Genomic DNA, 123,040 nt, shown 5'->3' on the forward strand with positions numbered 1-123,040 from the left:
GAATGGGAAATGACAACTTTGCAAGAATTTTACTTCTGGGAAACCAAGATTAAGGAGAAGACAGTATGACAGAAGTATGGTGGCCTGGTAAGGCCACATAGAACCAATGTATTTTATTATTAAACACAATGTTGATCCACAGATGACACAATGGACACTTGTCAATCAAGCAGTACTGTCTGCCAGTATCTCAAGGCATTAGCAATACAGGACTAATAATAATAATAGTCGCAAATCTGTCTTCAGACACACTTATTCACATTTAGGAGTGTAGAGTGAGAAACTTTATTTTACTAGACTTGATGAGACAGAGAACTACTGTCACAGATGAGCTGAAGCATACGGGATGGAATGGGGATAGTTCAATTATGCAATAGAAATACAATGAGTATAAAGTGGATTCCTCTACTCCTCCCCTTCTGCACTAATTTGAAAGCACTGGGTTGGTGAAAACAGTAAGCAAAAGCCCGAAGGAAATGGACTTTTATCTGTCCAGTTCTTTCATATCAGTGCAGAGAAAAAAGGAAATTAAAGATAGGAACCAATGGTAGGAAGCCACTTTTGACTAATTGAGAAGCACCCAAAAGCATCTCCAGTTCCTAACATGAGCACATAACCTCCAGCTGCTTCCTGCCTTTAACTTTAAATGTTCAGCTGCTAAAAACTTCTCCAGGAGAAAGTTGTCTTGCACATACAACAGAAAATAAAGATATTCACAAGAATTTAGGACACATCTCCTGACTGGTCAGACCACAGTTTCTAGTTTGATGTCCCACATTGTCACCCCTCCTCCTCTTCTCCAATTCCCCACCATCCCCACCCTCCAACCCCTCACCGTCCCCACCGTCTCCTCTCCAACCCTCCCACCGTCCCCACCCTCCTCTCCAACCCCCCCACCGTCTCCTCTCCAACCCCCTCCTCTCCAACCCCCCACCGTCCCCACCTCCTCCTCTCCAACGCCCCCACCTCCTCTCCAACCCCCTCCCTACCCTCCAGTCTAACCCCCCGTCTCCACCTCCTCCCCTCCAACCCCCCACCGTCCCCACCTCCTCCTCTCCAACCCCCCACCTCCTCCTCTCCAACCCCCCACCGTCCCCACCTCCTCCCTATAACCCCCCACCGTCCCCACCTCCTCCTCTCCAACCCCCTACCCTCCAGTCTAACCCCCCCGTCTCCACCTCCTCCCCTCCAACCCCCCACCCTCCAGTCTAACCCCCCGTCTCCACCTCCTCCCCTCCAACCCCCCACCGTCCCCACCTCCTCCTCTCCAACCCCCCACCACCTCCTCTCCAACCCCCCACCGTCCCCACCTCCTCCCCTCCAACCCCCCACCGTCCCCACCTCCTCCTCTCCAACCCCCCACCGTCCCCACCTCCTCCTCTCCAACCCCCCACCGCCCTCCCTCCACTTCTCCAACCACCCCCCCCCTCTCCAACCCCCCACCGTCCCCACCCTCCTCTCCAACCCCCCACCGTCTCCTCTCCAACCCCCTCCTCTCCAACCCCCCACCGTCCCCACCTCCTCCTCTCCAACGCCCCCACCTCCTCTCCAACCCCCTACCCTCCAGTCTAACCCCCCGTCTCCACCTCCTCCCCTCCAACCCCCCACCGTCCCCACCTCCTCCCCTCCAACCCCCCACCGTCCCCACCTCCTCCTCTCCAACCCCCCACCGTCCCCACCTCCTCCTCTCCAACCCCCCATCGTCCCCACCTCTTCTCCAACCCCCCACAGTCCCCACCCTCCTCTCCAACCCCCCCACCGTTCCCACCCTCTTCTCCAACCACCCAACCCCCCACTCTCCTCTTCTCCAACCACCCAACCCTCCTCTTCTCCAACCACCCACCGCACCCACCCCGCTTCTCCAACCCCCCACATCCCTCTTCTCCAACCCACCACCCCTCCTCTTCTCCAACCCACCCCTCCTCTTCTTCAACCCCCCCCACCGCCCCACCCTCCTCTCCTTCAACCCCCCACCGCCCCACCCTCCTCTCCTTCAACCCCTCACCGTCCCCACCGTCTCCCCTTCAACCCCCCACCGTCCCCACCGTCTCCCCTCCAACCCCCCACCGTCCCCACCTCCTCCTCTCCAACCCCCCACCGTCCCCACCTCTTCTCCAACCCCCCACAGTCCACCTCTTCTCCAACCCCCCACAGTCCCCACCCAGCTCTCCAACCCCCCCACCGTTCCCACCCTCCTCTTCTCCAACCCCCCACCCTCCTCTTCTCCAACCACCCAACCCCCCACCGTCCCCACCCTCTCCAACCACCCACCGCACCCACCCCGCTTCTCCAACCCCCCACATCCCTCTTCTCCAACCCACCACCCCTCCTCTTCTCCAACCCACCACCCCTCCCTCCTCTTCTCCAAACAATTTTTTCAATTGTGTCCATCTCTTCAGGTTTCCAGGATCATTATGGGTGTGGATGTGTGTGTGTGTGTGTGTGTGTGTGTGTGTGTGTGTGTGTGTGTGTGTGTGAGAGAGAGAGAAGTTGAGATGCTCCGGTAGTAATGTTGGACTAGCTAGACTTCATTGTTTTCTTCACCAAATATATCCTTCATCATCTGCCTCTCCCACCTCTCCTTCCTCCTCCTCTGCATTCTCCTCCGCTTCTTTATCTTCCTCATCCTCCCATCCGACCCCACTGCCAAAATCACCTGAATATGCCACCGCGTCATCTGGAGAAAAGAGAGAGAGAGAGAGGTGAACTAAAGGGCATGTGTTTGACGTTGTCTGTGTTTTAATGGCTGTTTCTGAACCCTGCCACAGGAACCATTCTAATCAGCAGCAGGTTCCGTCCAGCCAGACAACCATTTTATCTTGAAATACTTCTCACAGCGACAAGCGGTTCTTTAGAGTGCAAATAATCCCTGACTTGAATGTGGCACTGCATATACTCACTTCTTAATCCCCACTGATGCATATCAAAGTAGTGTAGTGGAGGTATATGACTTATTCATTTTCATAATTTAGCAGATGCTCTTATCCAGAGCGACTTACAGGAGCAATTGAGGATAAGTGCCTTGCTCAAGGGCACATCAACCAATTTTTCAGCTAGTCGGCTTGGGGATTCAAAACAGTGACCTTTCGGCTACTGGCCCAACGCTCTTAACCACTAGGCTACCTGCCGCCCCAATTAGCCATTATGTAGTAGAATAGAGAAATGATGCACAAAGTAGCGGAATATCATCTGCAGGCAGCAAGAGCGCGCAGCTCACAACTGGTTTTGGCATGGAGCAGCTCACAACTGGTTTTGGCATGGAGCAGCTCACAACTGGTTTTGGCATGGAGCAGCTCACAACTGGTTTTGGCATGGAGCAGCTCACAGAAGAACGTCATCGGTAGCCGGGAAAGACGTTTCAACTTATGATATCTACCAGTAAATGCTAACTATATATATTTTTATTTAACTAGGCAAGTCAGTTAATAACAAATTCTTATTTACAATGACGGCCTACCCCGGCCAAACCTGGACGACGCTGGGCCAATTGTGCACCGCCCTATGGGACTTCCAATCACGGACGGATGTGATACGGCCTGGATTTGAACCAGGGACTGTAGTGATGCCTCTTGCACTGAGATGCTGCGCCACTCGGGAGTCTCAGGCAATAATGTGTATGCAAACCAGGTATTGAAAAAGTTTGGTCCGAAGTCTTGGTTAGTAGGCTATTTGTGATGTGCAATTAAGCCATCAGGGGCGTAAGGATGAGTGGGCCTGGGTGGACACAGGCCCACCCACCGGGGAGCCAGGCCCTTCCAGGCCCACCCAATCAGATTGTGCAAAAACTTAAAAATTATACATTATTATTACAAAAAACACAGTTCCACTCACCAGATGATAATTTGAAACAACCCTTTCCTGCAGTCAATTAACAAAAGTGCCCTCTTTGGCCTCATGGGTGGAATGTTATTAATATTATCTCATAATTAATACATATAATATTTTAAACAGATGAAAATCCAGTGTTTCTATGTCAAACAGTTTTGTTGTATGTCAGTCTTCTGTGATGTATATAAAGTGTAATATTGGGAAGCAAACTAAAAATGGAATACATTTCAACTCTATATCTGACATGGTACAGGTGACCTATTTTTTAAAGTCCATAACCACGTGTGTGAGGTGTATACTTTAGTTTCAAAGTAGATTTGTTTAAGACTACCAAGAACCACACTGTGTGTGAGCCTGATTTAGCCCACTGCAGTAAAAGGTTAACTTCTTGTTGAAAGTTATTCTTAAAAAGGGAGAAGCTAACAAATTAGCAACAACATCCTCTTCAATAACACCTGCTGCAGCCGCTGTAAACTAGTCTACAACAAAAGATAGCTAGATAGACCGCGGGAGAACTACTGCGACTGTTGGCTTTTGAGAAGGCAGAAGTTTCCATATGTTTTTTGTAAAAACAGTCCCACCCATTACAAGTCTAAATTGGTTTATTCCACTGTCACTCAAATGTTGCTCTTCAACAGTTGAATGGCAAATGCCTTCTATCTATCTATCTGATGGCTGACTTTGCTAGCTAGATTTTTCTCCCCAGAGAAGACCAAAGAAAAATCCTGATTAGATCTTTTTTCTTTTCAGTTTTAACCCTTTCCAACAAAAACAAGGGATTAAATCAGAACATCATTGAAAATAATAATGTCATAAAAATTATCATTGTTATTATTATTATTTTATAAATCCTTAGCTTTCTCTGAAGGCATAGATGGCCCTCATAGTTCCCCACTGTGTTTGGGTTAGTAATAGTGGCTCTATTTTCCCTCAGCATGAATTTTTTCACCATTCTGAAATGTCCAAAGAATCCAGATGTTGTTCTGAAATATGAACACAGAAATACTGGACATTTTGAACTCTTATTATGGTGGTGATTTTACAAAATGAAAATCATGGTCTTGAATTGGACTCGCATTTTTCTGGTCTCTGTCTTGATTCAGTTTCAGACCCCTTGTCCCCCTCCCAGTCTTGGTCTTGCCCCAGACTCGATTTGCTCCGGTCTTGGTCTTGAATCGGTCTCGCTTTAGGTGATCTTGAACACAACACTGCGAATTACTGTAAGTTGTTCTGGAAAAGAGCGTCTGCTAAATTACTCAAATGTAAAAATAAAATGTATGTGTTGGAGTACAGACTGTATGGGTATCAATACTGATTGTGTGTGGTGGTCTGTAGCCTACTAAGTATGTGCGTTGGGTTCTATACTGAGTGTGTGCCAGGGGGTTTCAGAAATTGAACCCCGATTGTCTCTTACCACAGTCGGGGTTGCCATGGATTCTGGAGCTGGCTAGTTCCCCTCCCTGTTGGTCGACACACCAGCATTCTCCCCTGGCCTGATCACACTGCAGCTTCCTGTAGTATCCATCCTCATTACAGCTAGGGATAAACAAGCCTGACACACACAAAGAGGATTTTACATATGGAGGCACACATGTTTTTAGATAGAATACATATATCAAATCAAATGTTATTTGTCACATTTGCCGAATACAACAGGTGTAGGTAGACCTTACCGTGAAATGTTTACTTACAAGCCCTTAACCAACAATGCAGTTCAACAAATAGAGTTAAGAAAATGTTTACTAAATAAACTAAAGTAACACAATAAAATAACAATAACGAGGCTATATACAGGGGGTAACGGTACCGAGGCTATATACAGGGGGTACCGGTACTGAGTCAGTGTGCGGGGGTACAGGTTGTTGTTTGTGATGTTAAATTATCATAGCCTACTATGTTACAGTTAAAATGATTAGTGTTTGTATTACAGACTATTAATTATCCTATAGTTTGATTAATTTAAGAAAACATTTAGTTGTTTGTTTTAGAAGATAGGGAAAAAAGCTAATTGTCACATGACTGTAGAAAGGAACTGCAGTTTTGGATCTTGATAGTCAAACAATAGACCTGCAAATCACTGGGATGCTAATAACCCCAAGATGTTGTACAAATAGAGCACCCTTTTCCTCAGCAGTCATTCCTTTCTGAGGAGGTCCCCAAGAAGGAGCTACAATGGAACCTAACTTTGGAACCCAAGTTTGTCCTCTGTGCTTGGAAACAGAATCCTGGTGCATGGGGGCTACGCTTACAGAAAATAACGAGATATGGCTAACAAATCTTTCTGTAAAGGTACAGAGTACAGTTCGTACTCGTGCCGTCCTCACTGACGGGGTTGTTGGGAGACCACAACCACATCCCGGACGGAAAGCAGATAGCAGTCCGACATGTACTGAACAACATGAAGAGGAGGAGTTTGGAGACCATGGAAAGCACACTGCACGTTTTGGAGTCTGCTACACCGGCCATGTCAGATGCTGTCAGGCATTATTTGCCCTCGGAATAGAACTTACAAATCAGTATACAGAGGCACAGGCAAAAGAAGACAAGCAGACGCAGGTTCCGGCTACAGTCCCTGGGAACCATGGCACGGCAGCTGGTGGTGACCAGGTTGGACCTGCAACTCTCCCCAATCCTGTCACTCCTGAAGTGGATCCAGTCATCCCTCAGATGAGGAGCATGACGGGGGGGAGGCCCGGCAACCCTCTCCAACCTGGTCATACCTGAGATCTACCATACTACGCATTGTGGAGAGCTGTTTCTTCAGCATGACAGTGGGCCAAACCCAGACAGCCGAAGAAGAGCACTGGAATATTGCAACAAGGTTGATGACAACAGCAAATGGGTGTCTTAACATGTTTCTATCTTTTGATTACAGAAATGTGGAACTACTACGATACTGTCCTGAAGGACATGGGGAAGACCAATAACGTCACAAAGGGATGGTTGGTGTCAGTCGTTTGTGGGGCGTCTTACCGATACCACAGTGACACAAACCACAATTTGCCAGTTCCTCGACGCCTTGCAACTACAACAACATAGGAAGTCACTACAGAGGGAGCAGGAACTCGCTAGTGTTCTATAGGCACGGACGTTGCCCCGCGTGCACAGCCGCCAGCAAGAGTTGATGCGACTCGTGGAGGACTACCAGAATAAACCACTTTAGGAGTATCTGAGAGGCATCGCCACCTTCAACAACACTGGAAAATGTCTGCTATGCAACACTTATGAGAACAGAGAGTACGTCTAAACTGTCACACCTCACCATAGCACTGCCCAGGTTCTTACGGCATTGTTAATTCATGTCCTTTTTTTGTTGTTATTTGCCTTCTTTGTGCTTATTATTTTATATATTATATATATTTTGTTGGAGAACCAGGCTATTTGTGAATTATGGTTTTGCTTCATTCATTCTTTTGAGTCAAGAGATACATATTTAAAAAGCATTTGAATTGATGTGTTTATGTTATCATATATACTTAATTGGACTTACATAGGCCAGTAAGCTATACGTTCTGGCCAACCATCATACCTAATCACGGTCAGTGTAAGTGTCGTACAGCTTAAATGATACTGTATGTATGCAGCATTTGTTTTCTGCAGACAATTTCAAATGTCATAAGCCATGAATACAAAATATATTTATTGAGAAGGTATAGGATAGAGGGGAATAACTGTGTAGACAGCACCATAGAAATAGAATGGCAATGTAATTCTAATATTCTATGGTCAGCATACTACTGCTGCACCAAGGGGCTACTGCTGCACCAAGGGGCTGCTGCTGCACCAAGGGGCTGCTGCTGCACCAAGGGGCTGCTGCTGCACCAAAGGGCTGCTGCTGCACAAAGGGGCTGCTGCTGCACCAAGGGGCTACTGCTGCACTAAGGGGCTACTGCTGCACCAAGGGGCTGCTGCTGCACCAAGGGGCTACTGCTGCACCAAGGGGCTGCTGCTGCACCAAGGGGCTACTGCTGCACAAAGGGGCTACTGCTGCACCAAGGGGCTACTGCTGCACCAAGGGGCTGCTGCTGCACAAAGGGGCTGCTGCTGCACCAAGGGGCTGCTGCTGCACCAAGGGGCTGCTGCTGCACCAAGGGGCTGCTGCTGCACCAAGGGGCTGCTGCTGCACCAAGGGGCTACTGCTGCACCAAGGGGCTGCTGCTGCACAAAGGGGCTGCTGCTGCACCAAGGGGCTGCTGCTGCACCAAGGGGCTGCTGCTGCACCAAGGGGCTGCTGCTGCACCAAGGGGCTGCTGCTGCACCAAGGGGCTGCTGCTGCACCAAGGGGCTACTGCTGCACCAAGGGGCTGCTGCTGCACAAAGGGGCTGCTGCTGCACCAAGGGGCTGCTGCACCAAGGGGCTGCTGCTGCACCAAGGGGCTGCTGCTGCACCAAGGGGCTGCTGCTGCACTAAGGGGCTACTGCTGCACCAAGGGGCTGCTGCTGCACCAAGGGGCTGCTGCTGCACCAAGGGGCTGCTGCTGCACAAAGGGGCTGCTGCACCAAGGGGCTGCTGCTGCACCAAGGGGCTGCTGCTGCACCAAGGGGCTGCTGCTGCACCAAGGGGCTGCTGCACCAAGGGACTACTGCTGCACCAAGGGGCTGCTGCTGCACCAAGGGGCTGCTGCTGCACCAAGGGGCTGCTGCACCAAGGGGCTACTGCTGCACCAAGGGGCTACTGCTGCACTAAGGGGCTACTGCTGCACCAAGGGGCTGCTGCTGCACTAAGGGGCTGCTGCTGCACCAAGGGGCTACTGCTGCACCAAGGGGCTACTGCTGCACCAAGGGGCTGGCTAATAACTAGAGAACAAGGACACACGTGCTATGAATCTGGACTAGTTCACCTTTACAAGGTTACGGAGACTTAAGCCCTGACACCTTAGAATATATCAGCATCTATCTGTAGGCTATGATAATATAAGATACGCACCACTATTTTATCGGCATCCTACTGAGGATCAGAAAAGGGATGAAATCGGGATAGAATGTCATAGGACTTCTATATCTAAGTACATGCAGAATAAGGTGAAAAATATATGTTAACCCTTTACACTCGTACCTGTATACTGGTTGAAAATGGCAGATTTGGGCACTAATAATCTCCTAAATTGGAACGTAGTGGCTGTACAGTAACATGCTATACATGACGTCAGAGCTCAGGGTTTCCGCTACACAGCTCTGTATGGGTTTTGACTGACAGATATTCTGAACTTGAGCACCATGCAACAAGATGTGCCCTCCATCCCTTCCGGTAATTGGACAACTTTTAACAGAAAAATTAAGTCTGAGTTAGGGAAATGCTGCAAATTAAAATGACTCGATGTATTTTGACAGATGAGATGTTGAGGATTATAATCAATACAGCTATGATGTCATACAAACAAGCCAAACACCCGTGAGTCCAAATGTGTACTTCACATTCTATATCATAAAACTCATGTGATATACAGTGTCAACGTTTATGATCACTATGTTTGATGTACAGTTACAAGATGACATAGTTTCATACCCTGGGTTGTTCAACAGAATGAGCCTGTTTGTCTGTTGTGAAGAACAGTTTACACAGACGACGCATCTGAATGCTCTCATGACTCCATTCTATGTACACCAAAATTACAATCTGCTTCTCTGAATTGCCTTGTGAAAGCAATAGAACAAGCTTTCATGCCCACCTGACCCAGATTGTGATTGATATTGGACTGTTTTTCCGATTGCGTAAACAACAACAGTAATTCTGTGATGGTGGGGATGCAGGGCTGTGTTCCAAATACAACAACTACAAGTGTGTTGCTCTAGTTCCTCAACGGAACAGCTAAGAGAGCTCAAAACAAACACCTTATAGTTGAAGACTGAGTCATAAAAGTGCATTGAAGTGACTTAGGAACTGTGTACACTTTGGAGAGGTGTGTAGCCACTTGGGAACACCAGTTAGCCCTCTCACTCAGACCCTTGTCATTGTTTTGTCTTATCATGTTACTGAATGTATCCCAGAGTATTTTCCGACAAATGCGGCGAAAATCAACAGTGTAATGATTGGATCCAGTGTCAGGTGAACGGTTGTGCTTTGGTCTAAACATTTCCCCATTATCTCCAAACTGTTACCTTTTAAATCACTACCATGGTTATGCATATGCTTTTCATATTTCTTCTGTAAGAAGCATTTAAATGTATTCCTATCCATGTAGGACCATTTCCATGAGTGTAAAGGGTTAATGTAAACAATGCTGCATTGGGGCAAATTCAAAATCACATGATTTCACATTATCACATTAAATTAACATTTTAGCAGACGCACTTATTCAGAGCAATTAGGGTTAAGTGCCTTGCTCAAGGGCACATCAGATTCTTCACCTAGTCAGCTCGGGGATTCAAACCAACGACCTTTCAGTTATTGGCCCAACGCTCTTAACCGCTAGGTTACCTGCTATCACGTGATCATGTGAAATTCCGTAAGGGGTATGCTCACTCAAAGCCCTCATGCACGTCTGGGAAATGTCAATCATGCAGGAACATGTAGCACATAATAAATACCTAGTTTGTTCTTGCCTCCCTCCTGAACTTGGATCCTCTCCAGCTCAGCCAGGCAGGGGGGCTCTGAGGGAGAAACACACCAACGCTTCAGTACATCACTTCGATACACACACACAATTAGCCAAATCGTAGAAAATTCAGATATGCGTAGAAAGTCTGTCAAACATTCACACAAATCTCCCATTGAAATGATACATGATTTATATGCCACTTCAAACTACTGTGTTTCTCAGGTTTCATGGGCTCTGGCCAAAAGTAGTGCACTATTTAGGGCATGTGGTGCCATTTGGGACACATGCAGTGGCTCCAGCCATGGGTCCAGTGGTAAACACAGGTCTTGTCTAGTTTCTGGCCAGCTGCTTGGCTGACAGACACAATCTGTGAGAGCTGTGGGAGGAACCATCCTGGCAACAAGCTACAGTGATGTTGTTACTGCACCACTGTGGCCATTTCCCCACCACTGGGCAACAAAAAACAACTAGGGGAAGACTTACAGTGATGGACTGCGAGAGGGGAGAGAGGGGATAGAGACGAGAGGAGAGAGAGGGGAGATGGGAGAGGGGAGAGGAGAGATAAGAGATAAGACAGAGGGGAGAAGAGAGAGGAGAGAAGAGAGAGGAGAGAAGAGAGAGGGGAGAAGAGAGAGGGGAGAAGAGAGAGAGGGGAGAAGAGAGAGAGGGGAGATAGGAGAGACATCAGCGGACACACAAGCACACCTTTCCCCAAATTATACTCACTCTGTCTCCAGAAGCAGAGGCACCACTCGGCTGTAGAAACCTTCCCGTCCCTGTAGGAGTCACAGGAGTTGAAGAAGGGTCGGATGCAGACCTCATACTTGTCCAGGTTAATGGCTGCCAGCTCGGCCTGGTCCAGATACTGATCACTGTTGGTGTCCAGCTTAGAGAACATCCAGCCTACAGAGTCCTTACAGCTGACCACTACGCTCCTGTCCAGGACTACAGACAGAGAGGGAGATATGATACACATATAGAGACACACGCACAAGCTGGCAAACATACACATGTTCAGACACACACACGCAAGCACACACATGTTGAGATACACACGCACATGCAAGCACACACACACCCACAGTGAAAAGGGGAGAGGAGGAATGAGTTATAACCCACACAGACATATCAAATATTCATAACAGTGGTAGAGGTCAAGATTATAGTAACTCCAAATATCCTTAGGAAAATAAATGAGAATATACACAATGTTGCATCTGATATGATGCTGGTCCTATTTAACTCTTCCCTGATGCAGTGCTGGTCTATTTAACTCTTACTTGATTTTCTATTGTTTATGTTATTTTTATTTAACCTTTATTTAACTAGGCAAGTCAGTGCTGACCTTAATGAACTCTTACCTGATGCAGTGCTGGCCCTATGTAACTCTTACCTGATGCAGTGCTGGCCCTATTAAATTCTTACCTGATGCAGTGCTGGCCCTATTAAATTCTTACCTGATCCAGTGCTGGCCCTATTTAACTCTTACCTGATCCAGTGCTGGCCCTATTTAACTATTACCTGATGCAGTGCTGGCCCTATTTAACTCTTACTTGATGCAGTGCTGGCCCTATGTAACTCTTACTTGATGCAGTGCTGGCCCTATGTAACTCTTACTTGATGCAGTGCTGGCCCTATGTAACTCTTACTTGATGCAGTGCTGGCCCTATGTAACTCTTACTTGATGCAGTGCTGGCCCTATTGAACTCTTACCTGATGCAGTGCTGGCCTTATACTAACTCTACTGTACTGTCTGTTAACTTTATTGAGACAGTTATGAAATGACAGAGAAGGTGGGATAACCTTTTAAAGTGTTGGAGCGTAGTTTGAACCACGACCTGCAGTTGGGAGAGGAGTATACCTGTCTCAGCTGGGAGTGTTGCTGGTAGATCACAGATTCTGAACCATCTACCTCTTTCTTACCTGATCCAGAGGTAGCCTCTGCTGTGTTACTGGCTCCAGTCCTGCTGTTGTTGTTCAGCTTGGCATTGCCCTGCAGCAGCTGGAACCATTCCCTCAGTCTGTCCCCCAGATCAGACAGGTCCTGCCCTGTACAACTCTCTATGGGGGGGGGGGGGGAGAGAGAGGTAGGGATAGAGGGAGAGAGAGAGTGAGAGAGAAAGTTATTGTATAGCACTGCAGTTTGTGTGTGTGTGTGTGTGTGTGTGTGTGTGTGTGGTTGTGTGTACTCACCATGCTTGACCTCTGTCTCTTTGGTTGGGGTCGCGGTTGGACAGGGACAAAGTCCTGAACACTTCGTAGTCAACTCCTTCCCTGTGAGGCACGCCTGCTGCTCCAATTTACACTACAACACACACACACACGCACACCTCTTATCAGGCTATGTATCTCTGTGTTTTGTGTTTATTATCAGTGAATTACAACACGGCTGTAATGTTGTTGTGTCTCTTGGATCTAGAGCTTGTACATAATGCTTCAGATACAGTAAGAAGTTAACAGTGTGGACAGCCTCCAGAGATATACAGATATAGTTAGAGGTTAACAGTGTGGACAGCCTCCAGAGATATACAGATTATAGGTTAACAGTGTGGACGGCCTCCAGAAATATACAGATACAGTAAGCGGTTAACAGTGTGGACGGCCTCCAGAGATATACAGATATAGTTAGAGGGTAACAGTGTGGACGGCCTCCAGAGATATACAGATATAGTTAGAGGGTAACAGTGTGGACAGCCTCCAGAGATATACAGATATAGTTAGAGGGTAACAGTGTGGACGGCCTCCAGAGATATACAGATATAGTTAGAGGGTAACAGTGTGGACGGCCTCCAGAGATATACAGATATAGTTAGAGGGTAACAGTGTGGACAGCCTCCAGAGATATACAGATATAGTTAGAGGGTAACAGTGTGGACGGCCTCCAGAGATATACAGATATAGTTAGAGGGTAACAGTGTGGACGGCCTCCAGAGATATACAGATATAGTTAGAGGGTAACAGTGTGGACGGCCTCCATAGATATAGACAACACAAAGACAAAGGGCTGTGATAAATAGCAACTGAGGACCAGAGGGATGTTGTGGTGATGCATCTTTCCCATGTGTTTCTATTGATTTATGCTTTATCTTCTCTGACCTTGTTGAGAATGATGTTTGGAAAAGTGAAATTAAATGACTAAGTTCGATTCATATAAAGGCTCATTTGAGATAAATATAAGAACATTTTGACTTGTCACTTTGTGTGTGTGTGTGTGTGTGTGTGTGTGTGTGTGTGTGTGTGTGTGTGTGTGTGTGTGTGTGTGTGTGTGTGTGTGTGTGTGTGTTGCTGTACCTGGGAGGCGTAGTTGTGTCCGTCAGAGCCACACACAGGACCAGAGGAGGAGAAAGGACAGGGCTGACATCCTCCTTCAGGAGACCTCAGGGCAGGCTGCTTCAGTCTACAGAGCGTGCGCGCACAAACACACGCACCACACACACGGTATTTGAGCAGGCTGCTTTACTTAAGACACAGAGGACAAAGAGGTTCTGCTTCCAATGGCTTGGTGGCAGCAGTAATGTATACTGAACAAAAATATAAATGCAACATACAACAATTACTGAGTTACAGTTCATATAAGGAAATCAGTCAATTGAAATAAATAAATTAGGCCCTAATCTGTGGATTTCATATGACTGGGCAGTAACACAGCAGAGGGTACCTCTGGATCATGTAAGAGGTAGATGGTACAGGTTCAGAGTCTGTGATCTAGTAGTAACACCCACTGGGGAGATAGGCCCAGCCAATCAGAATTAGTTTTCCCCACAAAAGGGATTTATTACAGACAGAAATACTCCTAAGTTTCACCAGCTGTCCGGGTCGCTGGTCTCAGACGATCTCGTAAGTGAAGAAGCCGGATATCAAAGTCGTGGGCTGGCGTGGTTACACATTGTCTGCGGTTGTGAGGCCGGTTGGACAAACTGCCAAATTCTCTAAAACGATGATTTGGCATGCTGACTGTAGGAATGTCCACCAGAGCTGTTGCCAGAGAATTTAATGTTAATTGCTCTACCATAAACTGAGGCGGGTTATGGTAGAGAAATTAACATTAAATACTCTGGCAACAGCTCTGGTGGACATTCCTGCAGTCAGCATGGCAATTGCACACTCCCTCAAAACTTGAGACATCTCTGGCATTGTGTTGTGTGTCAAAACTGCAGATTTTAGAGTGGCCTTTTATTGTCCCCAGCACAAGGTGCACCTGTGTAATGATCATGTTGTTTAACTTCTTGGTGACAGGGGGCAGTATTTTCACATCCGGATGAAATGCATGCCCAAATTCAACTGCCTGCTAATCATCTCCAGAAGATAATATATGCATATTATTAGTATACTTGGATAGAAAACACTCTGAAGTTTCTAAAACTGTTTGAATCATGTCTGTGAGTATAACAGAACTTATTTAGCAGGAGAAACCCAGAGGACAAACCATTCAGATTTTTTTTTGAGACCACTCTCTTTTCAATGGATTTTCATTGGGAATCCAGATTTCTAAGGGACCTTCTTGCAATTCCTATCGCTTCCACTGGATGTCACCAGTCTTTAGAAATTGGTTGAGGTTTTTCCTTTGTGTAATGAAGAAGTACGGCCATCTTGAACGAGGGTCACTTGAAGTGTACTGATAGATAGAGGCGCATGACCAGAAAAGCTAGCTACATTTTGTTTTCCTCCTGTATTGAACACAGATCATCCCGTCTTCAATTTGATTGATTATTTACGTTAAAAAATACCTAAAGTTGTATTACAAAAGTAGTTTGAAATGTGTTGGCACGTTTACAGGTAACTTTTGAGATATTTTGTAGTCAGGGTGCGCAAGTTGGAACCGGTGTTTTTCTGGATCAAACGCGCCAAATAAATTGACATTTTGGATATATATGGACGGAATTAATCGAACAAAATACAATTTGTGATGTTTATGGGACATATTGGAGTGCCAACAAAAGAAGCTTGTCAAAGTTAAGGCATGGTTTATATTTTTATTTCTGCTTTTTGTGTCGCGCCTGCAGGGTTGAAATATGCTTTATCTCTTTGTTTAAGGAGGTGCTACCCTCAGATAATAGCATCGTTTGCTTTTGCCAAAAAGCCTTTTTGAAATCTGACATGTTGGCTAGCGTCCCACCTGGCTTATCTTGGTAAAGGAGAAATGCTTACTAACAGGAATGTAAACAAATTTCTGCACAAAATTTGAGAACATTTCTGGGATATTTTATTTCAGCTCATGAAACATGGGACCAACACTTTAGATGTTGCATTTATATTTTTGTTCAATGTTCTTCACACTAGCAACATTACAGTGAATTGTGTTGGGGACATCACTTCGGCTTCGATATTCATCTCAGAATAAATCTATATATTTGTATTATTTTTTGTGAAAGCTTGTGTTGTGATAATGTAGTTTGATGGAGGTTTTCTACCTGTTAACACATCCACAGACATGTCCTGAGGATCCATCCACAGGATCCTATCACAACAACCACAGGGTATTTATAGAGCTAGCGACGGACAGTACCAGTACAGTACACCTACAGGTGTTTAATCATCTGTCTGCAGCACAGGAGGTTGGTGGCTCCTTAATTGGGGAGGACGGGCTCGTGGTAATGGCTGGAGTGTCACTCCGTTCCAGCCATTATTATGAGCCGTCCTCCCCTCAGCAGCCTCCTGTGGTCTGCAACACAGCAGTATCATTAAACATCAAGCTGTAATGAGGGGGAGATTAATTAAGAAAACACACTTTACTGTTAGGGAGCTAACCGTAGAAAAATAATTTAATTCACTAACCTTCGCAACCTTAGAATTACCATTGAATGGGGTGTGAGACCAATCTACACACACTCACCTGTGCTCGAGCTTCTTGCGGTTGACACACACAGCCCTCTGGTATCCCTGGGCGATACACACCTTGTTTCGGCTACACTTCACCTTCTGACAGGGGTCTTTGGTGGTGTCAACATCTGTGTAAAGACAAGGAGATGTCATTTCCATCGCTATTCACATGGCCATAACACATCTGGACAAGAGGAACACTTGTGAGAATGCTGTTCATTGACTACAGTTCAGCATTCCACACTAATGTTTCCTCCAAGCTCAGAGCCCTGGGTCTGGACACCACCCTCTGCAACTGGATCCTGGACTTCCTGACGGGCACACTCTTAGAAAAAAGGGTTCCAAAACGGTTCTGTGGCTGTCCCCATAGAAGAAACCTTTTTGGTTCCAGGTAGAACTCTCTGTGGAAATGGTTATACATGGAACCCCAAAGGGTTCTATCTGGAACCAAAAGGGTTCAAAGGGTTCTCTCTTCAGCTGAATAACTCTTTTTGGTTCTAGACTGCGTGGCTTTGCACGACACCAACTCCATCATCAGGTTGCACTCACACCTGCTTGCTGCCATTCCTGAACAAGCTCTGTACTGGTGGTGCCCCGATCCTGCAGCTGAATCAACTTTAGGAGACGGTCCTGGCACTTGCTGGTCTTTCTCAGGCACCCTGAAGCCTTCTTCACAACAATTGAACTGCTCTCCTTGAAGTTCTTGATGATCCGATAAATGGTTGATTTAGGTGCAATCTTACTGGCAGCAATATCCTTGCCTGTGAAGCCCTTTTTGTGCAAAGCAATGATGACGGCAGGTGTTTCCTTGCAGGTAACCATGGTTGACAGAGGAAGCACAATGATTCCAAGCACCACCCTCCTTTTGAAGCCTTGTCCTCGTCAACACTCACACCTGTGTTAACGAGAGAATCACTAACATGATATCAGCTGGTCCTTTTGTGGCAGGGCTGAAATGCAGTGGAAAAGTTTTTGGGGGATTCAGTTCATTTGCATGGCAAAGAGGGACTTTGCAATTAATTGCAATTCATCTGATCACTCTTCATAACATTCTGGAGTAAATGCAAATTGCCATCATTCAAGAACATTTATATTTGTGTCATTCTCAAAACTTTTGGCCACGACTGTATATGTAAATACAAGATTAAATCAAGAATAGTCTGATGGGTGACAATATTAGCCTATCACTTGTGAATTATATTATCACTTGTGATAAGAAACAATGCCTTTTTTTTTGCAACTTTTTCTAATGATAGTCGCACACCTCATGTGGCCTAGCCCATAGGCCTATATGTTTTGGTAAAGTTCGTATCACAACTAAAGTAGCCAAATAACACATTAATCCACTTTACAAGGGGTGTAGAGCCTAACATAAGCAGTATGTGAGTTTCAAGTTTGGGGAAGATCATTTTCACCATAAAAATGCACCTTTATAATAAATGCATTACATGCATAATTGCATTTGTGGTCACTTTTGATAACGGTGTGGAACATTCACACTTATAGCCAATGGAACATTCACACTTATAGCCTACTACCATGTGCGCATGCTACACTTATAATGTGACGAAATAGCCTAATAGTTTATCAACATTTTAAACTAAATGTTCTGATCTGTTGCGTCAGTCACATTGCGAAAAAGTTTTTTTGATGGTACAACATTGACGAATACGCTGATTCGGTGAGCGAGTTCATTAGAACGTGCGTTGAAGATGTCGTTCCCATAGCAACGATTAAAACATTCCCAAACCAGAAACCGTGGATTGATGGCAGCATTCGAATGAAACTGAAAGCGCGAACCACTGCTTTTAATCAGGGCAAGGTGACCGGAAACATGACCGAATACAAACAGTGTAACTATTCCCTCCGCAAGGTAATCAAACAAGCTAAGCGTCAGTATAGAGACAAAGTAGAATCTCAATTCAACGGCTCAGACACAAGAGGTATGTGGCAGGGTCTACAGTCAATCACGGATTACAAAAAGAAAACCAGCCCAGTCACGGACCAGGATGTCTTGCTCCCAGGCAGACTAAATAACTTTTTTGCCCGCTTTGAGGACAATACAGTGCCACTGACACGGCCCGCAACTAAAACATGCGGACTCTCCTTCACTGCAGCCGACGTGAGGAAAACATTTAAACGTGTCAACCCTCGCAAGGCTGCAGGCCCAGACGGCATCCCCAGCCGCGCCCTCAGAGCATGCGCAGACCAGCTGGCTGGTGTGTTTACGGACATATTCAATCAATCCCTATCCCAGTCTGTTGTTCCCACATGCTTCAAGAGGGCCACCATTGTTCCTGTTCCCAAGAAAGCTAAGGTAACAGAGCTAAACGACTACCGCCCGTAGCACTCACTTCCGTCATCTTGAAGTGCTTTGAGAGACTAGTCAAGGACCATATCACCTCCACCCTACCTGACACCCTAGACCCACTCCAATTTGCTTACCGCCCAAATAGGTCCACAGACGATGCAATCTCAACCACACTGCACACTGCCCTAACCCATCTGGACAAGAGGAATACCTATGTGAGAATGCTGTTCATCGACTACAGCTCGGCATTTAACACCATAGTGCCCTCCAAGCTCGTCATCAAGCTCGAGACCCTGGGTCTCGACCCCGCCCTGTGCAACTGGGTACTGGACTTCCTGACGGGCCGCCCCCAGGTGGTGAGGGTAGGCAACAACATTTCCACCCCGCTGATCCTCAACACTGGGGCCCCACAAGGGTGCGTTCTGAGCCCTCTCCTGTACTCCCTGTTCACCAACGACTGCATGGCCAAGCACGCCTCCAACTCAATCATCAAGTTTGCGGACGACACAACAGTGGTAGGCTTGATTACCAACGACGAGACGGCCTACAGGGAGGAGGTGAGGGCCCTCGGAGTGTGGTGTCAGGAAAATAACCTCACACTCAACGTCAACAAAACTAAGGAGATGATTGTGGACTTCAGGAAACAGCAGAGGGAACATCCCCCTATCCACATTGATGGAACAGTAGTGGAGAGGGTAGTAAGTTTTAAGTTCCTCGGCGTACACATCACAGACAAACTGAATTGGTCCACCCACACAGACAGCATCGTGAAGAAGGCGCAGCAGCGCCTCCTCAACCTCAGGAGTCTGAAGAAATTCGGCTTGTCACCAAAAGCACTCACAAACTTCTACATATGCACAATCGAGAGCATCCTGTCGGGCTGTATCACCGCCTGGTACGGCAACTGCTCCGCCCACAACCGTAAGGCTCTCCAGAGGGTAGTGAGGTCTGCACAATGCATCACCGGGGGCAAACTACCTGCCCTCCATGACACCTACACCACCCAATGTCACAGGAAGGCCATAAAGATCATCAAGGACAACAACCACCCGAGCCACTGCCTCTTCACCCCACTATCATCCAGAAGGCGAGGTCAGTACAGGTGCATCAAAGCTGGGACCGAGAGGCTGAAAAACAGCTTCTATCTCAAGGCCATCAGACTGTTAAACAGCCACCACTAACATTGAGTGGCTGCTGCCAACACACTGACTCAACTCCAGCCACTTTAATAATGGGAATTGATGGGAAATGATGTAAAATATATCACTAGCCACTTTAAACAATGCTACCTAATATAATGTTTACATACCCTACATTATTCATCTCATATGGATATGTATATCCTGTGCTCTATATCATCTACTGCATCTTTATGTAATACATGTATCACTAGCCACTTTGTTTACATACTCATCTCATATGTATATACTGCACTCAATACCATCTACTGTATCTTGCCTATGCCGCTCTGTTCCATCACTCACTCATATATCTTTATGTACATATTCTTTATCCCCTTACACTTGTGTGTATAAGGTAGTAGTTTTGGAATTGTTAGCTAGATTACTTGTTGGTTATTACTGCATTGTCGGAACTAGAAGCACAAGCATTTCGCTACACTCGCATTAACATCTGCTAACCATGTGTATGTGACAAATAAAATTTGATTTGATTTGATTTGATTCTATAGCATCCCACAACTGTCCCAGACTATGTTTGGAATATTTTTTTCTCGCACAGAATAGCATGGGTCACTTGCTGTTCAAGTCACCCACAACACCACTCCCATCCAAAACACCACTCCCGTCCACCTACGGGTATCAGGGAACCACAACGAGGCTATCCAGTTCCCGCTCATCAAGTCCCCTCTGATTCCCGTGGTATTGGGATTCTCCTGGCTCCAACGACCCAATCCCCTCATTAACTGGTCTACTGGTGCCATCATGGGCTGGAGCCCGTTCTGCCACGCCCATTGCCTGAAGTCAGCCCAACCTGCCCCGGGACGTTTTCCTGGGGGCTCGGAAGGTGCCCCAGACCTCTTCCCCATTCCTGCGGAGTACCAGGACCTCCGGGAGGTGTTCAGCAAGGCCCGGACTACGTCGCTTTCGCAGCACCGACCCTATGACTGCGGGATTGACCTTCTCCCTAGCACAACGCCACCCTGGGGACGTCTGTACTCTTTCGGGACCGGAGACCAAGGCTATGGATACCTACATTGGGGACTCCCTAGCACACGGATTAATCCATCACTCTTCCTCTCATGCCGGCGTAGGATTCGTCTTTGTAGAGAAAAAGGACAAGACCCTACTTCTGTGCATTGACTACCGGGGACTCAATGACATTACGGTTAAGAACCGTTACCTGCTACTACTCATCTTCTCGGCCTTCGAGCCACTCCAGGGGGCCACTGTTTTCCAAGCTGGATCTACAGAACGCCTACCACCTGGTGCGGATACGAGAGGGAGACGAGTGGAAGACCACCTTCAACACGGCCAGTGGCCACTACGAGTATCTGGTCATGCCCTTTGGCCTCATCAACGCCCCTGCGGTGTTCCAGGCTCTGGTGAATTATGTTTTCTGCGACATGTTGAACCGGTTCGTCTTCGTCTACATTAATGTCATCCTCGTCTTCTCCCACTCCCCTCAAGAACACGTGCTCCACATCCGGCAGGTCCTTCAACGCCTTCTGGAGAATCAGCTGTTTGTGAAGGTAGAGAAGTATGAGTTCCATCACTCCACCATCCCCTTTCTGGGTTACATCATCTCTGCTGGGAGTGTCCAGATGGATCCCGGGAAGGTGAGAGCAATGATGGATTGGCCTCAGCCTACGTACCAGGATGGAGCTGCAACGTTTCCTGGTGTTCACCAATTTCTATTTCCGCTTTATCCTGGGTTGCTGCACCCTCACTTGGGTTCCACCCCCATTCCATTGGCCAGTCGGAGCGAGCCAACCAGGACCTTGAGACCACCCTGTGCTGCCTGGTCTCCGCCAACCCAACCACTTGGAGCCAGCAGCTTGTGTGGGTTGAATATGTCCGCAACACTCTTCCCTGCTCTGCCATGGGCTTATCTTCCTTCGAGGGTCCCCTGGGGTATCAGCCCCCGCTCTTTCCTGAGCAGGAAGAGGTGGTCGACATCCCTTCTGCCCAGATGTTTGTCCGCCGCTGTAATCGTACCTGGAGGAGAGCCCGGTCGGCCCTCCTCAAGACCACCTCCAGGTATCGACGACAAGCAGATCGCTATCAGACCACGGCTCCCTGGTATCATCTCGGGCAGAAGGTATGGAGTCTCGCAAACCTTCCCCCCGGTTTATCAGCCCTTTCCCCATCTCCAAGGTCATTAGTCCCTCTGCTGGTCGTCTTCTGTTGCCCCGTATATTTTGTATACACCCCACCTTTCATGTATTCCGTATCAAGCCTGTGTCTCACAGTTCCTTGTCTTCCATTTCCAGGCCCACCCCTTCTCCCCGCGTCGTCGATGGCCATCCGGCGTACACGATGAGACACCTCCTGAGGGTTCGACCATGGGGCAGGGGTTTCCAGTGCCTGGTTGACTGGGAGGGTTATGGCCCGGAGGAGAGGTGCTGGGTCCCCGCTAGAGACATCCTGGACCCAGCCCTCATCGCCTACTTCCATCGCTGGCACCCCAGTCAACTAGGTATGTGCCCAGGTAGAGAGAGAGGGGGAGGGGGAGTACTGTCACACCCTGATCTGTTTCACCTGTCTTTGTGCTTGTCTCCACCCTCCCCCCCCAGGTGTCGCCCATCTTTCCCATTATCCTGTGTACTTATACTTGTGTTTTCTGTTTGTCTATTGACAGTTTGTCTTGCTTACCAGCGTTGTCCTGTCAGCTCCTGTCTTTTCCTAGCTTCTCTTTTTCTCGCCCTCCTGGTTTTTGAACCTTGCCTGTCCTGACCCTGAACCCGCCTGCCTGACCACTCTGCCTGCCGTCCTGTACCTTTGCCCCTATATGGATTTCCGACCTCTGCCTGACCTGACCCTGAGCCTGCCGTCCTGTACCTTTGCCTCTGTTGCTGTAATAAACATTGTTACTTTGACATGGTCTGCATCTGGGTCTTACCTTATCCTGATAGACTTATGAAGTGTGTACAGCCTGCGCAAAAAAACAAAGCAGAGCTCATACCTTTAAATACCTTTCAAGCTCATACCTTTCAAGATGGAATTCCACTCTGGAAATGGTAACGCGTGTCCACAGTAACCAACAACCACAGAGATGCTCTGGCACAACAGAAAACTAACATCACCATGCCAACCAGTAACCGAAAGGTTTCAGGATCAAATCCCTGAGCTGACAACGTAAAAATCTGTCATTCTGCCCAGAGCAAGGCAGTTAACCCACTGTACCCCGGGCACTGAAGACGTGAATGTCGATTAAGGCAGCCCCCCGCACCGCTCTGATTGAGAGGGGTTGGGTTAAATGCGGAAGACACATTTCAGTTGAAGGCATTCAGTCGTACAACTAACTAGGTATCACCCTTTCACCAACCACAGCTGAACTGCAGAAGCTGCAGGCATTACTAGAGCCCTGCAGGTCATCTTCTCTATCTCACTATGAGTGTTATGATAAGATTGTGTGTGTGAGAGAGAGCGAGTGAGTGAGTGTGTTTGTGTATATAACAGGTCTCTCACAATTGACTGAAGTGATTTTGAATGATCTTTCATTGCAGGTGCTTGACTGAACTTCTGGGAGGAGAGTACATTTCCTGCTCAGTTGTGTCGTCTGATTTGTGCCATCTCCTTCGGGTCATGGAGAGCTCCGATGATGACACTGTCTACATGATAAGATTCAAGCTAACATTCACAACAGACCTGGAGAAACGCAAGGAAAACACCAAGCTCACATGGCTGAAGATCGCCACAGCACTCGACCCAGGGTTTAAGGACCTGAAGTGCCTTCCCAGACCTGAGAGGGGTGAGGTGTGGGCTTTGGTCAGCAACTTGCTGAAGGAAGAGAGGCCTGCACAGCAACTTGATAAAGCAAAGAGTCAGAGCCAGCAAAGAAGAAAGACTGACTTCCCAGTTGCAATACTTGCGTTTAGCCACTGTCACCGATTCCTTCCAAACAACTCATTGTTGAATTTGCGATTTCCAAATTGTTGCATAATGTTTATGTCCAATGGCCGATGAACACCGATACGTTTTATCTATATTTTCTCTTCATTATTTCTCTTCGTATGACAAGGATTAAAAAGGATTTGCCAGTAGACTTGATTCATGAATCATGATGATGACTGCTAGCTAAGATTGTGAAAGTAAGATGTTGACATGATCAGTCCAATCAAAGCTACTGTACATATAATGTGATTTGACGTCATTTCTGTGGCCAATGACCTTGAGCCTTCTGGAAGGGCACTTCTAATCTAAGTCTATGGCCGTACACAGGAGGGCCCACATTCTGGATGTCTCCCTTACTAAAGGCGGGTGACGTAGTGTCCCATGAGTGACAGAATACTGAGCCAATCACGGTGCAATGTTCATATTTTCTGCTGGCCTGCCCCAAAACCACAGAAAGCACTGAGCTAAGTTGAAACACCTGCATTTTTGAGCTGCCTGTTTGTACACGGCTTTATTAACTCAATTATATATTTTTCTTACATTGTTTGCAAACTGATATGTGACCCGTATTAATGCCAAAATAACATGGAAAACAGGCAAGCCCCCCCCAAAATGTTTTACTGAGGAGTGGCTTCCATCTGGCCACACTACCATAAAGGCCTGATTGGTGGAGTACTGCATAGAGTGTTGACCTTCTGGAAGGTTCTCCCATCTCCAAAGAGGAACTCTGGAGCTCTGTCAAAGTGACCATCGGGTTCTTGGTCACCTCCCTGACCAAGGCCCTTCTCCCCCGATTGCTCAGTTTGACTGGGCAGCCAGCTCTAGGAAGAGTCTTGGTGGTTCCTAACTTTTTCAATTTAAGAATAATGGAGGCCACTGTGTTCTTGGGGACTTTCAATGCTGCAGAAATGTTTTGGTACCCTTCCGCAGATCTGTGCCTGGACACAATCCTGTCTCAGAGCTCTACGGACAATTCCTTCGACCTCATGGCTTGGCATTTGCTCTGACGTGCAATGTCAACTGTGGGACTTTATATAGACAGGTGTGTGCCTTTCCAAATCATGTCCAATCAATTGAATTTACCACAGGTGGACTCCAATTAAGTTGTAGAAACATCAAGAATGATCAATGGCAACAGGATGCACCTGAGCTCAATTTCGAGTCTCATAGCAAAGGGTCTGAATACTTACGTAAATAAGGTATTTATGTTTTTTATTTTGAATACATTTGCAAAAATGTCTAAAATCCTGTTTTCACTTTGTAATTATGGGGTATTGTGTGTAGATTGTTGAGTAAAAAAATGATTTCATCCATTTTAGAATAAGGCTGTAACGTAACAAAAATGTACTGTACATAAACTACTCATCATACAAAAGACATTTGCAAGACTAGCCAGATCCTCTAATTACCTGGCTCCATCTGCACCTTTTTTTAAGAAACAAAATATCTTATGTATTTACCACTTCAATGCACGCCAATTATGCACATCCCATCTACAAATACCTCACAGACAGTTTACCTAAACTCTTCAATGGATTGTTCCAGGTTCATTCTGAAATCCATTTATGTACCACAAGACACTGCGATAACCTTCACCATCCCTACTGCAGCACCTCATAGCCACACCTCATAATTCTCTATCAGATAGAGGTACCATACTCTGGAATTTTTATCTTCGCATTGTCAAAACCTCATCATCCCTCAATAACTTCAAGCGAAGACTTGGGGTCAGCCTGATGAACCAAACTACTTTTTTTGTACATAGATTTGTGTAGTTTTCATATCAGCCCTTTTAGTCTTCCAACCTCACCTGCACACTGTTTTACCAGTTTATATCTGCACTGTTTTGTCTTTCACTTCTTTTCTTCAGTGTGAATAAATAAAACCTCAAACCTAAACTTTCCACGTATAGCCTTTCACATGCACATCACTATTCAGTCGTTAGCCAGACAATAAGCATTCAAATGTCAGATTGTGGTAGTGTGCAGTTCTACAAAACTACCTTGTTTGGTGAACAATGTCTGATGTTTGAGTATTTAGCCAAACAATAAGCATAAGATGTTGGTAGTCCAAACTGTTGACTGTGAGTCTTACCTGTGTGTATGAGGTGTGTTAGGCCCAGGTGTGAAGGCCCAGGTGTGAAGGCCCAGGCAGCCTTGTAAATAATAAATGTGCTCGTCATTGAAATGCCAGGTTAAATAAAAGGAGCATGTTATGGAGGTTAAAGTGTGTGGTAAGAAATACAGAAAGAAACTAACAATGATAATGAACATTTAAAAGCAACTTTATTAACCCTCAACTCAAAATATAGCCACAATATTAAATGCAAATGGCAAGTAAAAAGTCTATAAAAAGTATTAGTGTACAACTTTGGCAGTAGAAATACACTCCACTACTGAAGATCTTTAAACACAATTTCTAGTGCATCTCTTGCAGAATGAATAGCCTTTCTGGAACAATCTCTTGCAGGCAGTATTAGGTCAACCTAACCTTTTGTAAGATGGCTTCCAACATTCTCCATCAATATCCTTGTTGTTTAGGCTTATTAATACACACCATTAAATGGATAGTAAAATGTGGTTAAAAAAGGTTTCTCTGTTGATACACTACATGACCAAAAGTATGTGGACACCTGCTAGTCCAACAAAATGATGGGCATTAATATGCAGTTCTGCCCAAACCATTACAGTGTGGGAATTGTTAAAGATTTGGTCATGTGTCAAATGTTTGCAGACGGGAGAAGTATGGTATTGAATCTGTGAATGGAAAATATTGCAACTGCCCTGTTAGGGCGAAAGAGGTCGAGATGTCAAGGATCAGGGCTGTACAGCAGATCTCCTATGTGGAGGAGATGAAGAGAGTCGAAGGGGCAAGAGGCCACAGTGTTGAAAAAGACATGGCGATGGGTGCATTACAACCAGTTACTAATGTTTAAAGTCAATCAAGTGTTCTGCATACAATAACTGTGAAGGTGAATTATGTAGTATTTATAGTCACAGTGATTGATTATACAGAAGTTTAAGAAGTTGGACATCATATCTACAGCCGAGAAGTTTTTGGGGCAACAAGACTTCATGGCAGAAGCAGTGCAAGGACTACTGTTGCTAGGAAATGTCCTTCTGACCTGATTAGAATTGTTTTTTTGTTTTTTTTCCACATTTAGGTTTTTCGCCCCAGCACTACACAGTTGATTGAAATGATCAACGCTTGATGAAGAGTTAGTTATTACCACTGCTGGCTTGCTTCTGAAGCTAAGCAGGGTTGGTCCTGGTCAGTCCTTGGATGGGAGACCAGATGCTGCTGGAAGTGGTGTTGGAGGGCCAGTAGGAGGCACTCTTTCCACTGGTCTAAAAAATATCCCAATGCCCCAGGGCAGTGATTGGGGACACTGCCCTGTGTAGGGTGCCGTCTCTCGGATGGGACATTAAACAGGTGTCCTGACTCTGAGGTCATTAAAGATCCCATGGCACTTATTGTAAGAGTAGGGGTGTTAACCTCGGTGTCCTGGCTAAATTCCCAATCTGGCCCTCAAACCATCACGGTCACCTAATAATCCCCAGTTTACAATTGGCTCATTCATCCCCCTCCTCTCCCCTGTAACTATTCCCCAGGTCGTTGCTGCAAATGAGAACGTGTTCTCAGTCAACTTACCTGGTAAAATAATGGATAAATAAATAAATAAAATAAATAAATTTGAATCAGCTGTGCAGTGCTCGTTGACATTATTATTCATTCTCAATCTCAATAATTCTCCTGACAGAATCTCTGTTCTCTGTTCTCATTCTATTTCAAAGCAGCTCTTAAGGCACTACTGGAACAGATATTGTGATGCACAGACACATGTTGTATTCACATGTATAGTCCTCTTATATGGTATCTAGGTCTGCGGTGACAGGTATCATCTCATGTTATGGCAGTGTAGGATGAAGAAGACTAAATCAGTAATACAGAGATCATCAGCGGATTATCATAGCGAACCCACAGATATCAGGTTTGAAAATCAAATCCAAAAACAATCCACCCCCATCGCATGCACACACACGACAGCGCCAAAAAAAAAAAAAAAGAGTCATGGTAATGATCCAGCCTGATCATCACCCTTTCATCAACTGGTCTTTCTCCATTTGTCAGCTACACACTCTGCTTCTGGCATTGATTGTGTATCTCTCTGTCCCTCAAACCTCCCTCGTATTATTTTTCTCTCTCTGCCTCTCCTCTCTCTCTCTCTCTGTCTCTCCCTCTCTGTCTCTCCCTCTCTGTCTCTCCCTCTCTGTCTCTCCCTCTCTGTCTCTCCCTCTCTGTCTCTCCCTCTCTGTCTCTCCCTCTCCTCTCTCTCAGTCCCTCTCTCTCAGTCCCTCTCTCTGCCTCTCCTCTCTCTGCCTCTCCTCTCTCTGCCTCTCTCTCTCTCTCCCTCTCCTCTCTCTCAGTCCCTCTCTCTGCCTCTCCTCTCTCTGCCTCTCCTCTCTGTCTCTCACTCTCCTCTCTCTCAGTCCCTCTCTCTGTCTCTCCCTCTCCGTCTCTCCCTTGCTCTCTTTCCCGCTGTTCCTCTCTCCTCCAGGCTGGTTTGATGCTTCGACCCACAGCTAATTCACACTAATGCATCAGCAGAATCAGAACAGAGCAGGCTGCCTGCCAACTTGGCCCTTAGAGAGAGAAGGAAAAAAGAAACAGATCTATTTGTCTGACTAGTGCCTTTGCCCTACAGTCGACTGCATAACCATCTGTTGACTTCTTTAGAGGATTTAACCTCAGCTAAAGAAATAAGAAGAGAAAGGAAATAAATGCAAATAGAAAATACACAATCCAGGTTCATAGAAAACATTGTAAATAAATGTTGTTGTTATAGCAGCAGCCACAACACTTGTGCTGAAAGGCTTGGAGTTGTGTTGTGTGTTGTATAATAGCATAAGGTGGTTAGCCCAGTGTTAACAGGCTCCCATGGATTAAAGAATTGCCTGCACCACAATGATGATGTCTCCATAGCAACAGGCTCTATGAGCTGCGGGTCTAACTGTTACACTTTTCACATAGGCTTTGCGGTATGTTGTGTGAATATTTGGGGGGATTTTTTTTAATATGTTCTCCTTTCAAACAGCCAAAGTTTTACCACATTCTTGTTGGCATTCGTCTTTTATAATCCCAGTCTGTATTAGATGCCTGCCTGTGGGGAAAACAACTTGTGGTTACCTAGGTCACCCCATTACCTCACAGCAAAAACTTGACCCTTTTTAAACTCAATTGTCTTGTTGTCTGCTTCTACTAAACAAGTTAAATGTCTTACTTGTGATTAAATGTTTTCCACACACATAGTTGTGGCATACTTGGAAACCGGGTCCCCACATTTCCCACACCAAATAGCCTGAAGCCACAGGGCACTTCATGCAGGCTCTATTTCCCTACTTGAGAGCATTGCGATCCATATGTTGGGATTTTTGACCTGGTTACATATACAGTACCAGTCAAAAGTTTGGACACACCTACTCATTCAAGGGGTTTTCTTTAATTTTTACTATTTTCTACAATGTAGAATAGTGAAGATGTCAAAATTATGAAATAACACATATTGAACCATGTAGTAACCAAAAAAAAGTGTTAAACAAATCAAAACACATTTTAGATTTTAGATTCCTCAAATTAGCCACCCTTGACCTTGATGACAGTTTGCACAATCTTGGCATTCTCAACCAGCTAGGTCAGTTGGAGGAGATAAAAGTACAGGCTTTGATATAAAGAAAAATTGGCAAAATGTTGACGGTATGCTAAAGTTTGTGGAAAAACGTCTTGGTTTGAAAGGTGTATGTGATTTGTAGCTGTCTTTATCCGTCTCCCTCCGCCTCTACTGTCTTTATCCGTCTCCCTCCGCCTCCACTGTCTTTATCCGTCTCCCTCCGCCTCCACTGTCTTTATCCGTCTCCCTCCGCCTCCACTGTCTTTATCCGTCTCCCTCCGCCTCCACTGTCTTTATCCGTCTCCCTCCGCCTCCACTGTCTCTATCCGTCTCCCTCCGCCTCCACTGTCTTTATCCGTCTCCCTCCGCCTCCACTGTCTTTATCCGTCTCCCTCCGAATCCACTGTCTTTATCCGTCTCCCTCCGCCTCTACTGTCTTTATCCGTCTCCCTCCGCCTCCACTGTCTTTATCCGTCTCCCTCCGAATCCACTGTCTTTATCCGTCTCCCTCCGCCTCCACTGTCTTTATCCGTCTCCCTCCGCCTCCACTGTCTTATTCCGTCTCCCTCCGAATCCACTGTCTTTATCCGTCTCCCTCCGAATCCACTGTCTTTATCCGTCTCCCTCCGAATCCACTGTCTTTATCCGTCTCCCTCCGAATCCACTGTCTTTATCCGTCTCCCTCCGCCTCCACTGTCTTTATCCGTCTCCCTCCGCCTCCACTGTCTTATTCCGTCTCCCTCCGAATCCACTGTCTTATTCCGTCTCCCTCCGCCTCCACTGTCTTTATCCGTCTCCCTCCGCCTCCACTGTCTTATTCCGTCTCCCTCCGCCTCCACTGTCTTATTCCGTCTCCCTCCGCCTCCACTGTCTTATTCCGTCTCCCTCCGCCTCCACTGTCTTATTCCGTCTCCCTCCGCCTCCACTGTCTTATTCCGTCTCCCTCCGCCTCCACTGTCTTATTCCGTCTCCCTCCGCCTCCACTGTCTTATTCCGTCTCCTTCCGCCTCCACTGTCTTATTCCGTCTCCCTCCGCCTCCACTGTCTTATTCCGTCTCCCTCCGCCTCCACTGTCTTATTCCGTCTCCCTCCGCCTCCACTGTCTTATTCCGTCTCCCTCCGCCTCTACTGTCTTATTCCGTCTCCCTCCGCCTCTACTGTCTTATTCCGTCTCCCTCCGCCTCTACTGTCTTATTCCGTCTCCCTCCGCCTCTACTGTCTTATTCCGTCTCCCTCCGCCTCTACTGTCTTATTCCGTCTCCCTCCGCCTCTACTGTCTTATTCCGTCTCCCTCCGCCTCCACTGTCTTATTCCGTCTCCCTCCGCCTCCACTGTCTTATTCCGACTCCCTCCGCCTCTACTGTCTTTATCCGTCTCCCTCCGCCTCTACTGTCTATCCGTCTCCCTCCGCCTCCACTGTCTATCCGTCTCCCTCCGCCTCCACTGTCTATCCGTCTCCCTCCGCCTCTACTGTCTTTATCCGTCTCCCTCCGCCTCTACTGTCTATCCGTCTCCCTCCGCCTCCACTGTCTATCCGTCTCCCTCCGCCTCTACTGTCTTATTCCGTCTCCCTCCGCCTCTACTGTCTTATTCCGTCTCCCTCCGCCTCCACTGTCTTATTCCGTCTCCCTCCGCCTCCACTGTCTTATTCCGTCTCCCTCCGCCTCTACTGTCTTATTCCGTCTCCCTCCGCCTCTACTGTCTTATTCCGTCTCCCTCCGCCTCTACTGTCTTATTCCGTCTCCCTCCGCCTCTACTGTCTATCCGTCTCCCTCCGCCTCTACTGTCTTATTCCGTCTCCCTCCGCCTCTACTGTCTTATTCCGTCTCCCTCCGCCTCCACTGTCTTATTCCGTCTCTCTCCGCCTCTACTGTCTATCCGTCTCCCTCCGCCTCTACTGTCTTATTCCGTCTCCCTCCGCCTCCACTGTCTTATTCCGTCTCCCTCCGCCTCTACTGTCTTATTCCGTCTCTCTCCGCCTCTACTGTCTTATTCCGTCTCTCTCCGCCTCTACTGTCTTATTCCGTCTCCCTCCGCCTCCACTGTCTATCCGTCTCCCTCCGCCTCCACTGTCTTTATCCGTCTCCCTCCGCCTCTACTGTCTATCCGTCTCCCTCCGCCTCTACTGTCTTATTCCGTCTCCCTCCGCCTCTACTGTCTTATTCCGTCTCCCTCCGCCTCTACTGTCTATCCGTCTCCCGCCGCCTCTACTGTCTTATTCCGTCTCTCTCCGCCTCTACTGTCTTATTCCGTCTCCCTCCGCCTCCACTGTCTTATTCCGTCTCCCTCCGCCTCTACTGTCTTTATCCGTCTCCCTCCGCCTCCACTGTCTTTATCCGTCTCCCTCCGCCTCTACTGTCTATCCGTCTCCCTCCGCCTCTACTGTCTTATTCTGTCTCCCTCCGACTCCACTGTCTTATTCCGTCTCCCTCCGCCTCCACTGTCTTATTCCGTCTCCCTCCGCCTCTACTGTCTTATTCCGTCTCCCTCCGCCTCTACTGTCTATCCGTCTCCCTCCGCCTCTACTGTCTATCCGTCTCCCTCCGCCTCTACTGTCTATCCGTCTCCCTCCGCCTCCACTGTCTTATTCCGTCTCCCTCCGCCTCTACTGTCTTATTCCGTCTCCCTCCGCCTCCACTGTCTTATTCCGTCTCCCTCCGCCTCCACTGTCTTATTCCGTCTCTCTCCGCCTCTACTGTCCTATTCCGTCTCCCTCCGCCTCCACTGTCTATCCGTCTCCCTCCGCCTCCACTGTCTTTATCCGTCTCCCTCCGCCTCTACTGTCTATCCGTCTCCCTCCGCCTCTACTGTCTTATTCCGTCTCCCTCCGCCTCCACTGTCTTATTCCGTCTCCCTCCGCCTCCACTGTCTTATTCCGTCTCCCTCCGCCTCTACTGTCTATCCGTCTCCCTCCGCCTCTACTGTCTATCCGTCTCCCTCCGCCTCTACTGTCTTATTCCGTCTCCCGCCGCCTCTACTGTCTAATTGCGTCTCCCTCCGCCTCTACTGTCTATCCGTCTCCCTCCGCCTCTACTGTCTTATTCCGTCTCCCTCCGCCTCTACTGTCTTATTCCGTCTCCCTCCGCCTCCACTGTCTTATTCCGTCTCCCTCCGCCTCCACTGTGTTATTCCGTCTCCCTAAGCCTCTACTGTCTTTATCCGTCTCCCTCCGCCTCTACTGTCTATCCGTCTCCCTCCGCCTCTACTGTCTTATTCCGTCTCCCTCCGCCTCCACTGTCTTATTCCGTCTCCCTCCGCCTCTACTGTCTTATTCCGTCTCCCTCCGCCTCTACTGTCTATCCGTCTCCCTCCGCCTCTACTGTCTATCTGTCTCCCTCCGCCTCTACTGTCTTATTCCGTCTCCCTCCGCCTCTACTGTCTTATTCCGTCTCCCTCCGCCTCTACTGTCTATCCGTCTCCCTCCGCCTCTACTGTCTATCCGTCTCCCTCCGCCTCTACTGTCTTATTCCGTCTCCCTCCGCCTCTACTGTCTTATTCCGTCTCCCTCCGCCTCTACTGTCTATCCGTCTCCCTCCGCCTCTACTGTCTTTATCCGTCTCCCTCCGCCTCTACTGTCTTTATCCGTCTCCCTCCGCCTCCACTGTCTTTATCCGTCTCCCTCCGCCTCCACTGTCTTTATCCGTCTCCCTCCGCCTCCACTGTCTTTATCCGTCTCCCTCCGCCTCCACTGTCTTTATCCGTCTCCCTCCGCCTCCACTGTCTTTATCCGTCTCCCTCCGCCTCCACTGTCTTTATCCGTCTCCCTCCGAATCCACTGTCTTTATCCGTCTCCCTCCGAATCCACTGTCTTTATCCGTCTCCCTCCGCCTCCACTGTCTTTATCCGTCTCCCTCCGAATCCACTGTCTTTATCCGTCTCCCTCCGCCTCTACTGTCTTTATCCGTCTCCCTCCGCCTCCACTGTCTTTATCCGTCTCCCTCCGCCTCCACTGTCTTATTCCGTCTCCCTCCGCCTCCACTGTCTTATTCCGTCTCCCTCCGCCTCCACTGTCTTATTCCGTCTCCCTCCGCCTCCACTGTCTTATTCCGTCTCCCTCCGCCTCCACTGTCTTATTCCGTCTCCCTCCGCCTCCACTGTCTTATTCCGTCTCCCTCCGCCTCCACCGTTTTATTCCGTCTCCCTCCGCCTCCACCGTCTTATTCCGTCTCCCTCCGCCTCCACCGTCTTATTCCGTCTCCCTCCGCCTCCACCGTCTTATTCCGTCTCCCTCCGCCTCCACTGTCTATCCGTCTCCCTCCGCCTCTACTGTCTATCCGTCTCCCTCCGCCTCTACTGTCTATCCGTCTCCCTCCGCCTCTACTGTCTTATTCCGTCTCCCTCCGCCTCTACTGTCTTATTCCGTCTCCCTCCGCCTCTACTGTCTTTATCCGTCTCCCTCCGCCTCCACTGTCTTTATCCGTCTCCCTCCGAATCCACTGTCTTTATCCGTCTCCCTCCGAATCCACTGTCTTTAACCGTCTCCCTCCGCCTCTACTGTCTTTATCCGTCTCCCTCCGAATCCACTGTCTTTATCCGTCTCCCTCCGCCTCCACTGTCTTTATCCGTCTCCCTCCGCCTCCACTGTCTTTATCCGTCTCCCTCCGCCTCCACTGTCTTTATCCGTCTCCCTCCGCCTCCACTGTCTTTATCCGTCTCCCTCCGCCTCTACTGTCTTTATCCGTCTCCCTCCGCCTCCACTGTCTTTATCCGTCTCCCTCCGAATCCACTGTCTTTATCCGTCTCCCTCCGAATCCAATGTCTTTATCCGTCTCCCTCCGCCTCCACTGTCTTATTCCGTCTCCCTCCGCCTCCACTGTCTTATTCCGTCTCCCTCCGCCTCCACTGTCTTATTCCGTCTCCCTCCGCCTCCACTGTCTTATTCCGTCTCCCTCCGCCTCCACTGTCTTATTCCGTCTCCCTCCGCCTCCACTGTCTTATTCCGTCTCCCTCCGCCTCCACTGTCTTATTCCGTCTCCCTCCGCCTCCAATGTCTTATTCCGTCTCTCTCCGCCTCCAATGTCTTATTCCGTCTCCCTCCGCCTCTACTGTCTTATTCCGTCTCCCTCCGCCTCCACTGTCTTATTCCGTCTCCCTCCGCCTCCACTGTCTTATTCCGTCTCCCTCCGCCTCCACTGTCTTATTCCGTCTCCCTCCGCCTCCACTGTCTTATTCCGTCTCCCTCCGCCTCCACTGTCTTATTCCGTCTCCCTCCGCCTCCACTGTCTTATTCCGTCTCCCTCCGCCTCCACTGTCTTATTCCGTCTCCCTCCGCCTCTACTGTCTTATTCCGTCTCCCTCCGCCTCCACTGTCTTATTCCGTCTCCCTCCGCCTCCACTGTCTTATTCCGTCTCCCTCCGCCTCCACTGTCTTATTCCGTCTCCCTACGCCTCCACTGTCTTATTCCGTCTCCCTCCGCCTCCACTGTCTATCCGTCTCCCTCCGCCTCCACTGTCTTATTCCGTCTCCCTCCGCCTCCACTGTCTTATTCCGTCTCCCTCCGCCTCTACTGTCTATCCGTCTCCCTCCGCCTCTACTGTCTATCCGTCTCCCTCCGCCTCTACTGTCTTATTCCGTCTCTCTCCGCCTCTACTGTCTATCCGTCTCCCTCCGCCTCTACTGTCTATCCGTCTCCCTCCGCCTCCACTGTCTTATTCCGTCTCCCTCCGCCTCCACTGTCTTATTCAGTCTCCCTCCGCCTCCACTGTCTTATTCCGTCTCCCTCCGCCTCCACTGTCTTATTCCGTCTCTCTCCGCCTCTACTGTCCTATTCCGTCTCCCTCCGCCTCCACTGTCTATCCGTCTCCCTCCGCCTCCACTGTCTTTATCCGTCTCCCTCCGCCTCTACTGTCTATCCGTCTCCCTCCGCCTCTACTGTCTTATTCCGTCTCCCTCCGCCTCCACTGTCTTATTCCGTCTCCCTCCGCCTCCACTGTCTTATTCCGTCTCCCTCCGCCTCTACTGTCTATCCGTCTCCCTCCGCCTCTACTGTCTAATTGCGTCTCCCGCCGCCTCTACTGTCTAATTGCGTCTCCCTCCGCCTCTACTGTCTATCCGTCTCCCTCCGCCTCTACTGTCTTATTCCGTCTCTCTCCGCCTCTACTGTCTTATTCCGTCTCCCTCCGCCTCCACTGTCTATCCGTCTCCCTAAGCCTCTACTGTCTTTATCCGTCTCCCTCCGCCTCTACTGTCTATCCGTCTCCCTCCGCCTCTACTGTCTTATTCCGTCTCCCTCCGCCTCCACTGTCTTATTCCGTCTCCCTCCGCCTCTACTGTCTTATTCCGTCTCCCTCCGCCTCTACTGTCTATCCGTCTCCCTCCGCCTCTACTGTCTATCCGTCTCCCTCCGCCTCTACTGTCTTATTCCGTCTCCCTCCGCCTCTACTGTCTTATTCCGTCTCCCTCCGCCTCTACTGTCGATCCGTCTCCCTCCGCCTCTACTGTCTTTATCCGTCTCCCTCCGCCTCCACTGTCTTTATCCGTCTCCCTCCGCCTCCACTGTCTTTATCCGTCTCCCTCCGCCTCCACTGTCTTTATCCGTCTCCCTCCGCCTCCACTGTCTTTATCCGTCTCCCTCCGAATCCACTGTCTTTATCCGTCTCCCTCCGAATCCACTGTCTTTATCCGTCTCCCTCCGCCTCTACTGTCTTTATCCGTCTCCCTCCGCCTCCACTGTCTTTATCCGTCTCCCTCCGAATCCACTGTCTTTATCCGTATCCCTCCGAATCCAATGTCTTTATCCGTCTCCCTCCGCCTCCACTGTCTTATTCCGTCTCCCTCCGCCTCCACTGTCTTATTCCGTCTCCCTCCGCCTCCACTGTCTTATTCCGTCTCCCTCCGCCTCCACTGTCTTATTCCGTCTCCCTCCGCCTCCACTGTCTTATTCCGTCTCCCTCCGCCTCCACTGTCTTATTCCGTCTCCCTCCGCCTCCACTGTCTTATTCCGTCTCCCTCCGCCTCCACTGTCTTATTCCGTCTCCCTCCGCCTCCACTGTCTTATTCCGTCTCCCTCCGCCTCTACTGTCTTATTCCGTCTCCCTCCGCCTCCACTGTCTTATTCCGTCTCCCTCCGCCTCCACTGTCTTATTCCGTCTCCCTCCGCCTCCACTGTCTTATTCCGTCTCCCTACGCCTCCACTGTCTTATTCCGTCTCCCTCCGCCTCCACTGTCTTATTCCGTCTCCCTCCGCCTCTACTGTCTTATTCCGTCTCCCTCCGCCTCCACTGTCTTATTCCGTCTCCCTCCGCCTCCACTGTCTTATTCCGTCTCCCTCCGCCTCCACTGTCTTATTCCGTCTCCCTACGCCTCCACTGTCTTATTCCGTCTCCCTCCGCCTCCACTGTCTATCCGTCTCCCTCCGCCTCCACTGTCTTATTCCGTCTCCCTCCGCCTCCACTGTCTTATTCCGTCTCCCTCCGCCTCTACTGTCTATCCGTCTCCCTCCGCCTCTACTGTCTATCCGTCTCCCTCCGCCTCTACTGTCTTATTCCGTCTCTCTCCGCCTCTACTGTCTATCCGTCTCCCTCCGCCTCTACTGTCTATCCGTCTCCCTCCGCCTCCACTGTCTTATTCCGTCTCCCTCCGCCTCCACTGTCTTATTCAGTCTCCCTCCGCCTCCACTGTCTTATTCCGTCTCCCTCCGCCTCCACTGTCTTATTCCGTCTCTCTCCGCCTCTACTGTCCTATTCCGTCTCCCTCCGCCTCCACTGTCTATCCGTCTCCCTCCGCCTCCACTGTCTTTATCCGTCTCCCTCCGCCTCTACTGTCTATCCGTCTCCCTCCGCCTCTACTGTCTTATTCCGTCTCCCTCCGCCTCCACTGTCTTATTCCGTCTCCCTCCGCCTCCACTGTCTTATTCCGTCTCCCTCCGCCTCTACTGTCTATCCGTCTCCCTCCGCCTCTACTGTCTAATTGCGTCTCCCGCCGCCTCTACTGTCTAATTGCGTCTCCCTCCGCCTCTACTGTCTATCCGTCTCCCTCCGCCTCTACTGTCTTATTCCGTCTCTCTCCGCCTCTACTGTCTTATTCCGTCTCCCTCCGCCTCCACTGTCTATCCGTCTCCCTAAGCCTCTACTGTCTTTATCCGTCTCCCTCCGCCTCTACTGTCTATCCGTCTCCCTCCGCCTCTACTGTCTTATTCCGTCTCCCTCCGCCTCCACTGTCTTATTCCGTCTCCCTCCGCCTCTACTGTCTTATTCCGTCTCCCTCCGCCTCTACTGTCTATCCGTCTCCCTCCGCCTCTACTGTCTATCCGTCTCCCTCCGCCTCTACTGTCTTATTCCGTCTCCCTCCGCCTCTACTGTCTTATTCCGTCTCCCTCCGCCTCTACTGTCGATCCGTCTCCCTCCGCCTCTACTGTCTTTATCCGTCTCCCTCCGCCTCCACTGTCTTTATCCGTCTCCCTCCGCCTCCACTGTCTTTATCCGTCTCCCTCCGCCTCCACTGTCTTTATCCGTCTCCCTCCGCCTCCACTGTCTTTATCCGTCTCCCTCCGAATCCACTGTCTTTATCCGTCTCCCTCCGAATCCACTGTCTTTATCCGTCTCCCTCCGCCTCTACTGTCTTTATCCGTCTCCCTCCGCCTCCACTGTCTTTATCCGTCTCCCTCCGAATCCACTGTCTTTATCCGTATCCCTCCGAATCCAATGTCTTTATCCGTCTCCCTCCGCCTCCACTGTCTTATTCCGTCTCCCTCCGCCTCCACTGTCTTATTCCGTCTCCCTCCGCCTCCACTGTCTTATTCCGTCTCCCTCCGCCTCCACTGTCTTATTCCGTCTCCCTCCGCCTCCACTGTCTTATTCCGTCTCCCTCCGCCTCCACTGTCTTATTCCGTCTCCCTCCGCCTCCACTGTCTTATTCCGTCTCCCTCCGCCTCTACTGTCTTATTCCGTCTCCCTCCGCCTCTACTGTCTTATTCCGTCTCCCTCCGCCTCCACTGTCTTATTCCGTCTCCCTCCGCCTCCACTGTCTTATTCCGTCTCCCTCCGCCTCCACTGTCTTATTCCGTCTCCCTACGCCTCTACTGTCTTATTCCGTCTCCCTCCGCCTCCACTGTCTTATTCCGTCTCCCTCCGCCTCTACTGTCTTATTCCGTCTCCCTCCGCCTCCACTGTCTTATTCCGTCTCCCTCCGCCTCTGTCTTATTCCGTCTCCCTTTGCCTCCACTGTCTTATTCCGTCTCCCTCCGCCTCTACTGTCTTTATCCGTCTCACTCCGCCTCCACTGTCTTATTCCGTCTCCCTACGCCTCTACTGTCTTTATCCGTCTCCCTACGCCTCTACTCTCTTATTCAGTCTCCCTACGCCTCTGTCTGTCTCCCTCCGCCTCCACTGTCTTATTCCGTCTCCCTCCGCCTCCACTGTCTTATTCCGTCTCCCTACGCCTCTACTGTCTTATTCCGTCTCCCTCCGCCTCCACTGTCTTATTCCGTCTCCCTCCGCCTCTACTGTCTTATTCCGTCTCCCTCCGCCTCCACTGTCTTATTCCGTCTCCCTCCGCCTCTACTGTCTTATTCCGTCTCCCTTTGCCTCCACTGTCTTATTCCGTCTCCCTCCGCCTCTACTGTCTTATTCCGTCTCCCTCCGCCTCTACTGTCTATCCGTCTCCCTCCGCCTCCACTGTCTTTATCCGTCTCCCTCCGAATCCACTGTCTTTATCCGTCTCCCTCCGAATCCACTGTCTTTATCCGTCTCCCTCCGCCTCCACTGTCTTTATCCGTCTCCCTCCGCCTCCACTGTCTTTATCCGTCTCCCTCCGAATCCACTGTCTTTATCCGTCTCCCTCCGAATCCACTGTCTTTATCCGTCTCCCTCCGAATCCACTGTCTTTATCCGTCTCCCTCCGAATCCACTGTCTTTATCCGTCTCCCTCCGCCTCTACTGTCTTTATCCGTCTCCCTCCGCCTCCACTGTCTTTATCCGTCTCCCTCCGCCTCCACTGTCTTATTCCGTCTCCCTCCGCCTCCACTGTCTTATTCCGTCTCCCTCCGCCTCCACTGTCTTATTCCGTCTCCCTCCGCCTCCACTGTCTTATTCCGTCTCCCTCCGCCTCCACTGTCTTATTCCGTCTCCCTCCGCCTCCACTGTCTTATTCCGTCTCCCTCCGCCTCCACTGTCTTATTCCGTCTCCCTCCGCCTCCACTGTCTTATTCCGTCTCCCTCCGCCTCCACTGTCTTATTCCGTCTCCCTCCGCCTCCACTGTCTTATTCCGTCTCCCTCCGCCTCCACTGTCTTATTCCGTCTCCCTCCGCCTCCATTGTCTTATTCCGTCTCCCTCCGCCTCCACCGTTTTATTCCGTCTCCCTCCGCCTCCACCGTCTTATTCCGTCTCCCTCCGCCTCCACCGTCTTATTCCGTCTCCCTCCGCCTCCACCGTCTTATTCCGTCTCCCTCCGCCTCTACTGTCTATCCGTCTCCCTCCGCCTCTACTGTCTATCCGTCTCCCTCCGCCTCTACTGTCTATCCGTCTCCCTCCGCCTCTACTGTCTTATTCCGTCTCCCTCCGCCTCTACTGTCTTATTCCGTCTCCCTCCGCCTCTACTGTCTTTATCCGTCTCCCTCCGCCTCCACTGTCTTTATCCGTCTCCCTCCGCCTCCACTGTCTTTATCCGTCTCCCTCCGCCTCCACTGTCTTTATCCGTCTCCCTCCGCCTCCACTGTCTTTACCCGTCTCCCTCCGCCTCCACTGTCTTTATCCGTCTCCCTCCGCCTCCACTGTCTTTATCCGTCTCCCTCCGAATCCACTGTCTTTATCCGTCTCCCTCCGCCTCTACTGTCTTTATCCGTCTCCCTCCGCCTCCACTGTCTTTATCCGTCTCCCTCCGCCTCCACTGTCTTTATCCGTCTCCCTCCGAATCCAATGTCTTATTCCGTCTCCCTCCGCCTCTACTGTCTTATTCCGTCTCCCTCCGCCTCCACTGTCTTATTCCGTCTCCCTTTGCCTCCACTGTCTTATTCCGTCTCCCTCCGCCTCTACTGTCTTTATCCGTCTCACTCCGCCTCCACTGTCTTATTCCGTCTCCCTACGCCTCTACTGTCTTTATCCGTCTCCCTACGCCTCTACTCTCTTATTCAGTCTCCCTACGCCTCTGTCTGTCTCCCTCCGCCTCCACTGTCTTATTCAGTCTCCCTACGCCTCAACTGTCTTATTCAGTCTCCCTACGCCTCTGTCTTTATATCTCCCTCCACCTCTACTCTGTCTTTTATCTATGTCTCTCTTCTCTTCTCTCTTCAGTCTCCCACTCTTCATCCCCCTTCTCTCTATGCATCTTCCTCACATCATCTCTCACCACTTCCTTCATCTCTCTCTCCTTCTCTATCCTTGTTATGTCATAAGAGTGTGCTGCTATTAACTCTCCTTATTAGGCACTGCATGCGGTAATCCAGCCTAATCCAGATTATCACCAGGCTAATCCCTGGAGATTGGGACTGGAGAACGGTGAGCTCAACTCAGTCATCATCATCTCTCATCCTCTGTTTACAAACTCTCTGCTACTAATGTCATCAGAGCTATCGCATATTGCTTTTTCCAGGACATAGATAGGCTATACCTCAACTAGCCTGTACCTCTGCACACTGACTCAGTACCGGTGCCCCTTGTGCTCGTTATTGTTAGTCTTATTGTGTTACGTTTTATTATTACTTTTTATTTTAGCCTACTTGGTAAATATTTTCTTCTTCTTGAGCTGCATTGTTGGTTAAGGGCTTGTAAGTAAGCATTTCACGGTAAAGTCTACACTTGTTGTATTCGGCGCATGTGGCAAATAAAGTTTGATTTGATTATATGGAGATGTGACTCAGACATACACTGAGTGTACAAAATATTAGGACCACCTTCCTAATATTGAGTCTACGTCCTGAAAAGAGCAGGTATTCCTAATGTTTTGTTTACTCAGTGCATTTAGTAATCATGTAGTTTATGAACACACACAGATGAGTGTGTATGCATGCACATACACAGACCCACACACGCACTTTGTGGCTGTGCTAGCTAGTGACCACTCTGCAGAGCTGCCTCCAGGGCAAGCAATAACATCCATTTCAGACAGAAGAAAATATAAGGCAATGTTCGTATGACCCCCTTTCAAAAAGCCCCTTATTTTCCACTTCTTTGCAGGTATACCCCTTTTATACATTTCAGTGGGTAACTGGCCAATTGGGAGGGGTGGAGGTATTGTTAAACCATGGGGGCTGTTTGCAATTTAAATTAGGGAGGGGTTAAACAATGGAAGTGTTAAGGAATCATGACTCTGTCTTTAGCTGGCTTTTTTTTCTGTGTATTTTAACCCCTACCCCTTTCAGATATATTAGAAAGCTGGTATAAAACCCAGGCATGGGAAATTAGTGGAATTTTGGTCTGTGTATGAATGGGGTATTAAAGCCAACCTGCTCCGCCTGGCTCTACAGTGATCACACTGACACACACACACACACACACACACACAAATCTATCCATCTCTTTCTTTATACCCATCTCCATATATCCCTCTCTCTCTTTCACCATTTATCTCACTCTCTCTGTATCTCTTCCCCTCTCTCAACCTGATGATAAGCTGTAGACCACACTATCTACCTAGAGAGTTTTCATCTGTATTTTTCATAGCTGTCTACATACCACCACAGACCAATGCTGGCACTAAGACCACGCTCATTGAGCTGTATTCCGCCATAAGCAAACAAAGAGGCCCGGGAATTTAATGAATGGAAAACTTAAATTAGTTTTACCAAATCTCTATCAACATGTTAAATGTGCAACCAGAGGGAAAAAAATTCTAGATCACCTGTACTCCACACACAGAGACACGTACAAAGCTCTCCCTCGCCCTCAATTTGGTAAATCCGACCACAATTCTATCCTCCTGATTCCTACTTACAAGCAAAAATTAAAGCAGGAAGCACCAGTGACTCGGTCTATAAAAACAATGGTCAGGGGAAGCAGATGCTAAACTACAGGACTGTTTTGCTATTACAGACTGGAACATGTCCCGGGATTCTTCCGATGACATTGAGGAATACACCACATCAGTCACTGGTTTTATCAATAAGTGCATTGAGGACGTCGTCCCCACAGTGACTGTACGTACATACCCCAACCAGAAGCCATGGATTGCAAGCAACATTCGCACTGAGCTAAAGGGTAGAGCTGCCGCTTTCAAGGTGCGGGACTCTAACCCGGAAGTTTACAAGAAATTCTGCTATGCCCTGCGACGAACCATCGAACAGGCAAAGCGTCAATACAGAGATAAAATTGAATCAAACTACACCGTCTCCGACGCTCGTCAGATGTGGCAGGGCTTGCAAACTATTACAGATTACAAAGGGAAGCACAGCCGCGAGCTGCCCAGTGACACGAGCCTACCAGACGAACTAAATCACTTCTACGCTCGCTTCGAGGCAAGCAACACTGAGGCATGCATGAGAGCATCAGCTGTTCCGGACAACTGTGTGATCACGCTCTCCGTAGCCGACGTGAGTAAGACCTTTAAACAGGTCAACATTCACAAGGCTGCGGGGCCAGATGGATTACTAGGACCGGTGCTCCGGGCATGTGCTGACCAACTGGCAAATGTCTTCACTGACATTTTCAACATGTCCCTGATTGAGTCTGTAATACCAACATGCTTCAAGCAGACCACCATAGTCCCTGTGCCCAAGAACACAAAGGCAACCTGCCTAAATGACTACAGACCCGTAGCACTCACGTCCGTAGTCATGAAGTGCTTTGAAAGGCTGGTCATGGCTCACATCAACACCATTATCCCAGAAACCCAAGACCCACTCCAATTTGCATACCGCCCAAACAGATCCACAGATGATGCAATCTCTATTGCACTCTACACTTTCCCACCTGGACAAAAGGAACACATATGTGAGAATGCTATTCATTGACTACAGCTCAGCGTTCAACACCGGTGTACCCTCAAAGCTCATCACTAAGCTAAGGAACCTGGGACTAAACACCTCCCTCTGCAACTGGATCCTGGACTTCCTGATGGGCCGCCCCCAGGTGGTGAGGGTAAGTAGCAACACATCTGCCACGCTGGTCCTCAACACTGGAGCTCCCCAGGGGTGCGTACTCAGTCCCCTCCTGTACTCCCTGTTCACCCACGACTGCATGGCCAGGCACGACTCCAACACCATCATTAAGTTTGCTGACGATACAACTGTGACCTGATCACCGACAACGACGAGACAGCCTATAGGGAGGAGGTCAGAGACCTGGCCGGCTGGTGCCAGAATAACAACCTATCCCTCAACGTAACCAAGACTAAGGAGATGATTGTGTACTACAGGAAAAGGAGCACCGAGCACGTCCCCATTCTCATCGACGGGGCTGTAGTGGAGCAGGTTGAAAGCTTCAAATTCCTTGGTGTCCACATCACCAACAATCTAGAATGGTCCAAACATACCAAGACAGTCATGAAGAAGGCACGACAAAGCATATTCCGCCTCAGGAAACTAAACATTTTTGGCATGGGTCCCGAGATGCTCAAAAGGTTCTACAGCTGCAACATCGAGAGCATCCTGACCGGTTGCATCACTGCCTGGTACGGCAATTGCTCAGCCTCAGCCGCAAGGCACTTCAGAGGGTAGTGCGTACAGCCCAGTACATCACTGGGGCAAAGCTGCCTGCCATCCAGGACCTCTACACCAGGCGGTGTCAAAGGAAGGCCCTGAAAATTGTCAAAGACCCCAGCCACCCCAGTCATAGACTGTTCTCTCTACTACCGCATGGCAAGCGGTACCGGAGTGCCAAGTCTAGGACAAAAAGGCTTCTCAACAGTTTTTACCCACAAGCCATTAGACTCCTGAACAGGTAACCAAATGGTTACCCGGACTATTTGCATTGTGTGCCCCCCCAAACCCATATTTTACGCTGCTGCTACTCTATTTTTATCTTTAACTAGTCACTTTAACTATACATTCATGTACATGCTATCTCAATTGGCCCGACCAACCAGTGCTCCCGCACATCGGCTAACCGGGCTATCTGCATTGTGTCCCACCACCCACCACCCGCCAACCCCTCTTTTATGCTACTGCTACTCTCTGTTCATCATATACAGTGGGGCAAAAAAAGTATTTAGTCAGCCACCAACTGTGCAAGTTCTCCCACTTAAAAAGATGAGAGAGGCCTGTAATTTTCATCATAGGTACACTTCAACTATGACAGACAAAATGAGAAAAGAAATCCAGAAAATCACACTGTAGGATTTTTAATGAATTTATTTGCAATTATGGTGGAAAATAACAGTAGCAAGGCTGACTAACCAAATATATACGAAGGAGGGGAAAAAAAGATATATACACGGACATGACAAGACAAAGATGTCTGAACTGCTACGCAATCTTGGAATGTGTCGGAGCGCCTTTAAACAGGTCAACATTCACAAGGCCGCAGGGCCAGAAGGATTACCAGAATGTGTACTGCGAGCATGCACTAACCAACTGGCAAGGGTCTTCACTGACATTTTCAACCTCTTCCTGTCCAAGTCTGTAATACCAACATGTTTTAAGCAGACCATCATAGTCCCTGTGCGAAAGGCTGGTCATGGCTCACATCAACAACATTATCCAGAAACCCTAGACCCGCTTCTATTTACATACCGCCCAAACAGATCCACAGATGATGAAATCTCTATTGCACTCCACACTGCCCTTTTCCACCTGGACAAAAGGAACACCTATGTGAGAATGCTATTCATTGACTACAGCTCAGCGTTCAACACCATAGTGCACTCAAAGCTCATCAATAAGGTAAGGACCCTGTGACTAAACACCTCCCTCTGCAACTGGATCCTGGACTTCCTGATGGGCCGCCCCCAGGTGATAAGGATAGGTAACAACACGTCTGCCACGCTGATCCTCAACACTGGGGCCCCCCAGAGGAGTGCGAGAGAAAGAGAGATCAGTTCTATTAAAGTTGAGAGCTCCAACAATTCCTACAGCATTGTTTGATATTTCAATTATTGACAATATTATAAAATACAATGTCACAAAATGGACTCCAGCAAGAAAACACAATAGTAGAAAGTATAATCTCTCCCTTCCCCTCATCCCCTCTCTCTCCCCTCTCCCCCTCTCTCCAGACCTCTACAAGAAGTCATAATTACCCGCTAATTAAGCTCGGGGAGATATAGCAGTACTAATGGACTCAGCCATTCTATTCCCACCACTTTATTTGAGCTGCAAAGCAAGACACAATGGTCATGGACACAACTTCAAGCTTGTGTCCCAAATGGCACTATTTTTCAAATACAGTTTACTATAAAGGTAGTGCAACATTATAGGGAATAGGGTTCCATTTGGGATGCAACCTGGAGGTCATGACTCCATCGGCCTGTGGCTCAATTAAAGACAGAGAATAGGAGATCAGAGAAGAGAAGACAGGCTAGGCTACTCAATGTTGATTGGTAGTTGGTCGACAGCAGAGCTCAGAACCTCCTCAGGGAGAAAGATACAGTCAGACGGCTGCTGTTACAGCGAGCTAACATCTCTAACATCACTTGACGTTTTCACTGAGGTCACGTGTGTACAGCATCTGACCTTAGAATACAAATTGGATTGTAAACAAACATGTATCTTGCCTTGTCTAATACACCAGTGTAGTGTGTGATACCTCAGTTGTGAACCTTTTGGTTACCTTTTTATGTGACCTGGGCTGAAGCACATCTGGGTGCACTCTCATTCTAATGGACATTGTCGTGTCTGATAAACCCAGTGATCGTCAACCCCTAATTCCTGGCCTGGCAATGATCCCTGCGATGTGACCGACCTGTCGCTCAGATGGATGGCTAGCTAGCTATATACTGATTTAGTCAGCTTTCAAGAGCTCGGTTTTTGTTTCCTATGAGAATGTTTTATCGATCAACTAACCACTTGATGAAATTGAGGTAAATATAATGGATAACATGATCACTCTCAGGTTATTTCTCAAAAGTGGTGGTGCTGAATCTTTCTAAGTAAAGTTGATTGTTTTCCTGCTGTAGCAAACTGTCTCTAATTAAGATCCTACACCAGTACAATAGATGTATAATATACAGTATGTTAAAGAACTGAGGGGGGGCTTACTTTCATTAGAGCCTCCCTGATTCTCATCCCAGGTCCTCACATAGTCATCCTGCAGAGACAGAGAGATCCAGGTTAACCCACAGCAAAAGAAGCATCATGATTAACTGAGTGAGTGAGTCACTGGTTACGTCCAAAATAGCACCCTATTGCCTATATAGTGCACTACTTTTAACCACAGCCCTATGGACCCTGGTCAAAAGAAGTGCACCATAAAGGGAATAGGGTGGCATTTGGGCCGCAGCCACTGTGTGCCCAGATGAGTCTGCATGGGGATCTAACAAACAGCATGGCTTACTATAGTACTGCACCAGAAATATCTTGCAATTTGTGTGTTCCAAATGGCACCCTATTCCCTATACAGTGCACTACTTACTCTATATGCTCTGGTCAAAAGTAGTGCACTATATAGGGACTGAAGCTCCGTTTGTGGAACATACGACCGGTCTTTCAATTGTATTTGTTACTTTTTATTCTTAATTAATACATTAATCGTTCTCATTAAAATTGACAAGTTGAGAGAGAGAGAGAGAAGAGAAAGAAGAGAGAGATATATGAAAGTGAGAGAGAGGGAGAGAGATGTACAGTATATATAAGAGAGAGAGGTTAGGGTGGGTGGGTAGAGAGAGTGTACATGGCAATAAAGAGAGAAACAGAGACAATGAAAGTGAGTTACAAGCATTCAAAAAAGACATCAACGAAAAAGGGATGGGTAGAATATAGATGAAGAAATAAACTGACCTCTACTTCCTGGTAGAACGAGAGGCAGAGGAGAAGAAGAAGAGGGATAGTTAAAGGATGTAACATCAGATATACTGAGGTGTATTCATCAACATTTATCACCATGTTCAATATACAGCGTCTCTTGATTCATGGTCTCCACAGAGACACAATGAATAGCAAAGAGCTTTAGCTAGCAGTGAATTAACATATAATTGATTATGCAATAACAACAAAAAACACAATATAAGACTGTTTTATGCTCATACATGGAATGCACAGCAGAAAAAAAGTAAAGGTCATATTTCCCCAGTACCAACAGAGGTAAAAGTCATATTTCCCCAGTACCAATAGAGGTAAAGGGCACATTTCCCCAGTACCAACAGAGGTAAAAGTAATATTTCCCCAGTACCAATAGAGGTAAAGGGCACATTTCCCCAGTACCAATAGAGGTAAAGGGCACATTTCCCCAGTACCAATAGAGGTAAAGGGCACATTTCCCCAGTACCAATAGAGGTAAAGGTCATATTTCCCCAGTACCAATAGAGGTAAAGGTCATATTTCCCCAGTACCAATAGAGGTAAAAGTCATATTTCCCCAGTACCAATAGAGGTAAAGGGCACATTTCCCCAGTACCAATAGAGGTAAAGGGCACATTTCCCCAGTACCAATAGAGGTAAAGGGCACATTTCCCCAGTACCAATAGAGGTAAAGGGCACATTTCCCCAGTACCAATAGAGGTAAAGGTCATATTTCCCCAGTACCAATAGAGGTAAAGGTCATATTTCCCCAGTACCAATAGAGGTAAAGGTCATATTTCCCCAGTACCAATAGAGGTAAAGGGCACATTTCCCCAGTACCAATAGAGGTAAAGTCATATTTCCCCAGTACCAATAGAGGTAAAGGTCATATTTCCCCAGTACCAATAGAGGTAAAGGTCATATTTCCCCAGTACCAATAGAGGTAAAAGTCATATTTCCCCAGTATCAATAGAGGTAAAAGTCATATTTCCCCAGTACCAATAGAGGTAAAGGGCACATTTCCCCAGTACCAATAGAGGTAAAAACCATATGTCCCCAGTACCAATAGAGGTAAAAGTCATATTTCCCCAGTATCAATAGAGGTAAAAGTCATATTTCCCCAGTATCAAGAGGTAAAAGTCATATTTCCCCAGTATCAATAGAGCTAAAATTCACATTTCCCCAGTACCAATAGAGGTAAAAACCATATGTCCCCAGTACCAATAGAGGTAAAGGGCACATTTCCCCAGTATCAATAGAGGTAAAAGTCATATTTCCCCAGTATCAAGAGGTAAAAGTCATATTTCCCCAGTACCAATAGAGGTAAAAGTCATATTTCCCCAGTATCAATAGATAAGCATACATTAACATTGTGATATCGTCCCTGTATTCGTTTGGTTGTGATATTCTCTATAGCAAACCCCAAAGAAATTTAGTATACTGACATCGGCCTATCGCTTGGCCTCAAAACAGTAAATAGCCATTTAGAGAAATATACTGTCTGCCTCCTTAGTGGTGGTATACTCCGTAGGATATACATCACCATAAACACTTACTGTCCTGGAAGAGGGGGTGCCAAAAAGCTCTCTGGAGGAAACAATAAAGCGTGACACACTCATAAAGGCATCCTGGGGTCTCTGCTTGCTCTCCTCTCTCTACATCCAGGGTGGCTTGTTTTCATGGAGGTAAATATTTTATGCACATTTTCCCCATCAGTGTTGTGTTTCCACCAAACTGACTTGTTGCAGATAAAAATCAGGTTGTGATGACGTAGTGCACACAAAATGTACTTTTTGATGAAGTTTTCATGTACCGAAAAATCTACAGTTCAATGTGTTCCGCATTTTAAACTCTACAGATAGTTTTACTGATGTCATTTCAACCCAAATGTGATCACGTTGAATCAACGTGGAAAACAGATTGGATTTGCAAAAAGTCATCAACCTAAGGGAATTTAGTTTTATCCTAAATCCAATGACAGGGAAAAATGTTTGGTTGATTTCATGTTGAATTCACGTTAGTTGACAACTGAACTAAATGTAAATCAAAACTAAGAGTTGAACTTACAGTATTTCCCAATTGTTTCCACACTAAAATTGGAACTTGAAACGCAAATCACCGAAACCTGAAACTCATGTACCAAATCCCTAAACCAAGTCTGCAGAATACAAGCACAATTCCTGCTTTACACTCTATATCACACTTTCTGCAAAACACTACACACAGTTCTCTACATTACGCACAACATTCAAAATTAAAATCTCTTCAGTCCCTTTGGAAAGCAACGCCAATCGCAATGTCTAGCTCTATACACCAATTGGCAACACCCACTCCTCACAGGTGTAAATGTATACATATACACACACACACACATATATATACACACACACAGTATATCATAAAAGTGAGTACACCCCTCACATTTTTGTAAATATTTGAGTATATCTTTTCATGTGACAACACTGAAGAAATGACACTTTGCTACAATGTAAAGTAGTGAGTGTACAGCTTGTATAACAGTGTACATTTGTTGTCCCCTCAAAATAAATCAACACACAGCGATTATTGTCTAAACCGCTGGCAACAAAAGTGAGTACACCCCTAAGTGAAAATGTCCAAATTGGGCCCAAAGTGTCAATATTTTGTGTGGCCACCATCATTTTCCAGCACTGCCTTAACCCTCTTGGGCATGGAGTTCACCAGAGCTTCACAGGTTGCCAGTGGAGTCCTCTTCCACTCCTCCATGATGACATCACGGAGCTGGTGGATGTTAGAGACCTTGCACTCCTCCACCTTCCGTTTGAGGATGCCCCACAGATGCTCAATAGGGTTTAGGCCTGGAGACATGCTTGCCCAGTCCATCACCTTTACCCTCAGCTTCTTTAGCAAGGCAATGGTCGCCTTGGAGGTGTGTTTGGGGTCGTTATCATGTTGGAATACTGCCCTACGGCCCAGTCTCCGAAGGGAGGGGATCATGCTCTGCTTCAGTATGTCACAGTACATGTTGGCATTCATGGTTCCCTCAATGAACTGTAGATCCCCAGTCCCCAACACTCATGCAGCCTCAGACCATGACACTCCCACCACCATGCTTGACTGTAGGCAAGACACACTTGTCTTTGTACTCCTCACCTGGTTGCCGCCACACAAGAGCTAGAGGTGAAGGAGTGAGAGTAAGAGGAGGACAAGGAAGGAGAGTTGTCTCAGATGAGATCAGGGCCACATTGGTTGACCATGTGCTCAACCATGGATTGAGTATGAGGGAGGCTGGGCAGAGAGCTCAGCCCAACCTGAGCCGCTACACGGTTGCATCTATCATCCATACATTCAGAAATGAGAACCGGTAAGTTACCTACCATCTACACTATGCTCTTTATGTATGTTTACTGCAGTCCGACATATCAGTAGGCCTGTGTTACTCAGTGATTGTGGGCCAATGTTACAGTAACGTCATTTCATATTGAAAGAAAATATTTATTTTAGCTTACTGTAACCAATCATATCATATTTGTGGATCTTCTGCAGAACTGAGAGTCGGCCAGGCCATGGTGGGGGAGACACCGGCTGTTCACACCAGAACTGAGAGAAGGCCAGGCCATGTTGGAAGACTCCGGCTGTTCACACCAGAACAGGAGACCGCTATTGTGAACGTGGTGATGGCAAACAAAACCATTAGACTAGGAGAAATACAGAACCACATAATTGCAAACAACACAAAATTCAATGACATTCACCAGGTGAATGTCTACATTGGACCGTGTATTACAGCACAACTGAATCCAGATAAAACATGTTTACAGGGTGCCATTTGAGAGAAACACAGAGGGTTAAAGAACACCACTATGAATATGTCCAAGTAAGTACTATACTGTGAATTTACTATCATATCAGCACTGTATAGACACATTACAGTACTGTAATCCAGTGTATTGTTCCTCACCGTATTGACTGCTCTAGGTCTATGTCACATATTGTCTTGTCTGTCTCAGAGAGTCTTGGAGCTGGATGCCGCTGCAATTCAGCACGTTTATATAAACCATTGATGAGGCTGGCTTCAACCGAGCCAAAAGAAGGGGACTGGGACGGAACATTATTGGCCCTGAACAGCGTGGAGGGAATATCACCATGTGCGCAGCCGTTAGCCAGCAAGGCGTCCTCCATCACCATGCCAACCTTTTTCCCTACAACACCGCCCTTCTCATCACATTCCTGGACACACTACATGTTATCCTCATTCCAGCCGAGCAGTGGGGTGGATCAGAGCAGCCCAGGTGTGTTGTCATCTGGGACAACGTGAGTTTCCACGAGCTGCTCTGGTCTGCAACTGGTCATCGACCACCCACAATTTATTGTGCTATACCTCCCAACATATTCCCCATTCCCAAACCCATTTTTTTGGGGGGGGGGCATGGCAATGGAAGGTGTGCGACCACCATCCACTCGCACGCATGCCTCTTCTCCAGGCAATGGAGAATCCATGTGGTGAAGTTGATGTGGGGGCTTTCGGCGGCTGGATCCGTCACTCCAGAAGATTCTTTCCCCGATGTTTAGCCAGGAAGAACATGGCTTGTGATGTAGACCTAAATAAGAGGCAGGATGCAGCCCAATGTCTTTTTTCTTGCAAAATGTATGTGTTTTTGTATTTTTGTGTTTAGAGTTTTGAAAGAATGAACCTCAATTTTTTTGTACAGAAAACCCTTTATCTTACTGAATGTTTTTCCTGGTTTTCTCCTGTTGGGTATAGAAAGAGTTACATACAAAACACAAGTGTTCAAAAATACTGCATTTTGGAAATAAATTAATGTTTTTGTTACTGTATTGCATTTGTGTGTTTATTTATGTATATTTGAGTAGGTATACATTACTGTAACAATCTTTTACAACCTGCTACAGTGTAACACTGAAAATGCATAAACCTACTGATGAGATATTCATAGTAGTGTTTTGTGTTGAGCACATCAGTGTGTTGGTTGGTAGACAGATCTCTTATGACGCATGTGTGCGTCATTTCATGCAAAAAAAAAACATTTTGGAAAGAGAGAACAGTTTTGAACACAGTGTTTGCTTTTGCTAGAGATTTGTAGAGTTTTGTGTTTGTGGTTTTGTGTTTAGAGTTTTGGGAAAATGGCCCGAAGATTCAGCAAACGTGTGTAAACAATTGTGGAAAACTGTAAGTCTGTGCCCAGTGGGAAGAGTGCGTGTGTCAGAGTTTACGGGCCGACCATTAATCGGCTGCCTCTGACATTCCAGTTATTGATGATGAAGCTCTTGCATTATTTAACAGTGTGCATCGAGAAGCAGAACTCATTTTCTAAACAGCACAGGGTAGCAAGGTGACTTTCAAGTTTAATTGCAGTTTGTGGAAACTGAGCAATGTCAAAAGGCTGAAAGAAGGTCATGATATCCCAAATCATTCTGTTATGGGAGAACATGGCTTGTGAAGGATGCATATGTATTTACATGTTTGTCATTTAGCAGACGCTCTTATCCAGAGACTTACAGTTAGTGAGTGGATACATACTGTATGTACTTTTTCTTACTGCATGCATGTAGCTAACACAAAAGACCTCAAACCCAAATCCAATCGTATCACAAGTCTGTTAAAAGTGGGATATAGTAACACTGTCAGTTTTAACTCCTTTAAAGAGATGATCTGGTACTTTTAGCCAGTAGTTCTGAAAGTAGCGCTCATGAGCCAAAAGTCGTCCCCGGAAAATTGAGAACTACGTCACATACTGTATGTGCAGATATATGCACCACATCATTGCTTTCTCTATCGCTCTGCTGTGTGTGCATTTTGCTAGCAGTCAATGAAATGGCGAGGGGCTAAAGCTCATTGGCTAGAACTCAAATTGTTTGGGGGCTGGCTAACATGGGGGAAAGTGGAGGGAAAATGGAGCCACACAGATTACAGTAAACAGTTGCTTTCAAACATTGCTAATTGAGGTAAGACAGTAATTCTGCTCACAGATTCTGCATGTATGAACTACACATTGACACATCCAGCTCAAAGCGGGAGGTTTAAAAAATACTTACTAGTCGCCAAAGTTCAGTGGCATGTCTGCTTAAGTTGGGCTGTCTCAGTATCTGACATGGCACCCTGCTGTGTATTCACCCTGACTGACAGTATAATCCCTCATATCACTGGGACGAGACTCAGTCTGTATGTGTGGATGTGGTCATGTGCACATGCTTGTCTGTGAATGATGGGTATTTCTAAGTCAATGTCAGCTGTCACATGCTGTATCCTGTTCAGTTGTCCCAAAGAAAGCACTGGGGATGGGGTGGATCACAAAAGCAAAACAGAAGGTAGTGGGACATGCACCTCAGATGACAATCTATGCATGCATGACTATCCATACACAATATCATGTCTAGACGAGGAAGGAGCAACTATCCGCATCGTATCAGAGCAACACTAATCTCACAGGGAAAGGCCATATGAACACCTTCACTCCTGACATTACTCAGTGACTGACTTCAGTATCAGTATGCACATCTGTTGCCTGCAGGAATTGAACCCACAACCATGGGGTTGCCAGCATCACACTCTTACCATTTGAGCCTACAACCGCTCATCAATAAAGGGTCAAAATGGGGGATGTTTCTTTACAGAAGCTATTGCTCTCTGAGATGACAGAGAGAGCGAGATAAAGTGAGTTCTGCTCTGCCTCTGCTTCCGAGTAAATTCAGTTCTGCCCTGCTGCATCACATTACCTGCTGGGCAGCTCTCATTTGGCCTGGCATCCAACTGCTGATTTTAGCCTGTGTAAAACTTTGCAGTCTATACTGTCCTCATTTATAGTGTTCTCTCAGTCTCTGTATCATTCTCTATATGTTTGGCTCTCAGTTTCTCTCCTCAGTCGTCTCTCTCCCGCTGTTTATATCTCACTTTCTTTTTCTTTCCACTGCCTCACATCTTCCCTCTTTTATCTCATCCCCTTTCACCTCTCTTCCATCCTCCTCTCTCCAGTCTTCTCTCATCCAACATGTTGTGTTATGGCAACACTGTTTTGTGTTATGGCAGCAGGGCGTTGTGTTATGGTGGCAGTGTGTTGTGTTATGGCAGCAGTGCGTTGCGTTATGGCAGCAGTGTTATGGCGCAGTGTGTTGTGTTATGGCGGCAGTGTGTGGTGTTATGGCGCAGTGTTATGGCGCAGTGTGTTGTGTTATGGCAGCAGTGTGTGGTGTTATGGCGCAGTGTTATGGCGCAGTGTGTTGTGTTATGGCGCAGTGTGTTGTGTTATGGCAGCAGTGTGTGGTGTTATGGCAGCAGTGTGTGGTGTTATGGCAGCAGTGTGTGGTGTTATGGCGCAGTGTGTTGTGTTTTGGCAGCAGTGTGTGGTGTTATGGCGCAGTGTTATGGCGCATTGTTATGGCGCAGTGTGTTGTGTTATGGCGGCAGTGTGTTGTGTTATGGCGGCAGTGTGTTGTGTTATGGCGGCAGTGCGTTGCGTTATGGCAGCAGTGCGTTGCGTTATGGCAGCAGTGTGTTGTGTTATGGCAGCAGTGTGTGGTGTTATGGCGCAGTGTTATGGCGCAGTGTGTTGTGTTATGGCGCAGTGTGTTGTGTTATGGCGCAGTGCGTTGCGTTATGGCAGCAGTGCGTTGCGTTATGGCAGCAGTGCGTTGCGTTATGGCAGCAGTGCGTTGCGTTATGGCAGCAGTGTGTTGTGTTATGGCAGCAGTGTGTGGTGTTATGGCGCAGTGTTATGGCGCAGTGTGTTGTGTTATGGCGCAGTGTGTTGTGTTATGGCGCAGTGTGTTGTGTTATGGCGCAGTGTGTTGTGTTATGGCAGCAGTGTGTGGTGTTATGGCGCAGTGTGTTGTGTTATGGCAGCAGTGTGTGGTGTTATGGCGCAGTGTTATGGTGCAGTGTGTTGTGTTATGGCGGCAGTGTGTTGTGTTATGGCGGCAGTGTGTTGTGTTATGGCGGCAGTGTGTTGTGTTATGGCAGCAGTGTGTTGTGTTATGGCGGCAGTGTGTTGTGTTATGGCGGCAGTGTGTTGTGTTATGGCGGCAGTGTGTTGTGTTATGGTGCAGTGTTATGGCGCAGTGTGTTGTGTTATGGCAGAAGTGTGTTGTGTTATGGCGGCAGTGTGTTGTGTTATGGCGGCAGTGTGTTGTGTTATGGCGGCAGTGTGTTGTGTTATGGCGCAGTGTGTTGTGTTATGGCGCAGTGTTATGGCGGCAGTGTGTTGTGTTATGGCGGCAGTGTGTGGTGTTATGGCGGCAGTGTGTTGTGTTATGGCGCAGTGTGTTGTGTTATGGCGCAGTGTGTTGTGTTATGGCGCAGTGTTATGGCGGCAGTGTGTTGTGTTATGGCGGCAGTGTGTGGTGTTATGGCGGCAGTGTGTTGTGTTATGGCGCAGTGTTATGGTGAAGTGTGTTGTGTTATGGCGCAGTGTGTTGTGTTATGGCGGCAGTGTGTTGTGTTATGGCGGCAGTGTGTTGTGTTATGGCGCAATGTTATGGCGCAGTGTGTTGTGTTATGGCGGCAGTGTTATGGCGCAGTGTGTTGTGTTATGGCGGCAGTGTTATGGCGCAGTGTGTTGTGTTATGGCGGCAGTGTTATGGCGCAGTGTGTTGTGTTATGGCGGCAGTGTTATGGCGCAGTGTGTTGTGTTATGGTGGCAGTGTTATGGCGCAGTGTGTTGTGTTATGGCGGCAGTGTGTTGTGTTATGGCGGCAGTGTGTGGTGTTATGGCGGCAGTGTGTGGTGTTATGGCGGCAGTGTGTGGTGTTATGGTGGCAGTGTGTGGTGTTATGGCGGCAGTGTGTGGTGTTATGGCGCAGTGTTATGGCGGCAGTGTGTTGTGTTATGGCGGCAGTGTGTTGTGTTATGGCGCAGTGTGTTGTGTTATGGCAGCAGTGCGTTGCGTTATGGCAGCAGTGTTATGGCGCAGTGTGTTGTGTTATGGCAGCAGTGTGTTGTGTTATGGCGCAGTGTTATGGCGGCAGTGTGTTGTGTTATGGCGCAGTGTGTTGTGTTATGGCGGCAGTGTGTTGTGTTATGGCGGCAGTGTGTTGTGTTATGGCGGCAGTGTGTTGTGTTATGGCGGCAGTGTGTTGTGTTATGGCGGCAGTGTGTTGTGTTATGGCGGCAGTGTGTTGTGTTATGGCGGCAGTGTGTTGTGTTATGGCGGCAGTGTGTTGTGTTATGGCGGCAGTGTGTTGTGTTATGGCGGCAGTGTGTGGTGTTATGGCGGCAGTGTGTGGTGTTATGGCGGCAGTGTGTTGTGTTATGGCGGCAGTGTGTTGTGTTATGGCGGCAGTGTGTTGTGCTATGGCGGCAGTGTGTTGTGTTATGGCGGCAGTGTGTGGTGTTATGGCGGCAGTGTGTGGTGTTATGGCGGCAGTGTGTTGTGTGATGGCGGCAGTGTGTTGTGTTATGGCGGCAGTGTGTTGTGTTATGGCGGCAGTGTGTTGTGTTATGGCGGCAGTGTGTTGTGTTATGGCGGCAGTGTGTTGTGTTATGGCGGCAGTGTGTTGTGTTATGGCGGCAGTGTGTGGTGTTATGGCGGCAGTGTGTTGTGTTATGGCGGCAGTGTGTTGTGTTATGGCGGCAGTGTGTTGTGTTATGGCGGCAGTGTGTTGTGTTATGGCGCAGTGTTATGGTGCAGTGTTATGGCGCAGTGTGTTGTGTTATGACGGCAGTGTTATGGCGGCAGTGTGTTGTGTTATGGCGCAGTGTTATGGTGCAGTGTTATGGCGCAGTGTGTTTTGTTATGGCGGCAGTGTGTGGTGTTATGGCGCAGTGTGCTGTGTTATGGCGGCAGTGTGTGGTGTTATGGCGCAGTGTTATGGCGGCAGTGTGTTGTGTTATGGCGGCAGTGTGTTGTGTTATGGCGGCAGTGTGTTGTGTTATGGCGGCAGTGTGTTGTGTTATGGCGGCAGTGTGTTGTGTTATGGCGGCAGTGTGTTGTGTTATGGCGGCAGTGTGTTGTGTTATGGCGGCAGTGTTATGGCGGCAGTGTTATGGCGGCAGTGTGTTGTGTTATGGCGGCAGTGTGTTGTGTTATGGCGGCAGTGTGTTGTGTTATGGCGGCAGTGTGTTGTGTTATGGCGGCAGTGTGTGGTGTTATGGCGGCAGTGTGTGGTGTTATGGCGGCAGTGTGTGGTGTTATGGCGGCAGTGTGTGGTGTTATGGCGGCAGTGTGTTGTGTTATGGCGGCAGTGTGTTGTGTTATGGCGGCAGTGTTATGGCGGCAGTGTGTTGTGTTATGGCGGCAGTGTGTTGTGTTATGGCGGCAGTGTGTTGTGTTATGGCGGCAGTGTGTTGTGTTATGGCGGCAGTGTGTGGTGTTATGGCGGCAGTGTGTGGTGTTATGGCGGCAGTGTGTTATGGCAGCAGTGTGTTGTGTTATGGCAGCAGTGTGTGGTGTTATGGCGCAGTGTTATGGCGGCAGTGTGTTGTGTTATGGCGCAGTGTGTTGTGTTATGGCGCAGTGTGTTGTGTTATGGCGGCAGTGTGTTGTGTTATGGCGGCAGTGTGTTGTGTTATGGCGGCAGTGTGTTGTGTTATGGCGGCAGTGTGTTGTGTTATGGCGGCAGTGTGTTGTGTTATGGCGGCAGTGTTATGGCGGCAGTGTGTTGTGTTATGGCGGCAGTGTGTTGTGTTATGGCGGCAGTGTGTGGTGTTATGGCGGCAGTGTGTGGTGTTATGGCGGCAGTGTGTGGTGTTATGGCGGCAGTGTGTGGTGTTATGGCGGCAGTGTGTTGTGTTATGGCGGCAGTGTGTTGTGTTATGGCGGCAGTGTGTTGTGTTATGGCGGCAGTGTGTTGTGTTATGGCGGCAGTGTGTGGTGTTATGGCGGCAGTGTGTGGTGTTATGGCGGCAGTGTGTTATGGCAGCAGTGTGTTGTGTTATGGCAGCAGTGTGTTGTGTTATGGCGCAGTGTGTTGTGTTATGGCGCAGTGTGTTGTGTTATGGCAGCAGTGCGTTGCGTTATGGCAGCAGTGTTATGGCGCAGTGTGTTGTGTTATGGCGCAGTGTTATGGCGCAGTGTGTTGTGTTATGGCAGCAGTGTGTTGTGTTATGGCAGCAGTGTGTTGTGTTATGGTGAAGTGTTATGGCAGCAGTGCGTTGTGTTATGGTGCAGTGTTATGGCGCAGTGTTATGGCGCAGTGTTATGGCAGCAGTGTGTTGTGTTATGGCAGCAGTGTGTTGTGTTATGGTGCAGTGTTATGGCGGCAGTGTGTTGTGTTATGGCGGCAGTGTGTTGTGTTATGGCGCAGTGTGTTGTGTTATGGTGCAGTGTTATGGCGCAGTGTTATGGCGGCAGTGTTATGGCGGCAGTGTGTTGTGTTATGGCGGCAGTGTGTTGTGTTATGGTGCAGTGTTATGGTGCAGTGTTATGGCGGCAGTGTGTTGTGTTATGGCGGCAGTGTGTTGTGTTATGGCGGCAGTGTGTTGTGTTATGGCGGCAGTGTGTTGTGTTATGGCGGCAGTGTGTTGTGTTATGGCAGCAGTGTTATGGCGGCAGTGTGTTGTGTTATGGCAGCAGTGTGTTGTGTTATGGCAGCAGTGTGTGGTGTTATGGCGCAGTGTGTTGTGTTATGGCGCAGTGTGTTGTGTTATGGCAGCAGTGCGTTGCGTTATGGCAGCAGTGTTATGGCGCAGTGTGTTGTGTTATGGCAGCAGTGTGTTGTGTTATGGCAGCAGTGTGTTGTGTTATGGCGCAGTGTGTTGTGTTATGGCGCAGTGTGTTGTGTTATGGCAGCAGTGCGTTGCGTTATGGCAGCAGTGTTATGGCACAGTGTGTTGTGTTATGGCAGCAGTGTGTGGTGTTATGGCAGCAGTGTTATGGCGCAGTGTGTTGTGTTATGGCACAGTGTGTTGTGTTATGGCAGCAGTGTGTTGTGTTATGGCAGCAGTGTTATGGCACAGTGTGTTGTGTTATGGCGCAGTGTGTTGTGTTATGGCGCAGTGTTATGGCGCAGTGTGTTGTGTTATGGCAGCAGTGTGTTGTGTTATGGTGAAGTGTTATGGCAGCAGTGCGTTGTGTTATGGAGCAGTGTTATGGCGCAGTGTTATGGCGCAGTGTTATGGCAGCAGTGTGTTGTGTTATGGCGCAGTGTGTTGTGTTATGGTACAGTGTTATGGCGCAGTGTGTTGTGTTATGGTGCAGTGTGTTGTGTTATGGTGCAGTGTTATGGCAGCAGTGTTATGGCAGCAGTGTGTTGTGTTATGGCGCAGTGTGTTGTGTTATGGTGCAGTGTTATGGCAGCAGTGTTATGGCAGCAGTGTGTTGTGTTATGGCGCAGTGTGTTGTGTTATGGCAGCAGTGTTATGGTGCAGTGTTATGGCGGCAGTGCTTTGCATTATGGCGCAGTGTTATGGCGCAGTGTTATGGCAGCAGTGTGTTGTGTTATGGCGCAGTGTTATGGCGCAGTGTTATGGCGCAGTGTTATGGCAGCAGTGTGTTGTGTTATGGCGCAGTGTTATGGCAGCAGTGTGTGGTGTTATGGCGAAGTGTGTGGTGTTATGGCAGCAGTGTGTTGTGTTATGGCAGCAGTGTGTTGTGTTATGGCAGCAGTGTGTTGTGTTATGGCAGCAGTGTGTTGTGTTATGGTGCAATATGTTGTGTTATGGCAGCAGTGTGTGGTGTTATGGCGCAGTGTTATGGCGCAGTGTGTTGTGTTATGGTGCAGTGTGTTGTGTTATGGTGCAGTGTGTTGTGTTATGGTGCAGTGTGTTATGGTGCAGTGCGTTATGGTGCAGTGTCTTGCGTTAAATGAGCTGCGAGGCACAGATTAGATCACTTGAGCGTGCTAATTGGTCTATATGTATATGTATGCACACAGGGGTATTCCTCGCTTTCAGCCAGGGGTTTCATGATTAGAAGTGTGTAGGGAATGGAGGTAGATCACACGCTGCAGTAGCAGCAGCTCACTTCTCTTCTCTGGCTGTAGGGAGGTTTAGGGAGACAGGATCAGAGCTCGTGTGGGGATCCAGCTCAGAAGCTGCTGATCCTGGGAGTGCTTAGAGGGCTGGGAGGGTAGGGAGGTAGAGGCTACAGAAGGAAGTGGTATTTGAGAGCTGTCAGAGTGGTGAGGAGGTGAGAGGTGTTTAGTACCACTGAGGGGGTATGACTCAAAGAGACGGGGGGAAAGTGGGAGGAGAGAGAAAGCGCGGTAGAGCAAGTGAGAGAGGGAGAGGACAGAGCAGAACGCACATAAGAAGAGGGAGAGAGGTAGAAGGAGAGAGCATGAGAGAGAGAGAGATCAATAGATTGTCAGATCAAACTGAACAGAGTGTTAGGGAATGTAAACATGTTGACATCACAGGAAGTGCCCTGAGGTGACCACTCTCCACTCTGTCCATTACAAAGACAACACCTTGACACCATGTGCGTGTGTGTGTTTCAGCTTCCACTGCCAATGCTGTTGCTGAGACAATATTTTTTTGTCTTCATAAAAGAGGTAAAGAGGAAAGTACATGTTTATTTAAATCTCACGTTAATTGACTACCAGCACAATGTTCTCGCATGAAGTCAAGGGAGTGGTGAAGATTATGATTAGGAAGCTTGACACTGGAGCACAATTTTCTATAGCCTTTTCCCAGTAGAAAAGCAACATTGGAACTATATTCAGCGGATCCACATTAGGCTACTTGGTGACTCATTAGATGATACAATACAGGCCCAATTCATTGCTCTGAACAGTATTGGATTTTACAGGATGAGGGGGGAAAAGAGCAGAAAGTGACTGAAATGTTAAAACCCTCTAAGTGTTTCCATTTCTCCCATGCTGTGTTACTAATCTAGTGCCCTATAAAATCTGTTCGATTTTTTTGCCTGATTCTGTTAATTTTTCCACCAAACTCAGTCTTCTTTATTTAGTTTTTCAAGGTTTCTGTTATTTCCATTTTTTCAGGTTTTCGCTCTCAAAAATCACACTTTTTTTAACCCATAAGAGTCTAAGCCCTATCTAAGCAGGGAGGGGGGTTTACTACTAAACTCTATGGAATTGTTTTAAGAAGGGTCATTCTAAGGATCATTTTTCTATTTAAGACTCCTTGAAGTATCCCATTTGCATTTATTTTTAACTTGCAGAATATTTTAGGGTCCTATCTGCTATTAGCCCATACAAACGCATTGAATAACAGATTCACAACATGGAAAAAAAAGAGTCCCCCCAAAAAAATCTAAAGGAAGTTTGTTCTGAAGTGTCTGTCCTATATCAGGAATCATTTTGTTGTATATATATTTAACCCCTTATTTTTGTCACTAAACAGTCTCCGTATATACTTCCATATATTTTTTCAACTAGTACTTGTGAGTCTTGTCGGCTTCCTAGAGCAAAACATGCATGGGCTACTTTGCAGTTAACATTTAATTGAGAAGGCTTTTGGGAAAGACTTTCCATCTACCTTCCGCCGAAGTCGGTTCCTCTCCTTGTCGACCGCCGAACACCACCCGAACGTCACCGGCTTTCTAGCCATCGCCGCTCCATTTTTCATGTATCCATTTGTTTTGTCTTGTTCCCTGCACACCTGGTTTTCATTCCCCAATCAATCTACATGTATTTATTCCTCTGTTCCCCATCATGTCTTTGTGTAAGATTGTTTGTGTTACGTGTGTATTGTTGACGCCCCAGACTGGCTTGTTTTTTCCGTGTTATTTTTCACGAAGATGCTTATTGTTAAACATAATTCTTGTGACTGTTTTGTGTGTTTTGCACTTTTGCCTAAATAAAGTGTGCGCCTGTTCACAAATTTCTGCTCTCCTGCACCTGACTTCGCTACCAGTACGCACACATCTGACACTACCAGAAGACGGTTGTCAACACATTAGCATCATCGCTAACAGCTACACCAAGTGGTAGACAAATGCTCGCACACAGACACGGGCATTCCTGTGCCGTTGCATCTTCAGAAAGTTGAAGGAAAATACGAATCACTGATGCATTTTGTTCATGTCTTGTGAAAATCTTGGGCAAATTAATGCATTTTCTAATCAATTCAATACGTTTGGTAAATGTTCTACTTAGTTAAAAAAATATATATATATTGTTGAATTCCATTTTAAATGTATGATTCCGTTCACGTTCTCCACAACGCTGATTTTATCCCTCGGTCCCCTGGTGCTGTCAGACACACACAGGGCCTTCTACAGTATCCAGCTGTAATTGATTGTAGTTTTCGTGACTTGGTGCTGCTGGCAGTCTTGTCTGGCCAGGCCATCGTCCATACTGCTGGACTGGGCTTGCTGGAAAGACTGAAGGGATACATGCGATTCAGATAGAATCAGTCCTGACAACACTTCATAGGTGTGACGCATCACTGCATTAATGCTACACTAGAGATAGTGGGGAGAGGTCTAAATGGAGATTCAAGCCAAATAGAACAACAATTCTGGGTTAATCCAAGTGTGAAATATTCAGTACTGGGATTATTTCAATACCATTGAAATATTTCATACACAGCACAGTTCTCTTCCACAGCACATACATGTACAACGGGAGGAAGAGAAACAGAAAGGTCTACATTCAACACAACACAAGAGCCTGCACAGAAACACAGCCTATGTCTCAAATGGTACACTATAGCCTATGAAGTGCATTACTTTTGACTAGGGCCAGGTGGCTCAAGGCAAAACAACACAAGTTCAGTGGCATTTCAGAGACAGACTATGCCACTTTTTTAGAATGATTGTGTCTTTCTAGGAAAACACAATAATTATTGTGTCTTTCCCTATGGGCCCTGGTCAAAGTAGTGCACTATATAGGGAATAGGGTATCATTTGGAACGCATCCTGGGAGTGCATAGTGGACGATGATGAAAGGATATTTTTCTCTCTCTTAATTACATCCCACCTATCTCTCTGCTGCTGGGCCAAGACACCCCACAGTGTAGCATGGTGCTCCCATCCACTCTCGCTGTCAGTGCTGATCTAGGTGCACTCTATATACGGCGACTTCCCAAGAGCCCACAACCTCTGGTGCTGGGCCAGGACACCCCACAGCGCTGTCTAGGAGCTGATCTAGGCGCACTCCATCTACGCCCTGCCCGCTGATCTATGTTCACACTCCATCTAATCTGCCTTTGATCAGACAAATGTCTGCTGCATGTGAAAAAGGCCGGAAGCTTATCAGAGCTCTAGAACAGCACAATAAAAGAATGTCGGTGAGATGATGTCTCTTGACAAAGCTGTACATATGAACCAAATGAGAGCAGTACATTAAACATCTTAATCTGAAAATATAAACCTATAAATAAAATAATAGTCAAGATAATTGAATAAACAGCTGAATGCCTAGAGCAGGGATGTCAATCCGGGCCGCTGGAGGGGGCCCAATCCGGGCCGCTGGAGGGGGCCCAATCCAGCCCGCTGGATTGATAGACTAATTTTGAGGGCAAGTAAATATAACACATATTCAGTGCGGCCCTCCGGACTTCATTGAAGACTGAATGCGGCCCCCGTGGAAAAATTAGTTCGACACCCCTGGCCTACAGCTTTTCTGTGACAGTCCGAACAAGGGCAATATCCAGGGCTGGTACAGTAGGCTACAATAATAATTCCTGGGCATGACCCTAACAGTAATCTCCTGAATATTCCAATCTGGTTCTCATGCCCACCACAGCACAGAAACAGCCTTAAAGTGGGAAATGATTTTAGAGGCAACACAGATGCCAAACAGCTCTCTGTCCTTGTACTCTTAGATTCAAGAGCTGCATTCGACACTGTTGACCATGATGCCATTCTGGACAGACTGGAGAAGTGGGTTGGCATCTCCGGTGCAGTTCTAAATTTAACCGGTTGGTGAACATAACTCAGAGAAAATAAAGTCAGCAAAAAAAGAAACGTCCTCTCACTGTCAACTGCATCTATTTTCAGCAAACTTAACATGTGTAAATATTTGTATGACCATAACAAGATTCAACAACTGAGACAAACTGAACAAGTTCGAAAGACATGTGACTAACAGAAATTGAAAAGTAACTAAATCAAAAGTAACAGTCAGTATCCGGTGTGGCCACCAGCTGCATTAAGTACTGCAGTGCATCTCCTCTACATGAACAGCACCAGATTTGCCAGTTCTTGCTGGGATGAGGAATGGCCCTTGCCCTCATCTTCCGATCCAACAAGTCCCAGACGTGCGCAATGGGATTGAGATCCGGGCTCTTCGCTGGCCATGGCAGAACACTGACATTCCTGTCTTGCAGGAAATCACGCACAGAACGAGCAGTATGGCTGGTGGCATTGTCATGCTGGGGGGGGGGGGGTCATGTCAGGATGAGCCTGCAGGAAGGGTACCACATGAGGGAGGAGGATGTCTTCCCTGTTACGCACAGCATTGAGATTGCCTGCAATGACAACAAGCTCAGTCCAATGATGCTGTGACACACCGCCCCAGACCATGACGGACCCTCCACCTCAAAAATCGATCCCGCTCCAGAGTACAGGCCTCGGTGTAATGCTCATTCCTTCGACGATGAACGCGAATCCGACCATCACCCCTGGTGAGACAAAACCGCGAATTGTCAGTGAAGAGTACTTTTTGCCAGTCCTGTCTGGTCCAGCGTCGGTGGGTTTGTGCCCATAGGCAACGTTGTTGCCAGTGATGTCTGTTGAGGACCTTCCTTACAACAGGAATACAAGCCCTCAGTCCAGCCTCTCTCAGCCTATTGGGGGCAGTCTGAGCACTGATGGAGGGATTGTGCGTTCCTGGTGTAACTCAGGCAGTTGTTGTTGCCATCCTGTACCTGTTCCGCAGGTGTGATGTTCAGATGTACCGATCCTGTGCAGGTGCTGTTACACGTGGTCTGCCACTGCGAGGATGATCAGTTGTCCATCCCGTCTCCCTGTATCGCTGTCTTAGGCGTCTCACAGTATGGACATTGCAATGTATTGCCCTGGCCACCTCTGCAGTCCTCATGCCTCCTTGCAACATGCCAAAGGCACGTTCACGCGGATGAGCAGGGACCCTGGGCATCTTTCTTTTGGTGTTTTTCAGAGTCAGTAGAAAGGCCTCTTTAGTGTCCTAAGCTTTGATAACTGTGACCTTAATTGCCTACCTAGCGGTTAGCGTCTTAACGACCGTTCCACAGGTGCATGTTCATTAATTGTTTATGGTTCATTGAACAAGCATGGGAAAAACAGTGTTTAAACCCTTTACAATGAAGATCTGTGAAGTTATTTGGAATTTTACGAATTATCTTTGAAAGACAGGGTCCTGAAAAAGGGATGCTTCTTTTTTTTGCTGAGTTTACATATTAAATGTGGTGTTCCACAAGGTTCGTTTTTGGGTCCGGTACTGTTCAGTTTACAGTAATATATATTACCTCGCGGCAGCATTTTCAGAAAGCACAGCATTAATTTTCACTGCTACGCAGACGATAAACAAGTATGCATTTCTGTGTCAGAGGATTTTAGCTCCATGGATACATTGTTAGACTGTATTAGTGACTTAAATATTTGGATGGCTCACAACTTCCTCCAGCTAAATCAAGACAAGACCGAGGTACTTATTGTTGGAGCCAAAGCACAGAGAGAGAATCTAGCCGCTGTTTTAATTCATGGTCAATAAAGATAAAGCACCGGTTAAAAAAACCTAGGTGCAATTTTAGATTCTGAACAAAATTTTGAATCACACATTAGTAATGTGACAAAAATAGCTTTTTACCGCCTGAGGAACATTGCCAATGTGTGGCCGTTTCTCTCGCAGGCTGATATAGAGAGATTCATCCATGCTTTTATTACAAGCAGGCTTGACTACTATAATGCTCTCCTGTCTGGTCTACCCCAAAAAAACAATGGTCAACTGAAAAACATACAAAATGCTGCAGCACAGGTACTGACCAAGACCAGACGGAGAGCACACATTACACCGGTTTTAAGGTCTCTGCACTGGCTGCCTGTGAGTTTTAGAATTACTTGTAAGATTATTCTAGTGGTTTTTAAATCAATCCACGAATGTGCACCCCAATACATGTCAGACATGATTTTAAGTTATGTAAGTTTGTAAACTCAGGTAAGACCTGTAAAACACAGGTAAGACCTGTAAACACAGGTCCCTCTGGCACTGGCCTTTTAACTATTCCAAAGCCTTGGACCAAGACGCATGGAGAGGCAGCCTTTAGTTATTATGCCCCCAGTCTCTGGAAAAGCCTGCCAGAGAACCGGAGGAGGGTTCTGGGCATATTTAAATGAGATCTTAAAACACACTTTTTTTAGTTTTGCTTTTCCTCTGGGTGCTTTTTAGTTGTTCAGTTTATCTTATGTTTGTTGTGTAGTAAATATTTCAGCTTTTATTTTCATTGTTTTTTATTTGTTTTTCCCTGTAAAGCACATTGCATTCCATGTCTGAAATGTCTGAAATGTGCTGTATAAATAAAGCTTGATTTGATGTTTGAATATTTTTTTAAAAATGCATCATTCCTTCCTGTCCTCCTTGAAGTAATCACATTTATGATTCAGTTGGATTGATGTAAGCAATAGGATGTTAACTTTGCTTTCACCTATCAATCACTTGTAAATCTGTGCTTAGTTCAAGGAAGGATGCATTTCTTAAGTATTTGAACAAGGTGTTGTGTAGTAGAATCAGTAACATGAGGACACGATGGGTATAATTAAGGGGAAGTTTACTCAGCACGCTTAGCATACATAATCAGCACATGCATACTCTTCTTCTACATATCACTACATCATCTCACTAGTTACTCCGTTCTACATGTAATAGGTACAGTGCATTCGGAAAGTATTCAGACCCCTTGACTTTTTCCACATTGTCTTAAGTTACTTTTTATTAATTATTAATTTAAAAAATTGATTAAATAAATGTTCATCTTCATCAATCTATACACAATACCCCATGATGACAAAGCGAAAAAAGGTTTTCAGAAATGTTTGAAAATGTATTCAAAATAAAATGACAGAATACTTATTTACATAAGTATTCAGATCCTTCACTATGAGACTCGAAATTGAGCTCAGGTACATCCTGTTTCCATTGAGTCCAGCTGTGGTAAATTCAACTGATTGGGCATGATTTGGAAAGCCACACACCTGTCTATATAAGGTTCCACAGTTGACAGTGCATGTCAGAGCAAAAATTAAGCCATGAGGTCGAAGGAATTGTCCCTAGTGCTCCGAGACAGGATTGTGTCCAGGCACAGATCTGGAGAAGGGTACCAAAACATATCTGCAGCATTGAAGGTCCCCAAGAACACGGTGCTCACTCTGACAGGGCTCCAGAGTTCACCTGTGGAGATGGGAGAACCTTCCAGAAGGACAACCATCTCAATGCAGCACTCCACCAATCAGGCCTTTATGGTAGTAGCCAGACGGAAGCCACTCCTCAGTAAAAGACACATGACAGCCTGCTGAGTTTGCCAAAAGGAACCTAAAGGACTCTCAGACCATGAGAAACAATATTCCCTGGTCTGATGAAACCAAGACTGAACTCTTTGGCCTGAATGAAGGTTCCCCTTCCAACAGAACAGCGACAGTAAGCACACAGCCGATACAAAGCAGGAGTGGCTTCGGGACAAGTTTCTGAATGTCCTTGAGAGGCCCAGCCAGAGCCCAGACTTGAACATCTCTGGAGAGACTTGATAATAGCTATTCAGCAACACTCCCCATTCAACCTGACAGAGGTTGAGAGGATCTACAAAGAAGAATGAGAGAAACTCCCCAAATACAGGTGTGCCAAGCTTGTAGCATCATACCCAAGAAGATTTGAGTCTGTAATCTTTGCCAAATGTGTTTCAACAAAGTACTGAGTAAAGGGTCTGAATACTTATGTACATGTAATATTTAAGTTCTATAAATTTGCACAAAAATGTATCTAAAAACCTGTTTTTGCTTTGTCATTATGTTTTTTTGTGTGTAGATTAATGAGGGGGAAAAACAATTTGATCCACTTTAGAATAAGGCTGTAACGTAACAACATGTGGAAAAAAGGAGATGCACTCTATGTTATAATGCATGTATGTCACTAGTGGTAAACTTGGGTAGTGCAGCAGAACACAACAAGGCCCATGGGTTCCGTTTTCACTCTACAGTGTGGTTCGGAGGACTGAAGGGGCGGGTGTTTGTTATATCAAAATCAAAGAAGAGAGCCTCCCGGGTGGCGCAGTGGTTAAGGGCGCTGTACTGCAGCGCCAGCTGTGCCATCAGAGTCCCTGGGTTCGCGCCCAGGCTCTGTCGTAACCGGCCGCGACCGGGAGGTCCGTGGGGCGACGCACAATTGGCCTAGCGTCGCCCGGGTTAGGGAGGGCTTGGTCGGTAGGGGTGTCCTTGTCTCAGTGTGCGCTAACCAAGGTGGCCAGGTGCACGGTGTTTCCTCCGACGCATTGGTGCGGCTGGCTTCCGGGTTGGATGCGCGCTGTGTTAAGAAGCAGTGCGGCTGGTTGGGTTGTGTTTCGGAGGACGCATGACTTTCAACCTTCGTCTCTCCCGAGCCCGTACGGGAGTTGTAGCGATGAGACAAGATAGTAGCTACTACAACAATTGGATACCACGAAATTGGGGAGAAAAAGCGGTAAAATTAAAAAATAAATAAAAAAATAAAAGAAGAGTGGCGTTCATCAAATAACCTTTGTTTTGTGTGTTTTGTTTCGTCCGAGAGTGTGAATGGTTGCAACTCAAATGGCATCCTATTCTCTACTAGGGGTCTAGTGAAAAGTAGTGCACTAGATTGGGAATAGGGTGCCATTTGGGAGCACACTACATGTGTCATGCAACCACTAACAACAAGATAATTGTCTCAGAACCCAGGTCAAAGCAGCAGGTTATATGTTGTTTTGGCCACCACGCCAACTGCTTGCATTGCTTTATAGCTTTAAGGATTCACAAGCACCTACAAAACTGCATCCAACTGATTTGATTATCAAGCTTGCAAACACAGACACACACTGAACACAACACCATAATTACAACATTCTAGCACAAATCACTGAAACTTCATAATGAGCTTCGCTCCGGTAAGCCAAACCGCCCAAACACCCCCCACCAAACACAAACACACCTACCCATCCATCCTGCATTTTTAATCAACCTGGCTTCGACTGGGGGAGGTTTGTGTGTGTGTGTGTGTGTGTGTGTGGTGTGTGTGTGTGTGTGTGTGTGTGTGTATGTGTGTGTGTGTGTGTGTGTAGTACTGAGGCAAGGTTTGTGTGAATGCACAGAATGTTTTCTGTTCATTAAAAATGAAGTGGAGTAGAGGAAGAACAGGTGCAGGCAGGGACCTGGTGACACAGCCCTGGACCGCTACTGTGGTCTAATGAGCTACCAGGGACCTGGTGACAGAGCCCTGGACCGCTACTGTGGTCTAATGAGCTACCAGGGACCTGGTGACACAGCCCTGGACCGCTACTGTGGTCTAATGTGCTACCAGGGACCTGGTGACACAGCCCTGGACCTCTACTGTGGTCTAATGTGCTACCAGGGACCTGGTGACACAGCCCTGGACCTCTACTGGGGTCTAATGAGCTACCAGGGACCTGGTGACACAGCCCTGGACCGCTACTGGGGTCTAATGAGCTACCAGGGACCTGGTGACACAGCCCTGGACCGCTACTGGGTCTAATGAGCTACCAGGGACCTGGTGACACAGCCCTGGACCGCTACTGGGTCTAATGAGCTACCAGGGACCTGGTGACACAGCCCTGGACCGCTACTGGGGTCTAATGAGCTACCAGGGACCTGGTGACACAGCCCTGGACCGCTACTGGGTCTAATGAGCTACCAGGGACCTGGTGACACAGCCCTGGACCGCTACTGGGGTCTAATGAGCTACCAGGGACCTGGTGACACAGCCCTGGACCGCTACTGTGGTCTAATGAGCTACCAGGGACCTGGTGACACAGCCCTGGACCGCTACTGTGGTCTAATGTGCTACCAGGGACCTGGTGACACAGCCCTGGACCTCTACTGGGGTCTAATGAGCTACCAGGGACCTGGTGACACAGCCCTGGACCGCTACTGGGGTCTAATGAGCTACCAGGGACTTGGTGACACAGCCCTGGACCGCTACTGTGGTCTAATGAGCTACCAGGGACCTGGTGACACAGCCCTGGACCGCTACTGTGGTCTAATGAGCTACCAGGGACCTGGTGACACAGCCCTGGACCGCTACTATGGTCTAATGAGCTACCAGGGACCTGGTGACACAGCCCTGGACCGCTACTGTGGTCTAATGAGCTACCAGGGACCTGGTGACACAGCCCTGGACCACTACTGTGGTCTAATGAGCTACCAGGGACCTGGTGACACAGCCCTGGACCTCTACTGGGGTCTAATGAGCTACCAGGGACCTGGTGACACAGCCCTGGACCGCTACTGTGGTCTAATGAGCTACTGCTGAATTGGAGAGAGAGACCTAAGGATAGGTCAGCTGTGCGTGCCACTACACACTCTCCTAACAATAATGAGTGTTATCCTCTCCTACAGGTGGGTTTCATTATCAAATATAGAAAACACCATAGGACTCTGCTCAGAAGTAGTGCACTGTGTAGGGAGGAGGGTGCCATTTGGGACACAGCCACTGTCTCCAAGGCTGATCAGACTGATTCCAAAGTGTGACTTCACAATGTGACATTAATAGGGGGAAGTTAGTTGAGCATAAAATTGTATTCAGTCAGAGACTAAATCAGATAAATTATGCATAATGTGCAGACCCACTGCAATTTCAACAAAGCAGGTTTAACCATGCAGTTTCAACCATGCCATCCAATTTCCTATTATTACAAGGATGGTGGCTTGACCTGTGAGCTGCTGCACAATGACAGAGGCAGCATCCCAAATAGTACCCTATTGTCTATGTAGAGCTATGGGCCCTGGTCCAAAGTAGTGCACTAAATAGGGAACAGGGTGCCATTTGAGATGCAGCCAGACTCATCGGATGTTCCTATCTGAGTTTGATCCAGGTTGATAGACTAATATCAGCCGTCATAGCTCATCAGCCCTGTATTGGAGTTGCATTAAACATCTTAACATATTAACCAGTTTGTGTGACTGTGAAACCTGGGTGGAAAAGGGGAGTTGGAGACATTTGCTGGATCAACAGCCTCTTTCGGTGTCCGTTTGATCTGCATTAACAGAGTTCAAATAGAACATGGAGTTCTAATTTACTTTCTCATCATCATAACGGTCATTTGAAAAGGAGGCCAGGGGATACAGCATATTGACTCAACTGTGAATCACACTATGGTACAGAAGACACTACACCAGGAATATAGAGATACTGCTGTATAGAAGAAGAAGTTAAGAATTATATTCAAGGATGAATTAAGTCTATTTAGAGATGGGAGATGAAATGTTGTTCTTTAAATTATAAATCACTCACATCATCAAATCAAGACATGAAATTACATTTTAAGGCTTGTGTGCCAACAGTTTCAGTCAAAGGGTGGTCTTCTCAATGGGACTCGTGACACTGTAAGGCCTTTAAACCACAATGGCTTCCTCCAGCAGCCAATCATCATTATTGTGTTTTCCTTTGTTTTGGGATTTCCAGACTGGATGCATTAGTGGAATGAAGAATTGTCCAGTGCACCTGTCTGTCAGATTAAAGGATTGGATGTATTAAATGTAGTTGTTGACGGTAATTGTTACATCTAATCGCCTTGTCTTTTCAATGACGGGGATTGGATTGATTGAAGTGTGGAGTGGTGATGGCTATTTTTATCGAATACAAAACAGCCGTCATCCACACTCTATCCAATGCATACTGTACCGTGGGTCTTATACTTGAAAGAGGAGAAGAATAAATATAGAATATTCATGTATAAATATGTTTGTTTGTGTGGGTATGTACAGTGGGTGTATATTTGTTTTTTCACGTTCTGCCTCTTTGATGATTGTTTTTTCCATTGTTGCATTAAAATTCAACATTCTTCCCCTCAAAAGGACATAGTGAGTCAACGCCAATTTTACTAATTTGTCTTATTAGATAGCATCATGGGCGACCCTTCATAGATTAACCAAATTATATCCTGAAAAATACCCAATGAACTCATTTTCTGGTTTTGTTAGCATTTTTTGTATTTTATTTCTCTTCAAATACATGGGAAACAACAATAGTGATTAAAGTATAATACTGTATATTCGGAGTAAACCAATATATTGCAGCAGAGAATACACATTCCTCTGGAGCCTCTTTGAACACACATACATCCTCTGATTATGGGTCCTCTGACCATTTGGTTATTGGGGTTGATGTAATGAACCAATGTTTCATGCAGCTCAGGTCAGGGTTCATAGGAGTAAAATCATTAGTAGTCTGATTATCTCATCAGCTGCATGGAGATTCAGACTAATGCTTCATTTGAGGACTGAGGAGAGTGTATAACTCTCAAATGATACTGTATCATTATCCATATGGATAATAAGGAAGGTATTGATGAATCCATAATCTTTCCCTGTAATGATACTAAACGTACAGGTAACTGCCAAAATAACGGAAACACCAACATGAAGCGTTTTAATAGGCTATTGGGCCACCACGAGCCAGAACAGCTTCAATGCGCCTTGTCATAGATTCTACAAGTGTCTGGAACTCTATTAGAGGGATGTGACACCATTCTTCCACGAGAAATTCCATAATTTGGTGCTTTGTTAATGGTGGTGAAAAACGCTGTCACAGGCGCCAAAATCTCCAATAACTGCTCAATTAGATTGAGATCTGGTGACTGAGACGGCATATGGTTTACATTATTTTCATGCTCATAAAACCATTCAGTGGCCACTCGTGCCCTGTGAATGGGAGCGTTGTCATCCTAAGGGGGCATAGCCATGGTAGCCAAAATAATAGCCAAAATAATGGTCTGCCCAGCATTTTTATACATGACCCTAATAATAATGGGATGTTAATTGCTTAATTAACTCAGAAACCACACCTGTGTGGAAGCACCTGCTTTCAATCTACTTTGTATCAATCATTTAAGTGTTTCCATTATTTTAGAAAACGCACATCAATCCTCCCCTTGACATCTACTCACTAGATGGGCTCATACAAATCCCTGGGAATCTGGTTGGACAGGGCACTATCATTCCACACACACATCAAAAGTCTTCAAGCAAAGGTCAAATCCAGAATAGGCTTTCCCTACCGGAACAAATCTCATTCACACACTCTGCTAAACACATCCTGTTCCAAATGACAATACTACCCATCCTGGATTATGGAGATGTCCTCGGCCCAAAGTCCGTGCTGCAAACTGGATGTACTTTACCACTCCACCATACACTTCACAACTCTACCCCCCCCCCCCCCCCCCTCTTACAGAGAGTGGTGGGGGAATAGTCATCAACTTCCCTCTGAAACTAGTTACTTTCAGGCCCATTTCAGAGGACCTCCGTTGCTACGGCTGCACACTGACATCAAAGAGGTTGCTATTGGCGATCCCCAGGGAGTTCTGTGATGCGCTGCCTCTGATGTTTCTTCTGTCAACATCACCAGAGACATATCAGCACTTTTCCCCCCTTAAATATACACACCACACACAAGATTCCCCCACAAACACAAACAAACCGTCACACACACACACCCACACCTCCCTCCGGGAATGGTAACCACAAAGATTTCCATGTCACCTCTGACATCATACACAGTAATCCACCAAGTCTTCAGAGAGAAAAATACATAAACTCCTTCATTCAGGGCATGCAGGCAGAGCTGTGGTCTCTGTTTGTGCCTCACATGGGGTTTGATTTCAAACTGAGGAAAAGAGAAATCTTAACTCTACTGGACGGCAAACCCACTGAGAAGAGCTGAGCATTTTTCCCTGAAAAGTTTTTTACAATTTTCAACAAAAAAGGAGCATGTGGGGGATGGTTGTGATGTGTGCAGGGTTGTGTTCAGATTCCATCGGTGTGTGTGTGTGTGCCACTGCCCGTGTAAAGACACAGCAGCACCCATCCAGGCCCATCATAATAATCCCACTGTAATTCATACTTAATCTTCATGCCCACAATTTCATTATTTCTACAATACAGTTCCAGAGGACATATATCTAAACTTAATCCTGCTTCGCCAGGAGAGTACTCTGGTGTGTGTGTGTGTTTATGCCTCTATGCATATGTGTGTATTCCTCTATGCATGTGTGTGTATGCCTCTATGCATGTGTGTGTATGCCTCTATGCATGTGTGTGTATGCCTCTATGCATGTGTGTGTGTGTGTGTGTGTGTGTGTCTATGCATGTGTGTGTGTGTGTGTGTGTGTGTATGTGTCTCTGCGTGTGTGTGTGTGTGTCTCTGCGTGTGTGTGTGTGTGTCTCTGCGTGTGTGTGTGTGTGTGTGTGTGTCTCTGCGTGTGTGTGTGTGTGTGTGTGTCTCTGCGTGTGTGTGTGTGTGTCTCTGCGTGTGTCTCTGCGTGTGTGTGTCTCTGCGTGTGTGTGTGTGTGTCTCTGCGTGTGTGTGTGTCTCTGCGTGTGTGTGTGTCTCTGCGTGTGTGTGTGTGTCTCTATGCGCGTGTGTGTCTATGCGCGTGTGTGTCTCTATGCGCGTGTGTGTCTCTATGCGCGTGTGTGTCTCTATGCGCGTGTGTGTGTCTCTATGCGCGTGTGTGTGTCTCTATGCGCGTGTGTGTGTGTCTCTATGCGCGTGTGTGTGTCTCTATGCGCGTGTGTGTGTCTCTTTGCGCGTGTGTGTGTCTCTTTGCGCGTGTGTGTGTCTCTATGCGCGCGTGTGTGTGTCTCTATGCGCGCGTGTGTGTGTCTCTATGCGCGCGTGTGTGTGTCTCTATGCGCGTGTGTGTGTCTCTATGCGCGCGTGTGTGTGTGTCTCTATGCGCGTGTGTGTGTGTCTCTATGCGCGCGTGTGTGTGTCTCTATGCGCGTGTGTGTGTGTCTCTATGCGCGTGTGTGTGTCTCTATGCGCGTGTGTGTGTCTCTATGCGCGTGTGTGTGTCTCTATGCGCGTGTGTGTGTCTCTATGCGCGTGTGTGTGTCTCTATGCGCGTGTGTGTGTCTCTATGCGCGTGTGTGTGTCTCTATGCGCGTGTGTGTGTCTCTATGCGCGTGTGTGTGTCTCTATGCGCGTGTGTGTGTCTCTATGCGCGTGTGTGTGTCTCTATGCGCGTGTGTGTGTCTCTATGCGTGTGTGTGTGTCTCTATGTGCGCGTCTCTATGCGTGTGTGTGTCTCTATGCGTGTGTGTGTCTCTATACGTGTGTGTGTGTCTCTATGTGCGCGTCTCTATGCGTGTGTGTGTGCACCCGGAACAGCAGGGAAGATGTACAACCATTTAGACACATTTACCTGCTTTACTGGGGTTGGGAACATTTCATAATTACATCAAAAAATGTTTACCAATTTGCATAACAATGATATAGAAGCTTAGTTAGACATACTTGGGAAGTGGGGATTTGTCATTTTTGTGCGATAATAGATTTTGTTGACATTTTTGTCATTTAGCAGAGGGTTTTATTTAGAATGATTACAATATGACACTATTGACACAGTATGGCAGAATTATTTTGGACATGGAGGGGCTCAGCTATTTCCTTCATACAAATAAGGATATTTATTATAATATTTCCAAACATTTCAATCCAATAATCAACTCAGAAAAAAGCATGTATTGTATGCTCCAATGAAGTCATACGATCCCTCAATCTAGATATGGGATCAACTAAAACTCCTCTTAACAGGATTCTCAAGGAATATAATCATGAAATAGGCCTATAAGGTTGGAACATAATACAACAGGCCTCTCATCCAAGTAATGCTGGTCATGTCCATGTAAAAGGACCAACGTGTAGTGCATAGGAGCAGGTCAACTTGGATTTCAAATAAATGCTAAGAGTCTATTTTTTTTTTAGCATATATACATTTTTCAACCATTTTCCATCCTAAAAACAAGGAATAAGGAATTTCTTGTTAAACAAATGGAAAGGGGGTCTTAGAGAACATCTACCAGATAAAGTCTTAAAAGGGATTAGAAATATATCAAAACAATAACGTTGTAGTAAAGAACCCTGCGTTCACGCCTACTCCTTCTCCCTCCCTCCGGCGCTCGACGTCGCTGGTCTACTAACCACCGGTCCTGGCAACCCACATTGCGCACACCTGCTCATCATTTCTCCTTGATTACTCCTCCTTTATTTAGCCCTCAGTGGTCTTCAGTCACCAGGTGTTATTGCTTTCTCTCACGTTATGTACGCGCCTCATGCTTGTTCACTTGCTTTGGTTCTTTATTAAAATCATCTTCTGCTTCCGTTTCCTGACTCCCGGCATATATGTTATATATGTTCCCTTGTGAGGAGGAAGAATAATACAAGTTCACAGAAGTAACAAGTAAAGGTAGACCTATCAATTAGCTAGTGTTTTTACTGATAATAATTCATAAACAAATAAGTGTATAAGTGATTCAAATTTAATTCTGTTACCAAATAGGTAACAGAATTTCAGAAAAATCTGTAAGTGAATATCTGCAATTGAATTGACTACAATGGGAAATCATAGTTGTCACAAAGCACAGTTGGGTCACCTGCTACTGTCCTCTCTTCCACTGGCATACTGTTATGTTCAGCTGGACTGTTTTAGGGCGCTATAAAAGGTCAGACAAAATGGAATTCAACAACAGTAAAACTTTAAACTTGGTAGGGAATCAACTAAATGTATTGAACATGTATTCATTTACCCAAGTTAATCATAAGACATGAATAGAATGCATCAGTGATTCGGTATTTCCTGCAACTTTCTGAAGAGGCAACAAGAATTTCCCATCTATGTGCGGTGCACGCAGCTACCACATCATGTAGCCGTTAGCGATGATACTAATAAAACATCTTCTGCTTTCCCAAAAACCTTCTCAATTAAATATAACTACAAAGTAGCCTATGCCTACCTGGCAGAATGATATTATGATTATTTGCTTTTGCAAACTCTACCATCACGTGTGTGCTACAAGAAAACATTGCATACGGCTTCTTGTTAGGTGCTCACTCAAAAATATAATTTGTGTTTTTTTTATTTCTTTTTATTTTACCCCCTTTTTTCTCCCCAATTTCGTGGTATCCAATTATTAGTAGTTACTATCTTGTCTCATCGCTACAACTCCTGTACGGGCTCGGGAGAGACGAAGGTTGAAAGTCATGCGTCCTCCGATACACAACCCAACCAAGCCGCACTGCTTCTTAACACAGCGCGCATCCAACCCGGAAGCCAGCCGCACCAATGTATCGGAGGAAACACCGTCCTTGGTTAGCGTGCACTGCGCCCGACCCGACACAGGAGTCGCTGGTGGCGGATGAGATAAGGATATCCCTACCGGCCTAACCCGGACGATTTCAATGTCTACAAACGTCTGGACCGGCCTTCATTCGGCCCAAACATAGACGTCCATGTTCCGGACCAAATCTGAAGCAATCATAGATCTCGACATCACTCGGCCATTGTATATATTCATTCCTACTTAGATCTGTGTGTATTGGGTATATGCTGTGTAATTTGTTAGATATTACTTGTTAGACATTACTGCACTGTCAAAGCTAGAAGCACAAGCATTACGCTACACAGAGTAGATTCTTATTCAGTATAGTAGAATAGAGTAGATTATAGTTCAATACAGTAGAATAGAGTAGATTATAGTTCAGTACAGTAGATTATAGTTCAGTACAGTAGATTATAGTTCAGTACAGTAGATTATAGTTCAGTACATTAGAATAGAGTAGATTATAGTTCAGTACAGTAGATTATAGTTCAGTACAGTAGAATAGAGTAGATTATAGTTCAGTACAGTAGAATAGAGTAGATTATAGTTCAGTACAGTAGATTATAGTTCAGTACAGTAGATTATAGTTCAGTACAGTAGAATAGAGTAGATTATAGTTCAGTACAGTAGATTATAGTTCAGTACAGTAGAATAGAGTAGATTATAGTTCAGTACTGTAGATTATAGTTCAGTACAGTAGAGTAGAGTAGATTATAGTTCAGTACAGTAGATTATAGTTCAGTACAGTAGAATAGAGTAGATTATAGTTCAGTACAGTAGAATAGAGTAGATTATAGTTCAGTACAGTAGATTATAGTTCAGTACAGTAGAATAGAGTAGATTATAGTTCAGCACAGTATATTATAGTTCAGTACAGTAGATTATAGTTCAGTACAGTAGATTATAGTTCAGTACAGTAGAATAGAGTAGATTATAGTTCAGTACAGTAGATTATAGTTCAGTACAGTAGAATAGAGTAGATTATAGTTCAGTACAGTAGAATAGAGTAGATTATAGTTCAGTACAGTAGATTATAGTTCAGTACAGTAGAATAGAGTAGATTATAGTTCAGCACAGTATATTATAGTTCAGTACAGTAGATTATAGTTCAGTACAGTAGATTATAGTTCAGTACATTAGAATAGAGTAGATTATAGTTCAGTACAGTAGATTATAGTTCAGTACAGTAGAATAGAGTAGATAATAGTTCAGCACACACTAGACTTGAGTACAATAAAATCTACTGCACTGAACTATACTCTACTGTACTGAACACTACTGTTCTGTGCCATATTGTACTGTACTGGGCTGTACGTTGATGTCCAAACTTGTGAAACATAGATGTCTATGATTGGTTCAGATTTGGTCCTATTCGGACCAACCAAATTTGGTCTGATTTGGTGGTGGAGCTCATTAAAATAATGAGGATATTGCATAATTCTACCTTTGTGTACCTATTCAGGATACATCACCATGAACAGAATGACACTCACATCCATAATTAAGCATTTCTGTGTTGTACAGATCAGGGACCCATGAAGAAATTCCGTACCGCAATTCCGTTACCGGGTGTAAATCCACTTCAGTTACTGTAGTTCAATACCAAAAGAGATGTTTTCAAACTCAAGGTGTCATGTCATAGCTGACACCCCATTCTTTCTGCAGACATCTTTGAATCTTAAAACTCAGTTAAATATCGACTCAGAATTTTGGAAAACGTGGTCATAAAACACTGAGGGAGATTTGACAGAAATTCTGTTACCAAATTTTGCATCTGCACTGTTCTTCCAGTAAAATGTGTTTTGTAAAATTTTCTGTGTACATTGTTTAAAGTGTTCCTTGTGCTTAGTGTATGGTTTGTTAACTTTGAAATCAATGTTTTTTGTTACATTGTAAGTGAGAAATCTGAGACTCGAAATTCCATTACCTGCAAATGCCCTGCTGTGATCTTTGGTAATCACTACTGGATGCAGGATTTCACACACACACACACACAATATTCGTAAACAAAGCAATATTTACATGCCCTTTAGGCTAAAATCATTCGCCACAGCTGGATTCAGTTGAAAGCTAATTGCATTACCTCAGCAATCAATGATCAGAACTTGTATTATAATTGCATTGTGCCTATTCTGTTTGTAACAGATTATTTGCAAACACTAGGCCGAGTCATTAGCAGTAGGACAGCAGGCCAGAATGCATACCGTGAAAAGCATGACGGAATAAGTATAAGGGGTGAATGTGGGGACGGATCTTTAAAGGGGAACAAATGTCATTCTAAATCATTGCAAATTTGCAATGTGCATAATTACTACTGCCAATAATATGCCAAAGAATGGTAAAGTATCAATAGGTAGGCCTATGGACAGTGAGGCTAGGTGATAGAAAATATCCTGATATGATGCTTTCAAAACACGCTTTCAATCTTGTATTGGTTTGAAGATGGCAGGTACCTATGTAGTAGTGTAAATCACACATTATACATTGCATGTATGTACATGTAACTGCCAAAATGAAGGAAACACTTGAGTAAATGAGGGATTCAAAGTATATTGAAAGCAGGTGCTTCCATACAGGTGTAGTTCCTGAGTTAATTAAGCAATTAACATCCCATCATGCCCAGTTGGCCATTATTTGGGCTACCATGGCTTGAGGAAGACATCTAAATGACTTTGAAAGAGGGGTCTCAAAGAAGCATATGGGGTTTAAAGGGTGTGTGTTTGTCTCAGTCACCAGATCTCAGCCCAACTGAACACTTATGGGAAATGCTGGAGCGGTCCCTGAGACAGCGTTCTCCACCACCATCAACAAAACACCAAATTACAGAAATGATTGTGATAGAATAGTGCTGCATCCACCCAATTTCCAGACACTTGTAGAATCTATGCCAAGGCGCATTGAAGCAGTTCCGGGGCCTCGTGGTGGCCCAACGCCCTATTTAAGACACTTTCTGTTGGTGTTTCCTTTATTCTGGCAGTTACGTAATTAAATGTAGGTTACCTTGCAGAGGTCCTTTGAGTGTTTACAAATGATGTACAATAATGATATGACTGCATAGGCAACCCTACATTCTCCAGTTCTCCAGAAAATGCAATAGATCAGTGCACCATGACCACAATGAGGCTGTACCCTAGGCTACACTCCTCTAGGGTATATCTGAGGTCAACATCTTAGGCTCCATCTGAATGATTATGCCTAACATTTTTTATTTTTTTTTAACATAAGATAATGTTTACAATGAAAAAACACCATAACATCTGGCTACACAAACGCTTCAGATGTGTATCTTAAGCAATGACACCAAACCCTTGATATTAATTATCTGACAAATAAAATCGGAGTAGCCTAGCAAACGCATCCGGTTATTAGGACGTTTGCCAAGCGGAATCGTGCAGCTGGCTTCTGTTTCCCTATCAATATAGCTTACCGCATTACGGCAGATCTCTCAATCAACCAAAACAGCGACTTACGTCTCTGAAGCGATTCCAATGCTTGATCTTGCGGCTGTACTGTGAAATGGTGGACAGCCAATGCTCGTCTTCCATGAAATTCCCCTTTTTCTCCTCCTCTTTCCCGTTGTTAATTTCCGCTTGCAAGGTGAACCCCACCAGCATCATCACCGGGACGAAAAGGCACCCCAATTCCGTCATTCCCACCATGGTGCGGTTAGAAAACACGCGCAGCACTTCGTTCTAGCTTCTCTTCACGAGGATGAGAAGAGGAGTAGAATGCGACCTGATTGCGCCTTCCTGCTGCTGGAAGAAAAAAAGAGGGAGAGAGAGAGAGAGAGAGAGAGAGAGACTGGGGTGACACTGGGCGCGTTCGAGCCGATCACTTTTGTCAAGTCTGGTCACCGACTTTTAGGTATGTTGCATTGTCCGACTTGCGCCTACATGTCCACTGCATGAACTTAACACAAATCTTGTGATCAAAGGTCATGAAGTTTTGACTGCAGTTGACTACCAGTTTCTGCAGTTGCTCTTCACCAACATCATCATAGCCATGCCCTGCATTGTGGAAGGCTCTATTGTCAACATATCATTACTTTTTATGTTGTTGATCTAAACAAATGTCACAAAGAGATGACTGAAGACTGAATCAGGAACCAACTTTGCTGCTATTCATACAGTTGATACAAATTAATGTGATATTTCAGGCTAATCTCACTAATTGATTATACAATGTACACACATCCCACTGGGCACAAACGTCAATTCAATGTCTCTTCAACATTGGTTCAAAGTAATTTAATTGAAATGACGTAGAAACTATGTTGATTCAACCAGTGAGTGCCCAGTGGGATATGATTTCAGTTTGTGAGTATGTGATATGGGGGATGGAGACATGTTTATTTTGACATTATAAACAATGGAAACACTGCCATGTTGATCTGAGCCTTGCATTTGGAAAACCACATCAGTGTCCGACTTTAGGCTGTCGCTGATGCACCTCCCCCAACTTCACTCCTTGACTTTTGTCTACAGTCAATTTCTTTAGCTTTACCACTGAAACGCACCCACTGTCATGCGTTATGAAATGTGTAGCACCTGCCCGTGCCATTACACACCAAAGGTAAATTCATACCTACAGTGGGCATCATAAGTGGGCTATTCACCCCCATTGGATTTTTTACATTTTTGTTTCAAACGAAAGGAAACTTCTTGGCAGGAAAAAAAATGATTTGCATTAATGTGGGTTTTCTCAGAGTCGATTATCTCCTAATCATATTTTTGCAAATAGAACCTTATAGTCCCACACTCTCGATGTAACAAAGATCATCCCACTGGGCACAGACGTCAATTCAATGTCTATTCCATGTTGGTTCAACGTTAGTTCATTGAAATGACGTGGAAACAACGTTGATTCAACCAGTGTGTATACAGTGGGACGAGTGTGGCAATAAGGCACTGCTGGGAATCACCTATCACTTTATATCACTCTCCTACCTATTACTGTCCTGCCTAAATAAATTCCTCTATCACTTTCCTACCTACCTATCGCTGTCCTAGGTGGGATAAGCCAGTCCCAAGGGGAATTCTGCTTTAGACACGCTGTAATTGAAATACTGTATAAACTGATTCCATCTTTACTATTCCTCAGCTGAAAATAAACATTTTGCGCTCCTTTCTCTAAAGCCAGTATGTGAAGGGGATAATCTGACCTCTCCACAGAAAGCAATCAGTGTGCCAGCAAAGGAGAGCGAGGGGGTAGAAAAAACATGTTTTGATTGAAAACGCACACATGAATACACAGAGCTAAATTGAATTCAGATGGGAAATGGGACTGACTAGTACATCTATCGCACGTCTTTATTGTGAAGACTGTGCATGTCTCGCATTCATCACGACCCGTGCTTATGTACGAAGTGATATCAACACTATACTGCAAACAACCATAGCAACAGTACCTCAACTATTCAGTATGATAATGATGCATCTACTGGTATTAAGTTTGCCTACACAAGTGTTAAGGATGCTAGACCAACAAGACTAACTTGGCGAGGTGTAACTAGGGTTGCAAAATTCTGGTAACTTTCAATAAATTCCCTGGATTTCCAGAAATCCTTCCACATTTCCTGCTTATTCCAGAAATCCTCCAACTGATATTTCGGGAAAACCAGGGAATTTATTGAAAGTTCCAGGAATTTTGCAACCCTAGGTGTAACGTTAACACAGTGGAAATTCTGTCCAGACCACAATACAACTGACCCAGAAAATGAATGTCTGGATCTGGGGCTACAGCAGTAAGTCTGGGTTTTAAGAAAGCATCTAATGCACTTACCCAGCAACTACAGAACCATAGAATTTAAGGATTCTCTAAATTTCCTCCACCACCCACCCCATTGCATGGTCCTTGTACCCCACACATATGTTTTGATAATGGGCCTAGTCTGCTATTACCCCTCTGTACTGCACTCAAGGAGCAGAAGTGGGGGGAAAGACTGCATGGGCAATGGAGCATGAATATGACACATGAGCCTCAGCCTCTGGACTGATTGGATGTGACAGGCAGAACCCTTACAAAAAACACATGTCAAAATTAAATGTTCACATGTGAAATAGCTGTTTTCACATGTTGAGCTTACATTTCACATGTGAAACCGTATTTTCACATGTCTACAATTTCAGGTCACACCTTAATGCCATAGTGTGAATTGCAGTTTGACATATGTAAAATAATCTTGTGTAAAAATCTAATTTGCAGTTTCTTATGTAAAAAACTTTCACATGTGGAATTGCATTTTCACATAAGAAACTTCATATTAGATTTTTTACACATGATTGTATTTCACATGTGAACTTACGATTCCACATGGGAAAGTGAGATTTTCACATCTAAAGGTTTTTCACATATGAAACAGCACATTTGATTGTTTAACTTCCAATTCCACATGTGAAAGTAAAAATCATATTTGCAGTTTCACTTACATGTGCTTTTACTCCAATGTTTGTTAACAAAGTAAATGTAAACTAACACTGTATGGCCTGAAAACATTGTCACGTTGGTATAAAGGGTCGGGAGACGGGCGCAGGAAAGCGTAATAGGGTTTTTTATTTACCCAAATTACAGCGTGCCATGTAAAGGCACAGGGACGAAGACCAAACAAGCACTATACAAAACACAGGGTTGAAACCCAAACAAAAGAGAGAGAAGTACCTCAAATAAATAACAAACGCACAATGATTATCACACTGGACAAAACCGGTAATCATCTGCACAATACACGTGGCATGAAAGCCAAAACATAGCACAGGTACTCACACGACCAACGGACATTGGAACAATAATTGACAGCACAATGGTGAACAAAGCACACTTATACAATTACTAATCGTTGTCCCCGTAAGTCATAGGTTGTACATCTCAATTTTCAGTAGAAACTACATTTATTGAGGCAAGTCAGCCATATCAGCTATGTTTTCTTAGGGATAGGGGGCAGATTTTGGAAGTTTGGATGAATGAGGTGCCCAAGTACTCAGGCTCAGACGCTAGGATATGCATGTAATTGGTAGTATTGGATAGAAAACACTCTAAAGTTTCCAAAACTGTTACAATAATGTGTGTGAGTATAACAGGACTGATATGGCAGGCGAAAACCCGAGGACAATCCATCCAGAATTATTATTTTTCACCTCACCCCTGATTACTATGGCTGTCAATGGGAATATAAAAGGAATACCTCCCAGATTGCAGTTCCTAGAGCTTCCAGTAGATATCAACAGTCTTTAGAAATAGTTTCGGGCTTGTTTTTTTTTTTATTAGCTAGAATTTGTAGTTTTTGTAAGTGGCTCCCATTTTGGCTGTAGTGTTTGTAGCGTAATTTGAATTTCGCACTCTGCCATTTCACCGGATGTTGTCAAATCGATCCCGGTAGTGGGATCCGAGGGGTAATTATTAAAAGGCAGTAAAGGAGGCTGAATTAACTGTTTCACTGCCAGACAAGGCGCCGCTGATAGCCAGGTGTAGCAGTGGGAAGGTGTTGGGACTGCTGATGGGACTCTGCTGTTATGTAGGCCCTAACAGTTTGTGGGCACCTTTTGTCACCGTTATAGTGCAATGAAGGTATTGTTTAGTGTTGTATTGTGGTTTTGTTGGCATGCATAAACATTTATTTAAATGTTTTGCCCCACCAAGATTTACATTCTAAAGTTGCCACTTAGCATTCGTTATGTTACCCTGGCCTTTGCTTTCGCTTCCTACTTTCCAGCAAGTTTTATCTCATTAATTCCACCAACATAGCACCCTGCATCCCACTACTGGTTTGCTTTGCCTCTAAAGCTAAACATGGTTGATCCTGGTCGGTCCCTGGATAGGAGACTAGACGGAAGTTGTGAAAAATAAATGCTTGGGGAAAAAGTGAGGGAAAAACTTTTTCAAGTGAGGGAAAAACTTTTCAAATATACATTTTACTCTGGGTTTCCTCAGGTCCCATTGTTTCTCAAGGAGAGATAGAGAAACTGATGGTGGCGATGGTGAGATCAGGTTTACCGTCCTTACAGCAGCTGGGAATAAATATTGGCTCTCATTGGCAGCGATCATGATGACAGTCCGTATCATTTCAGTTACCTCAGGTCTCATTCTTTCTCAATGGAAGGGAGAGAAACTGGAATTCTGCTCGGTTTCAGAGGGGAGAGATGTAAGATCCGGAGAATCCAATGTCCTGGATGTACTTCATGATGAACAAGAGCTACCATATGCCTGCTATGAAAACATGAGTTATGGTTCGCTATTATCGGTAAGGAAATGGTAGCTATGGGCCACTAATGGAGTCAGTGTAGGATGTAGGTTCATTGCTCCCCTAAGGGTAAGGATGTGATCTCTAATTATATAGCTTTTGCATCACACGGATGAGGTGGTATGACATCATTTCATTATTGGAAGGCCGTCCAGCGAAAAGCAGAATAAACATAATAGACCAACATTTTAAGAAGACAAATTGGTTGCCACATGATGGCAGAATAAAAAAAATACAAACAATTATTAAGTGGCTTGCTACCTATAACTTCACGTCCTGGTCTAAAATAGCATTAGAAGTCATGTAAAGTTATGGGATCCATCTGATGAATAAGCTCGTATAACAATAATTGGGGAGGACGGTCTCATGTTAATGTCTGTAGCTGAAAAGGTGGGATCGTATCAAATACATGGAAACCATGTGTTTGATGCCATTCTATTCGCTTCCGTTCCAGTCATTATTATGAGCCATCCTCCCCCTCAGCAGCCTCCACTGCTCCAAAAGTAGTGCACTATAAAGGGAATCCGGTACTATTTCAGACACATACTACTTCTTAAATAATATATAGGTGGTGCTACAGAGAGAGCTGGCATCATGAAACAGCTTGTGCTGTTCGAAGGGAGAGTCAAGGTAAGGCTAGCTGCTTATTCATTTTGATCCTCATCTTTCTCTTTCTTGTCTTTGGCCTTGATGTCATGCTGCTAGCAGGGCTCGCTACATAGGTAACAGCAGTGGTCTTCCCCTCTCCTCTTCCTCCTCCTCCCTCTCTCATGAAACACCTAGCTTTTTCACTTCATGGAGTCTGTGAAGGAAGAAACCACATGGAAAAGTGATAAGCAAGTTTGGTCCAAAAGTCCAATGAATGTATTGTGTTAGAGGTTTCATGACTGTTGTATCTAAAACAAAGGCATTATCGCTGGGATATGAGGTAGCAACAGGGCCTAGCCTGTCACGTTCTGACCTTAGTTCCTTTGTTTTGTCTTTTGTTTTAGTATGGTCAGGGCGTGAGTTGGGTGTGTTGTCTATGTTAGTTTGTCTATTATTTTCTATTCTGTGTTTGGCCTGGTATGGTTCTCAATCAGAGGCAGCTGTCAATCGTTGTCCCTGATTGAGAACCATATTTAGGTAGCCTGTTTTCCATTGTGTTTTGTGGGTGGTTATTTTCTGTTTAGTGTTGTACCTTACATGACTGTTCGTTTATTGTTTTGTTTTCAGTGTTCATTAAAATATTTAAAATATGAACACTTACCACTCTGCACCTTGGTCCTCCTCTCCTTCCCCAGACGACAATCGCTACAGAACCACCCACCAAGAAAGGACCAAGCAGTGTGGGTTATAACGGGCAGCAGCAGCAGCGGCCGGAATCTCAGGACTCAGGAATCTCAGCCCCAAGGCTGAGCTGGAGGCAGCGAAAGCTGAGAGGCGGTGGTATGAGGAGGCAGCACGGCAGCACGGTAGGAAGCCCAAGAGAAGGCCCAAAAATTATTGGGGGTGGCACATGGGGAGTGTGGCTAAGTCAGGTAGGAGACCTGAGCCAACTCCCCATGCTTACCGGAGAGTGAGAGGGACCGGGCAGGCACCGTGTTATGCCGTGAGGCGCACGGTGTCCCTGGTGCGTGTGCATAGCCCGGTGCGGTACATTGCAGCGCCTAGTATCTGGTCTCCAGTGCGTCTCCTCGGGCCGGTGTACATGACACCAGCCTTACACATGGTGTCCCCGGTTCGTCAGCACAGCGCAGTGTGGGCTATTCCACCTCGCCGCACTGGCCTGGCTACGGGGAGCATTCAACCAGGTAAGGTTGGGCAGGCTCGGTGCTCAAGAGCTCCAGTGCGCCTTCACGGTCCGGTCTATCCGGTGCCACCTCCACACACCAGCCCTCCGGTGGCAGCCCCCCGCAACAGCCTGTCTCTCCGTCTTCTCCCTACAGGTGCTCCCGCCTGTCTAGCTCTGCCAGAGCCTTCCTCCTGCCCAGCGCTGCCAGAGTCGCCCGTCTGTACTGAGCTGCCAGAGCTGCCAGAGCCGCCAGTTTGTCCTGAGCTGCCAGAGCCGTCAGTCTGTCCTGAGCTGCCAGTGCCGCCAGTCTGTCCTGAGCTGCCAGAGCCGCCAGTCTGTCCTGAGCTGCGAGAGCCTCCAGTCTGTCCTGAGCTGCGAGAGCCTCCAGTCTGTCCTTGAGCCGCCAGAGCCGCCAGTCTGTCCTGAGCCGTCAGTCAGCCAGGAGCTGCCAGAGCCGCCTGTCACGCCAGCAATTCCGGAATTGCCCTTCACTCCGGCGTTGCCGGAGTCTCCCGCCTGTCCGGCGCTGCTGGAGTCGTCCTTCACTCCGGCGCTGCCGGAATCTCCCGTCCATTCGGGACCCATGGCTAGGGTCCCCAGTCCGAGGTCGGCGGTGAGGGTCGCCGCTCTTAAGAGGCCACGGAGGCGCTTAAGGAGGCGGAGAAAGACTATGGTGGAGTGGGGTCCACGTCCCGCGCCAGAGCCGCCACCGCGGACAGACACCCACCCAGACCCTCCCCTATAGGTTCAGGTTTTGCGGCCGGAGTCCGCACCTTTGGGGGGGGGGGGGTACTGTCATGTTCTGACCTTAGTTCCTTTGTTTTGTCTTTTGTTTTAGTATGGTCAGGGCGTGAGTTGGGTGGGTTGTCTATGTTAGTTTGTCTATGATTTTCTATTTCTGTGTTTGGCCTGGTAAGGTTCTCAATCAGAGGCAGCTGTCAATCGTTGTCCCTGATTGAGAACCATATTTAGGCAGCCTGTTTTCCATTGTGTTTTGTGGGTGGTTATTTTCTGTTTAGTGTTGTGTTGCACCTTACAAGACTGTTCGTTGGTTGTTTATTATTTTGTTTTCAATGTTCATTAAAATATTTCAAATATGTACACTTACCACGCTGCACCTTGGTCCTCCTCTCCTTCCCCAGACGACAATCGCTACAAAGCCCTTGTAAAAAGTGTTTTTAAAATGCACAACGTGATTGTTAGGTGTTAACCCTGTGTTAAAAGATGCTTAAAATGACTAAAAGACAAAGTGACTGTGATTGTATTGAATTGTCTTTGAGAAAATAAAGATATACATGGTTTTAAAAAGGTATTGGTAATATTTATTTCAGTACAAGAAATTTGGGATTCACAGGATGACAGAAAGTACACTAGATCAGTTGGATAACAAACCAAGCACTCTCATGAAGCACTATCTTTTATGTGCGATCAGTGAAAGCAGTACCATGTTTATCTCTTGATACCAGGATGACGCAAGGGAAGTTTAGTCTAGTGCTGTAATTTATATTTGAATGCAGCAGGAAATCATTCTTCATTACTTAATGCATTTCGTTAGAATATAAATATTTTTAAACGTACAGTGCGCAATGAAGTCATTGCCCGTCAATACTCCCCGCAAAAACGATTGTTTCGTGTGAGTAATTAGGTTGAATGCTCCGTAAAAAGTTGATAGAGATGGAATTCACAACACAAACGGTTTACAAAATGTTTCGTTTTAGGCTATAAAAAATGGGTTTTATCAAAGAAAACGGCACTTCATTTGATCACTGGGACCCTCAGGAAGAGAAATAAGCGCAATATATCAGAATGTAAGTCATAATTTTACCTTCAGATGTGAATGTGTCAAAACTGTCATGGCGGAAAATGTTTTTTTGTTGTTGATCGCTCTTCTCAAACAAAAGCATGGTATTTGTTCTCTGTAAATAGCTATTTTAAATCGGAAAACGTAGTTGCAGCCACACTTGATTACCAAGATTCTAATCTTTTGAAGGATGTAAGACACTTGCATTTTCATGAATGTTTAATGTTACAACGTTGTATTTTTAGTTGTCACTATGAAATTTCCCCTGATGTTGATCCCTGTACGGGGATCGCAGCCAAAAGAGGTACAGTGCCTTGCGAAAGTATTCGGCCCCCTTGAACTTTGCGACCTTTTGCCACATTTCAGGCTTCAAACATAAAGATATAAAACTGTATTTTTTTGTGAAGAATCAACAACAAGTGGGACACAATCATGAAGTGGAACGACATTTATTGGATATTTCAAACTTTTTTAACAAATCAAAAACTGAAAAATTGGGCGTGCAAAATTATTCAGCCCCTTTACTTTCAGTGCAGCAAACTCTCTCCAGAAGTTCAGTGAGGATCTCTGAATGATCCAATGTTGACCTAAATGACTAATGATGATAAATACAATCCACCTGTGTGTAATCAAATCAAATCAAATCAAATCAAATGTTATTTGTCAAATACACATGGTTAGCAGATGTTAATGCGAGTGTAGCGAAATGCTTGTGCTTCTAGTTCCGACAATGCAGTAATAACAAGTAATCTAACTAACAATTCCAAAACTACTGTCTTGTACACAGTGTAAGGGGATAAAGAATATGTACATAAGGATATATGAATGAGTGATGGTACAGAGCAGCATAGGCAAGATACAGTAGATGGTATCGAGTACAGTATATACATAGGAGATGAGTATGTAAACAAAGTGGCATAGTTAAAGTGGCTAGTGATACATGTATTACATAAGAGTACAGTCGATGATATAGAGTACAGTATATACGTATGCATATGCGATGAATAATGTAGGGTAAGTAACATTATATAAGGTAGCATTGTTTAAAGTGGCTAGTGATATATTTACATCATTTCCCATCAATTCCCATTATTAAAGTGGCTGGAGTTGAGTCAGTGTCAGTGTGTTGGCAGCAGCCACTCAATGTTAGTGGTGGCTGTTTAACAGTCTGATGGCCTTGAGATAGAAGCTGTTTTTCAGTCTCTCGGTCCCAGCTTTGATGCACCTGTACTGACCTCGCCTTCTGGATGATAGCGGGGTGAACAGGCAGTGGCTCGGGTGGTTGATGTCCTTGATGATCTTTATGGCCTTCCTGTGACATCGGGTGGTGTAGGTGTCCTGGAGGGCAGGTAGTTTGCCCCCGGTGATGCGTTGTGCAGACCTCACTACCCTCTGGAGAGCCTTACGGTTGAGGGCGGAGCAGTTGCCGTACCAGGCGGTGATACAGCCCGACAGGATGCTCTCGATTGTGCATCTGTAGAAGTTTGTGAGTGCTTTTGGTGACAAGCCGAATTTCTTCAGCCTCCTGAGGTTGAAGAGGCGCTAATGCTGTCTGTGTGAGTGGACCAATTCAGTTTGTCTGTGATGTGTTTGCCGAGGAACTTAAAACTTGCTACCCTCTCCACTACTGTTCCATCGATGTGGATAGGGGGGTGTTCAAGTCTCCGTATAAATGCATCTGCACTGTGATAGTCTCAGAGGTCCGTTAAAAGCGCAGAGAGCATCATGAAGAACAAGGAACACACCAGGCAGGTCCGAGATACTGTTGTGAAGAAGTATAAAGCCGGATTTGGACACAAAAATATTTCCCAAGCTTTAAACATCCCAAGGAGCACTGTGCAAGCGATAATATTGAAATGGAAGGAGTATCAGACCACTGCAAATCTACCAAGACCTGGCCGTCCCTCTAAACTTTCAGCTCATACAAGGAGAAGACTGATCAGAGATGCAGCCAAGAGGCCCATGATCACTCTAGATGAACTGCAGAGATCTACAGCTGAGGTGGGAGACTCTGTCCATAGGACAACAATCAGTCGTATATTGCACAAATCTGGCCTTTATGGAGGGGTGGCAAGAAGAAAGCCATTTCTTAAAGATATCCATAAAAAGTGTTGTTTAAAGTTTGCCACAAGCCACATGGGAGATACACCAAACATGTGGAAGATGGTGCTCTGGTCAGATGAAACCAAAATTGAAGTTTTTGGCAACAATGCAAAACGTTATGTTTGGCGTAAAAGCAACACAGCTGAACACACCATCCCCACTGTCAAACATGGTGGTAGCAGCATCATGGTTTGGGCCTGCTTTTCTTCAGCAGGGACAGGGAAGATGGTTAAAATTGATGGGAAGATGGATGGAGCCAAATACAGGACCATTCTGGAAGAAAACCTGATGGAGTCTGCAAAAGACCTGAGACTGGGATGGAGATTTGTCTTCCAACAAGACAATGATCCAAAACATAAAGCAAAATCTACAATGGAATGGTTCAAAAATAAACATATCCAGGTGTTAGAATGGCCAAGTCAAAGTCCAGACCTGAATCCAATCGAGAATCTGTGGAAAGAACTGAAAACTGCTGTTCACAAATGCTCTCCATCCAACCTCACTGAGCTCGAGCTGTTTTGCAAAATTTCAGTCTCTCGATGTGCAAAACTGATAGAGACATACCCCAAGCAACTTACAGCTGTAATCGCAGCAAAAGGTGGCGCTACAAAGTATTAACTTAAGGGGGCTGAATAATTTTGCACGCCCAATTTTTCAGTTTTTGATTTGTTAAAAAAGTTTGAAATATCCAATAAATGTCGTTCCACTTCATGATTGTGTCCCACTTGTTGTTGATTCTTCACAAAAAAATACAGTTTTATATCTTTATGTTTGAAGCCTGAAATGTGGCAAAAGGTCGCAAAGTTCAAGGGGGCCGAATACTTTCGCAAGGCACTGTACCTCTTTTGGCTGCGATCCCCGTACAGGGATCAACATCAGGGGAAATTTCATAGTGACAACTAAAAATACAACGTTGTAACATTAAACATTCATGAAAATGCAAGTGTCTTACATCCTTCAAAAGATTAGAATCTTGGTAATCAAGTGTGGCTGCAACTACGTTTTCCGATTTAAAATAGCTATTTACAGAGAACAAATACCATGCTTTTGTTTGAGAAGAGCGATCAACAACAAAAAAACATTTTCCGCCATGACAGTTTTGACACATTCACATCTGAAGGTAAAATTATGACTTACATTCTGATATATTGCACTTATTTCTCTTCCTGAGGGTCCCAGTGATCAAATGAAGTGCCGTTTTCTTTGATAAAACCCATTTTTTTATAGCCTAAAACGAAACATTTTGTAAACCGTTTGTGTTGTGAATTCCATCTCTATCAACTTTTTACGGAGCATTCGACGTAATTACTCACACGAAACAATCGTTTTTGCGGGGAGTATTGACGGGCAATGACTTCATTGCGCACCAATAATATCAGTGATGCTTCGTTGATTAACTGTTTTTCTGCCCAATGACCACTGATCTTCTTGAAATCTAGCTGGGTAGATAGCCAATGAGCTGAGGTAAACGCCAGTATGTGATGGTAATGGGTTGGACCACCATCCCTTGTTTGTAAACGCACATGTAACGAACTTCATTCTCGCATTGACCATCAGAGTAGTTGCAGCCACACTTGTTACGCACAGCAGTGTTTTGGAAAGTGTTTTTTCAACGATTTCATTGAAGACATCATGGTGAATGAATCAGGAAAAGCGAAGTCCAAGTCTAAGTATACAGATTTGCACCAGATTATAGAAGAGATTGATCGGGAAAGTGAGACAGATTTTTTGTTTGAGGAATCTTTGAGTGTTATGATTCAAACATTGAGGAGCTGTTTCTGCAAGGACAGGACGTACTTCTGGACTGGTAAGTGCTAATGCCGTTTTATGAAATATGATTATATATTTTTTTGCAAAAATATACAGTGGGGCAAAAAGGTATTTAGTCAGCCACCAATTGTTCAAGTTCTCCCACTTAAAAAGATGAGAGAGGCCTGTAAGTTTCATCATAGGTACACTTCAAATATGACAGACAAAATGAGAAAAAAAATCCAGAAAATTACAATGTAGGATTTGTAATGAATTTATTTGCAAATTATGGTGGAAAATAAGTATTTGGTCACCTACAAACAAGCAAGATTTCTGGCTCTCACAGACCTGTAACTTCTTATTTAAGAGGCTTCTCTGTCCTCCACTCGTTACCTGTATTAATGGCACCTGTTTGAACTTGTTATCAGTATAAAATACACCTGTCCACAACCTCAAACAGTCACACTCCAAACTCCACTATGGCCAAGACCAAAGAGCTGTCAAAGGACACCAGAAACAAAATTGTAGACCTGCACCAGGCTGGGAAGACTGAATCTGCAATAGGTAAACAGCTTGGTTTGAAGAAATCAACTGTGGGAGCAATTATTAGGAAATGGAAGACATACAAGACCACTGATAATCTCCCTCGATCTGGGGCTCCACGCAAGATCTCACCCCGTGGGGTCAAAATGATCACAAGAACGGTGAGCAAAAATCCCAGAACCACACGGGGGGACCTAGTGAATGACCTGCAGAGAGCTGGGACCAAAGTAACAAAGCCTACCATCAGTAACACACTACGCCGCCAGGGACTCAAATCCTGCAGTGCCAGACGTGTCCCCCTGCTTAAGCCAGTACATGTCCAGGCCCGTCTGAAGTTTGCTAGAGAGCATTTGGATGATCCAGAAGAAGATTGGGAGAATGTCATATGGTCAGATGAAACCAAAATATAACTTTTTGGTAAAAACTCAACTTGTCGTGTTTGGAGGACAAAGAATGCTGAGTTGCATCCAAAGAACACCATACCTACTGTGAAGCATGGGGGTGGAAACATCATGCTTTGGGGCTGTTTTTCTGCAAGGGACTGTAAAGGAAAGAATGAATGGGGCCATGTATCGTGAGATTTTGAGTGAAAACCTCCTTCCATCAGCAAGGGCATTGAAGATGAAACGTGGCTGGGTCTTTCAGCATGACAATGATCCCAAACACACCGCACGGGCAATGAAGGAGTGGCTTCGTAAGAAGCATTTCAAGGTCCTGGAGTGGCCTAGCCAGTCTCCAGATCTCAACCCCATAGAAAATCTTTGGAGGGAGTTGAAAGTCTGTGTTGCCCAGCAACAGCCCCAAAACATCACCGCTCTAGAGGAGATCTGCATGGAGGAATGGGCCAAAATACCAGCAACAGTGTGTGAAAACCTTGTGAAGACTTACAGAAAACGTTTGACCTCTGTCATTGCCAACAAATACTTATTTTCCACCATAATTTGCTAATAAATTCATTAAAAATCCTACAATGTGATTTTCTGGATTTTTTTTTTCATTTTGTCTGTCATAGTTGAAGTGTACCTATGATGAAAATTACAGGCCTCTCTCATATTTTTAAGTGGGAGAACTTGCACAGTTGGTGGCTGACTAAATACTTTTTTGCCCCACTGTTTCTCAGCACATAATACTACTTTTGTGAGAAATGTATTGTGAGAAAAACTCAACATGATGAAGCATCATACATAGCTCATAAGGCATTATAAATGTTCTTATTATTCATTCCCATTATCCAATTCTCAGAATATTTTCTAAAATCGAAACAACATCTCTAGTCGAAATGGAACCATGCAGGAGACAGTGGCTACGTGATCAAATGGGTAAATCCTCCCTCTCTCAAGGTCTAATAATGAGAACAATTCAGTCCATCCCAATCCTCTGGGCTACTGTTGCATGAATCAGTACTGGAGAGACACAACTAACACTATTTATTTTGAAATGTTTTATTTATAATTAACGGCCTACCCGGCTAAACTCTAACCCGGACGACGCTGGGCCAATTGTGTGCCGCCATATGGGACTCCCAATCTCGACCGATTGTGATACAGCGTGGAATCGAACCAGGGTGTCTGTAGTGACACCTCAAGCACTGAGATGCAGTGCCTTAGAACGCTGCGCCAATCGTGAGCCACTTTAAAGTAGAGGGCTTGAGGGGGCAGATCAGTTATTATGACACTGACATTGTATTATGACACTGACATTGTATTATTAGACTGATATTGTATTATTACACTGACATTGTATTGGACACCCAATCACGGCCGGTTGTAAAACAGTCTGGAATCGAACCAAGGTCTGTAGTGACGCCACTAACACTGAGATGTAGTGCCTTAGACCACTGCGCCACTCGAAGGTAGAGGGCTTATTATTACACTGATATTGTATTATGACACTGATATTGTATTATTACACTGATATTGTATTATGACACTGATAGTGTATTATTACACTGATATTGTATTATTACACTGATATTGTATTATTACACTGATATTGTATTATGACACTGATAGTGTATTATGATACTGATAGTGTATTATTACACTGATATTGTATTATGACACTGATAGTGTATTATGACACTGATATTGTATTATGACACTGATATTGTATTATGACACTGATATTGTATTATGACACTGATAGTGTATTATTACACTGATATTGTATTATAACACTGATAGTGTATTATTACACTGATATTGTATTATTACACTGATATTGTATTATTACACTGATATTGTATTATGACACTGATATTGTATTATTACACTGATATTGTATTATGACACTGATATTGTATTATGACACTGATATTGTATTATGACACTGATATTGTATTATGACACTGATAGTGTATTATGACACTGATATTGTATTATGACACTGATAGTGTATTATGACACTGATAGTGTATTATAACACTGATATTGTATTATGACACTGATAGTGTATTATGACACTGATAGTGTATTATAACACTGATATTGTATCATTACACTGATATTGTATTATTACACTGATATTGTATTATGACACTGATAGTGTATTATAACACTGATATTGTATTATTACACTGATATTGTATTATGACACTGATATTGTATTATTACACTGATATTGTATTATGACACTGATAGTGTATTATTACACTGATAGTGTATTATGACACTGATATTGTATTATGACACTGATATTGTATTATGACACTGATATTGTATTATGACACTGATATTGTATTATGACACTGATATTGTATTATGACACTGATATTGTATTATTACACTGATATTGTATTATAACACTGATATTGTATTATGACACTGATATTGTATTATAACACTGATATTGTATTATGACACTGATATTGTATTATGACACTGATATTGTATTATGACACTGATATTGTATTATGACACTGATAGTGTATTATTACACTGATATTGTATTATAACACTGATATTGTATTATGACACTGATATTGTATTATGACACTGATATTGTATTATGACACTGATATTGTATTATTACACTGATAGTGTATTATAACACTGATATTGTATTATGACACTGATATTGTATTATGACACTGATAGTGTATTATTACACTGATATTGTATTATTACACTGATATTGTATTATTACACTGATAGTGTATTATTACACTGATATTGTATTATTACACTGATATTGTATTATTACACTGATAGTGTATTGTTACACTGACATTGTATTATTACACTGATATTGTATTATGACACTGATAGTGTATTATTACACTGATATTGTATTATGACACTGATATTGTATTATTACACTGATAGTGTATTATGACACTGATATTGTATTATGTCACTGATATTGTATTATTACACTGATATTGTATTATTACACTGATATTGTATTATTACACTGATAGTGTATTATTACACTGATATTGTATTATGACACTGATATTGTATTATGACACTGATAGTGTATTATGACACTGATATTGTATTATTACACTGATAGTGTATTATTACACTGATAGTGTATTATTACACTGATATGGTATTATTACACTGATATTGTATTATTACACTGATATTGTATTATTACACTGATAGTGTATTATTACACTGATAGTGTATTATGACACTGATATTGTATTATTACACTGATATTGTATTATGACACTGATAGTGTATTATAACACTGATATTGTATTATTACACTGATATTGTATCATGACACTGATAGTGTATTATAACACTGATATTGTATTATGACACTGATAGTGTATTATAACACTGATATTGTATTATTACACCGATATTGTATTATTACACTGATATTGTATTATTACACTGATAGTGTATTATTACACTGATATTGTATTATTACACTGATAGTGTATTATAACACTGATATTGTATTATTACACTGATATTGTATTATTACACTGATATTGTATTATGACACTGATAGTGTATTATGACACTGATATTGTATTATTACACTGATATTGTATTATGACACTGATAGTGTATTATGACACTGATAGTGTATTATGACACTGATAGTGTATTATGACACTGATATTGTATTATGACACTGATATTGTATTATTACACTGATATTGTATTATTACACTGATATTGTATTATGACACTGATATTGTATTATTACACTGATATTGTATTATGACACTGATATTGTATTATGACACTGATATTGTATTATGACACTGATATTGTATTATGACACTGATAGTGTATTATGACACTGATATTGTATTATGACACTGATAGTGTATTATGACACTGATAGTGTATTATAACACTGATATTGTATTATGACACTGATAGTGTATTATGACACTGATAGTGTATTATAACACTGATATTGTATCATTACACTGATATTGTATTATTACACTGATATTGTATTATGACACTGATAGTGTATTATAACACTGATATTGTATTATTACACTGATATTGTATTATGACACTGATATTGTATTATTACACTGATATTGTATTATGACACTGATAGTGTATTATTACACTGATAGTGTATTATGACACTGATATTGTATTATGACACTGATATTGTATTATGACACTGATATTGTATTATGACACTGATATTGTATTATGACACTGATATTGTATTATGACACTGATATTGTATTATTACACTGATATTGTATTATAACACTGATATTGTATTATGACACTGATATTGTATTATAACACTGATATTGTATTATGACACTGATATTGTATTATGACACTGATATTGTATTATGACACTGATATTGTATTATGACACTGATAGTGTATTATTACACTGATATTGTATTATAACACTGATATTGTATTATGACACTGATATTGTATTATGACACTGATATTGTATTATGACACTGATATTGTATTATTACACTGATAGTGTATTATAACACTGATATTGTATTATGACACTGATATTGTATTATGACACTGATAGTGTATTATTACACTGATATTGTATTATTACACTGATATTGTATTATTACACTGATAGTGTATTATTACACTGATATTGTATTATTACACTGATATTGTATTATTACACTGATAGTGTATTGTTACACTGACATTGTATTATTACACTGATATTGTATTATGACACTGATAGTGTATTATTACACTGATATTGTATTATGACACTGATATTGTATTATTACACTGATAGTGTATTATGACACTGATATTGTATTATGTCACTGATATTGTATTATTACACTGATATTGTATTATTACACTGATATTGTTTTATTACACTGATAGTGTATTATTACACTGATATTGTATTATGACACTGATATTGTATTATGACACTGATAGTGTATTATGACACTGATATTGTATTATTACACTGATAGTGTATTATTACACTGATAGTGTATTATTACACTGATATTGTATTATTACACTGATATTGTATTATTACACTGATATTGTATTATTACACTGATAGTGTATTATTACACTGATAGTGTATTATGACACTGATATTGTATTATGACACTGATAGTGTATTATAACACTGATATTGTATTATTACACTGATATTGTATCATGACACTGATAGTGTATTATAACACTGATATTGTATTATGACACTGATAGTGTATTATAACACTGATATTGTATTATTACACCGATATTGTATTATTACACTGATATTGTATTATTACACTGATAGTGTATTATTACACTGATATTGTATTATTACACTGATAGTGTATTATAACACTGATATTGTATTATTACACTGATATTGTATTATGACACTGATAGTGTATTATGACACTGATATTGTATTATTACACTGATATTGTATTATGACACTGATAGTGTATTATGACACTGATAGTGTATTATGACACTGATAGTGTATTATGACACTGATAGTGTATTATGACACTGATAGTGTATTATGACACTGATATTGTATTATGACACTGATAGTGTATTATGACACTGATAGTGTATTATAACACTGATATTGTATTATTACACTGATATTGTATCATTACACTGATATTGTATTATGACACTGATAGTGTATTATAACACTGATATTGTATTATTACACTGATATTGTATCATTACACTGATATTGTATTATGGCACTGATATTGTATTATGACACTGATATTGTATTATTACACTGATATTGTATTATTACACTGATATTGTATTATTACACTGATATTGTATTATGAAACTGATATTGTGTTATGACACTGATATTGTATCATTACACTGATAGTGTATTATAACACTGATATTGTATTATTACACTGATATTGTATTATGACACTGATATTGTATTATGACACTGATATTGTATTATTACACTGATATTGTATCATTACACTGATAGTGTATTACAACACTGATATTGTATTATTACACTGATATTGTATTATGACACTGATATTGTATTATGACACTGATATTGTATTATTACACTGATATTGTATTATGACACTGATATTGTATTATGACACTGATATTGTATTATTACACTGATATTGTATTATTACACTGATATTGTATTATTACACTGATAGTGTATTATTACACTGACATTGTATTATTACACTGATATTGTATTATGACACTGATAGTGTATTATTACACTGATATTGTATTATGACACTGATATTGTATTATTACACTGATAGTGTATTATGACACTGATATTGTATTATGACACTGATATTGTATTATTACACTGATATTGTATTATTACACTGATATTGTATTATTACATTGATAGTGTATTATTACACTGATATTGTATTATGACACTGATATTGTATTATGACACTGATAGTGTATTATGACACTGATATTGTATTATTACACTGATAGTGTATTATTACACTGATAGTGTATTATTACACTGATATTTTATTATTACACTGATATTGTATTATTACACTGATATTGTATTATTACACTGATGGTGTATTATTACACTGATATTGTATTATTACACTGATAGTGTATTATGACACTGATATTGTATTATTACACTGATATTGTATTATGACACTGGTAGTGTATTATAACACTGATATTGTATTATTACACTGATATTGTATCATGACACTGATAGTGTATTATAACACTGATATTGTATTATGACACTGATAGTGTATTATAACACTGATATTGTATTATTACACTGATATTGTATTATTACACTGATAGTGTATTATTACACTGATATTGTATTATTACACTGATAGTGTATTATAACACTGATATTGTATTATTACACTGATATTGTATTATGACACTGATATTGTATTATGACACTGATATTGTATTATTACACTGATATTGTATTATTACACTGATAGTGTATTATGAAACTGATAGTGTATTATGACACTGATAGTGTATTATGACACTGATATTGTATTATGACACTGATAGTGTATTATGACACTGATAGTGTATTATGACACTGATAGTGTATTATGACACTGATAGTGTATTATAACACTGATATTGTATCATTACACTGATATTGTATCATTACACTGATATTGTATTATGACACTGATAGTGTATTATAACACTGATATTGTATTATTACACTGATATTGTATCATTACACTGATATTGTATTATGACACTGATATTGTATTATGACACTGATATTGTATTATTACACTGATATTGTATTATTACACTGATATTGTATTATTACACTGATATTGTATTATGACACTGATATTGTATTATGACACTGATATTGTATCATTACACTGATAGTGTATTATAACACTGATATTGTATTATTACACTGATATTGTATTATGACACTGATATTGTATTATGACACTGATATTGTATTATGACACTGATATTGTTTTATGACACTGATATTGTATTATTACACTGATATTGTATTATTACACTGATATTGTATTATTACACTGATATTGTATTATTACACTGATAGTGTATTATTACACTCATATTGTATTATTACACTGATAGTGTATTATGACACTGATATTGTATTATTACACTGATATTGTATTATGACACTGATAGTGTATTATAACACTGATATTGTATTATTACACTGATATTGTATCATGACACTGATAGTGTATTATAACACTGATATTGTATTATGACACTGATAGTGTATTATAACACTGATATTGTATTATTACACTGATATTGTATTATTACACTGATATTGTATTATTACACTGATAGTGGATTATTACACTGATATTGTATTATTACACTGATAGTGTATTATAACACTGATATTGTATTATGACACTGATAGTGTATTATGACACTGATATTGTATTATGACACTGATAGTGTATTATGACACTGATAGTGTATTATGACACTGATAGTGTATTATGACACTGATATTGTATTATGACACTGATAGTGTATTATTACACTGATATTGTATTATTACACTGATATTGTATTATTACACTGATAGTGTATTATTACACTGATATTGTATTATTACACTGATAGTGTATTATAACACTGATATTGTATTATGACACTGATAGTGTATTATGACACTGATATTGTATTATTACACTGATATTGTATTATGACACTGATAGTGTATTATAACACTGATATTGAATTATTACACTGATATTGTATCATGACACTGATAGTGTATTATAACACTGATATTGTATTATGACACTGATAGTGTATTATAACACTGATATTGTATTATTACACTGATATTGTATTATTACACTGATATTGTATTATTACACTGATAGTGTATTATTACACTGATATTGTATTATTACACTGATAGTGTATTATAACACTGATATTGTATTATGACACTGATAGTGTATTATGACACTGATATTGTATTATGACACTGATAGTGTATTATGACACTGATAGTGTATTATGACACTGATAGTGTATTATGACACTGATAGTGTATTATGACACTGATAGTGTATTATGACACTGATATTGTTTTATGACACTGATATTGTATTATTACACTGATATTGTATTATTACACTGATATTGTATTATTACACTGATATTGTATTATTACACTGATAGTGTATTATTACACTGATATTGTATTATTACACTGATAGTGTATTATGACACTGATATTGTATTATTACACTGATATTGTATTATGACACTGATAGTGTATTATAACACTGATATTGTATTATTACACTGATATTGTATTATTACACTGATATTGTATTATGACACAGATAGTGTATTATAACACTGATATTGTATTATTACACTGATATTGTATCATGACACTGATAGTGTATTATAACACTGATATTGTATTATGACACTGATAGTGTATTATAACACTGATATTGTATTATTACACTGATATTGTATTATTACACTGATATTGTATTATTACACTGATAGTGTATTATTACACTGATATTGTATTATTACACTGATAGTGTATTATAACACTGATATTGTATTATGACACTGATAGTGTATTATGACACTGATATTGTATTATGACACTGATAGTGTATTATGACACTGATAGTGTATTATGACACTGATAGTGTATTATGACACTGATATTGTATTATGACACTGATAGTGTATTATGACACTGATAGTGTATTATAACACTGATATTGTATCATTACACTGATATTGTATCATTACACTGATATTGTATTATGACACTGATAGTGTATTATAACACTGATATTGTATTATTACACTGATATTGTATCATTACACTGATATTGTATTATGACACTGATATTGTATTATGACACTGATATTGTATTATTACACTGATATTGTATTATTACACTGATATTGTATTATTACACTGATATTGTATTATGACACTGATATTGTATTATGACACTGATATTGTATCATTACACTGATAGTGTATTATAACACTGATACTGTATTATTACACTGATATTGTATCATTACACTGATATTGTATTATGACACTGATATTGTATTATTACACTGATATTGTATTATGACACTGATATTGTATTATGACACTGATATTGTATTATGACACTATTATTGTATTATTACACTGATATTGTATTATTACACTGATATTGTATTATTACACTGATATTGTATTATTACACTGATAGTGTATTATTACACTGATATTGTATTATTACACAGATAGTGTATTATGACACTGATATTGTATTATTACACTGATATTGTATTATGACACTGATAGTGTATTATAACACTGATATTGTATTATTACACTGATATTGTATCATGACACTGATAGTGTATTATAACACTGATATTGTATTATGACACTGATAGTGTATTATAACACTGATATTGTATTATTACACTGATATTGTATTATTACACTGATATTGTATTATTACACTGATAGTGTATTATTACACTGATATTGTATTATTACACTGATAGTGTATTATAACACTGATATTGTATTATTACACTGATATTGTATTATGACACTGATAGTGTATTATGACACTGATATTGTATTATTACACTGATATTGTATTATTACACTGATAGTGTATTATGACACTGATAGTGTATTATGACACTGATAGTGTATTATGACACTGATATTGTATTATGACACTGATAGTGTATTATGACACTGATAGTGTATTATGACACTGATAGTGTATTATGACACTGATAGTGTATTATGACACTGATAGTGTATTATAACACTGATATTGTATTATTACACTGATATTGTATCATTACACTGATATTGTATTATGACACTGATAGTGTATTATAACACTGATATTGTATTATTACACTGATATTGTATCATTACACTGATAGTGTATTATAACACTGATATTGTATTATGACACTGATATTGTATTATGACACTGATATTGTAGTATTACACTGATATTGTATTATTACACTGATATTGTATTATTACACTGATATTGTATTATGACACTGATATTGTATTATGACACTGATATTGTATAATTACACTGATAGTGTATTATAACACTGATATTGTATTATTACACTGATATTGTATTATTACACTGATATTGTATTATTACACTGATATTGTATTATTACACTGATATTGTATTATGACACTGATAGTGTATTATAACACTGATATTGTATTATAACACTGATATTGTATTATTACACTGATATTGTATTATTACACTGATATTGTATTATTACACTGATATTGTATTATGACACTGATAGTGTATTATAACACTGATATTGTATTATTACACTGATATTGTATTATTACACTGATATTGTATTATGACACTGATAGTGTATTATTACACTGATAGTGTATTATGACACTGATATTGTATTATGACACTGATATTGTATTATGACACTGATATTGTATTATGACACTGATATTGTATTATGACACTGATATTGTATTATGACACTGATATTGTATTATTACACTGATATTGTATTATAACACTGATATTGTATTATGACACTGATATTGTATTATAACACTGATATTGTATTATGACACTGATATTGTATTATGACACTGATATTGTATTATGACACTGATATTGTATTATGACACTGATATTGTATTATTACACTGATATTGTATTATTACACTGATATTGTATTATTACACTGATATTGTATTATGACACTGATATTGTATAATTACACTGATAGTGTATTATAACACTGATATTGTATTATTACACTGATATTGTATTATTACACTGATATTGTATTATTACACTGATATTGTATTATTACACTGATATTGTATTATGACACTGATAGTGTATTATAACACTGATATTGTATTATAACACTGATATTGTATTATTACACTGATATTGTATTATTACACTGATATTGTATTATTACACTGATATTGTATTATGACACTGATAGTGTATTATAACACTGATATTGTATTATTACACTGATATTGTATTATTACACTGATATTGTATTATGACACTGATAGTGTATTATGACACTGATATTGTATTATGACACTGATATTGTATTATGACACTGATATTGTATTATGACACTGATATTGTATTATGACACTGATATTGTATTATTACACTGATATTGTATTATAACACTGATATTGTATTATGACACTGATAGTGTATTATGACACTGATATTGTATTATGACACTGATAGTGTATTATAACACTGATATTGTATTATGACACTGATATTGTATTATGACACTGATAGTGTATTATAACACTGATATTGTATTATGACACTGATAGTGTATTATAACACTGATATTGTATTATGACACTGATATTGTATTATGACACTGATATTGTATTATGACACTGATATTGTATTATGACACTGATAGTGTATTATAACACTGATATTGTATTATTACACTGATATTGTATCATTACACTGATATTGTATTATGACACTGATATTGTATTATGACACTGATATTGTATTATTACACTGATATGGTATTATTACACTGATATTGTATTATTACACTGATATTGTATTATGACACTGATATTGTATTATAACACTGATATTGTATTATGACACTGATATTGTATTATGACACTGATATTGTATTATGACACTGATATTGTATTATGACACTGATAGTGTATTATTACACTGATATTGTATTATAACACTGATATTGTATTATGACACTGATATTGTATTATGACACTGATATTGTATTATGACACTGATATTGTATTATTACACTGATAGTGTATTATAACACTGATATTGTATTATGACACTGATATTGTATTATGACACTGATAGTGTATTATTACACTGATATTGTATTATTACACTGATATTGTATTATTACACTGATAGTGTATTATTACACTGATATTGTATTATTACACTGATATTGTATTATTACACTGATAGTGTATTGTTACACTGACATTGTATTATTACACTGATATTGTATTATGACACTGATAGTGTATTATTACACTGATATTGTATTATGACACTGATATTGTATTATTACACTGATAGTGTATTATGACACTGATATTGTATTATGTCACTGATATTGTATTATTACACTGATATTGTATTATTACACTGATATTGTATTATTACACTGATAGTGTATTATTACACTGATATTGTATTATGACACTGATATTGTATTATGACACTGATAGTGTATTATGACACTGATATTGTATTATTACACTGATAGTGTATTATTACACTGATAGTGTATTATTACACTGATATGGTATTATTGCACTGATATTGTATTATTACACTGATATTGTATTATTACACTGATAGTGTATTATTACACTGATAGTGTATTATGACACTGATATTGTATTATTACACTGATATTGTATTATGACACTGATAGTGTATTATAACACTGATATTGTATTATTACACTGATATTGTATCATGACACTGATAGTGTATTATAACACTGATATTGTATTATGACACTGATAGTGTATTATAACACTGATATTGTATTATTACACCGATATTGTATTATTACACTGATATTGTATTATTACACTGATAGTGTATTATTACACTGATATTGTATTATTACACTGATAGTGTATTATAACACTGATATTGTATTATTACACTGATATTGTATTATTACACTGATATTGTATTATGACACTGATAGTGTATTATGACACTGATATTGTATTATTACACTGATATTGTATTATGACACTGATAGTGTATTATGACACTGATAGTGTATTATGACACTGATAGTGTATTATGACACTGATATTGTATTATGACACTGATATTGTATTATTACACTGATATTGTATTATTACACTGATATTGTATTATGACACTGATATTGTATTATTACACTGATATTGTATTATGACACTGATATTGTATTATGACACTGATATTGTATTATGACACTGATATTGTATTATGACACTGATAGTGTATTATGACACTGATATTGTATTATGACACTGATAGTGTATTATGACACTGATAGTGTATTATAACACTGATATTGTATTATGACACTGATAGTGTATTATGACACTGATAGTGTATTATAACACTGATATTGTATCATTACACTGATATTGTATTATTACACTGATATTGTATTATGACACTGATAGTGTATTATAACACTGATATTGTATTATTACACTGATATTGTATTATGACACTGATATTGTATTATTACACTGATATTGTATTATGACACTGATAGTGTATTATTACACTGATAGTGTATTATGACACTGATATTGTATTATGACACTGATATTGTATTATGACACTGATATTGTATTATGACACTGATATTGTATTATGACACTGATATTGTATTATGACACTGATATTGTATTATTACACTGATATTGTATTATAACACTGATATTGTATTATGACACTGATATTGTATTATAACACTGATATTGTATTATGACACTGATATTGTATTATGACACTGATATTGTATTATGACACTGATATTGTATTATGACACTGATAGTGTATTATTACACTGATATTGTATTATAACACTGATATTGTATTATGACACTGATATTGTATTATGACACTGATATTGTATTATGACACTGATATTGTATTATTACACTGATAGTGTATTATAACACTGATATTGTATTATGACACTGATATTGTATTATGACACTGATAGTGTATTATTACACTGATATTGTATTATTACACTGATATTGTATTATTACACTGATAGTGTATTATTACACTGATATTGTATTATTACACTGATATTGTATTATTACACTGATAGTGTATTGTTACACTGACATTGTATTATTACACTGATATTGTATTATGACACTGATAGTGTATTATTACACTGATATTGTATTATGACACTGATATTGTATTATTACACTGATAGTGTATTATGACACTGATATTGTATTATGTCACTGATATTGTATTATTACACTGATATTGTATTATTACACTGATATTGTTTTATTACACTGATAGTGTATTATTACACTGATATTGTATTATGACACTGATATTGTATTATGACACTGATAGTGTATTATGACACTGATATTGTATTATTACACTGATAGTGTATTATTACACTGATAGTGTATTATTACACTGATATTGTATTATTACACTGATATTGTATTATTACACTGATATTGTATTATTACACTGATAGTGTATTATTACACTGATAGTGTATTATGACACTGATATTGTATTATGACACTGATAGTGTATTATAACACTGATATTGTATTATTACACTGATATTGTATCATGACACTGATAGTGTATTATAACACTGATATTGTATTATGACACTGATAGTGTATTATAACACTGATATTGTATTATTACACCGATATTGTATTATTACACCGATATTGTATTATTACACTGATAGTGTATTATTACACTGATATTGTATTATTACACTGATAGTGTATTATAACACTGATATTGTATTATTACACTGATATTGTATTATGACACTGATAGTGTATTATGACACTGATATTGTATTATTACACTGATATTGTATTATGACACTGATAGTGTATTATGACACTGATAGTGTATTATGACACTGATAGTGTATTATGACACTGATAGTGTATTATGACACTGATAGTGTATTATGACACTGATATTGTATTATGACACTGATAGTGTATTATGACACTGATAGTGTATTATAACACTGATATTGTATTATTACACTGATATTGTATCATTACACTGATATTGTATTATGGCACTGATATTGTATTATGACACTGATATTGTATTATTACACTGATATTGTATTATTACACTGATATTGTATTATTACACTGATATTGTATTATGAAACTGATATTGTGTTATGACACTGATATTGTATCATTACACTGATAGTGTATTATAACACTGATATTGTATTATTACACTGATATTGTATTATGACACTGATATTGTATTATGACACTGATATTGTATTATTACACTGATATTGTATCATTACACTGATAGTGTATTACAACACTGATATTGTATTATTACACTGATATTGTATTATGACACTGATATTGTATTATGACACTGATATTGTATTATTACACTGATATTGTATTATGACACTGATATTGTATTATGACACTGATATTGTATTATTACACTGATATTGTATTATTACACTGATATTGTATTATTACACTGATAGTGTATTATTACACTGACATTGTATTATTACACTGATATTGTATTATGACACTGATAGTGTATTATTACACTGATATTGTATTATGACACTGATATTGTATTATTACACTGATAGTGTATTATGACACTGATATTGTATTATGACACTGATATTGTATTATTACACTGATATTGTATTATTACACTGATATTGTATTATTACATTGATAGTGTATTATTACACTGATATTGTATTATGACACTGATATTGTATTATGACACTGATAGTGTATTATGACACTGATATTGTATTATTACACTGATAGTGTATTATTACACTGATAGTGTATTATTACACTGATATTTTATTATTACACTGATATTGTATTATTACACTGATATTGTATTATTACACTGATGGTGTATTATTACACTGATATTGTATTATTACACTGATAGTGTATTATGACACTGATATTGTATTATTACACTGATATTGTATTATGACACTGGTAGTGTATTATAACACTGATATTGTATTATTACACTGATATTGTATCATGACACTGATAGTGTATTATAACACTGATATTGTATTATGACACTGATAGTGTATTATAACACTGATATTGTATTATTACACTGATATTGTATTATTACACTGATAGTGTATTATTACACTGATATTGTATTATTACACTGATAGTGTATTATAACACTGATATTGTATTATTACACTGATATTGTATTATGACACTGATATTGTATTATGACACTGATATTGTATTATTACACTGATATTGTATTATTACACTGATAGTGTATTATGAAACTGATAGTGTATTATGACACTGATAGTGTATTATGACACTGATATTGTATTATGACACTGATAGTGTATTATGACACTGATAGTGTATTATGACACTGATAGTGTATTATGACACTGATATTGTATTATGACACTGATAGTGTATTATGACACTGATAGTGTATTATAACACTGATATTGTATCATTACACTGATATTGTATCATTACACTGATATTGTATTATGACACTGATAGTGTATTATAACACTGATATTGTATTATTACACTGATATTGTATCATTACACTGATATTGTATTATGACACTGATATTGTATTATGACACTGATATTGTATTATTACACTGATATTGTATTATTACACTGATATTGTATTATTACACTGATATTGTATTATGACACTGATATTGTATTATGACACTGATATTGTATCATTACACTGATAGTGTATTATAACACTGATATTGTATTATTACACTGATATTGTATTATGACACTGATATTGTATTATGACACTGATATTGTATTATGACACTGATATTGTTTTATGACACTGATATTGTATTATTACACTGATATTGTATTATTACACTGATATTGTATTATTACACTGATATTGTATTATTACACTGATAGTGTATTATTACACTCATATTGTATTATTACACTGATAGTGTATTATGACACTGATATTGTATTATTACACTGATATTGTATTATGACACTGATAGTGTATTATAACACTGATATTGTATTATTACACTGATATTGTATCATGACACTGATAGTGTATTATAACACTGATATTGTATTATGACACTGATAGTGTATTATAACACTGATATTGTATTATTACACTGATATTGTATTATTACACTGATATTGTATTATTACACTGATAGTGGATTATTACACTGATATTGTATTATTACACTGATAGTGTATTATAACACTGATATTGTATTATGACACTGATAGTGTATTATGACACTGATATTGTATTATGACACTGATAGTGTATTATGACACTGATAGTGTATTATGACACTGATAGTGTATTATGACACTGATATTGTATTATGACACTGATAGTGTATTATTACACTGATATTGTATTATTACACTGATATTGTATTATTACACTGATAGTGTATTATTACACTGATATTGTATTATTACACTGATAGTGTATTATAACACTGATATTGTATTATGACACTGATAGTGTATTATGACACTGATATTGTATTATTACACTGATATTGTATTATGACACTGATAGTGTATTATAACACTGATATTGAATTATTACACTGATATTGTATCATGACACTGATAGTGTATTATAACACTGATATTGTATTATGACACTGATAGTGTATTATAACACTGATATTGTATTATTACACTGATATTGTATTATTACACTGATATTGTATTATTACACTGATAGTGTATTATTACACTGATATTGTATTATTACACTGATAGTGTATTATAACACTGATATTGTATTATGACACTGATAGTGTATTATGACACTGATATTGTATTATGACACTGATAGTGTATTATGACACTGATAGTGTATTATGACACTGATAGTGTATTATGACACTGATAGTGTATTATGACACTGATAGTGTATTATGACACTGATATTGTTTTATGACACTGATATTGTATTATTACACTGATATTGTATTATTACACTGATATTGTATTATTACACTGATATTGTATTATTACACTGATAGTGTATTATTACACTGATATTGTATTATTACACTGATAGTGTATTATGACACTGATATTGTATTATTACACTGATATTGTATTATGACACAGATAGTGTATTATAACACTGATATTGTATTATTACACTGATATTGTATCATGACACTGATAGTGTATTATAACACTGATATTGTATTATGACACTGATAGTGTATTATAACACTGATATTGTATTATTACACTGATATTGTATTATTACACTGATATTGTATTATTACACTGATAGTGTATTATTACACTGATATTGTATTATTACACTGATAGTGTATTATAACACTGATATTGTATTATGACACTGATAGTGTATTATGACACTGATATTGTATTATGACACTGATAGTGTATTATGACACTGATAGTGTATTATGACACTGATAGTGTATTATGACACTGATATTGTATTATGACACTGATAGTGTATTATGACACTGATAGTGTATTATAACACTGATATTGTATCATTACACTGATATTGTATCATTACACTGATATTGTATTATGACACTGATAGTGTATTATAACACTGATATTGTATTATTACACTGATATTGTATCATTACACTGATATTGTATTATGACACTGATATTGTATTATGACACTGATATTGTATTATTACACTGATATTGTATTATTACACTGATATTGTATTATTACACTGATATTGTATTATGACACTGATATTGTATTATGACACTGATATTGTATCATTACACTGATAGTGTATTATAACACTGATACTGTATTATTACACTGATATTGTATCATTACACTGATATTGTATTATGACACTGATATTGTATTATTACACTGATATTGTATTATGACACTGATATTGTATTATGACACTGATATTGTATTATGACACTATTATTGTGTTATTACACTGATATTGTATTATTACACTGATATTGTATTATTACACTGATATTGTATTATTACACTGATAGTGTATTATTACACTGATATTGTATTATTACACAGATAGTGTATTATGACACTGATATTGTATTATTACACTGATATTGTATTATGACACTGATAGTGTATTATAACACTGATATTGTATTATTACACTGATATTGTATCATGACACTGATAGTGTATTATAACACTGATATTGTATTATGACACTGATAGTGTATTATAACACTGATATTGTATTATTACACTGATATTGTATTATTACACTGATATTGTATTATTACACTGATAGTGTATTATTACACTGATATTGTATTATTACACTGATAGTGTATTATAACACTGATATTGTATTATTACACTGATATTGTATTATGACACTGATAGTGTATTATGACACTGATATTGTATTATTACACTGATATTGTATTATTACACTGATAGTGTATTATGACACTGATAGTGTATTATGACACTGATAGTGTATTATGACACTGATATTGTATTATGACACTGATAGTGTATTATGACACTGATAGTGTATTATGACACTGATAGTGTATTATGACACTGATAGTGTATTATGACACTGATAGTGTATTATAACACTGATATTGTATTATTACACTGATATTGTATCATTACACTGATATTGTATTATGACACTGATAGTGTATTATAACACTGATATTGTATTATTACACTGATATTGTATCATTACACTGATAGTGTATTATAACACTGATATTGTATTATGACACTGATATTGTATTATGACACTGATATTGTAGTATTACACTGATATTGTATTATTACACTGATATTGTATTATTACACTGATATTGTATTATGACACTGATATTGTATTATGACACTGATATTGTATAATTACACTGATAGTGTATTATAACACTGATATTGTATTATTACACTGATATTGTATTATTACACTGATATTGTATTATTACACTGATATTGTATTATTACACTGATATTGTATTATGACACTGATAGTGTATTATAACACTGATATTGTATTATAACACTGATATTGTATTATTACACTGATATTGTATTATTACACTGATATTGTATTATTACACTGATATTGTATTATGACACTGATAGTGTATTATAACACTGATATTGTATTATTACACTGATATTGTATTATTACACTGATATTGTATTATGACACTGATAGTGTATTATTACACTGATAGTGTATTATGACACTGATATTGTATTATGACACTGATATTGTATTATGACACTGATATTGTATTATGACACTGATATTGTATTATGACACTGATATTGTATTATGACACTGATATTGTATTATTACACTGATATTGTATTATAACACTGATATTGTATTATGACACTGATATTGTATTATAACACTGATATTGTATTATGACACTGATATTGTATTATGACACTGATATTGTATTATGACACTGATATTGTATTATGACACTGATATTGTATTATTACACTGATATTGTATTATTACACTGATATTGTATTATTACACTGATATTGTATTATGACACTGATATTGTATAATTACACTGATAGTGTATTATAACACTGATATTGTATTATTACACTGATATTGTATTATTACACTGATATTGTATTATTACACTGATATTGTATTATTACACTGATATTGTATTATGACACTGATAGTGTATTATAACACTGATATTGTATTATAACACTGATATTGTATTATTACACTGATATTGTATTATTACACTGATATTGTATTATTACACTGATATTGTATTATGACACTGATAGTGTATTATAACACTGATATTGTATTATTACACTGATATTGTATTATTACACTGATATTGTATTATGACACTGATAGTGTATTATGACACTGATATTGTATTATGACACTGATATTGTATTATGACACTGATATTGTATTATGACACTGATATTGTATTATGACACTGATATTGTATTATTACACTGATATTGTATTATAACACTGATATTGTATTATGACACTGATAGTGTATTATGACACTGATATTGTATTATGACACTGATAGTGTATTATAACACTGATATTGTATTATGACACTGATATTGTATTATGACACTGATAGTGTATTATAACACTGATATTGTATTATGACACTGATAGTGTATTATAACACTGATATTGTATTATGACACTGATATTGTATTATGACACTGATATTGTATTATGACACTGATATTGTATTATGACACTGATAGTGTATTATAACACTGATATTGTATTATTACACTGATATTGTATCATTACACTGATATTGTATTATGACACTGATATTGTATTATGACACTGATATTGTATTATTACACTGATATGGTATTATTACACTGATATTGTATTATTACACTGATATTGTATTATGACACTGATATTGTATTATGACACTGATATTGTATCATTACACTGATAGTGTATTATAACACTGATATTGTATTATTACACTGATAGTGTATTATAACACTGATAGTGTATTATAACACTGATATTGTATTATGACACTGATAGTGTATTATAACACTGATAGTGTATTATAACACTGATATTGTATTATGACACTGATAGTGTATTATAACACTGATATTGTATTATGACACTGATATTGTATTATAACACTGATATTGTATTATGACACTGATATTGTATTATGACACTGATATTGTATTATGACACTGATATTGTATTATGACACTGATAGTGTATTATAACACTGATATTGTATTATTACACTGATATTGTATCATTACACTGATATTGTATTATGACACTGATATTGTATTATGACACTGATATTGTATTATTACACTGATATGGTATTATTACACTGATATTGTATTATGACACTGATATTGTATTATTACACTGATATTGTATTATTACACTGATATTGTATTATGACACTGATATTGTATTATTACACTGATATTGTATTATGACACTGATATTGTATTATGACACTGATATTGTATCATTACACTGATAGTGTATTATAACACTGATATTGTATTATTACACTGATATTGTATTATGACACTGATATTGTATTATGACACTGATATTGTATTATGACACTGATATTGTTTTATGACACTGATATTGTATTATTACACTGATATTGTATTACACTGATATTGTATTATTACACTGATATTGTATTATGACACTGATACACTGATATTGTATTATGACACTGATATTGTATTATGACACTGATAGTTTATAATGACACTGATAGTGTATTATGACACTGATATTGTATTATTACACTGATATTGTATGGGGAAACTTCTGAAGAGAATATATTACACAGACATGGTAGGCTATGTTATAATATTAATATTATAAAAATGTATTTTTATGGGTAAAGTGCCTGAAGAGAAAATGTGATGCCATTCAAGGCTAAAATCCAGACCAGAGGGATTCCACATTCAAATGAACCGTACCAATCAGTTTAGTTGGGTTAAAGGTAATCCTATCCAATTAGCTCACCTTAAAAAATGTGTCTTGACAATCTGGGCTGGACCAAGACAGTTATGAGGGACAGTAATGGGAGTAACCTTAACAGTAATGTGGGTCTATGTTTTTATGTAAATTAAAGTTAGGATTTGTTATGAAAGTTCCCAGCACCCCTGTAATGGAACCCTGTCTTTATCTCAAGATTCTGTAGACCTGAGTAAACATAGGAATATGGTAGTGTGTTTATCCTACTATGTCTCTGCCTGTATCTCTGCTGCTGTTTCTCTGTCTGTCTCTGCCTCTGTCTGTCTATCTCTGTCTCTGCTTGTATCTCTACCTCTGTTTCTGTCTGCCTCTGCCCCTGCCTCTGTCTGTCTATCTCTGTCTCTGCCTGTTTCTCTACCTCTGTTTCTCTGTCTGCCTCTGCCCCTGCCTCTGTCTATCTCTGTCTCTGCCTTTATCTCTGCCTCTGTATCTCTGTCTGCCTCTGCCCTTGCCTCTGTCTGTCTATCTCTGTCTCTGCCTGTAGCTCTGCCTCTGTATCTCTGTCTGCCTCTGCCCCTGCCTCTGTCTGTCTATCTCTGTCTCTGCCTGTAGCTCTGCCTCTGTATCCCTGTCTGCCTCTGCCCCTGCCTCTGTCTGTCTATCTCTGTCTCTGCCTGTAGCTCTACCTCTGTATCTCTGTCTGCCTCTGCCCCTGCCTCTGTCTGTCTATCTCTGTCTCTGCCTGTAGCTCTGCCTCTGTATCCCTGTCTGCCTCTATCTGTCTATCTCTGTAGTTACTTCCCTCTTTCTGCCTCTCTCTTTCTCACTCTTTTCTCTGGTTCTCCTCTCTCTTTCTCTCTCTTTTTCTCTGACTCTGGAGTTGCCTGGAGTTTGGAGCAGAGACCATGTTCAATTAGAATATACTGCAGCCCTGAGCAGAGAGGTCTTTCTCTCTGTCTCTGTCTGCCTCTGCCACTCTTTCTGTCCCTCTGTCTGTCTCTGTCTCTCTGCCTGACTCTGCATCTGTGACTGGAGTTTGGAGTGAAGATAATGCACTCTTTAGGGTTGTGTGATTTAATGCTGGAGGAGGCAGAAACAGATCTGTAATGGTTGGAGAATCTCGCTGAGACCCACTGTTCTTTATGTCAACGCTAACACTGTATTACTCTGCACACAGCAACTTCAGATATAGCCTAGGTGCGCTCCACGCTTAATGTTGAGTAATTCAAACTATCTGGGCATTCTGGACAGGACTTGTTTCAGGGGTCAATATGTTGAACTGTTGCCATACTAGCTGTTCACTTAGTCAATGGTGTTCTGAACAAACATGTTCTGATATAATACTTTTGTCATACGTATTTTACTGTGAAGAGAAAACTCTTTCAGAAGAATTTAGGATTCATTTAATTGATGGGACACTGCAATGTTCTACAGACAGATATTGTAGCATGGAGAGAACCACATCCAATCTGTAAACTCTGCTTCTATCTGCTGTGGAATGCAATGTTAGGCTAGCCAGCATTTGGACGGCCTACGCTATGTACAGCCCTGTCTTTTTGTGTGTGTGTGTGTGTGGTGAGGGGATTCTGTTAAAAACATTCTTAAACAAAACAAGTAAAAGAGAGAGAGAGAGAGTGTTGGGGCGACATGGTAAAAATCTGTTGTTCTGCAGTTAACCCACTGTTCCTAGGCCGTCATTGTAAATAAGAATTTGTTCTTAACTGACTTGCCTAGTTAAATAAAGGTTAAGTAAAAATAGTGCCAAAGACAACTGTCAGTGTTTTGTTCTTGTTGGTTTATTCATTGTTTGTTACACCTTGTAATTCTGGTCTCTCTTGTCTTGTCAATCATAACTGTTACCCATACACCACTACCAAAATTCCTCTTCCCAGGCCTGGCGCCAGAACAAATCAGTTGGATGGCCATTTGATTTCCATGGGAGGAAATAGCATTTTAAAACATAACTATGGCCCTGTCCCACGAGTTGACGTCGCCTACTGGCAGTAGGCTTCTGCATTATCGGACGTTGCTAAATCACTAGAATTTATGATAGGTCTAAAACCTTATCAGTTATAATTACTTGAGCCATATTTCATTTATTTAATTGAACAAAAACCAGAGCCAGCTGTTATTGGACAGTTTTCCATTGAAAAAAAGGGTCAAGGTTCATGCGGGAAAGCATGCTCACACGAAAGAGGGAATGCTCACCTACACAGACATGAAACTTGATTTTTCTCAATGGTAAACAGCCTTTATGCATCATCTTCATTATGCACCATCTTTGCCATTACCAATGGATTTCTTAAAACTACTGCTATTACATGCACGTATGTGTTGAAGCAAACCTGCTTGCAAACAATAACACACAAAAATAAATCAGCAGGTTGATCTCTCGTTATAACCGTGACAAGTTATACGGAAACATGGATCTCTCGGGAAATGCCGTCAGAGTCGGTATAACCACCTGGATTCTTTGTACGTCGCTCCGACAGGAATAAACGTCTCTCCGGGAAGAAGAAGGGCGGGGGTGTATGTTTCATGATTAACTACTCATGGTGTAATTGTAACAACATACAGGAACTCAAGTCCTTTTGTTCACCTGACCTAGAATTCCTCACAATCAAATGCCGACCGTATTATCTCCCAAGAGAATTGTCCTCGGTCATTGTCACAGCCTCAAGCCGATACCACGACAGCCCTCAAGGAACTTCCCTGGACTTTATGCAAACTGGAAACCATATATCCCGAGGATGCATTTATTGTAGCTGGGGATTTTTAACAAAACAAATTTAAGAACAAGGCTACCTAAATTCCATCAGCATATTGACTGTAGCACTCGCGCTGGCAAAACTCTGGATCACTGCTACTCTAACTTCCGCGATGCACAAATTCCCTTCCGCAGCCCTCCTTTTGGCAAATCTGACCACGACTCCATTTTGCTCCTCCCTTTCTACAGACAGAAACTCAAACAATGCTGGTCTGACCAATCAGAATCCACGCTTCAAGAGTTTTTGATTATGCAGACTGGGACATTATGCAGACTAGCCACAGAGAATAATATCGATGTATACGCTGATTCGGTGAGTGAGTTTATAAGGAAGTGCATAGGAGATTTGCTACCCACTGTGACTATTAAAACCTACCCTAACCAGAAACCATGGCTAGATGGTGGCATTGCGCAAAACTGAATGTGCAAACCATCGCATTTAACCATGGAAAGATAACTGGGAATATGGCCGAATACAAACAGTGTACTGTAGTTATTCCCTCCGCAAGGCAATCAAACAAGCGAAATGTCAGTATAGAAACAAAGTGGAGTCACAATTCAACGGCTCAGACACGAGACGTATGTGGCAGGGTCTACAGAAAATCACAGACTACAAAATAAAAACCATCCACATCACGGACACCAACATCTTGCTTCCAGACAAACTAAACACTTTCCTTGCCCATTTTGAGGATAATACAGTGCCACCAATGTGGCCCACTAGCAAGAACTGTGGGCTCTCGTTCTCCTTGGACGACGTGAGTAAGACATTTAAACGTGTTAACCCTCGCAAGGCTGCCGGCCCAGACGGCATCCCTAGCCGTGTCCTCAGAACATGCGCAGACCAGCTGGCTGGTGTGTTTACGGACATATTCAATCTCTCCCTATCCCAGTCTGCTGTCCCCACATGCTTCAATATGGCCACAATTGTTCCTGCACCCAAGAAGGCAAAGGTAACTGAACTAAATGAATTTCACCACGTAGCGCTCACTTCTGTCATGATAAAGTGCTTTGAGAGGCTAGTCAAGGATCATATCACTCTAGACCCACTTCAATTTGCTTATCACCCCAATAGGTCCACAGACAATGCAATCGCCATAACAATGCACACTGCCCTATCCCATCTGGACAAGAGGAATACCTATGTAAGAATGCTATTCATTGACTATAGCTCAACATTCAACACCTTAGTATCCTCCAAGCTCATCATTAAGCTCTCAACCCCACCCTGTGTAATTGGGTCCTGGACTTCCTGACGGGCCGCCCCCAGGTGGTGAAGGTTGGTAACAACATCATCACTTCGCTGATCCTCAACACTGGGGCCCCACAAGGGTGCGTTCTCAGCCCTCTCCTGTACTCCCTGTTCACCCATTACTTCATGGCCATGCATGCCTCCAACTCAATCATCAAGTTTGCAGACGACACAACAGTAGTAGGCTTGATTACCACCAACGACGAAACAGCCTACAGGGAGGAGGTGAGAGCACTTGGAGCAAAAAAACCTCTCACTCAACGTCAAAAAAACAAAGGAGATGTTCGTGGACTTCAGGAAACAGCAGAGGGAGCACCCCCTTATCCACATCGAAGGGACAGCAATGGAGAAGGTGGAAAGTTTTAAGTTCCTTGGAGTACACATCACAAACATACTGAAATTGTCCATCTACACAGACAGTGTGGTGAAGAAGGCGCAACAGCTCCTCCTCAACATCAGGAGGCTGAAGAAACTTTGACTCACCTAAAACCCTCACAAACTTTTACAGATACACATTTGAGAGCATCCTGTCTGTCGGCGAGGTCAGTACAGGTGCATCAAAGCTGTGACCGAGAGACTGAAAACAGCTTCTATCTCAAGTCCATCACTAACACAGAGAGGCTACTGCCTGCATACAGACTTGAAATCATTGGCCACTTTAATAAATGGATCACTAGTCACTTTAATAATGCCACTTTAATAATGTTTACATACAATGCCTTGCAAAAGTATTCATCCCCATTGGCGTTTTTCCTATTTTGTTGCATTACAACCTGTAATTTAAATTGATTTTTATTTGGATTTCATGTAATGGACATACACAAAATAATCTAAATTGGTGAAGTAAATTTTGTTTTTTTATTGTTTAAAAAAATTATTATAAATATAATACGGAAAAGTGGTGCGTGCATATGCATTTTGCTATGAAGCTCCTAAATAAGATCTGGTGCAACCAATTACCTTCAGTGGTCACGTAATTAGTTAAATAAAGTCCACCTGTGTGCAATATAAGTGTCACATGATGTTACATGATCTCAGTATATATACACTTGTTCTGAAAGAACAGAGTCTGTAACACCACTAAGCAATGGACACCACCAAGCTAGTGGCACCATGAAGACCAAGGAGCTCTCCAAACAGGTCAGGCACAAAATTGTGGAGAAGAACAGATCTGGGTTGGGTTATAAAAAAAATATCAGAAACGTTGAACATCCCAAGGAGCACCATTAAATCCATTATTAAATAATTGAAAGAATATGGAACCACAACAAACCTGCCAAGAGAGGGCCGCCCACCAAAACCCAGGCAAGGAGTGCATTAATCAGAGAGGCAACAAAGAGACCAAAGATAACCCTGAAGGAGCTGCAAAGCTGCACAGCGCAAAATTGGAGTATCTGTCCATAGGACCACTTTAAGCAGTACACTCCACAGAGCTGGGCTTTACAGAAGAGTGGCCAGAAAAAAGCCATTGCTTAATGAAAAAAATATGCAAACACATTTGGTGTTCACCAAAAGGCATGTGGGAGACACCCCAGACATATGGAAGAAGGTACTCTGGTCAGATGATTTTTAATTCCAGGTTGTTAGGCAATAAAATAGGAAAATTGCCAAGGGGGGTGAATACTTTCACAAGCCACTGTATATCTTGCATTACTCATCCCATATGTATATACTGTATTTTATACCATCTATTGCATCTTGCCTATGCTGCTCTGCCATTGCTCATCCGTATATTTATATGTATATATTCTTATTCCATTCCTTACTCAGATGTGTGTATTAGGTAGTTGTTGTAGAATTGTTAGATTACATGTTAGAGATTACTGCACTGTCAGAACTAGAAGCACAAGCATTTCGCTACACTCACAATAACATCTGCTAGCCATGTGTATGTGACCAATACAATTTGATTTGAAGTGATTGTGATACCAGACATCTGTATCTAGGTTCTCTACTCTCGCCCCCATGAAAATATCGACCTATTGTCACGTTCGCCATCTTCAAACTCCCTGTCATAACTGAGCCAAGGCGCAGCGTGCATGTAATTCCACATATTTTAATCCAAGTGAAACCTTCACAAAAACAGGTAACCAGAAAACCGAACGTGCCGCAACCGTGGCGCACACAAACACTCACAGAACATAAATAATTACCCACAACATAGGTGGGAAAATGGCTGGTTAAGTATGATTCCCAATCAGAGACAACGATAGACAGCTGCCTCTGATTGGGAACCACACGCGGCCAAAAACAA

At 42.4% G+C, this 123,040-nt stretch overlaps 1 protein-coding gene across 1 annotated transcript; it reads right to left on the bottom strand.

The window, feature by feature from the left end:
• Positions 1-2,417: 2,417 nt before the first annotated feature.
• On the bottom strand, positions 2,418-80,974 carry LOC110530466 (SPARC (osteonectin), cwcv and kazal like domains proteoglycan 2). The gene is made up of 10 exons (XM_036986874.2): positions 80,681-80,974; positions 46,310-46,358; positions 16,201-16,315; positions 13,659-13,764; positions 12,561-12,672; positions 12,291-12,428; positions 11,094-11,312; positions 10,357-10,419; positions 5,243-5,380; positions 2,418-2,677 (listed from the first exon to the last, which is right to left on the bottom strand). The coding sequence occupies exons 1-10, from the start codon at positions 80,867-80,869 to the stop codon at positions 2,541-2,543; spliced, it is 1,266 nt and encodes a 421-aa protein (XP_036842769.1). The 5' UTR covers positions 80,870-80,974; the 3' UTR covers positions 2,418-2,540.
• Between the last annotated feature and the right edge of the window lie 42,066 nt (positions 80,975-123,040).

The sequence above is a fragment of the Oncorhynchus mykiss genome, chromosome 1 (assembly GCF_057628025.1).
Source record: "Oncorhynchus mykiss isolate SJ-2025 chromosome 1, ASM5762802v1, whole genome shotgun sequence".
Classification (NCBI taxonomy): domain Eukaryota; kingdom Metazoa; phylum Chordata; class Actinopteri; order Salmoniformes; family Salmonidae; genus Oncorhynchus; species Oncorhynchus mykiss.

What these genes read in the sequence shown, in the direction of transcription:
- LOC110530466 (XM_036986874.2), bottom strand. Translation starts at nt 80,869, where the DNA reads ATGGTGGGAATGACGGAATTGGGGTGCCTTTTCGTCCCGGTGATGATG. An exon ending in TCAGGGAGGCTCTAATGAAA is followed by an intron (nt 16,316 to 46,309) that starts GTAAGCCCCCCC and finishes GTCTTTACACAG; the next exon opens with ATGTTGACACCACCAAAGAC. An exon ending in GACACAACTACGCCTCCCAG is followed by an intron (nt 12,673 to 13,658) that starts GTACAGCAACAC and finishes TGTGTGTTGTAG; the next exon opens with TGTAAATTGGAGCAGCAGGC.